The 130816-nt window shown below is 49.3% G+C and overlaps 6 protein-coding genes and 1 long non-coding RNA gene across 17 annotated transcripts; 4 read left to right on the top strand and 3 right to left on the bottom strand.

Annotated features, from left to right (window-relative positions):
* Positions 1-9482: 9482 nt before the first annotated feature.
* LOC132371722 (uncharacterized) lies at positions 9483-15274 on the bottom strand. 2 transcript variants are annotated; one of them, XR_009504935.1, is made up of 4 exons: positions 15199-15274; positions 14271-14321; positions 10912-10998; positions 9483-10281 (listed from the first exon to the last, which is right to left on the bottom strand). It is a non-coding gene; the product is annotated as an uncharacterized LOC132371722 (long non-coding RNA). The 2 variants fall into 2 exon arrangements; XR_009504936.1 differs by having other exon boundaries at positions 9483-10268.
* TMEM139 (transmembrane protein 139) lies at positions 12123-15243 on the top strand. Of its 2 annotated transcripts, XM_059933178.1 has the most exons (4): positions 12123-12188; positions 12613-12661; positions 13174-13423; positions 13637-15243. In XM_059933178.1, exons 3-4 carry the CDS (start codon positions 13191-13193, stop codon positions 14028-14030), a joined length of 627 nt encoding a protein of 208 aa, XP_059789161.1. In that variant the 5' UTR covers positions 12123-12188; positions 12613-12661; positions 13174-13190; the 3' UTR covers positions 14031-15243. The 2 variants fall into 2 exon arrangements, with proteins under 2 accessions (XP_059789161.1, XP_059789162.1); XM_059933179.1 differs by lacking the exon at positions 12613-12661 and having other exon boundaries at positions 12156-12188.
* Positions 15275-15535: 261 nt separating the features above from the next.
* On the top strand, positions 15536-33033 carry CASP2 (caspase 2). Of its 4 annotated transcripts, XM_059933174.1 has the most exons (11): positions 15536-15682; positions 18831-18981; positions 19287-19454; positions 19614-19695; positions 20601-20695; positions 20971-21147; positions 26816-26944; positions 27094-27184; positions 30180-30329; positions 30471-30580; positions 30744-33033. In XM_059933174.1, exons 1-11 carry the CDS (start codon positions 15609-15611, stop codon positions 30873-30875), a joined length of 1359 nt encoding a protein of 452 aa, XP_059789157.1. In that variant the 5' UTR covers positions 15536-15608; the 3' UTR covers positions 30876-33033. The 4 variants fall into 4 exon arrangements, with proteins under 4 accessions (XP_059789157.1, XP_059789158.1, XP_059789159.1 ...); XM_059933175.1 differs by lacking the exon at positions 20971-21147; XM_059933176.1 differs by lacking the exons at positions 30471-30580; positions 30744-33033 and adding an exon at positions 27269-27329 and having other exon boundaries at positions 30180-30259.
* A 4689-nt stretch (positions 33034-37722) lies between these two features.
* CLCN1 (chloride voltage-gated channel 1) lies at positions 37723-70300 on the top strand. Of its 2 annotated transcripts, XM_059933172.1 has the most exons (23): positions 37723-37951; positions 40912-41032; positions 41430-41561; positions 42182-42310; positions 42554-42687; positions 43809-43886; positions 44938-45016; positions 50598-50723; positions 51054-51138; positions 51362-51463; positions 51776-51860; positions 52135-52284; positions 57229-57298; positions 57485-57595; positions 59553-59766; positions 60001-60134; positions 62424-62668; positions 62953-63064; positions 63443-63522; positions 63756-63794; positions 67404-67508; positions 67610-67696; positions 68251-70300. In XM_059933172.1, the coding sequence occupies exons 1-23, from the start codon at positions 37772-37774 to the stop codon at positions 68620-68622; spliced, it is 2970 nt and encodes a 989-aa protein (XP_059789155.1). In that variant the 5' UTR covers positions 37723-37771; the 3' UTR covers positions 68623-70300. The 2 variants fall into 2 exon arrangements, with proteins under 2 accessions (XP_059789155.1, XP_059789156.1); XM_059933173.1 differs by lacking the exon at positions 52135-52284.
* A 2421-nt stretch (positions 70301-72721) lies between these two features.
* On the bottom strand, positions 72722-79134 carry FAM131B (family with sequence similarity 131 member B). 2 transcript variants are annotated; one of them, XM_059933169.1, is made up of 7 exons: positions 78994-79134; positions 76338-76450; positions 75999-76034; positions 75594-75687; positions 75079-75276; positions 73489-73632; positions 72722-73270 (listed from the first exon to the last, which is right to left on the bottom strand). In XM_059933169.1, the coding sequence occupies exons 1-7, from the start codon at positions 79019-79021 to the stop codon at positions 72798-72800; spliced, it is 1086 nt and encodes a 361-aa protein (XP_059789152.1). In that variant the 5' UTR covers positions 79022-79134; the 3' UTR covers positions 72722-72797. The 2 variants fall into 2 exon arrangements, with proteins under 2 accessions (XP_059789152.1, XP_059789153.1); XM_059933170.1 differs by lacking the exons at positions 75594-75687; positions 76338-76450; positions 78994-79134 and having other exon boundaries at positions 75999-76017.
* A 17353-nt stretch (positions 79135-96487) lies between these two features.
* On the top strand, positions 96488-106301 carry ZYX (zyxin). 4 transcript variants are annotated; one of them, XM_059933166.1, is made up of 11 exons: positions 96488-96578; positions 96679-96791; positions 97448-97661; positions 98145-98344; positions 98493-98585; positions 98699-99211; positions 103375-103495; positions 103647-103816; positions 103947-104125; positions 105025-105145; positions 105728-106301. In XM_059933166.1, exons 3-11 carry the CDS (start codon positions 97460-97462, stop codon positions 105830-105832), a joined length of 1704 nt encoding a protein of 567 aa, XP_059789149.1. In that variant the 5' UTR covers positions 96488-96578; positions 96679-96791; positions 97448-97459; the 3' UTR covers positions 105833-106301. The 4 variants fall into 4 exon arrangements, with proteins under 4 accessions (XP_059789149.1, XP_059789150.1, XP_059789151.1 ...); XM_059933167.1 differs by lacking the exon at positions 96679-96791 and having other exon boundaries at positions 96489-96578; XM_059933165.1 differs by lacking the exons at positions 96488-96578; positions 96679-96791 and adding an exon at positions 96986-97317.
* A 189-nt stretch (positions 106302-106490) lies between these two features.
* EPHA1 (EPH receptor A1) lies at positions 106491-121149 on the bottom strand. The gene is made up of 18 exons (XM_059933164.1): positions 120994-121149; positions 119898-119965; positions 115584-115865; positions 114182-114590; positions 113790-113945; positions 113124-113468; positions 112872-112999; positions 112476-112626; positions 111903-111999; positions 111610-111677; positions 110677-110802; positions 109631-109816; positions 109410-109471; positions 109084-109290; positions 108761-108910; positions 108306-108499; positions 106803-106958; positions 106491-106719 (listed from the first exon to the last, which is right to left on the bottom strand). The coding sequence occupies exons 1-18, from the start codon at positions 121073-121075 to the stop codon at positions 106641-106643; spliced, it is 2946 nt and encodes a 981-aa protein (XP_059789147.1). The 5' UTR covers positions 121076-121149; the 3' UTR covers positions 106491-106640.
* Between the last annotated feature and the right edge of the window lie 9667 nt (positions 121150-130816).

The following is a 130816-nucleotide window of genomic DNA, read 5'->3' as shown; positions in this document are numbered from 1 at the left end:
TACTCTGTTTAGAAGCTGAAACCACACTTGGATGCCTGTGTGGCGACTTAGATGGCTCAAGGGGCTTTAAGAGGAGATGCCATCTTCCCTTTGCTTCACTCTGGCTTTCTCATCTCATATCCCGTTTCCCCCTCTTATCCCCTATCACCTTCTGTCTTCCTCCTCTCCCCACTTTTTCATTATTCCATCATACTCCAGGATTTCAACTCATCCTACCAGGCTTACCTGTGAAGAATGTCAGAAGTACATCTCCAAATAAGCACTCCTTCCTCCAAAGGAGATTTGTGACATGTGCAGCTAATATAAAAATATGGGGAAACATAAGGGCAAATAGAAACAAAATGGAACTTTTCACGTATTGAAGTTAAATATATTCAAGTATATTGAAGTTCTCATATATGCTGAGAGCAGCATGAGTAGAGACAAAGTTTTATGAATAAAGATGCTTGTCTCACCATTATTTGTGATATCAAATGACTTAAATATCAAACAGGAGGATTTTTGAATGTTATGGTGCATCCAGGATGTAAAGTTTCATAGCCATCAAAAATTATATTTGTGGGGCTTCCCTGGTGGCGCAGTAGTTGAGAGTCTGCCTGCCAATGCAGGGGACACGGGTTCGAGCCCTGGTCTGGGAAGATCCCACATGCCGTGGAGCAACTAGGCCTGTGAGCCACAACTACTGAGCCTGCGCATCTGGGGCCTGTGCTCCGCAATAAGAGAGGCTGCGATAGTGAGAGGCCCGCGCACCGCGATGAAGAGTGACCCCCGCTTGCCACAACTAGAGAAAGCCCTCGCACAGAAATGAAGACCCAACACAGCCAAAAATAAATAAAATTAATTAATTAATTAAAACAAAGAAAAAAATTATTTTAAAAAAATTTATTAAAAAAATTATATTTGTGAAGAATTTTTAGGAAATTTGGAAATTCTTAGGATATAATAATTGGAAAAAAGATGAAACTATATAGTATTATCTCAATTAGGTCTTGATGTTAAAAATACATTACAGAAGGCATTAATGTATTAATCTGGAATAAAATATATCAAAATGTTTTCATTTTATTTGTATAGTTTTTTTAAATGATCATTTATTCTGGTAAACAGAAAAAAAACTTAAGTAAAAAACAAGAATTTGTAGATTCACATTTGGGTACAATTGTGTATCTTCATTGTTTTCTAAATTTATCAATTGCTTAACTTAATCCTAAATCTCATCCCAGACTAATGTGGGATAATCTCTTATTGTAGAGGCAGATTTCCCAGTCCTGGCCACTCTTCCTTTAAAGGCTCTAGCATCCTATTTTTCTAATCCAATAGAAGAATTTAATCTTCACTGAAGGAGTGAAACAATTTCTAGACTAATCCTTACACATGTGATCTAGATTTTAATGTCTGAACTTATGCCAAATAGAATAAAAAATGATTGTATTAGGGTTCTCCCAAAAAGACAGAATCAATAGGATATGTATAAATATATAGAAAGATTTATTGTGAGATATTGGCTCACATGACTATGGAAGCTGAGGAGTCCCATCATTCGCCATCTGCAAGCTGGAGGCCCAGGAAAGCTGCGGTCAGTTTCAGTCCAAGTTCAAAGGCCTGAGAACCAGGAGAGCCAGCGTCTGAGGGAAGGAGAAGATGGCTGTCTCCGTTCAAACAGAACAAATTCTCCCTTCCTCTGCCTTTTTGTGCTATTCGGGCCCTCAATGGATTGGATAATGAAAACCCACATTGGTGAGAACCACCTCTTCTACCGATTCAAATGCTAATCTCTTCTGGAAACACCCTCGCAGGCACACCCAGAAATTATGTTTTATCAGCTCTTTGGGCATCCCTTAGCACAGTCAAGTTGACACATAAAATTAACCATCACAGCGAGAAAAGGAAAAGCCTCCAAATGCAGCTATATTTTATTTCAATTAAGGAACACTCTTTTCTATAATTTAAACCGTTTCATACTTAGTTTCTTCCTCTCCTCTCCTTCTGATCAACAGCTGTAATATAAAATTTGCAATTATGTCAATGCTCAGAATTCAATACTGAACCACTTCCTTGTGTTGTAATTCAAATTCCAAGCTTACCAAATAATGTTATGCTTCTAAACCACAACTTTTTTAGGTAAAATTCTTAAAAATGATATATATATTTTTTGGCTGCGTGGGTCTTCGTGGCAGCGCGCCAGCTTCACGGGCTTCTCTCTAATTGCGGTATGCGGGCTTCTCTCTAGCTATGGCGTGCGGCCTCCAGGGCGCCATGGGCTCTGTAGTTTGCAGCGCGTGGGCTCTCTCGTTGAGGCACGTGAGCTCAGTAGTTGTGGCGCGTGGTCTTAGTTTTCCCACGGCAGGTAGGGTCTTAGTTCCCTGACCAGGGATCTAACCCGCGTCCCCTGCATTGGAAGGTGGATTCTTTACCACTGGACCACCAGGGAAGTCCCAAAAGTGATATTTTTTTACAGAGCCAAAACACAAGTGGTAATTAAAGACAACAAAGTATTGCATGCATGTGGTAAAACAAAAACAAAAAACAGAGCAAGGTGTGAAATGAAAAGTGAAGAGTCCTCCCTTTCCCACTCTTCACTTTTTTGTGTATGCTTCGAGAAATGCCTATTTTTTTTTTAACACAAATGTCAGGCATAATACAGAGATTCCATATACCCTTCATCCAGTTTCCCCAATGGTAGCATCTTGCATGTCTGGTACAATAACACAACCACAAAATTGGCATTGATACAATCCATCAACCTCATTCAGATTCCACCAGTTTGATAGGCACACATTTGTGTGTCTGTGTTTAATTCTGTATAATTTTATCACCTGTAGACTCATGTGACCACAACCACAGTCTAGACACAGAATGCTTCCAGCTTAGGGATCCCTCATAGTGCCCTTTTTGTAGCTATAGCCACCTCCCTCCCTCCCTCCCCACTTCCCTAACCCTTGGCAACCGTGATCTGTTCACATAGTTGTCATTTTACGAGGGCTGTATGAACGGAATCTGATTGGCTTGTTTTCACTCAGCATAACCCCCTGAGGTCCACCCAAGGTACTATGTGTCTCTGTAGTTTGTAGTTTTTTTCTTTTTATTGCTGAGTCCTGTTCCTTGGTATGGATGTGCCAGTTTGTTTAACCTGTTGAAGGACATTTAAGTTGTTTCCACTTTGGGGCTGAAAAACAGTTTCTGGACCAAATTCCAACGTGTGTGTGTGTGTGTGTGTGTGTATAGGCTTCCCCACACCAACAAGCAGTTTTCGGATGACAGCAGACTGTTCCAGAATTCAACTCAATTCCGACACTATCTCCCCGGAGATAGCATTACATTCCACATGTAAGGCCACCTTCCACTTCTGAACGCCAGGTGCAAGTCTAGGTTGTCACCTGTGCTTCTGACAGACTGGTTATAAACCAGAGGTTCCCATGACCCCCTTTTCGGGTTTAATTAATTTGCTAGAACGGCTCACAGAACTCAATAAAACCCATTTACTCACTAGATTACTGATTTATTATAAAAGTATATTAAAGGATATGATTCAAAACCCAGATGAAGAGATACATAGGGCGAGGTCCTGAACAAAGGAGCTTCTGTCCTCATGGAGATGAAGAGATACATAGGGCGAGGACCTGAACAAAGGAGCTTCTGTCCTCATGGAGCTTGGGGACCAGCATGGTGGCACATGGAAGCATGCTGGTTTCCCATTGTGGAAGCTCTCCGAAAATGGGGTTTTTATGGAGACTTCGTTACATAGTCATGATTGACTAAATCTCTGGCCAAAGGCAATTGATTTAACCTCAAGCTCCTCTCTCCTCCCCAGAAATCAGGGAGTGGAACTGAAAATTCCAACCCTCTAATCACTTGGTTGGTTCTCCTGGCAACCAGGCCCCCCATCTTTAGGTGCTTCTAAAAGTCACTTCACTCACAAAAGACACCCTTATCACTGTCAATGCTTAGGAAATTACAAGGCTTTTGGAAGCTGTGAGCCAGGAACTGTGGAGTAAAACCACATATATATGAGAAATATATTTTGGTCATCTGAATATCCAAATATGTGTATATATAAATATATATATATATCTTATCAATCACAATCACAGGGGCTATTACAAGTAAAGCTGCTATGGACATGCATATAGAGGTTTGTGTGTGCACATAAATTTCCATTTCTCTGGGGTAAATGCCCAGGAGTACAATTGCTGAGTCATGTGGTAAGCGAATGTTTAGTGTTGTAAAGAAACTGCTATACTTTTCTAGAGTAGCCATACCATTTTCCCTTCACACCAGCAATTCATGAGTGATCCAATTTCTCCACATCCTCACCAGCATTTCGTGTTATTACAATTTCTTATTTTACCTTTTCTGATTGATGTGTAGTGGTATCTCATTGTGATTTCAATTTACATTTCCCTAATAATGTTGAACATCTTTTTGCCTATGGGGTTGAGTGGGAAGGGGAATGATGGAACGATAGTAATGTTTCTTATCTTGATTGGAATTTACACCAATGTAAATTTTATCAAAACTCATGGAATGGTCCAGTTAAAATCTGTGCAATTCACTGCATGCAAATTTTACTTTAAAAAAAAAGTTAACTGTAAACTAATATTTAATTCTTGTTCCTTTTATGCATGCCGAAGTAGCTAGGTGGAAGCGTGCTGATGTCTGCAGCTTACTTTGAAATGTATCAAAAAATAAGATATATTGATGGATAGATAAAGTGATGGATAGATATGTAATAAAGTATAATGAAACTTATTTTATAAATTTATTTATTTTATTTTATTTATTTTTGGCTGTGTTAGGTCTTTGTTGCTGCGCGCAGGATTTCTCTAGTTGCGGAGAGCGGGGGCTACTCTTCATTGTGGTGCACGGGCTTCTCATTGCAGTGGCTTCTCTTGTTGCAGAGCATGGGCTTAGTTGCTCCACAGCATGTGGGAGCTTCCCGGACCAGGGCTTGAACCCGTGTCCCCTGCATTGGCAGGTGGATTCTTAACCACTGCGCCACCAGGGAAGCCCTGTATAATGAAATATTAATTATAGAATATAGATGGTGTGTACATGAGTGTTCACTGTAAAATTCTTTTCTGTGTTTTTAAGAACTCATAATAAAATGGTCTATACATGCTGAACTATACATACTGATAAGGAACAATCTCCAGTATATGTTTTTAGGTAGAAAAAGCAAAATATAAAAACAATATCTATGACATGCTCCCATGTGTATAAAGAAAGGGAGCCTGATTATATTACATTTGCTTGGTCAATATCTCTCTGGGAGGATCTCCAGAAAAAGTTGGGAAACTGTAGTTGTCTCTAGGAAAGGGGACTGAGAGACTTAGGTTTGGGGGTGTAAAGAAGATTTACTTTTTACTCTAATCCTTTTTAACTGTTGAAATGTATACTATGAGTATAGATTATTTTTTTAACTAAAATAATTATCTTTAGTAATCTATATCTTTAAGTTTTATGTTTAAAAAAATTTGTTAATATCCACACATTGATACTTTCACACATTGATACTGTCTCAGATACTGTGTTTAATCATTAACTCTTTCATACAGCATGTCAGGCTGTCATCTTTCCATCCACCTCAGAAAATCCTGGAGACCAAGATCAAAAGTGTTACATTTCCTGGATAGATAACTTTAGAGATTAGCAGAGGATGATGTACAATGTAAGTTACAAACAAATGCTCCATAGTGAAATCCACTCCCTGTGACAGGATGGTGGCCCTGTTGGTGGGTCCCTGGTGTGCCCATTACACTCAGACTTTGGCTGTAACTCCTGGCTCATAGCCGGGCTGCAGGAGTGGGGTGGGAAAGGGGTGATAAGCTTGGGTTTATTTTCACCAATTTACAAATTAGAAACTAAAGCCCAGAAAGGTTAAGTACTTACCCAAGGTCACACAGTTAAGTGGTAGAGCTGAGATTTGAAACCTGGTTTGACCATCTCCAAAAAATATGTGATTAACCACAATACAGCCCTATTTTCTCATGTGTGGGGACACAGTTATGTGGGACACTGTTGCCACTATCTGTATAATTTTCTAATAAAAACAATGCTTTTTGTGTTACTTGGCAAAAACCACACTCAGTTTCTTAAATTTCAGGATTGCTTTTTGTGGCATAGTGCTGAATACCTGACAGCACTGAACACCATTGTACGCTCAGTTCATTCCCAGTGAGCTTTGTACAATGTTACAACTAGCTGGTGAGGGTAATATTTATCCTTACATACTTGAGGATTCTTTGAAAGCATTTCCGTCCCCAAAATATCAATGTTTCTGATTTACTTCCTGTTATATCATTTAACCACCTTCCCTACACATTTGGAGGAGCTGTAAGGCAACTAACACAGAAGAAAAAACCCTCAACAGAGTTAAAAGACCAAGATTCTGAGTTTGATTCTAACTAAACAAATCATGGGCTTTCTCTGAGCTGGTTTCCTCCTCTGTAACATGAAAATGATAATCAGATTTACCCCACGATTGTTATTAAGGATCAAATGAGATTATGGATGTGGACCAAATTGTTTCTACCACCAACACCGTGTTAGAAGAAGTCACGTGCACATGAGGCTTCTAAGAGCCGCTCAGTTAAAATGTTACTTTTTATAATCAGTCTTAATTAGCTCATAAAAGATGAGCATCCTGATAGAGCCTAAAATCTTAATTTCCTAATCTTGCTTTATAGGCCAATAACCTTATTTTATCTTCTGATATTCTCTTTTGCTACCTTTGCTATCTGAAAATCAGTCTTTTCTTAAGATGACAAACAATGGGGAAAATAGCATCTAACCACTCCTCCAGGGAAGACCAGGGTAACAATCTTAGTATGTCATAGGTGTTGTGTTAAATTAGGCAGCCAAAAAAAAAGTGTTAAGAGTTGGATGACATAGTGGTTAAGAGCCAGTGCTCTGGGCTGGGACTGTGGGTTCAAATCTTGACCCACCCTTGATTAGCTATGTATTTTCCTCAAGTCTCTGACCTCACCTACAAAATGATATAATAACTACCCCTATTACATTATATTTTAAATTACCTAATTTGTGTAAAGCATTTAGCACAATGAGCAGTACGTACAAAACACTCCACACGTGTTGGCTGTAAGTATAAAACAGATCCAGATTCAGAAACACAAAACCACAGAAATCTGGAGACACAGAAGCACACAGCGGTAGACACCCATGACCCTTCCCAGGAAGTCTGTGGATTATCTGCACTTCTCCCTTTTCCCCTGACCACCCACTTCCCTGCACCATTATCCTCCAAAATGAGGCAGCATGGTAGACCAGCCAAGAGGGGAGTTCCAACCTCTAGCCAGGTGCTTTGTGGGAAGCAGGCAAGTAGAAAGCGGAAAGACAATTGAATTAAGTGGTGAATTCATATTCTGCTAAGTATACTAAGTTGATAAAGAAAAAAGGAAAGTAAAAACTTTGGGAAGGAGTTTGGCCACAGGCATTCAGGGCAGTAAAAACTTTCACTTTGCTTGTCTCAGTAATGACATTCCTTAGAATTCAGCTAGAGGAAATAACCCCAAAAGAAGGAAAAACTACACCCAAGAAGATAGTTTTATATATATATATATATATATATATATATATATATATATATATATATATATATTTATTTAGGGGCACGAGCTCTAGGCACGTGGGCTCAGTAGTTGTGACACACGGGTTCAGTAGTTGTGGCACACGGGCTTCAGTAGTTGTGGCTCACGGGCTTAGTTGCTCCACAGCATGTGGGATCTTCCCAGACCAGGGCTCGAACCTATGTCCCCTGCGTTGGTAGGTGGATTCTTAACCACTGTGCCACCAGGGAAGCCCAGAATTATATTTTTTAAACAGCTTTATAGAGGTACAATTCACCCCTTTAAAGTGTAAAATTCAATGGGTTGTGTTTGTTTTTTGGTGTATTCACAGAGTTGTACGAGCATCACTACTACCTAATTAGAAAACATTTTCATTAACCCAAAGCAATAAATCCATTCACAGTTACTTCCTATTCCTCCCTCTCTCCAGCCCTTAGCAAGCACTAATCTACTTTTTTGTCTCTTAAAGCATTATTTTTGATGACCAAGAGGAAAAAAAAAAGAAAAATTGAATAAAATAAACTCAGTGTTACTGAATAACATAATATAAAGGTCTGTTAAATTATGGTATAGCCATTCAATAAAATATTATCTTATTGGCTGTTAGAAATTACTACAATAAAAACTATATCAAAAGGCAATTCTGTTACAATGTTTAAAGTTTTTTTAAAGATAACAAAATGGTGAACATACTCTGATCTCAACTAGAGTACATTCTGGTTTGTGTGTGAACAGACTGGAAGAAATGTATAGAAATTTTAAGTGGCCATGTTAGGGTAATGAGATTGTGGACAATTTTTTCTTTAGCCTTTAAATATTTTATAACATTTTATATTTTTTTTTAAATGGAATTTTTAGAAAATCTATTTAAAATTATTGAAATAGAGAATATATTGTAGGGCACAGCCAGACAGCAGTCCAGCCCCTATGACTTGGATCCAGTTCTTACTTAACAGATCTCTCTAGTGCAGCCTCCTTCTAGCAACCAAGAGCCTTAAGCTACAAAGGTCTCACCTCACCCAGGCTGCATGACTTTTCACACTGTAGACTTTCAGGCCTTCACCCTTTGGCCCTCTTACCTCTCAGCTGACACTCCCTAAACCCCCCAGAACTCACTCCTTAACTAAGCCTTCTTAGTTATCATCGCACACCAATGACTCTTGGCCAGTTTCCTTCTATTAATATATTCACTGTAGGTCCAAGTCCTTCTGATCCCAGCCATACTTTCTCCTTACGAGCTGAATAGTAAGAAAATTGGTGGAAACAAGATAGTCATCCCTCAGTATTGGTAGGGGATTGGTTCCAGGACCCCCAAATGTGATGGATGTGGAAAAGCCTTCATTCGAAGCTCACATCTCATTGGATATCATAGAGTACACACTGGAGTGAAACCCTACCAATGCTCAAAATCTGAGGAGGCTCAAGTCCCTTATATAAAATGGTGTAGTATTTGCATATAACTCAGCACATCCTCCTGTACACTTTAAAACCATCTCTGTTACTTATAATACCCAACAATGTAAATGATTTGTAATAGTTGTAAATACAATGTACATGTTATATAAATAGTTGCCAGCACTCAGCAAATTCAAGTTTTGCTTGTTGGAACTTTCTAGACTTTTTTTTTTCTGAATATTTTCTATGCGAGGTGGGATGAATCTGAGTGAATGCGGAAGCCGCAGATTTAAAGGGCCAGCTGTAACTGAAACCGTGCCCCTCAGATTGGGACTTGAACTCAGCCTAAACCCAGATTGGGACTCGAATCCATGCAGCTGGGACTCAAACCCAGCCAAAACCCACAGTCTTCCAACTGAGATCACACACCCGGTTTCAGGACTTAATGAAGCTCAGGTTCTTGATGTCTCATCGCAGAAAGAATTCAGTGAGAGACAAACGGATAGATAAGAAGTGGATTTATTTAGAGAGAAACACACTCCACAGACTGTGGGCCATCTCAGAAGGCGAGAAAGGCACCAGGGTATGGGGTTGTCAGTTTTTATAGGGGTGGGTAATTTCCTAGGCTAATGAGTGAGAGGAGAATTCCAGCTATTTTGGGAAGGGGCGGGGATTTCCAGGAATTGGGCCACCGCCCACTTTTTGATCCTTACGGTGGGTCTCGGAACTGTCATGGCACCTGTGGGTGGTGTCATTTAGCTTGCTGCTGTGTTACAGTGAGTGTATAGTGAGGCTCAAGGTCTAGTGGAAGTTGACTTGTCCGCCATCTTGGACCCATTTGGTTCTAATCAGTTTACGTCATGTCTTCGGGCTATGTCATGTTTTCAAAGGTTGTGCCCTGCCCCCTTCCCTCCGGTTTCACAACAACCAGCTCTCCTCCAGTTACTGAGTCCAAGCTCCCTGTGCTCGCCACACGATGGGCCAGTAAATCGGGAGGCAAGGTGCTGAGGCAAGGAACATGGTTTTATTCGGAAAGCCGGTAGACCGAGAAGATGGCGGACTAGGGTCCCCAAAAAACCCATCTTATTGGGGTCTGGATGCCAGTTTCTTTTATAGAATCAGAGAGGGAAGTAAAGTAAAAAGGTAGAATAGAGAGAGAGAGGCGGGGAGGAAGTAAAGTAAAAAGGACTATCAGTCTTGCGAAACATCTCTTGGAATGGCCAGCCTCGGGGAGGGGATGTGTTAATTTCTTCTTTCTTGCAGCCATTCACAGGTGGGTAGGGTTCCCTGAGGCAGGACACTATGTATGATTATAATAACAAAGGCAATGAGAAAGGCTACAGTCAAAGAAACAGATCCCACACGGAGTCAAAATTGGCTCTCTTCCCTGTTACACTCCCACCCTGCGTTCCCACTTCCTCGAGAGACACAGCTCACTTAGACTCCCATAGCCTTCCTGTTACGTCGATCTTCTCCCTCTCCGTTGTCAGTCTGGGACAGAGAATCAACACTGACGCCCCACCACTACGTACACACACAACCCCAGGCACACTCACTCTCATCCATGTCCTCATTTTTGTTCTCCTCTCTCTTCCGCCCCCCCCCCCCAACTCCACACATCCTCTGCTGCAGTAGCCCTGGCTGTGCCCCAGGACTGCTACCCCTTCCGTTTGTCCACTAGTAACATTCTGAAGGCAAAGAGTCCAGCCCTGTCTCAAGAACAAAGTACACCTCCAGCACCTGCCTCACCCAGACTTACTGCCAGATCCATAACTGAAAAGAGTGGGTTCCAGAGCTCCAGTCTGTGGTGAGGCCAGGTGGGATGGGAGCCTTCTCATGAGAGCATTCAACTGTGTTCAGTGAGCACCTACCATGTGTCAGGAACTGTGTTAGCTTCAAAGATTCAGGATGGTTGACACTAATCACTCACCTTGAGAAGCTCAGGACAGAAGTGTTGCCCAACACAAGTTCGCTTGTCTGCTCCACAGTGAGGCCCAAGAAGCCCAAACGTCAGCGTCTGGGGCAGAGAAAAGTTATTGCAAGGGCTGTGCAAGAAGAATGGGCAGCACTTGCTCAAAAGACCTGAACTCCTTGATGGTTTGGGGGAAGAGTTTTAAAAGGCAAAATATGAGGTGAGGGCTGTGATGTGTGCGACTTTCTTCTGATTGGTTGGTGGTGACGTAACAGGGCAGCGCTCCAGGAATTTTGTGCTCAGCCTGACGTTACCATCCTCCACCTGGGAGGGGGCCTTAGCTCCTGTAGAAGAACTCAAGGATAGATTGTTACTATATCCCCTGAGGAGGAACCAGGACTCGGCTTTATCGCAGAACTATTGTTTCTTGACTGCTCCTCCTCGGTTTCTACATTGCCTTACTTCCGTAATTAGAAACTTTGAAACTGCCCTTCGAAACTCAGGGAAAGTCTAGGAGGCTAAAGCCTTTTTCCTACCCACAAGAAACAGGGGACCCAGCAAGGCTTTTGTACCCAGGAGGGCTCCTCAGGGTCCTGCTCAGTTTCAGAAGGAAGGTATGTAAACAGAACGTCACTATATAGCGGGGAAAGGTGTGTGCAGGGGAGGAAGGAACGCCGTGCCAAAGCAGTGGAGACAGTCTCTGCAGCAGGCGGCACCTCGGAGGTGGCCTGTGAAGAATCAAGAGTTAACTGGGCCAAGAAGCATACACACAAACACGTCTTACTGGTCTGCAGAAAACAAGGAACTTACAGAAATGGTACCTTGGCAGCAGAAGCGGGACACATCACTCCATGCCCACAGCGGTGCCTACAGTGTGCAGAGCACTGCGTGATCCGCAGAGATCAAATAAACCGTGGCCTCTGCTCCCAGGCACAAAACGTATTACCTAATATAATGCAAACTGCTCGGGATACCAAGAGCATTGAGAAGGGAGAAGAAATGTGAATTTAACTCTGGTTCGAAGTACAAAGATCACTGGGGGTGAGTTTGGGGAGTACTCTCTTTAGGGCGCTGTAGGGGATGGGTGGAGTAAATAAGAGGCAGAAAAATCAAGGTGGGGCAGTAGTAGGAGTTCAGCCTTCAGCAGAAAAGGGGAGGAGGAATCTCTCGCGCAGGACTGGGGCAGAAAAGTGGGTGGAACCAGTGGGCTCCACCCCGTCTCCTCCTCCCACCCCCCTACCACCTACCTACCTTGCAGTCTGGTGAGACAGGTGAGGGAGGAACTCCTAGCGCTGGTAAGAGGGGCAGGGGGGTCGTGGCTTTGGGGCTGGCATGTAAGGAGGCGGTCTGGCCCCTTTGTAGAATCGGTGACTCCTTCCTCTGCAGAGCTCAGGGAGCTCCTGACAGGCTGGCTGGGGGTAGTGGCCGCCTAGGTGCTGCTGCTGTGTTGCAGGGGAATGAAAAGGCTTCTCCCCACCAGCCTCCCAGCCCCCGTGCTAAAAACTCCAGGCAGGAAACTTGAAATCTGAGTTTACCGAGTGAGGGCCGGTAGAGGGCGGGGGACCGTGACAGACATGGGGCACGGAGAGGTCAAGAATCATCTGGGCCTCTGTCCATTACCCTAGACCTCTGTCTATCGCCTTAGACCTCTGTCTGTAAGATTCTCAGGTAGTTGTGTCCTGTGGCTTTGTTGTGTCTATGTGCACTTTCTCCCTCCAGCTGGAGCGTGGGGCTGACGGGAGGAAATGGGAAGACGGGGTCAAACAGGGTAAGTGGTGCCCTACAGGGTCAGACTGAGGGACTCAAGCTGGGCAGGTGGGCGGTGGACGTTCGATGCAAGCAATAATAAAGGGTGGGGCCCGCCTATCACCTGGATTCCTGAGATGCCGTGAGTACTGAGGCCCCAGGCAGGGCCTGCCCAGGACTGGATCCTGGAATGGGTAGAAATACAGAGCTGGAAGGGAGCCCATAGGGAAGAAGGACAAAGTAAGGAACGTAGGGCTCTGACATAGTAAACTCACATGAGGGCTGGGAGTCAGAACTCCCGGGCTGGTTTCCTGGCTATTCCACACATACTGATACCCTGGGACAACAGTGTGATCCTAGAGAGAATTCCAGAGCTGAAGGGGACCCTGCAGATCATTTCTTTGGGCCATTTATTTGATTTGAGATTGAAGAAACAAACCCAAACAAATGTGTCTAATATGCTTACTTTGAAATCTAACCCAGCGGTGATGCCAATTGCTAGTTTAGACACAACAGCTGTGTGTCTTTTTGCAGGAGCCTGGGGAGGGGCCATGGTGCCAAGCCAATTGTGGGGGACTCTGGAGAAGCCGCTTTTCTTCCTGTGTTGCACCTCCTTCCTCCTGGGGCTGGCTTTGCTGGGGATACGGCCGGACATCGCCCCTGTTGCTTATTTCTTTCTCACCTTGGGTGGCTTCTTTTTGTTGGCCTGCCTCCTGGCCTGTGTTTTGGAACGGGGGTCTCAATCAATGCAGACCGAGAGCCCAGGGGCCTCAAGCAATGCACGGTGAGTTAAAGGGTGGGCAGGATTGGAGGATTACATGTGGACCCATTCTCCCTGTGTCCCTCTAGACTCTAGGCGGACAGCCTCTGCTTTCCCCTGTCACTGGTATCAGGGTCAGGGGCTAGTGGAGGGGCCTTTTGCTGGTAGAAGATAGAAAAGGGAAAAAAGGCTTCTTTCAGGAAGCCACTAATGACCTTCTTTCTCACCCCCCCTCAGGGACAATGAAGCCTTTGAGGTGCCAACCTACGAAGAGGCCACAGTGTTGGAATCACAGCGCCACCCCCCAGAGGTGGATCAACCACCCTCCTACACCAGTGTTGTAATCCCCCCAGGACTTGAGGTGGGACAGCCTAGCCATCCAGAGGAGCCCAGGAGAGCCAGACTGGACAGGCGAGTGGGCTCAGAGGGGTCTGTGATCTCAGGAAGCCCTGGAAGACCTCCAGTCAGCCTGCGGCTTCGGGGACCACGAGTTGCGTCCACTGTTCCTGATCTGCAGAGCTTGTGGACGCCCCCGAAATTGGAACCTCTTACTCCACCCCCTGCCTATGATGTCAGCTTTGGTCACCTTGATGATGATGTTTTCTATGGAAACAACTGGACACGCCCCTAAAGGACTTTCCCAGGATATATCATCTTTCTGCACCAGACCCACTCATTCATTCGACCAATGCTTCCCAGTGCCTGTTATGTGTCAGGAACTGTGTCTCCACCTGGACGTCACAAATGATGACTTTAACCCAGAGGGGAGTGAGGCTATGGTGAGCCCTTCCCAGTTTTACAGTGGTACATCCCAGAGATGTAGGCGGCACAATTTGAGTCTTCAGGCAATATTCAGCGACCTACCCCATACCTGGTATTTCCAGAGTTAGACTGAGGGTGAGATGAGGAGATTCCAGAGAATCTATTGAAGGAAGAAAAGAAACAATATCTGAGTGACAGCTCTGTTGCTTCCGTTCCAGGTGCTTTGCCTCTATTAGATCACAAAAATGAGGTATTATTGTCCTCATTTGGAAAACGAGGATCCTAAGGGTCAGAAAAAATTGATAATTTGCACAGGGGCACACCGCTAGTAAATAACACACAAATGTCTTGAATTCTGCTCTTCTAATCCCATAGCCCTTGTGTTTTCAATACAAGGCAACAGAAGCCAGTTCATGCACATATCTCTCAATTTCTGTCTTGGTCAGTGGCTGGTGAGGGGTAGACTTCATGTAGACAGAATGGGGGACCAGCTGTGTCTGCAGACAGGGAGTGCTGAGTTGGACCAGGAGTGTGCCCAGCCTCCTAGAGGAGCAGAGCTGATCAAAACTGTGATGGCCCCTGCTCCAGATGGGGAGAAGTTCCTGCCCCGGGGGGCTAGACAGCAGTCCCCAGTGCAGGGTCCCATCCTATCTAGAAGCAGTGGAGTAAACTGCCCCAAGGGGAGGGACATCTGATTCTGAGGATGGGTGGATATGATGGTCAGAAAAGAGAAAACCCGAGGTTTTTGGCGAGGGGTGGTGGAGCATCTAAGGATCCCTCTTGCATCATCTATTATGAAGCCCTGGAAACACCTGCACTGTCTGCAATAGCTTCAGCCTCACCCCTGCGCCTGATCCCGCTGGGTTTTACCCCAGGACGCCCTGCCCTGCTTCCTCAGATCCAAACAGAACACCAGCTTCTCTGTAATCATGTGCTGTGCCTGTGATGCAGGTTTGAGCCAACCATCGCCGACCGACGCTCATTCTTTGCGCGGGTATCTGTCTAGCGCCTTCCAGTGCTGTCCTTGTCCTCCTTACCCTTGTCCCAACAGTTCAACTTTAATAAAGTGAAAAGTCCGGCCACACCCATCTCCATACAGTTCTTGCAACAGGCGGGTGAGGAGAGGTGGGCGGTGCCGGGGAGGGAGCTGTGATTTCCGCGGGAACCGACGACCAATCGGATGGCCGAGTAGGGCGGGGCGGCTCCTCGCTTCCCTTTCCGCCGAGCGCGCTCGTTCACCCCATTGGACAGCGAGTCCACCGAGGGGGGCTCTGCGCCTGCGCGCGCTCCGGCGACGGCGCGGCCGGCCTCGCGTGGGGGCGGAGCTGGGATAGCAGCGCGCAGGCGCTTTGCGCGCCGGCGGGCGGGGGAGGGATGCGGAGGACGCGAGGGCTCGCGGTTTGTTTGGGTTGTGGGCGGTGCGCGCACAGCCTGGGAAAAGCGGGAAATGGCGGCGCCGAGCGCGGGTCCCCGGTTCGCCCTCCAGCAGAAGGGGCTGATGACCGCTGATAGGGGGCGCAGGTGAGTGGGGAGGGTCCCAGGGGTCCGTAGTGGGGCCCAGGGAGGGAGACGCGGGTTTCAGGCATATGGCCCTGGCGCCCCCTCCCCTCGGAGCCCCTGGTAGCCGCGGTGTCCACGCTTCCAGCCAAGGGTGGGAGGCCGGCTGAGCCCTCAAGGGGAGCGCGGGCGGGCGAGCGAATCTCTTCTGGGCCTTGTCCCTCTCGAGCAAAGACTCCCCAGCCTCGATTCTTCCAACCCCGGAGGCTCTGAACCAGGGGAGCTCTTTCCAGTCGTGTCAAATCTCGGTTTCTCTTAAAAGATTCTTTATTCTTTCTTTCCCTCGGTTCCCTTTTGAGGAACTAAACTCTGTACTCATAAAAACTGATGAGACCTGCAGATCTCGGAATTCTGCCTGGTGTGCATTTGTTTCGGATTGAATATATCATGATCCGTATTGCATCCAACATCCGTTGGGTGTAATGACCAGACTTTCACAGCAGTCAACACAGATTTGGGGGTTTGAGTACTCTGAGACAAGGAGGTTCCCGAGGCTCCGAGTGTGTCTCAGCCTCTGCCCCAGTTAAATCGTATCATGGCAGCCATCACCCAGGATAACATATTTTAATGCCTTCCGGTCCAGACCCAGGTGATGAATTGAGGACTTTGGAACCAGAACCTGCAGAAGGACACAGAATCAAGACTTAAGAATCGCCTTTGTGTCCTTTTCTCCACCCCCTTCCCCCTTTCCTGATGTGTCCTAAAGTTCTAGGTGATTGTGGTTGCTTTTGGAAAGTCCGCCTTTGAGACTTTCCCCGTAATATGGAATCCTGCAAGGAGCAGGTGTGTGTAGAATGGATAATGCTTCAGATTAAACCTAATAAGTTATTGATTGAAAACTCAAGTCTACAACTTAGAGTTAAGAACTGGGAGTCGATTAGTGAATTGTGTGGATGATACTGAGTAGGGAGAGGCGTTTTGAGGGGGGTTCCTAATGGAATGTCAACATTTAAGGGCAGACCAAAGGTCCTGTGAAGGAAACGGGGACCTAGTAAGCAGAGAGGGAAACTGGGGAGAATGGTGTCATGGAAACCAAGGGAGAAGAAAGTTATAAGGAGAAAATGCTACTGGTAAATTAAGGGGAAAAAGTCGAGTAAACCCACCCCACCACTGGTGTGTATCCTGAGGAAATACCCAGAATCCAGCTGCGATGTTATTTTACGACTGAACTATTAACACGTATTTTTACCAGAGTTCATACATGTTGTCATTGTTAACTGCTTTGGTGTGTTCCAAGGTGATTCTTTTTGTTTTTTAAAATTAATTTATTAATTTATTTATTTTTGGCTGTGTTGGGTCTTTGTTGCTGTGCTCAGGCTTTCTCTAGTTGTGGCGAGTGGCGTCTACTCATCGTTGTGGTGCACGGGCTTCTCGTTGCCGTGGCTTCTCTTTGCGGAGCACGGGCTCTAGGCGTGCGGGCTTCAGTAGTTGTGCCACATGGGCTCAGTAGTTGTGGCTCGCGGGCTCTAGAGCACAGGCTCCAGTAGTTGTGGCGCACGGGCTTAGTTGCTCCGCGGCATGTGGGATCTTCCCGGGCCACAGCTCGAACCCGTGTCCCCTGCATTGGCAGGCGGATTCTTAACCACTGCACCACCAGGGAAACCCCCAGGATGCATTTTAAAATAAGTTTTTTAAGTTATAATCTGAAGCTGGTACCATATTTCTTTCTCACTGCTATCAGGTCCTTACTGTTGTCATGTATTTGGAAACTGTGACTAAGCAGGCTGGCACACCCTGGATTTATATAAATTAGGCACATAGATGTTATACACTGGAAATGGGATTCTTTTTTTTTTTTGTCACATCTTTATTGGAGTATAATTGCTTTACAATACTGTGTTAGTTTCTGCTTTATAACAAAGTGAATCAGCTATATGTATACATATATCCCCATATCTCCTCCCTCTTGTGTCTCCCTCTCACCCGGAAATGGGATTCTTTTAGTTCATCAACAGAAGCTGAACTCTTTCCAAACGAATAGCAAAACTAAGGAATCCTTGAAATGAAGACATCCCTCGTAAACTAAATTACCAAAATAATTTCGCCTTTACATGCTTTAACTCTTTGAGTGATATCAGGTTATGTTGATTGTTTTCATCATTGGCATTTATCTACTGTGACTTTCCATCAGACTTTTTACTTAATTTGGTTCTTATAGGATCCTGGTCATTTCTAGTGTTATTTTGTCACAGGAACTTACCGTTTTAAAAACCACAGTTGTAATTGGTAAAAGTAGGCTCAAGAAAATGTGTGTTTATGTCTGATTTATTTTATGTTGAAGCTGTCCATTGGCTTGAGTTTTTGCCATTGTATTAAATTATTTTATCACAAAGGATTATTTTAGGGCTTCCCTGGTGGCGCAGTGGTTGAGAATCTGCCTGCCAATGCAGGGGACGCGGGTTCAAGCCGTGGTCCGGGAAGATCCCACATGCTGTGGAGCAGCTAAGCCCATGTACCACAACTACTGAGCCTGCGCTCTAGAGCCCGCAAGCCACAACTACTGAGCCTGCATGCCGCAACTACTGAAGCCCGCGCACCTACAGCCCGTGCTCCACAACAATAGAAGCCACTGCAGTGAGAAGCCCGCACACTGCAGCAAAGAGTAGCCCCCGCTTGCCGCAACTAGAGAAAGTCCGTGCGCAGCAACGAAGACCCAACACAGCCAAAAATAAATAAATAAAATAAATAAATTTATAAAAGAAAAAAAGGATTATTTTAGACTCATATCACTGTCAGCAGCTTAGCTAAATAATGTGAAATGTTTTCTGGAATACTTAATTAAAATTGGTCTGTCAGACGAAGGAATATTCCTTCTTGTGAGTATGTGTACTTGTGTGTGTATTATTTTTGTCACGATAGATATTTCCCCTCGTCAGACCATTCATCTCAGAAGATGGTCTCAGTTGAACATCCTCCATAAAGGATTGTATATCATTTCCTTATGATCAACGTGTTACTGCTTAATCTTTGATTTTAAGCACGTTCAGTAAAATACGTCTGATTTTAGTCATTGTAAGTCCTGTTCTTTATGTTTCTCCTACCCACACCTCTTCCGCTCCGCTTCTCTGTGCCAGATCTTGTACTTGACAGCTTTTCTATCTTTTATCTGTAGGATATTGGGAGTGTATGGCATGCATCCTGACCATCAGGAAGCTCTAAAAAAGAACCGAGTGGTGCTGGCCAAACAGCTGTTGCTGAGCGAACTGTTAGAACATCTCCTGGAGAAGGACATTATCACCTTGGAAATGAGGGAGCACATTCAGGTATCTGAAGGCAAAAGAGAAAAGCCAAGTAAATATATTAGTTGTAGGAAGAGGAACAGAGCATGGTAAAGTGTGAAAAAGATGTAGTACTTTACTAAGGAAACGAAAATGCTCTTCTACCCTAGCGCATTTAACAGAAAAGACATATAGTTCAAGAACAATGGGGGAAGGACTTCACACATACATATTTTTCTGTAAAAGGAGTTCTTGAGATGGATGATGCTGTTACTAGGAAGCTCATCTGGAGAAATAGAATCACAGCTGGATAAGTAAACGTGATTCCATGTTTTATTCTTGTATTGTAGGCCAAGGTGTGCAGTTTCAGCCAGAATGTGGAACTCCTCAACTTGCTGCCCAAGAGGGGCCCCCAGGCTTTTGATGCCTTCTGTGTGGCCCTGAGGGAGACCAAGCAGGGTCACCTGGAGGACCTGTTGCTCACGACCCTGGCTGGTCTTCAGCACATAATCCCACCGGTATGGAGCCCTAGACATGTGGTGTGTTGAGAAGGGTTGGTTTGGTGGGAAAGGCATTTTTGAGACTGTGGTGAAGTGGGGGACAGGACTAGATTTCTGTATTATTTGGACTGGACCAGCTCCCTAAGGCCTGCTACGGTGGGTCCTGCTTTCTTACAGTTGAGCTGCGACTACAACTTGAGTCTCCCTTTCCCGGTGTGTGAGTCCTGTCCCCGCCGCAAGCAGCGCCGCCTGTCTCCAGGTGAGAATGGATGGCGTAAAATGGATCCCGCAGATTGACGTCTGTTTCCTTGACTGGCATCTGACTTTGCCCTAGTGTGAAGCCTATTTTCCTTCATATTGGAACAGTTTCCTCAGTGAATTCGTTAGGGACCAGCAGGACAGTTTAGATGGGCTATGGGTTGGACCTGTTTTTCTTCCATCATAGATGGTTTTGTTTTTTTTGTTTTTTAAATTTTATATATTTATTTATTTATGGCCGTGTTGGGTCTTTGTTTCTGTGCGAGGGCTTTCTCTAGTTGTGGCAAGCGGGGGCCACTCTTCATCGCGGTGCGCGGGCCTCTCACTGTCGCGGCCTCTCTTGTTGCGGAGCACAGGCTCCCGACGCGCAGGCTCAGTAATTGTGGCTCACGGGCCTAGTTGCTCCGCGGCATGTGGGATCTTCCCAGACCAGGGCTCGAACCTGTGTCCCCTGCATTGGCAGGCAGATTCTCAACCACTGCGCCACCAGGGAAGCCCCATAGATGGTTTTTTAATGGTGATTGGCCCGTGGAGCAACTTGTGCAGGTAGGAAGTCCCTGCACATAATTGGCCTATCTCCTCTGTAAAGCTTAGTTATTTTACAATGAGGAAAGGCTACATCGTGGGATTCTACCCTGCTGATTGAGTAGCCTAGTGATGAGAACACGGGTTTTATCATACACCCCATTCAGTCATTCACTGAGCTGAGCACCTACTACTATATGCAGGCTAAGTGCAGAGGATCCAGTGGTGAGCAAAAGCAAACAGGGTCTCTGCCCCCATAGAGCTTACAAACAAGGGGAGTGAGCAAGACCAGTAATTATTTAAAGGGTGCCTGAAGTTATAATGAAGTACTAGGATTGCTGTGTAGATTGTATGCTAGTTTTTCTGCTCTCTATGCCGCAGATACCGTGGAACACTCCCTAGACCATGGAGATGGTCCTCCCGGCCTTCAGGTGAAGTCTTGCACTCCTGAGTTTTATCAAACGCACTACAAGCTGGTGAGTCTCGCAAAATGGCAAGAGGAAAAGCATTGGGAAATGAGATACCCTTCCTGGGCATCTGACCTTAGTTTGTGTATACATTTCTTTCCTGCCTTTATTAGTCAGAAAATAATTGCTGATTGAATGTCTTCTGTGGGTATTTCTTTATTTGACCTGGTGGGATTAAGAAGAAGAATGTGGTGTCTTTGTTTTCTTGAAATGCCTCATCTAGTGGGGGAGGCGTAGTTTCTGTCCTCAAGAAGCTCATGGTCTAATCGGCCTCCCCTCCCCAGGCCTATAGGTTGCAGTCTCGGCCTCGTGGCCTGGCACTGGTGCTGAGCAACGTGCACTTCACTGGAGAGAAAGACCTGGAATTCCGCTCTGGAGGGGATGTGGACCACAGCACTCTAGTCACCCTCTTCAAGCTCTTGGGCTACAAAGTTCATGTTCTTCTTGACCAGACTGCACAGGTACCCGAGGCAGGACATGCTGACGTGTGCATTAGAGAACGGGACAACACTTGGGGGCCAGAAACGTCCACGCGCCTCTGCCTGCTGGGTTGTGCCTCACTAGAGTAATGTTCTCTCCCTACCTTTTACTTGCTGTGTTCTGCCTCGCATCTTGCAATCTAGTTTAAAAAAAAAAAAGGGCCTCCTTGGTGGCGCAGTGGTTGAGAATCCGCCTGCCAATGCAGGGGACATCCCACACGCAGCAGAGCAACTAAGCCCGTGTGCCACAGCTACTGAGCCTGTGCTCTAGAGCCCACGAGCCACAACTACTGAGCCCACGTGCCGCAACTACTGAAGCCCGTGTGCCTAGAGCCTGTGCTCCACAATGAGAGAAGCCACCACAATGAGAAGCCCGGTTACCGCAACGAAGAGTAGCCCCCGCTCGCCGCAGCTAGAGAAAAGCCTGTACGCAGCAACGAAGACCCAACGCAGCCAAAAAATAAATAAATAAATAGAAAGAAAACGAAAGAAAAGAGAGAAAGGATTCAGGCCAGCCGGCTGCCTGGGTGTTGACTTCTCAGGGTGGCTGTGCGCTCCGAGTCAGAATAGTCCAGGGTCGGGTTCTCGCGTTTACATGCTCAGCAACTAGATTCCCAGTCCCTCAGGAGCTGAGATACTGATATGCACCCAACCAACTAAGAAGAGATATTTATAAGTCAGGGTTACACAGGACAGTGACTTCTTGGTTGACGTTGCTGCTTAGGAGTCCAGTTCTCAAGATTACGTTGGCAGATAAAATTCTTACAAATGAAAGTTTGCTAGAATTGTCCTTGTAAATACTGTTTTGTGGTCATTTCATGAATTAACCTATTCTTTTTTTTTTCCTTTGGGCTGTGTTGGGTCTTTGTTGCTGCGCGCAGGCTTTCTCTAGTTGCGGCGAGCGGGAGCTACTCTTTGTTGCGGTGTGCAGGCTTCTCATTGTGGTGTCTTGGTGCGGAGCACGGGCTCTAGGCGCGTGGGATTCAGTAGTTGTGGCTCACGGGCTCTAGAGCACAGGCTCAGTAGTTGTGGCGCACGGGCTTAGTTGCTCCACGGCATGTGGGATCTTCCCAGACCAGGGCTCGAACCCATGTCCCCTGCATTGGCAGGCGGATTCTTAACCACTACGCCACCAGGGGAGTCCCTAACATAACCTATTCTTATCAGTTGTGTGGCCACAAGACAGATCTTAGCATAGATTACTTCTGAACTAGATTCCTGCAGGTCATACACATTTTTGTTATGAGTTAGTCCCCTTTAGCCTCAATTACCGGGCTGTACCACTGACTTTGTTACCTTTAGGTAGTTCTGTTTTGAAATTGAAAATAGTCCATTGGTAAATTAGTACTAATTCTTTATTTTGATTCCAGAATAATAGTGCTTGCCTAAACTTGCCTTTGGGAATATCCGTGGTAAAATTAAGGTTTCTAGAAGATTCTCTTTGGTCTATTGAGGTAGGGTGGTCAGCATTGTCTGTGGTCTTCATTTCTATTTCTCAGCTGTCTTGCTTCTGTGAGAATAATTATGTATTTGCTAAATTTTGGGTAAGGCCAGATTCATTGGTAGGGACCTGAATGTTGTTCTTTACATGCTATTACCAGCTTCCCAATAATAGCTCAGGCAAAGAAGTAAACCCACCCTTGCTTCAAAGCCATGGCTGGAACAGCTCCTTTCTACATCAAGTATTCACGTAGGTTATATGCTTTCCTGAGAGATCTGCTGGGCATGAAGGGAATAAAGGTGGGACAACAGCTGTAATTCTTACAGAGGGAATCCTGTTAGGTCACTTAACAAAATGAATGCTATTTACATTTCTTTACAGCTTTTGGTCTAGTCATTTTTTTTACTAGGAATTTATTATGTCATGGTTTTCCAAATTTTATGCAGTTGATAAGGGATTTTATGTGCTTGATAGTTAAAGATACATCACTAAGCACCAGGTCAGCTGTGTACTACTGATTCTTATCTTAGAGACAGTAGCTTTGATGGGCCTATGGGCCCACTTCACAAATGCCATTCCCTGATGCAGATTCCAGGACCTGTTGGATTCTGATTCTCTGGTTACGTTGTTCTATAACTTGAATTGCAGTGGAGTTCAATTTTGAGCACCTTATAACAGGGGGCAACTATGTTAGCTGCCAGAGATTTTTTTAAATGTGGACCTTGAGTTCAAGGGACCTCAGTTAGATGAGGGAGTCTTGACATCAGTTTAATAAAAAAAAAAAAGGCACATCCCCTTATTTCCTAAGGACAACAGAAGACTGGAGACAGTGTCTTCTACAGTAGTTAAGAGGAAGAAACCATCACCTGGGTAGATGTGGTCAGAAGGATAAGTGGAGGATGTGAGACTTAGGCTGCCCGTGAAGGATGGAAGCTACTGAGGCAGAGAGGAGGAGTGAAGGGGTCCTACGCGGGGAGAACAGCATACAGATTAGATATGTGTGTGTTAGAGACCTTGTGGGTGAACCAAATGTCTAGGGCACAGGAGTTCCAAAAATGAGATTGGAGAAAAAGGGACCAGAATGCACAGGGCCTTGAATGTCTTCCCAAAGGAATTGGACTTCCTTGTGTTGACATTAGAACATCGTTAGTAGTTTTTGAATAGAAAGGTGATGCATTCACAGTGATGATTCAGGGAGATTAATATGACAGTGATGAATTAGGTAGAGACCAGTGGCAGGGAATACAGTTTGGAGTTAATATCATAATGCCAGTATGAGATGGTGGGGGCCTGGACGGGATAGTGGAACAAAAGGAAAAGAATATATGTGAAAAATAGTATAACGGCATGATTGTACTGTCAGTGCTTTGGGATTAAATAACTACCTATGAAAAAAAAAAAAATAACTACCTATGGAAGAAGATGGAAAACGTAAGGAATTGAGAGCCTCAGAGGAAGTCAGGACCAAAGATGTAAATTTGGGAACTACTTGTGTAGGAAAAAGACTTTAAGTAATGAGAGATTATGATCTTTGAGAAAAAGCAAAAGGGCTAGGACTGAACCTTCGGGATGTCACCCTCCATGTATCGTAGTCCTCAGCTCTGGAGATTCAGAAACATGAGGAGGACGTTGCAGAATCAATTTCTGACAGTGGCCAATCGAACTTTCAGATGCAGTTAAAACCAGGTAGCGACAGTGGGTGTGATAATTTGGTGCACTAGGCATCTGTACAGGATACTATCTTTCTGATACAACATCTCAAGAGGCTCAATTCTTCTTTTTTTTTTAAACTTTTTGGCCATGCCACAAGGCATGCAGGATCTTAGTTCCCCGACCAGGGATTGAACCTGTGCTCCCTGCAGTGGAAGCGTGGAGTCCTAACCACTGGACCTCAGGGGAAGTCCCTCAAGTCTTTTATATAATTATTTGGTGAGCAAAGAGACAGAACCAAGAAAATTCAGATCCTCTTTTTCTCCCCGTATTATTCCTTTTTGCTTTAGAGATAATTCCATTTAAAAATTGGAGATAGTGTAGTCTCAGAGAATCATTTCGCCTGACAGCACTGGAGAGCACGCTGGTACCCTCACCGCTCATGGAGGTGTTCAGTGCTCTGTTCATTGTCAGAGTCTTTTCTTCTTGCAGCTACCTCATGAGTTTTACTAGTTCTAGAACTACAGTTTATTGTATGTTAGGAAGTGAGACACACTTTAAAGTGGCAGATTTCCTTTCACCATGTGGTGGGATTGGTTTGTAACTTGCATTTGGTTCCAAACGGCTTTGAGGGTGTAGGGGCAAGCTATGGGTCCTCTCTGGAAAATGCAGCTGCCAGTAAAATTTTGGGTATCATTTCAGGGAGTTCACAGGTTATTCTCTTCTTCTGTGTCCCCCAGCCAAAAACACATGGAAGCGTTAAGAGCCCTGCTATTTATAGAAGTTCTGTAATTTTATCAGAAATAGATCTAGAGATCCTATTTTAAGCTATGCTACTTTCGGAAAAATTCCCCCAAATGACTAACCCCCATTTATTGAATGGTTTAATCTTATTAAATTCAGTTACAAAGCCCGTGTGTTCTTAACTTTGGGCTTTGTTGTCTTCTATGTGCTGACCTAGTAATCTCACTTAAGTTCAAAATGCTCCTGAGTGCCTAACCTGTATATTTATTCCCTTCTTGGAGCAAAATGAACTTCACCGATTCCATGTTAAATTCTGTTACAGTCAACTCCAGAGGAGCAGTCATACTTATGTAGACTTTTGAGATGATATATTCTTAAAATGAATGAGTTTTGGATATCTTTTATTACCTTAAGATCTCCAATATTATGGTTGGGTTCTGTTTGCTCAGAAAATACACATGCTCATTCAGCACAGCCAGTTTCTCCATTTCCAGTGAAATTGCAGACTTTCAAGTCTCTTATTAAGTCTCAATTATGTGCATACAGAACTATTCCAAACAGATAAGCAGTTCTCAAACGTTAGCACATCAGAATTACCTGGAGGGCTAGTGAAAACACAGTTTGCTGGGGGCCAAGACTTTGCAGTTCTTACAGGTTCCCAGGTGATGCTGACGCTGCTCTTTTACGGGCCACACTTGGAGAACCACCGCAACGTATTGTACAAGTGTGTGTTTTATTGGGGGCTGTGTATGGACTGTTAGATATATGTGTACTATAACTGTTCTGCCTAGAGAGCATATTCTTCATTATATTTTGATTGATTTCATAGTAAAATGAGCTTGTTTTCTCTCTGCTCATCTCAGAGACAATCCAGACATCTTGAGTTGTAGAGGGAGACATAGGTTTAAAAGTTTGTATCATATTATTATACTGTTAGGTATAATGCTTCAGTTAGAGTGTTATTGATATATGGCAGTCAAGTGCAAGATCAAAAAGATTCTTAAGTTAGACTACACGGTTTCTTTGAAAAAAATAATATTGTTACCCTTCATTAGACAAGCACATTGTAATGGCAGATCTTTGCAGTATGTGCCAGACATAGTGATAAGTCCTTTCTATGCCATATCTCATTTAATCTTTACAAACTTGGAGGAAATTTACACTTAATTGTCTTACAAAATGGGTATTAGAGCCTTGAGGGGCTAAATAACTTGTTCTAATTTATGAACCTAGGGATCCAACTTAGGTCTGTCTGATCCCTTAGCCCATATATGTAGTCATGACCCTGTACAGAATCCTCCATAGAGTGTCTTCTTCCATGGACAAAGCGTTTTATACAGACATCATCACTGTCTCTGGGAACTTAAATTCTCAGACAGAAAATAGCAAAGAAGTACTGCTGTTCTCTCACGATCCTGTGAGCCCTCTGTCACACAGCAGTTCCTGTAGCTGTTACAGTTTACCTGGCGGTCCCCCTTGTGCCATTTATAAGGGCATATGCTCTGAAGAAGGATCAGGTTGATGATTGGAGAATGGATAAAGTTAACTAGCTCGTGCATACTTAGCTTCATTAATAACTTGCTTTAATCCAGGAGTTCTTAACATACCTCAGTGAGTCTGTGAATTGTAAAATTATATTCAGAATTTTGTCTGAAGTCGTGCAGTTTTCTGGTGCATCTCTGACTTCACTTATCATTGACCACAGGAAAGTAGGGAACACACTGTACCTTCTAATAGCTTAGGGTTTCAGACACTGAAGAAAAGCTTACATTGGTGCTGACTAGTGAACAACGCTAAAAGGTGTCTTTCTTCTAGGAAATGCAAGAGAAGCTCCGGAATTTTGCCCAGCTACCCGCTCACCGTGTCACGGACTCCTGCATAGTGGCGCTCCTCTCGCACGGTGTGGAGGGCGGTGTCTATGGCGTGGATGGCACGCTGCTTCAGGTGCGTGCCATCCCGTGGCCGCAGCTCTGCAAGCTGGGCCGCTTCACCTCCTGCCTGCCCCTCTCTCCAGTGATGGCTGCTGTTGTGTGTAGGACTCAGGAGGTCCCACTGACCACCAACCTCCCTTCTCCCTTATTTGTTTCTGGCAGCTACAAGAGGTTTTTCGGCTCTTTGACAATGCCAGCTGCCCGAGCCTACAGAACAAACCGAAAATGTTCTTCATCCAGGCGTGCCGTGGAGGTGAGTGCCCTGGCAGACCAGCACCTGGGTGTGGCTCCTGGGCAGCCTCCCACCAGCTCTCACTTTCCTGTTTGCTCCTCTCAGGTGCTATTGGATCCCTTGGGCACCTCCTTCTGTTCCCTGCTGCCACCGCCTCTCTTGCTCTGTAAGTGTCTCCCGATGCATGGGGTGTGCTGGGACTTGGGCAGCCCATGGCTCTCAGGTTGGTCAGCTCTCTGTGCACTGCCACGTCCCGTCCTCCAGACGCTCTTTACCAGTGTCTTCGCCTTCCTTCCTGAGGACGCTTCCTTCTCTCTGTGCTTATTAACCCTGATGCGCTTTTTTGGTTACTCATTCCAGTTAAGGATTTTCCGGCTGTCTCTGCTTTGTAGCCCTCTCACTTTATCCTCTTCCTCTTTTTTTTCTCCACCTCTCCTGCCCCTTTCCACTTTCTCCTTTTACTTCTCGTCTCACCTACACTCCATTCTTGTCTCCTCCCCCCTCTGTGTCACTCACGGGTCATGCAGGCAAGCGGCGCAGAAGCCCCGTGTCGGCCTTTGGCTCGTGCTCTTCTGTGAGCTGCTTCCGTCGCTCTTCTTTCTTGCACGCCGTCTCTTTTACCCCTTGCAGAGCCAGGACTCCCCGACTAGGCTCAGAAGACATGGAGGCCTGCTTCTCATCTTGGAGGAAAACAGTAATCATTCAAAGCTCTAAATGTGGAGTCAAATTCTGCCTCTACCACTGACTAGTTACGTCAAGTTAGAGGAGTTGCTCGATGTCCCTGCACCTTCGTTTCCTCAGTATAAAATGTAGATAATCATCAGACCTACTTCATAAGGTCAGGCTGTTGTGATGATTAGGTGAAATGGTTCATATGAAGGACTTACTTAGCACAGTACCTGGCTCATAGGACATCCACGGAAAATGCCACCTCTGACTGTTAGGACGTGATCCGTGCCCTTAAGGGGCTTGTAGTTTGATTTAAAGGTCAGTTTGTCCAAACATTCAAATAATACATTTTTTACATGGGTGTGGAGTAGCGGATAGATCCTTTCAGGGAAAAGGGGGGAATGCAATATGACAAGCATACCAAGATTAAAAAGATATCCCCCTCCCCCCCCCCAAAAAAAAGGTGTGCTGAGCCAGAAGTATGCCCGAATCTAATTTAAAAACGGAGCATCTGCATCAGTCATATGTAATGAGATGTGGCTGACCACGTGATAATAAACCTTGGCTACAGCTGAGATTTTGGACTTTGGGCTTTGACAGATAATAGTACAGAGCTATTGGGAGCTTAAGTAAGAAATAACGTGATAAATTTTTTTTTCAGGACGATTACCATGGCAGGGAACAGTGCTAAGAAAAGAGTATGTGCAGGCAGGAACTTACTTTTTTATGCACCTGCTGTATCCCCAGGCTCAGAGCACTACGTGATATGTAGTAGCACTTCATAAATATTGGATGAATGGATGGAAATTAATCTGCCTGAAAAGCGTAGCAATAATATAAAAAGCATATATGGGGATACTGTGAAAAAAACCATTTATTGATTAATAGATCTGAGACACAAAGGCAAGGGAGGAGCCTCCTTTCTCTTGAGGGACACATTCAGTCTCCTTTCTCTTGAGGGACACATTCCTATTTCCTTTAGGAGGTGTCACTAGCAAAATAAAAGGAAATAAACATGTTCATGATCATTTTCTCCTACGTTCAGAGACTATATACAAATACTAGACCTGGATAGGAAAGAATTGCTCTCTTCTGAGCTAACGTGAATCTTCTCTCTAAAATTAAATCCTTCAAGGCATGACCAGTAGCCAGCTGTTCCTTTGAAAGCCTGAGCTCAACTGTCTTCTGCTGTATTTAGTTAACATAATTGATGCCTGTAAGAAGGACCGCCCCACCCCGGTTGACTGGCTCCTAAACTGGAGTGTAAGCTCCAGAAGGGCAGGGACTTGTTCTTCACTGTATCCCTAGGGCTTCAGACAAAAGCAGTGCCTGGCATATGGCAGTTGCTCAATAAATTTTTATTGGATCAGTGAATCTTGGTCATTTTCTGCACAGATCTTTAAGCTTCACTCCCGTTTTAGGCTGTCTTGGGTGTCATATGGAGCAGGAGATGTAAAAAAAAGCATACTTAGTCTTTTACCTTTGGCATGACAAGCTGTGTGTCCTTATGTCTCTCTCCTACCACCCCCAAAACAGTAGCATCAGAAAAAGAACATGTCTCGGGGTAGATAAGGCCTAGGTCAGGAGGTTGGGCATGTGCTCAGGGTATGTTGAGAATCTACTGCTAATATTGAATAATAGTGTTCTTTTTACATTGTGTAGGAGAAAATAGTCAAATTATCCCAATTTTAAGTTTCTTTAAATTTCTCTTAAATTTTGCACGCCAGCTACAATTTGGCTTATGAAATTAATAAACAAGTAATAAGTGATTTAAAAATACCCAAACACCCTGAGAACAGCTGATCATGCTTAGTTTTATAATTTTTTTATTGATACATAGATTTGAGGTTGTAGTTTTCATATAGCGTAAATGTAGTAATCATATTTTTGGTTTATTAACTTTTTTTTCTTATATAATAAGACTAAATATATCAATATTTTATTGTGTATTGCAATAAGGAGCACTTTGACTTCCAGGAATATTGACAATTGAACAAGTGAATCATGGACACAGATGGCTGTTCATTCTGTTTACAAGGAGTATTTGATTCAGCACTTTCCCTGTCTTACACAGAGTGGACAAAGCTCAGACTGTGTATATGTGCATGTGCTTGGGCACAGTGTCCGGCCTGTCATGGGCACCCTCTGTGTGATCGGTGTACTCTGGCAGAGGAATGGGAGTAATGGCGTTTGTTTGTTTGTTTGTTTTTTAATTCATCAGCCACAGGTTGGAGGCAACACCTGGAAATGGTTCTTCCCAGTCAAGGTTGCAGGGAACTCGGGCTTGCCTGTGACAGGCCCAAGAGAGGAAATAACATCTTTGTCCACTCTGTCTGCCTTTGTACAGATGAAACAGATCGTGGGGTCGACCAGCAAGACGGGAAGAACCATGAGAGGTCCCCCGAGTGCGAGGAGAGCGATGCCAGTAAAGAGGAGGGGCTGAAGATGCGACTACCCACTCGCTCGGACATGATTTGTGGCTACGCCTGCCTCAGAGGTATCGTGAGTTCCAAAGGAGAGATCCAAAAGGTGGCCGCCTCTCTCTGACTGGGGAGGGAGCGTGTGCCGGCGAGGTCCGTCCAGCTGTGTGAGGGTGCCCGGGACCTTCCCTGTGCGCTCACTGCTGTCCTGGTTGCAGGGACCGCTGCCATGCGCAACACCAAGCGGGGCTCCTGGTACGTGGAGGCCCTCGCTCAGGTGTTCTCTGAGAGGGCCTGTGACAAGCATGTGGCCGACATGCTCGTGGAGGTAAGTCGGCTCAGTGGCGCCTGGAACCTTCTGCGTCCCCGCGCCATTCTACCTTGCTCCGCCCTTGCCCTGTTTTTCACAGCCTCCCTACCCTTTCTCTTCTGCTGGGATCATGGAAACACCCGATTCTCAAACCGTGGGCCCTGGGTTTCTGCCTTTGCAGGTGAATGCGCTCATCAAGGAGCGTGAAGGCTACGCCCCGGGCACGGAGTTCCACCGATGCAAGGAGATGTCCGAGTACTGTAGCACTCTGTGCCGCCACCTCTATCTCTTCCCGGGACACCCTCCCACGTGATGCCACCTCCCATCACCCATGCCACGTGGAGGCCGCTGGACCACAGGAGGCGTGATAGAGCCGCCTCTCTCCAGGATGCACGGTTTCTGTCCCTCCCCCTCAGGGATTGGGAATCTCCCAGGCTCCCTTCACACGCCCATCATCTCCACCCTTGACCTCGGACTACAGACCGGCTCCTCCCATGGGAGGCGCTCTCCCTGTGGAACCAGCTCCCTGTGGCTGGACTTGTTGCCAGGAGCGTTTGGCCTCAGTTGAGGGACCTGGCAAATGATGTTATGAACATAGTGTCTCAATGGGAAGAGGGCATGTGGGTTTCCTCGATGTGTGTTCAGTTTCTGCCCCCAGGGCTCTTGTAGGAAGCGTTTGGTGATTGCTATTATTACTTTAGTTGAGATGTCTCAGAGGTCATCTCCCATCTTTTCTGTCACGTCCCAGCCCCATTTGTCTCAGAGTGAGAGTTTGGAAGGTGTCCTGGTTTAACATAGACCTTTTTCATTTGGTTTCAAAAGGCCAATCAGGACAGGAGTCACTCTCTGCTGCTGTGGGTGGGCCCTTACCTGTGCATTCATTCCCTTCAGTTCCAGAATGTCGCCCCCTGGAAGGACCGTCTTCTCAACTCCACTCTTGGCTCCTTGGGGCTCAGGGAATCCAGCGTTCAGTGGAGGTTAGGGTTTGGATGCCTTGTATCTGTTACTTGTTGATCTTTGCCCATGGAAGTTTCACAGATCTTTTAATTGGTTGTTCTCTCTCTGAGCTTTGTACCTGAAATGAGCCTTGCAGGGAGTGTCAGCAGAGGCAGATAAGAGTGGTGTGCTTGCTCATACTTTGTAATCTGTCCCCTTATCCTCGTTTTTCTTCCTATGAAGTGTCCCCTCTATAAAAGCTTCCTAGTTGTTATCTCCCTGCTTCCTGTTTCTCCCCTCTTTACCTTCATCTCATCCTGTTTACTGCTGCCACCAACTCTGTCTAAAATACTGCTTAATTGGATCATTAGCTGCTCAAGGATGTGACGTACTACCTTGTTCCCTCTTTCTGCTTCAGTATTAAATCCCCTCTTGATTTTATGTAGCCTATTTCCCCTTCCCGTTACGACTCTCCATGTCAGGGAGACCAGTGCTATATATGTTATTTGTTCACCCTAGAAGCCATCTTTATCTGTGCTTTTATGAAACTTCCCTGTTCTTAAAGGCCTTCTTTTTTGCTGCTGTTCTTGCCGCTTTCAATCCAGTCTCTGTATGACAGATTTTGGTTCGGGTTTTTAAATATAAATCTGATGCTGTTACTCCCCTGCTTGGAACCCTCTGGTTTCCTATCACACCTCAAATAAAATCCAGACTGTACCTTGGCCTGCAGGGCCTCATTAAGTGCTGATTTCCCTGTAAGCAACAGCCCACCGCCGTCCTCAGTTTCTCAAACATTCTGAGGTCTTTCCTGCCCTAGGCCATCAGACACTCTTCCAGGGTCCACTGAGCTCCACTCCTCACCACTCTTGGCTCTGGTGGCTTCTTTCTTTATCCTTCGAGTCTGAGCTTAAATGCCACCTTTTTGTGGAGGCCTTCCCAGGCCATTCTGTCTCTAAGAATCATGTTTCTTTATTACTGTGTCCTGTTTAATGCCCCTTATTGCACTTATCACCATGCATAATCATCAAATAGCGTGCTTCACTTGTTCATTCCTGTCTCCACTTTAAGCTCCATGAGAGCAGAAACCTTGTCTCTTTTGTTCACTAATATGTACCCAGTGCCTGGCATGTCGTAGGTCTTCAGTAAATGTTTGCGGAAGGAAGGAAACAACCCTAGCTAGACTCCTACATTTTGACAAAATTTCCCTTTTGGCAAAATACCCAGTTTAGTATTTGTACTCTGTATTTTCCCACGTGTTTTGTTTTATCCACTCGTATTATTGGCTCGTGAAGACAGAGGTCACACGTAGGACAACTTCTTCCACACCTCCCGCGGTGCCGGGCGCCATGCTCAGCTCTCGTAGTTCAGGTGCTCAGTGAATACTTGTTCTGCAGGGGTTCGGGGACTTGTTGCCAAGTCCTGCCCTTGGCTCAGTATCGTATGGAAGTATTTGGGTGACAGAACCTTTCCTCTTCCCACTGCCAGGATTTTGTATTGCCATCTGGTGCCAAATAAACACTCATATTTATTACTGATGTGTGCCTGATGTCTCTGTAGATAATCTGTGTTCTGAAGCCCACTTGCTTCCATTGCCTTAGCTTCTTACAGCGTTCCTCACCACCTCACAAGGCATACCCAGAGCTGAACACCTCTTGTTTTGCTGCCAGATCTTTTTTATACAACTAGATCCACACCTTGGATGAGCCCATCTCCATTGTCATGGCCACAGGCAACTGCCCAAAACATGGCTCCCAGCACTGGGATTCCTCATGGTCAGAAGAGATGGAAGAGTCATTGGCAAGCAGTGTTGGTTCTGGATTGCTTAGATTATGGGATGGAGGCTGGAGGAACAGATTGAGCTAGAATAGGGTGAGGAGGATCCTAGAATTCCCTATCTCACGTGATCCAACTTGGATTTAAGGTTTTCCAGGGTGGGCACAGATCGTAAGAGAATTCTCGGGCAGCATGGAAGAGGTCTAAGCAGTGGGCTGTGTCACCTGGGGAGTTCTCGGAGTGTGCTGTGTCTACGCCCAGAGAGGTAGGTGTACACGTGCAGGTGGGCTACGGGGGGTTAAGACGTTCTGTTGGAGCATTGTGGTAGGAAGCTGCTGTGGGCCCTGGGGGAAGGAAGCTTGTCCAGGAATCCAGAGGAGGGAGAGTTAAGAGGGATGAGGTTGAGCTGAAACATCACTGGGTGGAGGAGGGGAACTGACCTGGGGAGTGGGCTGGACCCGGGGACCTTCTCCAGGGATGGGAGGTGGAGACACAGCCTCAGGGAGGGGCACTGGAATAGTGGGAGGAAAGAGTTTGGGAGGCGCGGGGTGTTGGGGATTAGAGAGCAGCTTATGCTGAGCTGGATTCCACGTCCTCCCCGCCCCACCCTTGAATAAGGGTATCAGGTTGAATTTCAGAGCTCTGTCCCCTCTGCCAGGGGATTTTCTAAAATTATACCCCATCCCTGAGCTGGGGGTGGCCGTTTGCTGCCCTCCCCCATCCTGTTTCCTGTAATAGGGAAGAGGAAAACAGGAAGAAATGGGGCAGATGGGATATGAGCAGAGGGGGAAAGTGGTCTGAGGCGAAGAGCTTCATAACAGCTATAGTTGCCCGAGCGCTCCGTGTGTCTCCCAGGTGCTGTGCAGCTTTACACCATCCTCCCACAGGCCAGGAGGGCGTCATCTCCCTGGGTTCTTTTTCAGAAGTGGAAAATGAGGCTCAGAGACTTCAATTATCAAAAAAAAAAAAAAAAAAGATGTAGCTTTAAGGACATGGACTCTAGAATTAAATAGATGGCAAATGGTGGCTTGGCCTTTTAAGGTATCAGAGACCGTGGCTAAGGTACCTAACCTCACCCTTATCTAAACACGGGGAAGCCATTGCTACCTTAAAAGGATGAAGGACGCTGCCCTATGAGGATGAGCATGAGAATGCATGGTGGATCCCACAGGGTTAGCACATTACAGATGCTGTTAACCATCGCAGAATGAGCCTCGGTTTAGCGACACAAGTTAACATTCAGAGCTCACTTTGGGGCAGGCACTATGACTTTTGCATGTGTTCTTTTCTCTCTGTAACCCTCAAGTTACTGCCTTTCTGAGGAAACGGAGGCCAGGATGGGAAACAAACTGTCAACTTGAGTTCATGCTCTCAGCTAACAGTATTGCTTCTGTGACTTTTTTCTTAGCATGAGATTTTCTCCCTCCTCACTTTTTGGGGCCAGAGATTTTTCCCACTGAGCTGGGAGAAGGAGCCTGAGGCCAAAGACTTTATTCCATCTTAGCCCTTTTTGGGCAGAGAATAGGGAAAAAGTGTACTGTATTGTGTTCAGAAATACAGAAGGGGGGAGAAAGAGCCCTGTCCAGTGCTATCGGGAAGGCCTCATATGCAGGGTATGGGAAGGGACCAGGGATTTTTGAAGGATCTGGAAGGCAAGGTCCAATAGGCAGTAGAGGAGAAATGACTGCCAGTGAGGACAACTGCAAAGGGAAGGTGTGTTCGGAGGAAGTTGCAGTTGCAGTTGCCTAGGTGAAGTTTCAGAAAGTAGGTGGTCATGGGTTCCACGCTAGGCTGGATGTGCAGAGGGGAGGTCATGAGTGAAAGCGCCTTGAAGAGAATGTAACGGTGTATCGTCCAGTGGTTGGAGAGGCCAGACTTGAAGAGTTGGGAGTCTGAAAACAAGGGTGTAACCCAGGGAGAAAGTTCCTGCTTAAATTGATGTGGGGATGCCAAGGGGCTGGCTTGTTCACGACCACCTATACCCTAACACACGTCCCCTTGCACCTGTGTCCCAGATGGTCATTTCAACAACCTTCCTTCAAATAGAAATTCTATACGCCTATAGGTTTTAACCTTCTAGTCTCATGGACCTCAAGAAAGTCTACTTAAAACCCCAAAAGAATACATATACAGTATACATATCTCAGATAAATGCATGCTTATGAATTTTTTTCAAAATTTAGGAGCTTTTCAAAGAACTCCCCAGAAACCCATCTTTGGCCTTCCAAATAAGAGCCTAAGCGCTGTTACCCATGGGGTGTTGGGATGGAGGGGGGCACCGTTTACATTTTGTTTTCTTCTCTTGCAGGCTGATAACCCATGAGATTTTAACTAGTTCTAATCTCAAACTCAAGATCTTTACTCTCAAATCCTTGCCCTTCAGCACTACCAGCTGTAGATTTCCTTGACCCTCCTGATTTCAGAATCTGGTTTTTTATAGTATTTCTTAAAAATTAATTAATTTATTTATTTGTTTATTTATTTTTGGCTGTGTTGGGTCTTCGTTTCTGTGCGAGGGCTTTCTCTAGTTGCGGTGAGCGGGGGGCCACTCTTCATCGCGGTGCGCGGGCCTCTCACTATCGCGGCCTCTCTTGTTGCGGAGCACAGGCTCCAGATGCGCAGGCTCAGTAGTTGTGGCTCACGGGCCCAGTTGCTCCGCGGCATGTGGGATCTTCCCAGACCAGGGCTCAAACCCGTGTCCCCTGCATTGGCAGGCGGATTCTCAACCACTGCGCCACCAGGGAAGCCCCAGAATCTGGTTTTTAGAATTGCTGCTGGTTCTTCTAGGTGGCTTGGTGGAGTATGAGGGTTTTCTCAGTGCCAATAACCTCTACCTTCAAATTTTGGGATCCATAACCAGGACCTGATAGTCTCAGGAACAGTGAAGAAATAGCGGTTGCCCTAGATACTTGTTTCCTGGGATTATTAAGCCCCTACAGAAACTGGCTACCTTCAGGGAAGCCATACTCCACAAAGGCGTGAAAATATTTTCTGTTTCTGAAGCCCCCCGCAAAGAATGTAATTTCACTTTGGCATTCTATTTTCTTTATTAAGAAAGTATTTCTTTCATCTCACACCAACCCCTTAGATCTCTTTTCTGATATTCTGCCTGCAGAGGAGTGAGATGTTACAGAACCTCCAGGCCCTTAAATCACACATTTGTAATCTTTGTGGGTAGATTACAGGCCTTCAGATTTATGTTAGAAAAGGTGCTTTTAATGGTATTCATTTTCCCACCTGCTTTGGACAGTCCCATTTAGCCTAGAACAAAATGTAATTGTAGACCAGATGTTTGGTGTCCCTGAACTTTGGCTGTCCTGGGACAGACCTCACTTGGTGATGGATCCCGAACCACACACATTGGCTCATGTTTATCAATTTTATTCTATAGTGATGAGCTCAGAGGGGAAGAACTGTACTAGGAAAATTGGTTTAAAAAAAAGTGTGATGCCAGGTAGAGTAGTTTGGCCTTGGCCAAAAATTATTTATTGACCTGAAAAGGGAAGAATGTCAGAGTACTTCCCTGTCATCTTTTATGTTTGTTGGGCTCATCACGAGAAACGCCCTTTCCCTTCCCTCCCCGGCCTCCCTCGTTCCCCTGGCCCACTTCCCCTTCTCCCCCCTTATCTAACCTGCCCTGATAGACCTCCGAGGGATGCGCCACCGTCTAAACGGAGGCTCAGTCCCTCCCTGTGCATCCCGGCTGCTGGCGTGGCTGACGTGTATCAGTCTGGGACGTGGGAGAAATGCCAGAGCGCAAGGCTATCACCCCTGTGTCCCACACCCAGGGGGTGATGAAGGTGTGGTCAAGGGGATGACCCCAAAGCATCACCAGCAGCCTCTGGCAGACAGAAAAGGCAGAGCTGGAGCAGAAAGCTGAACACTGGCTGGGTTGGGGGAGCTGGTCTGACAGATGAGAACTAAACCTCAGGAAGACACAGAGCTGGGAACAACCCCGCAGGGAAAGATGGCAGAGAGGCACCGGTTACTCTCCCAGGTGAGTTGCTCCCCAATGTTTCCAGACCCTAGGATTGCTCCATCCAGCCCCTCAGCCCTCACCTCCCCACAGACTGGAGAAAAGAGGTGGGTTGCTTAGAGGATGCAGACTCGGGGCAGCACACAGGTCTGAGAGCATGCGAAGCCGTTTTCCATCCTGGTCTGGGCAATACTTATAGCCGGACCAGTCAGTGGCTTGGGGCTGGGAGCCTCCTAGTGACTAAGGAGGGGGACGGTGCTGGCCCTGCTGAGGGAATTCCCTGCGGGGCTGTCCCACAGGTTCTCATCCCAACCCCTCCCCCGCACGCCTCTCACACCTGCTTCGACCCCAAGCAGATCAGATGTGGCAAGGGGGGGGTCATGTGACGGAGAGATGGCTATAAATAGCTGGGGGTGGGCACTCTGCCCCAGACGCCTTGGGGACAGGCAGGCGGACAGGCTTAAGGAGCTGTACTGGGGGGAGGGCAGGGGCAAGCAGGCCGAGGCCTGGCCGGGGGAGGGAGCATGGAGCCGTCTGGGTCCCAGCGGCATGGGGCTGAGCCCAGCTGGTGGGGTAGCGCCCCCCAGTACCAGTACATGCCCTTTGAACACTGCACCAGCTACGGACTGCCCTCCAAGAGTGGGGACCTGCAGCACAGGCTCCGGAGGGATGCAGGCCCCCGTCCCAACGCCCGCCCCACACAGGTAAAGTCCTAAGGGGAGGGGGCGGTGGATTCGAGGAGACGGTGGTGCCATGGATTGGGGGAAAAGAGGAATCAGGTGAAAAGAGGGAGCAGTGTGATCTTTTTAACTTGAAAAAGTACGCGGTCATGTGTTCAAAATATGAACATTCTTCAAAGGTCTGGGTTCAGCCTTGTGAGCTCCTTATACAGAGATACACGCGTACTTTAACACAAGCTTTACTAACAGAACCCCCGAATCCTGGGGGGAGACGGCAGAGCCACACATGCATGACAAGCTCGTGCTTACATAACCCACACGAGGTGAGTGGCAGAGGGGACCACACCTCTGAGCTGTCCTTACACCCTCACCCGCGCGCAGACACCACCGGATTTCTCCCTCCCCACCCTCGGCAGGACACACACAAATCAGCACTTCTGCAGAAGGCAGAAGAGTTGGGATGAGTGGAGAAAAAGGACTGAATTGCGTATCAGTGATCAAAGATAGACCAGTGTCAAATGAGCAGAAGAAATATAATCAAACTTTCAGGTGGGAGGATTAATTAAGTAAGAACCGATGAAATGGCAGGCACCTGGAAAGGTACAGAGGTCTGTACCCAGAGAGAGGGGCTTGTGAACTAATTAGGGATGTCCAGGGATAAATACCCTCCAGGGCTTCTAGACATCTAGGAAAGGGCAATGGGATGAGCACCGCTGAAAGACAGGCTGGGAGCTTGTCACAGATAAATACACAGGTTAGGATTAGCGAGTGAATGTGCATGCAGAGAGCGACAGGATGGAACCTGTCAGGAGGACCAGGAAAGCAAGATTTAAAAGTGTTTTAGCCAGCGAGGGGGGTGGGCTGTGGTTCCTCTAGTTTATGGGGTCTAGACAGGACTGGGAAGCTGAGGGCTGGCCTGGGCTGGTGGTCTCAGCGCAGGGGGTCAAGAGGATCCATGTCTCAGCCCTGATCCGTCCCGAGGGTGGTGGGTAAGGGCGGCCCCGGAGAATCAGGTGGGGACTGGGACACAAAAGCCAGCAGAGGCTCCAATGGTGAGTCAGAGTGGGCTTCCTGGAGGAGGGGACCCTGGAACACTGTGTGGGGTTGGACAGAAAGACCTCTCCTCATGGCCCTGGGCTCACTGTCACCGTGTAGGCGGTCTGGGTGGGATGACAACTTGAGTAAAGGTGCAGTTATGGCACCTTCTGGTGACAGTGAGGAAACCAGGTACACTAGCGTGAAGCTTCCTGTTGAAAAGGAATGCTGAAGTGACTTGGGAAGTAGGGTTGGGCTGGTCTCCAAAGGGCCCTGAAAGCAAAGAAGAGGAGTTTGGACTTAAGTTTTTCTCTGTTTAAATTTTATTACGGAAATTTCACACTTATACAAAAGCAGAAAGAGCAGTGTAATGAATGCCCAAGTACCGCTTGCCCAATGATCAGTTATCAGTATTTTGTCAGCATCGTTTCATCCATCCTCCCATCCCCAGCCCCAGCCCTACACACACGGGTGTTTTTGTTCAGGAATCCAGACGCTGCGAATGCTTTCAGGCTTGACTTCTCCCTGCCCTCCCAGCCCTGCTCGACTGGTGAACCCTGGTCCAGCCAGCACCGATCCGGCTCTCTCAGTGTTTCCCAGCCCAGGTTTGGTATGGAGCACCCTCTTCTCGTCTCCACCAGCCTGGGAACCACGGGGGCTGAGGCAGCCTGTGTGCTGGCCCCCTGTGGGCAGTGTCTTCTCTTGGGGGCCAGGGGGGGCACAGAGGGAAACACGGCTTCTCTCAGTCACACACCTCATCCCAGAAGACGAAAGAGCCGTGAGCAGGGTGTTAGTGCGTGCCTGTCCAGGACTCAGGCATAAACTCTACTTCTTGTATTGTGAAATCAGATCTCTTCCACCCAGGCTCTCCCAGAACCAGCAGCATGGCCTGGCCTGACCCCGGCTCCAGAGGATGGAGTTAGTGCAGTGGAGGAGGGGCAGTTAGAGACCTTGCGCGCGCGCGCGCGCGCACACACACACACACACCCCAAACACACAAGCTCTACTTCAGGAGGAAGTGGACTGACTTGCTTTATCAGGGCTGGGTCCAGTTTGTGCATTTGAGCACAGGAAGGGGAGGTGGATGGGCTTTCTCTAAGCCTGGCAGGGCATCTGAGGGGCCTCATTAAAGCTAGACACACCAAGGCCAAGAGCAACGAAGAGTCACCTGCTCGTCTTTCCTTACCCCATCCACATCAGTGTGAGGGGGTCTGGGGGAGCAAGAGAGAGGCTGAGACACAGGAAACAGTGACACAAAAACATGTAATTGATGCACATGCCCAGTATCAGCACAGTTTTTAAAAAAAAATACATTTATGTATGTATGTATCTATTTATTTATTTATGGCTACATCGGGTGTACATTGCTGTGCACGGGCTTTCTCTAGTTGTCGCAAGCAGGGGCTACTCTTCGTTGTGGTGCCGGCTTCTCATTGCGGTGGCTTCTCTTGTTGTGGAGCACAGACTCTAGGCGCGCGGTCTTCAGTAGTTGTGGCTCGCGGGCTGTAGAGCGCCGGCTCAGTAGTTGTGGCACACGGGTTTAGTTGCTCCGCGGCATGTGGGATCTTCCCAGACCGGGGCTCAAACCCGTGTCCCCTGCACTGGCAGGTGGATTCTTAACCGCTGTGCCACCAGGGAAGCCCTTAGCACAGTTTTTGTATCCCTACTTCAGAGTAGAAATTGGTCCCCTTGATGAAGGCTGCTGTTGACCAAGATGACTACAGATGTGCAAGGGTGTGGATGGATAGACAAGGGTGAGGAGTGGGAAAAGTGCAGACAGAGAGTGGGGAGTGGAGGGCACGGATGACCACAAAGTGACCCTGCCCGAGGCCCTCAACACCCAGGATTTTAAAAAGCTGTTTGTTTGTTTTATCTGTGGGTCTATCTGCTTCCCTCTATTTCTTTTAACTCTTCAACAAGACAGACCTTTCCCATCTCCCTCTGTCCAGATCTATGGTCATCACAAAGAGCAGTTCTCAGACAAGGAGCAGGACACGGGGATGCCCAAGACGACGGACTCCAGTGCTTCCATGGATAACAAGGATGAGAATCACTATTCTAAATGCCAAGGTGATGGGGACTGGGGAGTAAAGGAATGTGGGATGGAAGGAGGTACAGGGATTAGGACACTAACTCAGAAGACCTGTTGCATATTTCTGGCTCACCATCCCCACACACACACCAAAGCCCTCCTCCAAGTATTAAGGAGAAGACATGGCTCCCGTGTCCTTCTCACTCTGCCTTCCTACTATCCCTCCCACGCAGCCCCAAGAAACTAGGGTTTAGAAAGGAATCAAGTGGCCCATGGGGAATTGGACTTTGGTGCCTTCTGAAGGGCAGAGAGGTGAGAAGAAACTCAGGGAATGCGACGTATAGACAAGACGCCGAGGGCCCTACACCTCCCATCCTCGGCCACACACACAGAGCAGTGACTGGTTACCTGCTTCTCTTTACTTTCTTTCCCTAGGTTGTATCCACGGTCTGGGACTCGTGATGAGAAGAAAATTAGGGGAAGACTGGATCTTTCTGGTGCTTCTGGGGCTGCTTATGGCTCTGATTAGCTGGTGCATGGATTATGTCAGTGCCAAAACCCTTCAGGGTAGGTTTAACCTGGCCCTTTGCCCTCAGCCCTCCCCATACTGCAGTTGATCTAGAGTTTCGACCTAGGGTAAGCTGGGGGTGCTTTGGGAGGAGGATGGTGCAAAGAGGAGATCAGGTGTAGCTCTGGCCCAGGATGAGACCAGACCCAGACCCAGACCCAGACCCAGACCCAGATCCAGATCCATTTTTTCTGCCCCTCCCACCTGCTACCAGCTGAGCTGTGGGGACCCCTCTCACAGGGTGACCAACTTGTCCTAGTTCTCCTAGGACTTTTCAGTTCAGGCAACTGGAAACACCTGGAGTCCCAGGAGCCCCTCAGTGCCGGGTTAACCGGGGTGGCTGGGTGCGCCACAGCCTCTAACGAAGCGCCCACAGAGTGTGGTTTGCTGCACTGGCGCCCACTTGACCTCCTACAAGTGGTGGGAACTTGAACGGGTCACGTCTCATCCCCCAGCTTAGACCCCCCCCATGTGTCAAATGAGAACAGTGCCATCTCCGAGGTCGAACGGGATAGCCATGGCGGGAGCACGCTCCTAGCACGCTGTCCAATTCCGTGAGTGTGGGATGGCGGCAACATGCCATCCACATAGGACTAAGCCCAGACACCTGTCTCTGCAGCCTACAAGTGGACCTACTACCAGATGCAGCCCAACCTGCCTCTGCAGTTCCTGGTCTGGGTCACCTTCCCACTCATCCTCATCCTCTTCAGTGCCCTCTTCTGCCACCTCATCTCTCCCCAGGCTGTCGGTGAGAACTTCCCAGATCCTACCCCATCATGCCATCAACATAATCCAGCAGAATCTCATTGGCCTGTAGACCTCGCGCTCCCCTCCCTCCCTCCCCAACCCCCCTGACAGTCCTTTCGCTGCTTTGCTACTGTCCTCCCCCACAGACCTCTCACCCCACCCCCATGTCCACTATCTGGATGTCCATCTACCTTTAACCTCCAGCTTGAACATGCACACAATCATTTTTTAAAAACCCTTTTAGGCTCTGGAATCCCTGAAATGAAGACAATACTTCGCGGTGTTGTCCTGAAGGAATATCTCACCCTCAAGGCCTTCGTGGCCAAGGTTGTGGCCCTGACTGCGGGGCTGGGCAGTGGCATCCCTGTGGGGAAAGAGGTAGGACTCCAGTTACTGTGGGGTGAGCTGGGCAGGTCCTCAGGCAGAGGGCAGCACTGAGTCTAGAGGGAGCTCCGGGGGCAGCCGTGGGCCATGGGGATTCCGGAGGAGAGAGACATGGGAAGGTCCTCATCAGCCCTGGGAGCACCTTAGAGCAGAATCTCGCATCCTGGGCACTGTGGGCATTTGGGGCTGAGTAAGTCTTGGTTCTGGGGGGCCGTCCCGTACATTGTAGGATGATTAGCAGCCTCCCTGGCCTCTACCCCCTACATGCCAGCAGCAGTCCTCCCGCCCCCCCCGCCCCCCCCCCCCGCAACCCCCGTTGTGACAATCAGAATGTCTCCAGATGTCCAAATGTCCCCTGGGGGCAAAATCTCCCCCAGTTGAGAACCACTGACTTAGAGACAATCCAGACACATTCTGTGAAAACTGAGACCTAGAAGAGGCTGTGTGTTTTTTCAAGGTTATGCTCATGCACCTTCCCACCCCCACCCCCCCCCCGCCCCGCTGCAGCCAGGGGGGCTATAGTGATCAGGCTGCCCCTCCTTCCCCGAGCTTGAGTGACAAGGCACTTCCTGCCACTTAACTGCGCGAGCCTGCCCCCCTCTTGGGGCTCCTGCACTTGCTGTCCCCTCAGCCTGGAACATTCTTCTTCCCGGTGCCCATGCAGCTCACGCCTCATTTCCATCAAGGCCTTACTCAGTTGTGACCTTCGCCATCCCACCCTCAGTTTTCCTGTCTCTCTCTCTCCTCTGACCCTCCCTCAATTTCTTCTTAGCCCCTAGCATTTTCTTTGTTTCCCCTTTTTTTGAAACAAATGTATGTATGTATATATGTATGTATATATGCATTTATGGCTGCGTTGGGTCTTCGTTGCTGAGCGGGGGCTTTCTCTCGTTGTGGCGAGCGGGGGACATTTTCTGAAATGATAATATGCTGGCGTATCACCCCCCTTCCTCCCTGGGATGAAGCTCTGCGAAGGCAGAACCTCTATCTTGCTCACGTCTGTATTTCCAGCCCCTGGTACAGTGCCTGGAGCAACCAATGTCTGTCTAAGAATGCCACCAAGCCCCCCATCCGGCCCCCTGCCCCTGACCCCTCATCCCCCTCCTCTCTCCCAGGGCCCTTTTGTCCACATTGCCAGCATCTGCGCCGCTGTCCTCAGCAAGTTCATGTCCGTGCTCTGTGGGGTGTACGAGGTAAGGCTGAGAAGGTAAAAGGAGCTGGGGCTGTGCGCGCTGGCGGGTGGGGCAGGGCTGCCTTGGCCGTGATGCTGAGCTGGGCACCGCGCTAACCCACGCTCCCTCGTCCCCCCACACGTGGCGCCACCCGCCTACTCCAGCCACGCGATGCCGCTGTTCAGCCTGTGCCCGTTCCTTGACGCCCACCCCCGCCCCCATCCCTGCCCCCGCATCGGGGCTCGGCACGTGGTCCGTTCCTCAGCCGCCCCGGTGTCAGTTCCCCTCCGGTGCCGCCCCGTCCCTTTGTTGTTCCTGCCCCTCCACCCCGTCTCGCGCGCTCTCCCCCGCCCCAGCCCTCCACCCGCCCTGTCCGCGAGCTTCTCTGTTGCAGACTGTGCCTGGGCGGCTTGATCTCCTGGTGTCGGCCTGCGCGGTGGGCGTGGGATGCTGCTTTGCCGCCCCTGTCGGAGGCAAGTCCCACTTCCTCCCTACCCCGGTGGCCTGAGGGGTTGGAGTGGTTGCCACAAGCTTTGGGGTGGAGAGGGGCGCTCGCGGCAGGGGCTGGTGGGGGTGGGCCTTCAGGGTGTGACCCTGGATCACAGGCCCTGGTCTCCAGGCACCCGAGCTTTTTTTTTTTTTTTTTTTTTTTTTTTTTTTTTTACCACAGAGCTGTTCTTTTGAGGCTGGTGGCTATTTCTTGCCGGCTTTATTGGTGCTGTTTGTCTGAAGTCCTTTCCTGTCTCTCTTGCTATTGACACTTCTTGCCCTGATTGTCCCCATCTCCAGCCCCTCTCTGGTGACCATTTATTGGCTGACCTTCCTTCCATATATTTGCCTAACATTTATTTCATTTTCTATGTTTGGCCTTGTGCTAGGAGATCACTTCCTGTCTGCCAAACTAACTGAGTTTCTCTTGGCCTGGGATCGCAGGGGGGAGACGGGGCCACTGTGATTCCCTGTGACTTAAGCCGCTCCTTCTTTATTCCCCACCTTTGCCTGTTCTCCTTTCCTCTTCTGCCCCCCTGCCCATCCCTCCCATCTGGCTCTTTGTCTGTGTCTCCCCTAGTAGCAACCATACTATTACACTGATATGCTGACCGTGGGCTGTGCAGTAGGAGTCGGCTGTTGCTTTGGGACACCACTTGGAGGCAAGTGATTTACCCCCGCCTACGTCTGTCCACTTGCCTGGGCTTGCTCCCAAAACAGTTTTTGTCAGCATCCCCAAGTTCGAGTATGAGCAGTTGAAACAAGAGTAAAGCAAGAATAGCTAACTTTTAATGAGCATTTACTATGCGCGGGCAATGTTCTAAGGACTTTACATCCCTTCCTGCCCAAAGCTGGATGAGATCTATATTAAGGAAGAGAGAGAGTTAGTGACTTGAGCAAGGTCATCCTGTTAATAAGTGGTAGCGCCAGGAAGGAAAACCGAGGCGGCCTTTATGGGTCCCGTACTTATATTAAAACCCTTTGTATTGTTGGATATTTTTGCCCTTCACTTATTACATCTTCTAACAGGGGACTTCTATGTATGTTCCTCTTGGTTTTTTGCTCTTGAATAATTCATTTTTGTCATTGTTGGTTTTAATTGAAGTATAATTGACATCTCTATGTATTTTCTTCTCCAAGGGAAGACTTACCTTTGGTTGTATGTTGTTAAGGACACGGAAGTTTAGATGGACCTTATTTAGATTAATAGTCAGCTTTATTTTTTGTTTTATGGCCGTGCCTTGGGGCATGCGGGATCTTAGTCCCCCCGACGAGGGATCAAACCTGTGCCCCCTTCATTGGGAGCGCGGAGTCTTAACCACTGGACCGCCAGGGAAGTCCCAATAATCAGCTTTAAATGAGGACTACAGGTGGAAGTTAAAGTGTCGTTTTTCCTTGGCAGCAATTTAAGATTGAGTTTAGCTCTTTCTACTAATGTTAGACAAAGGGTAACCTTTCAGATTATTTTCCTTGTCCTGAATAACTAACAAGTGGGCATGGTCAGAGAAAGCTGTTGTATCTGTTTATTTACTCATTGATAGCAGTTATAACCAGATTAACAGAGCAAGGATTATATAGATCATTCATTGGATTCATTGGTGATAAAAAAAGACACCGTGTTGACAATCTGAGAAGCAAAACTGCAGGAAAGGCATATGCTTCTTAAACGCACCAGCTGTTAGAGGTATCTTTCAATTATGAACATGTAATCAGTCCTTTCATAGAGGAGTCTTCAGGAAACTCAGATGACTTGGCTCAGGAACGATATATGGATAAACATTTACAGTTAATGAAAATGTACCATGCTCTCTTGAACTGACACTGCACCAATGTCAGCGAACACGTCAGCTGGCATCCTGTTTGCACTCTTGTTGTCAGCTCTTGTCATTAAAGTCATAGTCTCCAGCCAGGGAAGGGTAGTGTGTTTGAATTTCTGCACACATTAAATGTTCACACTTGCATTTATACCCGCTTTCACCTTTATTTGGTCTTTTGCCTTACAAATCCAGAAGGTCTGAAGAACATTTTTAGAAAGGTAGCATTTTTTTGTTTTTATTTTTGTTTTTAATCAGATTCTTTTAAAGTAAAGAGAATATGAATTTTTTTGCATAAAACTGGAATTTCTGGGGTGAATGAAGAAGGTTCTTCATGATCCTGTGTAGAGAATGGGAGAGGCAAATAGAAAAGTTACAGATAAAACATGGCTCTTGAGAAAATGTTAAGCATTGAAAAGTTAAAATGCTGTTTTCAAGATGTTTGTAATAAGTGGCAAATATTAAATGAATTTGCAGATAACATTACTTGATGGCTTTTATTTTATGAACATAGGCTAATTCTAAAATAAAAAAATTAGTATTAGAATATTTATTCACTATATGGTCAACTCTTAATTCCTTACACCGATGAAAGAAATTTGCTTCGGTGTTTGGCTAAAATGGCAAATATGTTTTTGCTTCCATATGTGCCCTGTGCCGTGAGCCCTCTGGGCGCTGTGCTGGTTCCTGTGCTCTCAGGTACCCACGGCTGAAAGGGTAGACAGGAAGGCAAGTAGACCATCACAGTTTACTCAGGAAGCGTCCCAGTGGCAGCCTGGGCAAAGTGCAAGGAAGATATTCTGGAGAGAGAGGAGACAGCATTGCAAAGTCAAGATGTAAGGGACTAAAATTAACATATATGTGCATTTCTAGAGGATACAGGGGAAGGAATGACAGAAAATGGGTCTGGATAGGTACGTGGGGGCTGAATCATGAAGGTCCTCATAGGAAATGCACAAGAATGTCGATTTCATTTTCTAGGCTAGAATTAGCCCGAATGTGTTTTATGGAACACAGTTCATGGTGTTAATAGACATAACCTGTAAACAGTGCTCCAAGATCAGATAAGTTGGAAAATACTGGGTTCAAAAGGTAGTTTTTTAAACTGGAAGAGTTATCAGAACGTTTGATATGCTGACATGTATTGTGACTATCCCAAGTGTAGCATTTCCCACAGAATTCTTTTTGCAAGGACCTTCTTATGGAACTCATAGTATCTCATGGACCTGACTTTGGGAAACGCTGTCATGGGTGAAGGGGAGCCATGGAAGAATTTTAAATAAGGAAGTGACATGACCAACTCTGGCAGATCTGTGCAGGACAGAACTGGCCTGTGGATTAACAGGATTTATCCAAGATTAACAAGAAGACTATTGTCATAGTGCTGATGCTAGATGATGAGAGACCGAACTGGGCAGAGGCAGAAGAGATAGAGAACAGGATGATATATATGGGTGATAGAAAATTAAATCGATGGGACCTGGTGGCTGATTTATGTGAGGATGTGAAAGGTAAGAAAGGAGGAGGAATCTACGCTAACTTCCATTTTTATAATGAGGGAAATGGCGTGGATGCAAGCAAGATAGGGAATATAGGGAGTGAAACAGGTCTGGGGGAGCTGATACATTTCACTCTGAATACCTTGCGTTTGAAGTTCCTGTGGCGTCTCCAAGTGATGTCAAATAGGCAGCTGGCTTGGTGAGTCTGAAGTTCAGGAACTGAGCTGAAAGCATGGCTTTGTTAACCAGTAGGTTAGCATGGAGGTGGTAGTTGAAGCCGTGGGCATGAATGAAATTGAGAGAGTGTGTCTATGAGTAGCAATTGTCGGAGACCAAGGACAAGGCGCTGGCTGGGCAGAGGCAAAGGCGCCAGGGGAGAAGACAGAGAGGAGCCTTCAGGGTGGGAAAGAGAGCAATATTACGGAACCTGGGAGACTAGAGAGTTTCCAAATGCTGTTTGTGTTTTTAATGCTTTGTTTCCTCTTAGCAGCACATTTTCTGTCTGGCTCAGGCGAATATGAAAATGAGCTCTCATTCCGAAGTACACAGTGACAGACTGTTAGAGAAGGTGTCCCAGAACCACATGGCAGGAAAGAAAATCTAGCCTAGGATTTCAAAAACTGGTCGTAAACTATTCATGAGTTGGATAGTTTACATCCGACAAGTCAAAGCCGACTTTGGTTTTGTTACTGGTAAAGAAAAGGAGAGACTTGCTCTACCTGACTCCCCCCTGTGTCAAATCCTCCTTTTAGGCCAAGGAAACAGCTGCCTTACCTGATAAGATTTGGGGAGCAGGGGCGATAGGTGGTTAGCAAAGCTCTGTCCCTCAGCTTCCCTGTTTTCTGAAATGCCACCCATCTATTCTCTTCTGCTCTCGTTCTTCCTTCCCCGTCTCCCTTCTGTGCATCCATAGAACAGGCCTTGAGCCCTGATTATGTACCAGGCACTGTGTTAGGTGTTGGGTTCCAAGGAACTTTCAATCCTGGGGGAACTCAGAGATGTAAATAAACAACTATATCTGAAATTGCTAAGTGCTCTGATGGTCCAGAATTCCGAGAGAACAAGGTAAGGGCAGGACTGTTTTTACCCGCGGAGGGGGATCGGGGATACCTTCCCAGAGAAGGCGCCATTGAGCCAACCATGAGGAATCCTCTGTCCAAATGCAGCAGCTACTCCACGAGGGAGTAACCACACTCCCTTGGCATAAATAACTTCCTGTCATCACTGACTGTCACCTGCGGAGGAGAGGGCTGGGGTTCTGCGGGATTCAGGAGATGTGACTTTTGAATCTAGAACAGGGAGAAGAAAATGGCTCAGATGTGAGAGGCCACCTGCAGGAAGAACAGGTTGGGGGTCTTGGGCTGGCCAGCAGCCGTTCCCGCAGAGAGCAAGGGGAGACGAACCTTATCTAGTTCATGGGCTTTCCTAGGTCTGGGCCTCTTCTCCATTCATCTAATTATGGGCTGCATTTCCTTGTTTTCCTTCTTCATTTCCGATAAAAATGAGGCTTAGCCAGGTGTTAGGTAATTCTCTTATAAGTTTTTACTTTGCATCTAATCACAGTCTATTCCCTGATTCTTGGTATGTTTAAAGACTTTTTTTCTTTGCATCTTTTTTTTTTTTCCTTTATTTATTTTTGGCTGCTTTGGGTCTTTGGTGCTGCATGGGGGCTTTCTCTAGTTGTGGCGAGCAGGGGCTACTCTTCATTGCAGTGCGCGGGTTTCTCATTGCAGTGGCTTCTCTTGTTGCGGAGCATGGGCTCTAGGCTCACGGGCTTCAGTAGTTGTGGCATGTGGACTCAGTAGTTGTGGCTCACGGGCTCTAGAGCGCAGGCTCAGTAGTTGTGGCACACGGGCTTAGTTGCTTCGCGGCATGTGGGATCTTCCTGGACCAGGGCTCGACCCTGCGTTGGCAGGTGGATTCTTAACCACTGTGCCACCAGGGAAGCCCTCTTTGCATCTTTTGAGTCTATCTTTTATACCCTTATTAGCTTCCTTACTTTGTCTCCACCAACTCTTGCCATTTTTCTATCTATTTACCTTCTCATTTGTGTTCCAGCATCTACTCTCAGAAACAGTACAACTTAGGACTCTTAATTAGGTTTCCTTCTACCTCACCCGCCTTTCTTTTTTTAAAAAAAGTATTTGTTTATTTGGTTGCATCAGGTCTTAGTTGCAGCATGCGAACTCTTAGTTGCGGCATGCACGTGGGATCTAGTTCCCTGACCGGGGATCATCACCCACCTTTCTTAAGCATAATTGTTTATAGCTTCTTCTGGCCTCTTGGTTTTCCCCCTGGATTTGGTCCTTTTCAGTCAGGTTTTTAATATTAATTTTTTTAGAAATGTGGATGAATCCTCTTTCCTTTCTTGCAATATTGAGTATTGTCAGCTCTCACAAAGCCCTTTCCTATTCATTTTTCTTATTTCTTCCCTAAAAGTTGCATGGTACGTGGTGCATGGGAGAAGGGAGGAGAGGTTGAAGGGGGTGTTAAGGAGAGTCCCTGTAAATCTTGAGCTCTGCTTGGCACTCTGGTGAGCACCTGCTCTGGAAGCTTTCTCTTTTGTAACTTTTCTTGCAGAAATTTTTCAGATCCCTGTGGATATCAGACAACTGTGAATCCCACCCAACCTTGCTTTCTAAGGGATGGAGAGGGCACGACCACCTGACCCTCAGGTTTTGTGGGTTAAACCCCCTCATTTCCCATTCTCTCTGTATCTTGTTGAACCACATCCCTGGCCTGCAAAAAACTGCTAGCATGAGCAGGTATATGGTTTAGAGCATGGCACACTCTAAGAGATCATCACCTCCCAGTACTGCTGCCCCTGTGATTGAAGTTTCAGCAAAAGCTCCGTGGGTCCACGGGGTGGGAGTGTGGGAGAGAGCCTCACACTTTTGTCTGCACCTGACCCTACTTCCTTGCCCCTACAGGAGTGCTGTTTAGCATCGAGGTCACCTCTACCTACTTTGCCGTGAGGAACTACTGGCGAGGATTCTTTGCAGCCACGTTCAGCGCCTTTGTTTTCCGAGTGCTAGCCGTGTGGAACAAGGATGCTGGTAACAGGGGAGCCCTGGGGTGGAGGCAATGTGAAATAGGGAGGCTGGTAATGGGGCGTGGAGGGAAGCTCTGTGGGGCAGTGCAGAAAAGGAGTGGATGGCATCATTTGGGAAGTGAGACCAAGGCCCAAGGGTATATATAGGTCAAGGATACAGGTCATGGAATAAGGGAGAGTGTCTCTGCCAGTAGTGTTAGAAAAAGGAAATCAAATAGAAGAGGAGACATTGGGATGGGAGGAAGCTTTAATCCTTAAAACCTATGACCCTGGTTCCTTCTCGGTGGGTTTCTGTGATGCTCCCACCATAATCCTTGGCCTTTCCATCCCATAGTCACCATCACAGCTCTCTTCAGAACCAATTTCCGAATGGATTTCCCCTTTGACCTGCAGGAACTCCCAGCCTTTGCAGCCATCGGGTCAGTGGGTTTGTCTGCTCTGGGGGATAGTGGGGAACCAGGGCTGGGGCGTGGCTTTGCATTGGAAGGGACCCAAGCTGGGAAGGTGGGGTTGGTGTGGGTGAAGTGTAAATTGTTGGGGGGAGGTGGGTAGAAAGGGAAGGTGTGTGCCTGGCATTTGTTTCCCTGCGGTGGCCAGGCCCGAGGGATGAGGGTTTCACTTCTGCATAACTTACACCCTCAGGATTTGCTGTGGGTTCCTGGGAGCTGTATTTGTGTACCTGCATCGCCAAGTCATGCTCAGCGTCCGAAAGCACAAGGCCCTCAGCCGGTTTCTGGCTAAGCAGTGAGTCACTGCCCTTCTTCTGCCCTACCTGTTTACCTTCTGGTTTCTCCAAGAGTTCCTCCCTTTTAATCTTTGTGGAAGGCGTTAAATGCCTTTAGGTGGCTTGTGATAAAATATAGAAGCCCTGATACTCTACCAGGGCTGAATGGTGCGGTTTCCCCTTTAAAGATTGCTTGTTGGTGGAGAGAATGCTCTGTCTAATGGCCTGAGACTACTGTAGACTCCAGGAAACTTCGGCTTACCAGAGTCCAGAGAGTTGTCCGCTGTGGCCTGGCTAAATTAGGGTGAGGATTAATTCTGTTTCTTTTTCAGCCGCCTGCTCTATCCTGGAATTGTTACCTTTGTCATCGCCTCCTTCACCTTTCCACCAGGAATGGGACAATTCATGGCTGGAGAGGTCAGCTCCATGGGTGACCTCTGAGGGTGGGAGTCAGGTCACTGAGCACATGACTGGAACCAAGCCAGGACGGGGCCACATGGAAAAGAGGAAAGAGCACAGGTGTCCCTCAGGCTTCTGAGCATATGTGCTTTTGCCCAAGGATAGACTCTCTCCCTGAGAAAAAAGCAAAAGGGTCCCATGAAAAATGAAACTGGGGAATTAGTTCTCTTAGAAAAATGGAAGTACCGAACATCCCTGGAGAACTGCTCCCTTTTGCTTCCTCCTCTCACAGTTGATGCCTCGGGAAGCCATCAGTACCCTGTTTGACAACAACACATGGGTAAAGCATGTAGGGGACCCTGAGAGCCTGGGCCAGTCAGCTGTGTGGATCCACCCAAAAGTCAATGTTGTCATCATCATCACCCTCTTCTTCATCATGAAGGTACCGCTCCCTACACTCCTGGCTCCCTGGGCTTCTAGGTTTTCAACCTAGGAACCGGGGTGTGCAGAGGGTAAGGAAGGGTAAAACTTCATTTGGTCTTCGTCCAACCTAATAAAAAAACAGTTTGGAAACCAGAACATAAGTAAGTTGCTCATCTAGAGAAGTGAGCCAATATCTGGGTTAATGTTCCATTCATGTCAGCTTAGTGATGTTGCCATAATTATTATAACCCTTCTAAAGGTTCCGCTTGCTAAATTATTGAGACATCACAGCAGCCAAGTAAATAAGGACAAGAGCTTAGCAATACAGATAACTGTGGAAAGACCTCAGATAAATTAACCAAATCCCCCCACATGTTAGATAATTAGGTACTTCATTCTCCATGCATCTGATTATCCATTTTCAGATGATTTGCATATCCATTTTTTCCCCAGTCTAGTGGATGATCTCTTTTCTAGAATTACAAAAGGGATAAAATATTTAAATCCACTTTATTAGTGACTATAAATAATTTTTATAAACATTATTATTCTCTATTTAGGTAGTGAGGCTGTGAGGATTTTGCCATTCTTAAACCATTTTCTTCTAACTTCAATTAGGAAACAAAAGCTGATCTCTTTTATAACAGTTCTTTTTCATATCTGCCCATCAAGGATCACGTGTTTATAGACTTCTCAATTACTGCCTTATACAAGTATATTTTTATTTCCACCACTGGTTGTGACATCTGTTATAATTGCTGATTGCCTTTTTTTTCTCTTTTTTGATGATTGCCTCATTATTAATAGTATGTCTTGCTTGAATAACCCAACATTTTCCTCTATATATTAGGGCCTTCATTTGAAAGTCTGTCCACATTAAACTTTCATGTTTTTTCGTACCTTGCTATTAACTTATTCTTGATACTTATTGTGAATCTATATTTCCCCAGGATATGAGTCACTAAGTTATATTTATATTGTAATAGCTGTAGTGGGTTCATTTATTCAATAAATGTTCTCATGCACCTACTGTGTGCCAAATATGTAATACTTGATTATTGATCTTTTGTGAATCTAATACTTATGGTTGAAAAAAATTATTTTAAAACTTCCTTCGTGGTTTTTTTGCTGCTCATTTAATGTGCTTGTCAATGGTCTTATCCTTAGAGATACCAGGTGCTTGACACACCAGGTTCCAATTCTGTCACTTATGTTCTCAGGATTTGCTGTGGTGTTTCTGGAGGCTGTATTTATTTATGTTCTTTTTCATTCCATTCCAGGGGGATTAATTGGGTCTGTGGCTTCCATATTTTGCACACCCACTTTATTAATTAGATCATTTTCATTTCTTCCTTCAAAAGATTTGATATTTTTATCATAAAGAAGTTCTCAGTGTCTTGTTAGGGGTCTGATTTTTGGACTTCCGTTATAGAGTTTATCTTCTCTAATTTATAAACCCCAGCTTCCTGTAATTGGTTGTTGAGCATACAAACCCATCTGCAGTAACCAAGTCCAAGTTTTGATGGCATCTCAGAATTTCTTGTTCAATGATAATAATGCTGTTTTTCTGATACTCCTCTAGACTGAGCTGTATGGTAACTTTGGGATCATATATACTTTTGAAATGTTAAGCGTTTGAAAATTTTTGGAGAAACAAAATTCTGTATGTATTTTCAACATTTCCTTCCCACCTGACCTCATTTCCTCAGATTCCCAAGTATATCTCTGGATTTCACTTTACAGATTAAAATTTATTCTGAGAAACCTACTTGGATTATATAGCAGGACTCAACTGTATGTCATTCTTATTAATTTCTCACTGAATTACATCCTCAACAATGTCTACATAATAAGTGAATCGAGAAGAAACTCACATTTCTTGGGCTATATTTCAAGCCCAACAGTTTGCAGCAGGCCTATGCTATTCTATAATATTTTAAATGTAAAACCATTCCTGCTATAAATCCATGATATTACCTAGTTATCACTGCTTCCAGCATTTTCACTGTCTTATCATTGGACACATAACCATACTCTTATTATTTCCAAAGTGTGGACAACAGGGCGCGTAGGCACATTAAAACATACAAGTGACTAGAACAATTTTTCCACAGTTTGATTTGAAATTTAGCTTATGTGGTCTTCTGGCAGTCTCAGTGCTCACAGATAAGATTCTCATTTCAGCTCTTTATAACATTGATGAAGGGGACTTCCATCTTCTCAATTTTTTTTTTTAATTTATTTTATTTATTTATTTTGAGCTGTGTTGGGTCTTTGTTGCTGTGTGCGGGCTTTCTGTAGGTGCAGCGAGCAAAGGCTACTCTTCGTTGTGGTGCACAGGCTTCTCATTGCGGTGGCTTCTCTTGTTTCAGGGCATGGGCTCTAGGCGCGCGGGCTTCAGTAGTTGTGGCACGCGGACTCAGTAGTTGTGGCTCGCAAGCTCTAGAGCGCAGGCTCAGTAGTTGTGGCACACGGGCTTAGTTGCTCCGCGGCATGTGGGATCTTCCCAGACAAGGGCTCAAACCCATGTCCTCTGCATTGATAGGTGGATTCTTAACCACTGCGCCACCAGGGAAGCCCATCTTCTCAATTTTAAGACATGGAAGACATCACCATGTTGTAACTCTGGAGTGTTTATAATGAGTATGAATATAATTACAACATCTCAGTTTCCTTTTTAATAAGTCTAACATTATTACCTAGATCACTGAGTTCTCAGTACAGCCTGAGGCTCTGTAGCATTCTTGCCTAATCTTCCTATGAATCCTTCCTGTGAAGGGTTTAAGTAAAGTAGAATCTGTGATAAGAGGTCTCTAGTTTCCCAGTTCTCTAGAACTGGGTGTCTAAAATCTTGGGAATTATTGGTGTTCCAGATCACTTACCCTGCTTCTGGATCTTCCCTTTCATGTGCTAATAGCTCAAAAAGAATGCTAGTCTCACGTGTCATTCTCTGCGCTATAGGAATTGATAACTTCAGTGTCCTCTGATCCTGATGCTATTCTTACACTTATCTTGGAGGATAATCCGAAGTTCATCCTCTGAAATCAGACCAATCAGCCACCTATTATCTTTATTACTGGAGCTTTCAGATTAACCTGAGCCTACAAAATCCCTTATGGCTTTCATGTACTTATTCCAAAGAGATAGTACAGAATAGTTCAAGGGGTCTCAAAATGTTATATGTCAGGATCACTTAAGAAGCGCCTACAAGCGCCTAGAACTCTGTCTCCAGACAGTCTGATGGGGTAGCCTCCAGTGGTGTCTGGTCATCCGCAGTTTAAACAAGTTCCCCCCGAAAGCATTACTGTTGGATGTTTTAAGCAAATATTAGCTCTAAGTGTTTCTGCTTTGCATGAATACTGTTTGACCAAACTCTCTTCTTTCTTTCCTTCCTACCTACTTACTTAACTTACCTACCTACATCCTGCCTGCATTTACTGAGCACTGCCGGTGCTGAGAGAAGGCAAAGACAACCAGATACACTCTTGCTACACACTCGAAGAATTTGCAATCTGTATCCTCTTCAATTGTACATTTAACTTTGCTGTTCTCTACTGTTTTAAACAGTCCTATTCTGACATGGCGACATATGTATTTTGCCTCTTCTCAGAGCTTCTGGGATGAAGGCTTCTCAGAGCTTTCATCATTGTCTCTTGAGGACAGCCCTGGCTCAAAAGAATCTCTCTCTAAGGTTCAGAAAATTAGGAAATGTATTTCTCATTAGTTTACAATAAAGTTGGTGCAGTGTTTAAATTGTAAATATTTTGAGCCTCGCAATTTTTTTTTGGACCTTTAGCTGTTGTCATCTTTCACCAAATTAGTTTAAGATCTTTTTCTAAGATCGGCTTACTTATTTTGGAAATGATGTGTAAACCTGTTGCTTAATTTATATATTATGTCTCATATGTTTATTTCTTTTACAGATATTTCAAAAGTTCAACCACTACTCCTTTTCCCATTCGGTTTCTCAGTTCTTTTGCATTCTTTGCTGCAGAATATACATATTGCTTTTGCTAAAATCATCCCAATTCCTGTTGGAATACTACCTTGGCCTTGGAGGTCTTTTCTATCACGCTGGCTGATTTAGCTGGCTCTCTCAATGTGCTCTTGCAGGATGGTCAGGACAGATCTGATTTTCTGATCCTTTGTTGAAGGTGATTTGATGTTAAAGGAAATGGCTCAGGCAGGACTGTCTTCACTCCAGGTTCCCTTGTGAGGCTTGCCATATAGATGGCTTTGTAAATGACCATATTGAAGCTAAAGCAGTCATGCAGTAAGTCACTATGACTTTAAGGTGTCTGCCACTTAGAACTGGGGCTTTTTTTTTTTCAGAAACATAGTCTGGCCAGGAAAAGATATCCTCCACGTTCAAGAGCTCAGGCTGCTTAGCTGAGGTGACCTTTTTGGGCTAAGAGGATACAGTAGGCTAGGGCCCTTTTGGGGGCAGTGACAGAGGAGTCCTCTGGGGCCTCACCCCTTGTTTTGATTGCCTAAAGGCAAATATTGTCACTCCAGGTAGGAGCAATTTGGGTTGATTGCCAGGAGGAACCTTCTTATAGTGTTGTCTTTGGTGAGCTCTTAGCCTGAGCGCTCCACGTGTTTTTGGTTCTGGAGGAAGGGTGACAGACAGGATGGCTTCCAGAAGGATTAGCTATCCCAGGATTTCTGTAACTCTTGAAGCAAGAAGGAGGAGGGTAGTGGGAAGGAGGTTGAGTGTGTGTGTGTGTGTGTGTGTGTGTGTGTGTGTGTGTGGGAAGGAGGTTGAGTGTGTGTGTGTGGGAAGGAGGTTGAGTGTGTGTGTGTGTGTGTGTGTGTGTGTGTGGGAAGGAGGTTGAGTGTGTGAGTGAGTGAGTGTGTGTGAGTGTGAGTGTGTGTGTGTCTGTGTGAGTGTGTGTGTGTGTGTGTGTGTGTGTGTGTATTGGGCCGAGTTGAGAGGGTGTCCTGACGCCTCTTTTTACCCCAGTTCTGGATGTCCATCGTGGCCACCACTATGCCCATACCCTGCGGAGGCTTCATGCCTGTGTTTGTGCTCGGTAAGTTCTGATGGGAAGCCTGGGATCTTACTGATGGCTGCAATCTAGTGTACTGAGAAAATAAGGAAAGGCCTGGAAGGCTGGGGGTTTGTATTTAGTCTTAGCGCCCAAGGAGGTGTGGCTCTGAAAAAAGAGCATGAAGACCTTGAATCTCGCAACACCTTCCTTCCTTTTGTCTCTCCCTAGGAGCTGCATTTGGAAGGCTGGTAGGAGAGATCATGGCCATGCTTTTCCCAGATGGTATCTTATTTGACGACATCATCTACAAGATCCTACCTGGGGGCTACGCAGTAATTGGTGAGACACGTTCCACCCTCCTGTCACCCCGAATACCCACACTCGAACTCTCCCATGACATCTGCATTCCAGGCTACACAGTATGGTTTTAATTTAATGCTGTTTAATTCAACTTTTATTCACATAATCAACCCTTGGCTCTGACTCTCATTAGCTCTTATTAAACATCTCTGAGCCTTAGTTTCTTCATGTAGAAAACGGATTATGGGGATTAAATGAGATAATAAGGATGAGAGCACCTAGGATCACCTCTGAATGCTTTTTTTTTTTTTTTTTTTTCCAAAGAATTGTGGAAACAACAGTGCAGGTGACTGGCTTGAATACTCCTAACCTGCACATGTGCTCTTGTTAACGGGACTTGAGAGCACATGACTAAGAGCTAAGAAACATGGGCTCTGGACTCACCCCTGTCTTTTGTCACTGGATGACCATGGGGCAAGTTAGTGGCCTTTCTGCACCTTAGTTTCTTTATTCTAAAATGACTTCTGAGATGTCTTACAGCCCTAACATTTTGAGAGTCTGAGGTAATCTTTTTCCATTAAATCTATAGTCCCTTCCAACCAAAAGCCATGTCTAACAAAATGACCAGTATATGCCCCAGAATTATTATGCTTCCTCCCTCCCTCCCCTCCTCACTGAAATCCCATAACCTCTAAGGCCATGCCGCCCTTTGATTTAGAACTAACCAGCTTTATAGTACATACAGTGACCTTACTCCCCCCGTCATAGTTCTTTACAAAAACCTCCTTCATCAATAGAGTCGTCTGCTCTTATTCCGCATCTTCATGCCTCTCAGGTATCCCCCCAATCTCCCTGGTGGACATTTGCCAGTATTTCTCCTGTGTCAGTTTATGTTCTGAAGGATATTGGGTATACCAGCCAGTAGAATCATGCCTCCCAGTATTTCCCTTTTGTGACTTTTTCTTGTTCCATTTTGATGTATGGCTTCCCCAGCATCTTTTCTCGTAGAATATCTTCCCATATTTAAATAACAGATATAGTTAATGCACTAGGGACTATTCTGGTTGGTGGGAAAACATAACCAAAAACAAGTAAGACAGATTCTATCGTCAAAGAGCTTATGGAATCATAATGTTTTAGATCTGCAAGGGCCTTAGAACTTATCTAATGACCCCTTTCACCTTAGAGATGAGAGCATGGGATTCCAGAAGAATTAAGTTCTATTCATACGGTTGAGAAATAGTAGAATCAGGATCTCATTGATCCAAGTCCACAGCATGATTCCTGAATTTTGACTCTATCCACTCATAAATTGTTGGCATCAAAACCTGAGGTCTGGGCTTCTCTGGTGGCGCAGTGGTTAAGAACCTGCCTGCCAACGCAGGGGACACGGGTTCGACCCCTGGTCCGGGAAGATCCCACATGCCGCGGAGCAACTAAGCCCGCGTGCCACAGCTACTGAAGCCTTTGCGCCTAGAGCCCATGCTCCGCAACAAGAGAAGCCACCGCAATGAGAAGCCCGCGAACCACAACGAAGAGTAGCCCCCTCTCGCCACAACTAGAGAAAGCCCACGCAGGAACAAAGGCCCAATGCAGCCAAAAATAAATAAATAAATTTATAAACAAAACAGAACAAAACCTGAGGTCCAAGGTAAAACACTGTAAATGGGTTTTTAAATGCTCAGTTAAGAGTGATCCAAACTTTTAAAAGCAAGGAATAGATGCCACATCACCATCTTTATTTTATAAATGAAACTTTGGCCACACACAAAATTTTTGTAAATTGCCGAAGGTCATAGAATGAGATCAAAATGACGATTTTCTAACAGTTCGGCATTCTAACCCTTACTCCTGACAAATGGTTATCTCAGGAGTGTTGGCACTGCCCAGGATCATGTGTCCCCACCCTGTGTCACTCCCATCACATCCCCATGTAGCCCCCCCCATGACAAGAATGGCAGCCCTAACCCACCAGTACTCCTGTGTCTCATTCTAGGAGCAGCAGCGCTGACTGGTGCAGTATCCCACACAGTCTCCACAGCCGTGATTTGCTTCGAACTCACGGGTCAGATCGCTCACATCCTCCCCATGATGGTGGCTGTGATCTTGGCCAACATGGTGGCTCAGAGCCTGCAGCCCTCCCTTTACGACAGCATCATCCAGGTCAAGAGGCTGCCCTACTTGCCTGACCTTGGCTGGAACCAGCTCAGGTCAGGGGCACCAGCTGGAATTAGTTCAGATTTGATGGGGTTGGTGTGGGAGGTTCTGAGACTGAGCACAAGGTTAAGGTCAACGTCTGGAAGCACTGCTTTTTACTTATTTTTATATTCCCATGCACTTCATAAATATTATGAGTGATCAAATGCATGGCAGACCTCACGGGAGGAGTGGAAGGGACAGGCGTATGGTAAGGCTAACGCTGCCTGTGCTTTCTCCCTCTGCAGCAAATTTACAGTCTTTGTTGAGGACATCATGGTACGGGACGTGAAGTTTGTTTCAGCTTCTTGCACTTATGGGGATTTGCGAAACTTGCTCCAGACCACCACAGTCAAGACTTTACCACTGGTCGATTCAAAAGGTCAGTGGTAGGGAAGGAAGCAGATTCCTGAGCTAGTGACCTGAACACGGGCTCCACAGAAGTGGAGGCGGCACTGTGGTGTGGGCTTGTCTAAGGGGCCACCCAGGCTGCTGCAGGACGCCCAGCCTTAGGGAACATGGTCATCTTCAAGGAAGGAAAAACACAGCCATAACACAAGCACAAGAAGACAGTTAAAAAAACCAATGAAAGAAATACAATTGATTCTCATTAGTCCTTGTAGTTATGTTCTATAAAGTTTCCAAGAACACTGAATTAGGGACACTATACTGAACCATTGCTCCTAGAGGAGATTCAGGGTGAGGTTCCTGCAAGCCTCTGGTCACAACACTTTCTTCAGGTAATCAAAGCATACACTTGTCTTAGGTGTGTTTCTCCTTAAAGACACCTTATTTAATATCTATTGTTAATTCATCAACATTGAACTCACCACGACCAACAGAAGCTTAGCTCATGGCTGAACAAAGCTTTTATCTAGCACACTTCTTTTCTCCATAAGGCACAGCACAGCCTTCTTGCTTAGGGGCAATTTTAAACAGCAAAATTGGGCTTCCCTGGTGGTGCAGTCGTTAAGACTCCGCCTGCCAATGCAGGGGACACGGGTTCGAGCCCTGGTCCGGGAAGACCCCACATGCCACTGAGCAACTAAGCCCGTGCGCCACAACTACTGAGCCTGTGCTCTAGAGCCCATGAGCCACAACTACTGAGCCCATGTGCCACAAGTACTGAGCCTGCACTCTAGAGCCCGTGCTCCGCAACTAGAGAAGCCACCACAATGAGAAGCCTGTGCACCGCAACGAAGACCCAATGCAGCCAAAAATAAATAAATAAAATAAATAAATTTTTTTAAAAAAACCCTTAAAAAACAGCAAAATCACCAACACAAAACACAAAAAATGCAAAAATCATGGCATTCAATGGACCACGAAAGAACATTTGTTTACAACATGAAAGCTGGAAAAAAAAAAAAAGGCAGAGCATCACTTTGTTCAGACTCAGCTTGGAACGTGTGCGTGGGATAACTCAAATTTTTTGCTGCTCTGCACATGTCTATGAATGATGGGAAAAGTACTGCAAATATTGATTTTGGGTTACAAAGATATTTAAGCCCGTAGGTGAATTCACAAATAGGGAATCCGAGAATAATGAGGCTTGGCTATAAATCTTACAGCCCCTTATGTGGTTCTCATTGCTACTTAGCTAAGTGATAGCTGTTCTTTAATGCCCAATTTGAGGAGCAGATGAAACTGTTCCATGTGAAGGAGTGAACGTGTTTAATGAGCAGTGATTTCACCTCCTTCACCATCCTTTCTGCCCACCGTTGGCACTTAATCTTGCTTTGTATTATTTCTTATTGTGGTTTCTATGTCTATGTCTTATTTTCCTCAGTAGATTGTGTATCCCTTGAGGGCAGAGACTATAACACCTGTCCCACTCAGACTGCCTCCCTATAGGTATTTACTGGATATTAAATAAATACGTGTCTAATGTTTGTATTAGTGTAATAGAATCATTTAGGGAGATTTGGAGCCATTTAAATTATTAGCTCTAATTTCAGATAATTAGAGTATCCAAACTACTCAAATTAGCTTAGTTTTAATATTTTCCCAAATCCCAAATCCCTTTCAGTGGCCTCTAAACCAGTGGCCTCTCACTGGAATAGGGGTACAGCCGATGGGCTGCAGGGTTTTCATAATAATGACTGAGACCTCATGGTAAGATTTGTCTCAGTAACACTGCTGCAATCTTATGGCCTCAAAACTTAATGAAAATGTTAATTATAGTAGCAGAATTCTGATAAATATATAAAAGACCTTCCCAGGAAAAGTAGGCATTCTGTTTATACCTACAAGGACCCAGAGTCTTTAAGTGATTAAGCATCAGCTATCCTTGTAGACTTCTTTCAAAGTATATTCGTTCATCTCAGTATGAATGGCTTTTAATGTGTCTTCTTTTGGAGACAGTGTTGATTAGCCTATTTTAATACCAAGTTCACCTATTTACAAACAATCTGTGTAAGGGCTGCATCAAAATAAGTACAAATTAGCACCAATTAGTGTACTACCAATTGGGGCTCTAAGCGCTAAATGGGTGAAATAATAGGGATTGAGTGAGATCAATCCTGGAAGACTTGTGAAATGAGTTTTTAGGAAGAGAGGGTAAGAGCTGAAAAAAGATTGGGTGCTGGGCTTCTGTCCCTGACTCCATCCTGCCAAGCAGGGCGAGGCGGTAATTGAGCGGGCCCTCAGGCTGAGCTTGGATCTCCCCCAGATTCGATGATCCTGCTGGGCTCCGTGGAGCGGTCAGAACTGCAGTCCCTTCTGCAGCATCACCTGTGTCCTGAGCGGAGGCTGCAGTTAGCCCAGGACATGGCAAGGAAGTTGTCAGAGCTGCCCTTCGACGGGAAGGTGCGGCAGGCTGGGGAGGGGCGCCGTGGCGTCTGGCCCCAGGGTCGACCCGAGTCTTTTGCCTTTGTGGATGAGGATGAAGATGAGGACCTCCATGGGAAGCCCGAGGTGAGTGGGCTGGGAAGGGCCAGGTGAACAGGATAGATGGGGCAAAGGGAAAATAGGAAGAGAGAGGGAAGATGCTGATCACTGACAAAGTCAAAGAGACAAGTGCCCCTGGGTCCAGGGACTGAAGGAGATAAGGTTGCAAATGATGGTACCGAGAGAATTCAAAGTGCTGTAAGGACTTCTGAACTGAATAGAGTTAGATAGATTTCCCAGGACACCAGCTGGTAAAGGCAGGAAAAGGTAGCCTCTTCTCTAGGACTGAGAATTTTTACTATTCTTTACAGCTGCCTCCTCTTCCTCCTCCTCACCCCTTTCCTACTGCTTCACTGACCCCCGAAGAGCCCAATGGGCCCCTGCCCGGCCACAAACAGCAGTTGGAAGCACCGGAGCTTGAAGGTAAAGAGTTTCCCATCATGCACCTCATCCCTGAGACTGCAGGTAAAGATTCTCCCATCATGCACCTCACCCTTGCCTCATACCTTCTGGTTGTCTCTGGGCACTCCTCAACCTAAGGGCTCCTACTATGAGGAGGGGTGGGGCCTGAGGATGGTGGGAGGGGGCTTCTATTCTTCGAGTCTCCATGTCACCATCCCAAGGCATGGGGGCAAGGACTGGATTAGGAGGATGGAAGGGGAGAGTTCCTATGGCGGTGAACCACCTAGAAGTACGGACCTTTTGTGGCAGAGTGTCAGGACCACCTGAAGCCCCTGACCATTTCCTCCCGGGATGGATATTGCTCTCTTTCCACCTCCATTCACTCACCCCTCCTCTCAGGCCGAAGACCCTCCATCTTCCAGTCCCTGCTGCGCTGCTTGCCGGGCAGAGCTCGCCCCACAGAGAAGAAAGTGACCCAGGTGAGAGGAGATGTGTTGGGGGCGGGGACATGGGACAGGGAGCTTGTCTGTGAGGAGCAAGAAACCCATGATCCTTGAATCAGGAGAGAAGAGGTCCCACCAAGAAGAAGCTTCATCATATGGAAGGGATGATGGGTTGGAAAGAGGCATCTGTGGCTTGGCCAGGGAGAGGTGGCTATGGTTCCACTTGGAAGAAAAGGGAAGGAACTTGGACCTATGTCTTTCTTCTCTAGGATTCAGAGGAGTTAGTGGATAACATGTCACCTGAAGAGGTAAGTAAAGGAAACGGGAACCTGGGGTGGATTGTTTTGTCAGATGAAGATATTGCCACTTTTTTGGACCTTCTTCATTGTGTTGTTGTAAGAGTAACGTGTGAGTCTAGGCAGGAAAGCACTTTGAGAGGTTGGAAATGAGGTGTGACTATGGAGACAGTACTGAGCACGTTGCTCGGAGGTAGGGGAACATGGCGGTGTCCTCATGGGGACCAGCGTCATTTCAGGAGAGGGAAGTTTTGAGCCTCTGTGTGTACATGGGCCCATGGTGCTAGGATGACCCTTAGAGCTTTTAGACATTAGGGAAGTTCTAGACCGGGCAGAGGCTATGCGGGATGGATGAGATTTACCTGCAGGAAAATGGCAGCGGGCAGCCAGCACTTACACAAACCAATGTGGAAGAACAGCGTCGAAACTAAGATGGGGAATTCAGTGTCTGGTGAGGTTACTATGCTGGATTGATCAGGCTCCTGAGACAGTGGACAATGAGAAGATTCCAGGAAGCGAGACTGGGAAGAACCACAAACTGAGGGCAAATTTTGACAGTGGTGCCTCATTGGGACAAATCGCTATCCCCCTATAGAATCCATGAGAGAGAAAATCAAGCACTGAGTGGGTTTGGTTGTGCCGAGTGAACAGAACGTGGCACAGTGACCGGGAGTAGGTGGCTGAGCTGTGCCGATCAGAACTACCCTGGCGTGTGGAGAGACGCCCACAACGTCCATTAGCAACCGTTCCATTTAGTAAAAGAGAATGCAACTTGCTTCGAAGGCTGAAAAGTAGAGCTTTAAATGTATGTAGCTGGGCTTCCCCGGTGGCGCAGTGGTTGAGAGTCTGCCTGCCAATGCAGGGGACACGGGTTCGAGCCCTGGTCTGGGAAGATCCTACATGCCGTGGAGCAACTAGGCCCATGAGCCACAACTACTGAGCCTGCGCGTCTGGAGCTTGTGCTCCGCAACAAGAGAGGCCGCGACAGTGAGAGGCCCGCGCACCGTGATGAAGAGTGGCCCCCGCTTGCCGCAACTAGAGAAAGCCCTCGCACAGAAACGAAGATCCAACACAGCCAAAAATAAATTAAAAAAAAAAAAAAGTATGTAGCTGACAAAATACCGTAATGTGTATTATCTTTTAAATAAACATCCACTGGATGTCCAGAATATATATGTGCTAAAAATTAAAAGTACTCAGGGTTGGAAGAGGGGGTGGTGAGTGACGAGAGAAAGGCAGTCTTCACCTTCTCCCCTTGACACCCCTCAAGGCACACACATTTCTGATAAATGACCTGAAAAATCAAATGGATGATCACAGAAGAAAAAAATCAAACTATTCCTTCTGCCCACAAGCAGGAATCAGATAGGTCATAACTACAATTAAGGAGTGCCTTACTAGGGTGCTCACACCAATAATACTTTTTTTTTTAATACACCAAAGAAAGCCAACTAGTTGATCAGTGAGGTTATTTAACGACCGCTGGAAATAAAATGCAACTAGGGATCAAAAGAAGATAGATCACACATTTTTAGCTGATATCTTTCTCAAGGAAGATTTTAAGCAGCTCTCAACTCCCATGGGAACCACCAAGACTTTTTGAAAGGATAAGATTCAATAGGAGTCAAACATCAGGATATTTTGAACACGGTTTTCAGGCTAGCTCAAGATGACACCCTTGACAATATCAAGATGATACCTCTGGGAATAGTCAAAGAATTCAGTTCTAGGTTGCCAGAAGTCCCCGCTGTGACTTCTTTTTTTTTTTTAATTTATTTTTGGTTGCATTGGGTCTTTGTTGCTGCACGCGGGCTTTCTCCAGTTGCAGCGAGCGGGGGCTACTCTTTGTTGTGGTGCATGGGCTTCTCATTGAGGTGGCTTCTCTTGTTGCGGAGCACAGGCTCTAGGCGCCCGGGCTTCAGTAGTTGCGGCACGCAGGCTCCGTAGCTGTGGCACACGGGCTTAGTTGCTCCGCGGCATGTGGGATCTTCCCAGACTAGGGATCGAACCCGTGTCCCCTGCATTGGCAGGCGGATTCTTAACAACTGAGCCCCCAGGGAAGTCCTATGACTTGTTTAATTCTGCTGCTCTGTTAGGGATACACACAGTTAGAGCCCTGGTTTGTAATTGATGCTGAGATTTTTCAACTCATGGAACACATCAGACAAAGAGCAGAAAAAAGCTAGGGGTCCCAGGAACATGACCAGCAGTCAAGGTCAGAAGCCCACCTCTGTGTAATCTTGGGCAAACGCTTAAGCACTCCATGCCTCTGTTTTCTCATCTGTAGAATGGAGATAATGATAGGGTTGTTGCAGAGGATTCAGTGAGTGAAGCAATTAGAATAATGCTTGGCACTGAGGAAGTGCTTGGTGCATGTGCACTGGAAATGGTTCTGTTATAGTTGTTCCCTAAGGGCAGGCAAAAATGGAACCAGGGAGGCCAGAAATGATCATAGAATGCTCCAGGAGGACAGGACCAACCAAACCAGGGTTGGCAAGGGTCTGCCCCCCGTCCTATAAGTAAATCCTTTCTGCAACATACCTGCTAAGTGGTCATCCATCCTGTGAGAATTTTGTGTGAACCTTTAGTCAGGGAAGGTGAGAGTTTAGAGGAGGTGTGATTGCAGTCCAGAAAGAGCAGGACGGGACAGATGGAAAGCACAGCACTGTGGACCAAACACGGGACACGAGAACTAGGGGATGGCCTTCGGTGATGTCCTCTGAAGCTTGAAACATATAGATTTGGACAAACAGGAAAACAAAGTAGTACCTCATTCAGAAGGGACTGCCTGAAAAGAGATTACAGAAAATTTAAAAATCATTTATGAGAACCAGAGCGATACTGGATTATTTAGCATCTTGGGGATTTTTGGTGTGCAAATCTAAAATCCGGAGGAAAGTTGAACCTTTGCCTTAATGCTTCAGTCATAGACAAAACAATGTAAACCAAACCAAACAAACACACACACAAAAACGGCTTGTCTGAGTCAACAAAGTGCCAGGTGACCCAGTACAGCTCTTCAAATCCAACAAACCTTTGCCATGATCTGCTGTGTAAAAGGTCAGTCTGCTGGCTTCTCCATGACACACAGCAACGGATGCCGCACAGCACTCTGTAGGAGTTCCGCCCAGGGGGCAGAATTAAGACAAACGCCAGCCTAAGATGGATCGCGATCCACGCCGTTTCTGAAAAGGAGGGCCTGGCAGAGCTCGTCTGACCAGGAGTGCAGGAATAGGGTATGGGCGCAGGGTGGGGTTCTTGGGGAAACCCAGAACCGCAGTCGCAGAAGCGGAAGCACATCTGGCTTGACTGGAGCTGTGGGTGTTAACAGGAGTAGTGGAAAATAAGCCTGGAGAGATGGGTTGGAAATAAGCGTTTGGGGCACCAGGAAGAAGGAGCGTGTTCTGAGCACCTGAGGGTGAAGGTGGATTTGGGGCTGGAGGAGGGAGGAGGGTGGTGCGGTCCCCTGGGGAAAAGGGAAGCGGGTTAGTGGTCTGGAGCAGCTGTGACGGTTCACTGTGTATTTCAGGCTTCTGGGCCAGGGCCAGGGGGGCTGTTTGGGGTCAAGATCGGAGGTTTGAGGGGGCTCTGATATTGGGTGACGGCCCTCCTCTCTGGCAGATCGAGGCCTGGGAGCGAGAGCAGCTGAGCCAGCCTGTCTGTTTTGACTCTTGCTGTATCGATCAGTCCCCCTTCCAGCTGGTGGAGCAGACGTCGCTGCACAAGGCAAGTCCCTGCCCGATGCCCACCGCCCACCGAGCGGGGCTGCTGGGAGGGCCGGGAGGGGCGGGGCCTCCGCGTGCTCACCTGCTGCTCTTTCCTCGCAGACTCACACGCTCTTCTCCCTGCTGGGCCTCCACCTTGCGTACGTGACCAGCATGGGGAAGCTCACGGGGGTGCTGGCCTTGGAGGAGGTAAGAGCAATTGTCCCATTTGAGCAGCGAGGAAGAGGGGGGCACAGGGTACAGGGGGAGGGGGGGAGGGGTGGCCTTAACATCCGGAAGGTTCCTCCAGATTTCCCTCCTATTTTTCATGCAGAGACTGGAGGGGGCTGGGAGGGCAGCCCTGTGCCCTTCTAAGGACGGCATGGGCTTGGGATGGGGGTTCAGGGCCCGAGTCATGGTTTCATAGGGGTGCGCTGTGGTGGTGCATGGAAGGAGGGAGGAGATGGGAAGTGGCTGAAGAAGGCCTGCGGGTTGCTAGGAAAGGGCCGAAGGAGGTCCTGGGTCAGGGGTCTTGAGATTCGCTGCTCTGTAGGTGGGGCTTTTCGTCCATCATGCCCCTTTTTTCCTTTTTCTGTCTTCTCCCTTTGATCCATCCTCGCCGTGCATCTGGCTTGCCACTCGATAGCTTTCCCATTTTTTTTCCTTTTATCGTCTGCGCCTCTCTCGTGTCTGTTTCTCTCACTGCTCCTATCTTCTCTTCCTCCCAATGTTGTACCCTCTCTCCCCTTCCCTCTGCTCTCCAGCTGCAGAAGGCCATTGAGGGGCACACCAAGTCTGGGGTGCAGCTCCGCCCTCCCCTTGCCAGCTTCCGGAGTACAACTTCGACTCGAAAGACTCCTGGGGGCCCACTCCCTCCTGCAGAGGCCTGGAGCCTGCCTCAGGATGGAAGTGGGGACACTGGGGCAGGGGATGTGGCTGCTGCCTCCCCAGAGACCCCTGTGCCACCCGCCTCCCCTGAGCCCCCTCTCTCCTGGGCTCCGGCCAAGGCAGAGAGCGAGCTGGAGGAGCTGGAGCTGGTGGAGGGTCCGGGGCCGGAGGAGGAGCTGGCCGACATCTTGCAGGGCCCCAGTCTGCGATCCACCGATGACGAGGATGAGGATGAACTGGTCCTTTGACCACCTCCCAGACCGCCTCATAAAGACTGTCCGGAGATCCAGGCTAGAGGGTGGACCTGTGTGGAAGAGGGTATTTCCTGAAGCTGGAGAGATCGCACCAATATCCGGCCTCTCCTAGGAATTTTAAAATGTCATCCTGATCGTGTTGGAGGAGGAGCCAGAATTTGGGCAGGAGTAGCCTTGGTCAATCATTTGGGCATGTCCCCCCATCCCCAGACAGGCGGTGGTTCTAACCCCTGCGAAGGGCCCCTGATAGTCCATGGGCTTCTTGAGTTGGCCTGTGTGTGAGTGGGGAGTACCTGCCTCTCCCTGGCCCCCCTCATCCCCCCACAGCTCCCCAGTGCCTTCCTGGCCTGCCCATCCCCCATCAGTTTCCCCAGGGGGTGGGTTAAGGGAGGCCCAGGGTGACTGTGGTCCTGTCAGTGCCATGCTGGAGGAGGAGGTGGGATCACCTCATGGCCTCATGGACTGATGGCCCCAGGATATACCCGCAAACTGTCCACAGCCCCTTCTCTCAGAGCCCCCCACCCCGTCCTCCACTTGCCCACAGCCATTCCCTGAAATTTGCCTCTAGACTCCATCCTGGCTCCCACTATGTGTCCCCGGGCAGAGCCATTACTAGGGCGGGAAAAGGCCAGTCCCATTTCCCCCTGCTTTGTCCTCCATTTAAGCAGTGAGGCATGGATAAAGAGCCTGTGGGGGAACAGCCTGGAAGAGGAAAGGTCGAAGGAAGGCTCTGTGTGGAAGGGACGGTACCAAACAGTCCTGCGGCCCCAATGGATTTATTTAACTCCCTCTGGCAGAAATTCCTCCCATCTCACATCACAGCTTCCTCACCCTCCAGTTTCCAGGTCACTCCCTCTCCACTGTAGTCCTTGATCTGTCCCGAGCAAGGGTCAGCTCTGCCCTTGAGGTGCTCTAGCTGGGGCTTCTCCTTCCAAGAGGGGAAGCTCAGGGCAGCTGGGCCACTGGTTCACCCAGAGACTATACCTTCTTAGGGACTGGTTCTTTGTGTTTCTCTTCTAGGGGTTCAGCGTCAAGATGGCAGACCTTTTTGATGCTTCCCACACTTGGGAAGTCAGATCCTTATTCTCCCCAAACCAGCGACAGGGAGCCTGCCATCACCCTGCCTTTTCTGTAAGCGGTCCCAGGTGCTCTGAGCAGCCAGAGACCCTTGCTCCCACCCCCAAGGCTTTTGTCCATCCCTTCTTTTATGCCCCGTTTAGTTCTGCAGTTGTGCCCCCTCCCCAGCATTCTCCTCCTTCCCCACCCTGTGCCCAGCCTCCATCATCCCCCAAATAAGACACTCATAGCCGAAGGTGCCACCACATTCTGTTTAGTGCCATTGAACACAGCCTGGAGCCCTCTCCAACAATACATCCCTTCCGCCTTCCCAGGCCGAGAGAGAGAGAGAGGCTGTAGCCCGGGGAGGGGGACTGGCAGTGGGCCTTCGAGCCCATGCCCATGTGTATATAATCTATAATATTTATATATATATTTATATATAATTCTCTCTGTAATATATGTCATAGAATCTCTCTTGGGCCTGGGGTGGAAATGTCACATTAAGAAAACATGCTAAGACTGGCCATGAAAATGGATATTCCCTAGACCTGGAAGACGGAGTATGGGATGTACAGGTGGGGGTGAGAAGAGGTAATAAACTCATTCACCAAGATTCCCTCCTTGACACAAGGATAAGAAGGAAGGTGTGGGTGAGGGTGGGGCGGGGTCGGGGGTGGCGGGAGGGGAGGGATGGAAGATTTGGATTTTCCTTTAATAAAGTGAACTCAAAATGAAAGGGCACCCCCCCCCCCCACCACCAGAAGAAAATCATTTAGCAAGAGCAGTTTCATTCACCATGATATGAAAACAGCCCCGTTCTGGGACTGCTGTAAAACGTGCGGCACAGCCTTTAACCCCAACGGAAAAGCAACCCTCCCCCATCCCCCAACAGCCTCTTCCTGCACATGCCCCTCCCCTCCCCCTAAAATAGGCTATAAGCAAACCCCATGCACCCTGCCCCCCCCAGCACCAGAGAGACAGTTCCTCCCTCCAGAAGAGTCCTGAGAGGGTCTCAGGCCAGCTCCTCAGGTTTTCTCCCTCTTCAGAGTGGAGACGCCTCCCCCCGCCTGACCTCTGGTCAGCAGCGATGCCAGCACCCGGGGATGCTGGGCCCCGCTCACGCTCACGTCCGAACTCTGCTAGAACCCTTCAGAGTTTTAGTCATCTTTTGGCAGGGACCAGCAGGGACCGTCTGGCTTCCTCAGGGAAGGAGGGAGGAAAGAACGCTGCTTTAGATGACCTTTCCTAACTCCACAGAGCCCTGAGCGAAAAGGGAACCGTGATGCATGAACCCGCTCCCTGGACTGGATGTCCGCTGTGGTCCGGGGGCGGAATATGGGACACGAAGGGGGTGAGAGTAAGAAAAAAGGATGATGCCCTAGAGAGGGCAGGTTGCACAAGGTAAGGAAACGGGGACCCCGTGAGAGGAGGGAACTGTGACATGCAAAACCCCAAGGACCTGCGGCAGGGCAGGAGTGCAGGGCGAGGCCAGCAGCGAGGCCACGTGAGCACGCACAACCCTTAACAGTTTTAGATGAGGTGACCTCAGCTGCCTGTGCTCGCCGTGCCTACTCCTGTTTCCTCCAAGAACCGACTTCAGGTAGCCATCCTCCCCCTCCCCAGAAGATGTGGGACCGGGCCTCGGCTGCATTTCAGGGGCACGAGTGTGTGACACTGTGGGCTTGATGGAGGCAGGGTCACAGATGGACAGAAGCACCCCAACTCTCAACCTCCTCATTCTGGGACACCGCTGCAGCAGGGGAGGGGCAGTGTGCTGCCGTCTCTTCACTCTACCCTTCGACCCTGTCCTCTGCCCTCAGGATGTCTTACAGAAGTGCTGGGGCTCCAGGTGCTGCGCAGAAGTCCCCACCAGAAGGGAAAGTGGGTGTGGAGGGCAAGCAGTTTCAGGGGCTTATGCCTCATTGTAAAACATCCTGGAAGGAAGAATACCCAGATCCTCCTCTCTTCCTCCTCAGGAGGCCTGGGGAGGAGGGGGGACACCTGTGAGGCCCTCCTGGGAGCCCCGGGAGGAGGTGAAGAGGGGCAAAGGGAGCCCAGAACCCACGCTGCTCCTCGGCAAACACCCTACCCCGGCTGGGGGCCTGACAGCACCGGACCCCTCCCTCCACCCTACTCAACCCTGAGTCCCCAAGAAGTTATAAAAATGTAGAAAAGGCAGAGAGAAAAGTGTAAACAGCTCCAGAGAATTAGGGGTGGATGGAGGGAGACAGCCTCATGCTTCCCCGTCTAGCCAGGACACCTGCATTCTGTGTCACCCCCACCCCCTCGGGGCCCCGGGGCTCCCAGAGCAGGAGATGGAAGAAGGCAGAAAAGGGAAGCAAGAGCTGGAGTAGCCAGCCCTGGCGGGGTCCTTTCCCAGGTCCTTAGGGTCCTCCTTTCAGCCACAGGATAGTCAAGATCCCAGAACAAGTGGCCATGTTTGTCCTCGGTCTCACCAGTGACTGCCTGGTCTCTGGACAGGCCTTGTGCCCCTGTGCATCCCAGCGGCCACGTCCACCTCCTCCGTGACTCCGGATCTCAGAAGCCAAGTTACCTCTGAGGGCAGAGCCCCCGCACTCTGAGGAGACGTGGTCTGTACGTTGCTTCCCCTGTGCCCATCGAACCATGTCCAACAGCCCCTGAGGTCTGTTCCTCATAGGAGGGATGAGCTTGGGCCACAGCCAGAGAAAACAGTCGGGAAAAGCAAGAGTGACGTGGAGAAAGGAGGCCTTCAGGCAGCTGCAGTCAAGGCTCCTGAAAGACGAGATCAGGGAGCAAAGAACTGAGATCCAGGGGGCCGGCCACGGGCCGCTCTGCGCTCCTGTGCTCAGGATACACACTGGAGCTCCACCACCACAGACCCAGAAGCCCGCAGCCAAGCGAAGTTCATGGCCGTCTAGTTGCCTGGGCCTCAGTTCCTGGACCTGTGGTCTCTACAGTGTAAGCCTGGATAAAATCCCACCCCGGCCCTCTGTTTTGCTGGCAAGGACTCCTGGGCTCGTGACAGTCTTCTGCCCAGGTTTCAGCCGTACTGCTGGGGGAAGGGAGGGTGTGGGTGCAGCCCTGCCCCTCAGGTGGGAGTGGAAGGTGGGGCATTCAGTGGGAGGAAGCTAGTTGTTGGCCTCTCCCTCCTCCTCATCAAAGGACTGCACGCCTGAGGATGTGACGTCAGACACCTTCCGGCTGAGAGCGGTGGGCAACTCGGGGTCTTCTCGTGGGGAAAGCGACTCCAGGTCCCGGCATCCCGCATCCTCTTCCTCCTCAGGCGCCAACGGCCTCTTCTCCTCCTCGGCAGGGCCCCTTGCCAGGTCCACCCCGCCCACCCCTGGAGCCCAGTCGGTGTCTCCCCCCAGCAAAGCTGGAGGCTCCTGAGCAGAGTATCCGGAAGCAGGTTGGGAAGGTCCCATTTCGTGCAAGCTAGGCTGTGAGTCATCAAATGCAGGGCCGAGATAGGATCCTGTGGCCGGAGAGGCAATGAGGGACTGGTCGCTTGCTTCCCAGGCATCCGATGACCCCAGACAGTACATGCCCTGGGACACGTAGGAGTGAGGCCATCCATCCATTGGGGCTTGAGCAAGGGCATCTGTAAAGAGAATCATGGCGGTTGGTGGGGTCACAGAATATCAAAGGCAGTAACAACAGCACAGAGAATTGAGGGTGAGATGTGGGGCGGGGGGTGAGAGGGGGAGTAGGAAAGCCTATATGAACAGAAAGTCGTAGAACAGAGATGCGTGGAGGTAGCCTAGATAGTTGAGGAGGCCTCTTGGGCCTCTGGGGTCAGATTCTGGAACCATCCCTCACCCTGACTCTCCATCAACTCCTGGTAGTTGTCACTGTAATTGCAGCCCAATGGCTCCTGGGTGGAGTTGACACTCATGTCCTCACCATCCATGGAGGACCAGGCCATGAGAGTGGCCTCGGAGATAGCAAACTGTTCCATGACGCCTGAGAGAAAAAACGTAGTTAGCACGAGATACCTCGGGGAAGCCTTAGACACATGCATGGGGCGGGGGACATCAGTGCAGCGCTGTTCAATAGAAATATAACGCAAGCTACTTATGCAATTTTAAATTTTCTAGTAGCCATATTAAAAAAAATTAAAAAGAAATAGGTGAAATTAATTTTAATAATACATCTTATTTAACCTAATCTATATAAAACATTATCATTTCAATGTATAATCCATATAAAACTATTGAGATATTTTACATTCTTTTATTCATACGAAATCTTTGAAATCCAGTCGATATTTTACACTTACAGCACATCTCCATTCGGACTAGCCACATTTCAAGTTCTCAATAGCCACATGTGGCCAGTGGCTACTGTATTGGACAGCACAGCCTTGGTATATGCCCCGAAACAAGGCAAAATCGTGGGGGACTTCCCAGAAGGTCAGATTTAGGATTCCTAGGGGAAAGAGTTGGGGGGGTCTTCTGGTGAGATATCCTAAGGGATTGAAATTGGGGATTTCCAGAAGTTTATCTTTGGAATTTTTTTAGGAATGGTAGCTAGTGCTAGGTAGTCAAGGCCAGAGGCGTCTAAATGGGAGGGATTGTAGGTCCACAGTGGTATCAAGTTCAAGGTCTGGGAAGGACAAGGGAGGAAGGATACAATAATGAAGATGGGTAGACTTGGGGTTCCCATGTTGGTCAAAGCCGTGAGTAAGTTGAAGCTTACATTGCTAGCTGCCCTACACTACCCACTACATGTTTGTCTCCCCTCCCCACTGATATTTCTTCCACCACCCATACCACCAACCAAAGAACCCTCTTGTCTATTCCAGATCTATCATTTTTCCTAGGTATCTTATTGAGATCTGCCACTAGGGCTCGGGCAGGGTTGTAGGTACACCGTATGCCTGCCTCGTACCTATACTGAATAAAAGCTCCTCTGTACACACCCTCTCCTCACCCAGGTCCCTTGATATTCTGGTGGTTGTCACAAGTAATGTGCCCTGTAATTGAATTCATGACTGCAATGTGCTGACGGGCAAAGGCTAGAAGAGAACCCCAAGGCTTTTCTTTCATTTTCATCATAAAACATGAGTAGAAGCACAGACTTTTGAAGCCTAAGACCCCTGCCTTTTTTTTTTTTTCCTCCTGTACTGAGGGAATACAGGGTTTGGATAGTCCCACCACGTAGGAGAGAAGGCGTCAGGTGGACCTACAATCCCATGTTAATTCCCCTCAACTTCTGAGACGATAATAAAAATAAGTTTGAGGGTACTTAGAATAAACAAGTCAGAGTCCTTGAAATTAGAGCTAGTTGGGAAATTAAGTCTGATGGTATCTCATGAACAGAGCCAATCCTGCCATAGGGGATCAGGCTGAAGGGTCGGTCTCTGGCCATCCTGAAAATGTGTCTCTTGAGGGGCTGGGGAACAAGTACCTGCTAGGAAACGTGCCTCCTTCTCGCCATCGCTGAGGTCAGAGTAGGCATCTGTATCCCTGCGCACGGCCTCGTGGCTGTGTTGCGGCTGAATGGCTGGTGCCTTCCCCCAGCCCTGCCACTCAATCATGTGAGCCACCCGGCCCTGCCCCATGGCTGTGGGCTTTGTCACATGGTCCTTCATGCTTCGCGAAATCCCTGAGGGGCCAGACATTCCCCAGGTCCTCCAGAACATCACACAATACCCACACCAGATCTGCCCCTCCCCCACCCCCGTCCCCGCCATTACCCCCACCCTAGTCCCATGGGACTCCATCCCATGAAGGGGGCAGGTATGCCCTAGGACTCTGTCTATGAGGGGCAGCCTGGAGGATGGGAGAGGCTTGACAGAAAGGGCAAATAGGTCCGGGGTCTGGGGATGAGGGTCTTCTTCAGGTCTGAAGGGGCAGGGAGACTGAGACCAGGAGCCCCTAGGGAGTCTCCTGTCTGCACGCATCCCCAGGTCAGAGTCTCACCTGAGAACGATGACTTGGCCAGGGCCCCAATGCCATAGGCGTTAGAGTTTCGCTTAAGCTTCGGAAGAATGGAAGTGGTGTCCTCCATGGAGAGCTGGGACAGGGAATGTGGGAGGAGGGGCAGAGGAATAAGAGGGTATGGGGTGCTTTATATGTGGAGGACAGTCCACGGTTTCCAGGAGGAAGGATATGAGCTATGGTGGGTGGTAAGGCTACCATTATACCCAGGAGTCCCTAGGAGGCCTATCCCCCAACCACCCTTGAAAGTCTGGGGGTAGGTAAAGAAGATGAGGGCTCCCAGTGCCCGCTGGAGGAAGGGGGCGCTGTGCTCTATGGCAGCAGATGGGAGAGGACAAGGAAGAGGAGTTAGGGGGGACTGGAGAGGTCTGGGGGGGCTGCACTCACATTGATGCCATCCCAGGAGAAGTCAGTCCGGGTTTGCTGTGAGGAAAGAGGAGAGGGAGTGGGTACCCGGGGCACTTCCTCAGAGGGGCTTCCAGAAGTGTGTGAAGTAGGGAGGGCTTTCCTGAGATTAACACAGGGAATTGGGATCTCAGCGAGGAGCATTTGGCTTGTGTTTGAGGAAAGGAGGAGAGATGTTCTGTGAGCGTGTCAGTCTGGAGGTGTGTTTGGGAGGCTGGCCTGGGATTGAGGAAGGCGGCTGAAGGACTAGGCTTATGCATGGTGGCTCCGGGGGTGTTCCCGAGGTCCCTTGGGAGGGCGGCTGGGCGCCGAGGGCCTCACCTCAGCGGACGGCCGGTGGAGACTGCTCCCGTGCAGCGAGCTGGTGCTCATGTCCATGTTGATCTGGTCCACATCCTTGAGGCCCTTCCATTCCACGGCAATCACCTCATTTCCTGAGACGGGCACATGCTTAGTTTCTTTCACCTCCCTATGCCCACCCCAGAGGCCCCTCCTCGTTCTTTTCCTTCAGAACGCTGAAGCCACAAATGGGGGCCAGGCCCTCCAGACCCCTCCCTACCCTCCCGCTACCACTCCCTCTTCTGATTGCCTATTTTCTTTTACATCCCCACTCGCCCCAAATTTTTGTTAGGAGACATAATAATGCTGAGCTCAATCAAGAACAGCACACTTGGAAAAAGTGTTCTGTGGCCTTATTTGTTGTTGTTTAAATGGAAGGGCCAGTGGCTGGGTTTTGGAAGGAAAACACGTCTCCATTCGATCCTGAGGAATCTTTGAGGGTTTCTGTACGGGAGTGCACGGGAGCTGAGCTTTTCCTTTATTATGTTCCTGCAAATAAGGGCAGAACTTCTCCAGGGGCAAGCTTCCCTACGTGTTGGCTTCATTATTTGTGAGGTGGAAGGATTGCATCTTCCCTAGTGGACCCTCCAGAGGAGTTGGTGGATTTGTCTGACAGGAAGGAGATTTGGTGGGGATAGAGGCAAGAGCTGGGTGTGTACACCTAGAAGCAATGAGAGCAGAGAAAGCAAAGAGTGAGATGGAATCATTTTACCTGACTCTTGGGAGACAAGTGATGGATTAAAGAGGAGAGAAGGGGGACAGCAGGAGGAGCGCAGGGGACTTTTTAAAATAGGAACTAAAAGAATAGGAATTCGAGTCAGAGAGAAGACAAAAGACAATGGGAGAGGGTCGACAGGGTTTGAGGGCTGACTGGCAAACTGGAGGACCTAGGAAGATGGTAATTCTGCAGCCGAGGCCACAGCTCCTTGTAAAGGGAGACTGCTGTCGTGAGGGGTGGGTATGCCAACTGGAAGCCTTGGGGAAGAATCACTTGGGTGGTAGACCCAAGTGAACCACCTGACCTTATAGATCTTTTCTACACATAAAGTTTTTTGATTCTGAATTTAGGATTAGGCGTCCACTCTTGAGGAGGGGTGAATTGAATGGGGTCTTGGGCAACAGGAGGCATTTGGCATGCAACAACATAGCTGCTGCAAGAGGAAGGGATTGTGCTTGACAGGTCTGAGAGAGGTAGGGCCCCTCCAAAGTGGGCACACTCTCCCTTGGGGCTACAGGGGAATGGTGAGACGGGTCAGACCAGAGGCCGTGGCTGGGAGGGAAGAGGAAAGACGCACATCTGGCCAGACAGAGCAGGAATGGGGCAGGCAGAGGACAACCTCTGAGGGGAAGGGAGATGGCAAGGGCAGAGTGGGAGAGAGGGGTGGGGGGGGGTGGCCTTTGTAGAAGAGGGAGAGCTGAGTCAGAGCCGTGGGGGGCAGGGAGGGGGAGGGAAAGAACCCAGAGAAGAGGGGAAAGCAGAGGAGGAAGTGGGGGTATCCATGGAAATAAATCGGGTCTCAGAGAAATCAGGCTTCCGGAGAGTGAGTTTGTTTGTAATAATAATACGAATTATTCTCTCAGCCTGAGGTCACGGTGGCATGTAGGCGGGAGAAATTGGGAGTTGGAATAGGAAAAATTGGGGGGTTGGGGAGAGGGTTGAATCAATCTGCTGAGCTGTGAGAGCTGAGTGGGTGCATGGGGTGGAGGAGAAGGCACTGGGTAGCAAGGCAAATGCTGAGGGGAGAAGAATTCGGAGGCGCCTCTCTTCCTTCCCCCGGTCAAAGGTAAATAAAGAGCTGGCCCCGCCCCGCCAGCCCCCGCTGACAGGTGCAGTCAGGTCCCCGGGTTCCCTCGCTCGGCCAGCCCCACCCTCCTGGGAGCGGGCTCCCGACCCCTCTCTGGCCCTCGAACCCCCTGCCTCCCCCTGGCGTCCCCGGCTCTTCCCCTCCACCCCAACCCAGCCCGGCCCCATTCCCTTCGGCCGTGGAACCCATTCCCCTCCCCGAGGCACCAGGCTCACCCCGCCCCCGCCCCGGAGGGAAAATGCACGTGAACAAAGCAAATGGGGGAGGCAGAAACGAGCGAAAAAGGCAACGGAGAGGGAAAGAGATGGGGGCAAAACACCCAAGCCAGATGGAGGCGGGCCGGGGGCGGGGGGCGTGCGAAAAGGACTCGGGGCTGAGACTGAGACTGGGGGTCCTTAGAACGGGGGCTGCTCCAGAAATGGAGGTGGGGCGAGGAGGCGCTGGGGAAGGCAGAGTCGAGGCCGATGGCCTGGAGATGGAGGGTGCGGGCACGGGAGAGTCGGGGAGAGCGACGGAGGAGAGAGAGGAGGTTGGCGGGTAGATGATGGAGAGGGACCGCGCCTGGGCAAGGGCAATGGAAGGAAGCCGGAGGGAGACGGAGGGAACGGAGAGTCCAGAGGGATGCAAGGCCCGGAGGCGCGAGGGGAGAGCGGGGAGGAGAGAGGGAGGCAGGGACCGCGGGGGCACAGAGGGAAAGTGAGGGAGCGCGGCGGGGCCGGGCGGTGCGGAGAGAGGGAGCCGGAGGGGCGCGGGGATTGGTGGGGGTGGGGGCCGGAGGACCAGACCCCGCCGAGCCCTGCCTCCGCCCGCGCCCGCGCCGCCGCGGTACCCACCCACGGTCCGGGAGCCGATGCAGCCCATGGCTCCGGGCCTCCAGGCCTGGCCCTCACCGACGCGGGGCGGGCGCCGGGGGGAGCATCGGGAGCCGCGCCGCCGCCCCAGCCGCTCTGCAGCGCCGCGGCTGTCTCCGCTCGGCTCCGCTCCCCCCTCCCCTCTCCATCCCTCCCCACGGCAGCCTCCGTCGCCGCCGCCGCCGCCGCCGCCGCCGCCGCCGCCGCCGCCGCCGCCGCCGCCGCCGCCGCCGCCTGGCTCCCCCGCCCCGGCTCGGCTCGCGGCGGCGGGGAGGGGGCGGCCCGGGGATTGGCTGCGCCGGCGCCTCCCCGCCCTGCCCCCGACCCCGCCGCCGCGCTCCCTCGGGGAGCCGGGCTGTCTGGGGGCCTTGCCGCCGCTTGCCTCTCTCTCCCTTCCCCAGACCCACTCGGGGGCTGCTCGCCGGGTCCCCGCTGGGCTCGCGCCCCGGGGCTGCTGGAGACCCGAAGGATGCCCGCCTTGGGTCTCAGGAGCCGGGTAAAGAACCCCGGGCCCACCCTTCGGATCTGGGGGATTGATTTTGAGGCTCGGGGCTGGGGATGTCTAGTGAGAAAGTGGGGCGGGAGTGAGAATAAAGCCTGGATGGAGGGCCTTGGCCGCTAAATTCCGCAAACACTTGTTTTCTTCCTGGGGCTGCATCTGGGACACAAACGGGAGCGTGATTGGATGCAGCTCCGGTTGCTCTGCGTTTCCTGTGCTCTGTTTTATCCACCCAAACAGATCGCGAAGTCTTTGCAAGTGGATCGTGTTTTAGACTTCCCGGTGCTCGGCGCTCGTGGGAAAATCGGGCATGGGTGTGGGGATGGTGCAGGTAATCTTACTCCAGTTCTGATCGGGGAGGGGGATAGAAGATAATTCAATCCCATCTCGAGGAAAATAAAAATGTCAGGACCCGAGGCTGGCTAGAAGACAGTTTTATATCCAATGTAACTTTTCTGAGCCTCGGTCTTCTCTGACAAACGAGCGCAAGGATGTCAGAAGAGGTCAAGAGCGTGGTGGATTGCCCTCTCGCTAGTGGGGTCGGATGGGGTAGGTACCAAGGGCCTCTTGGGTAAGAGACAGAGAGACATCTAAGTGGCAAGGGTTAGGTGGGCACTACAGTTACAGCAGGCAAGAAGTGGAATCCAGAAAAGTCGCATGAGAGAAGGAGACCCTTTTATCTAAGCAGTACCCCAAAGTGCGAGAGAGCAGACCTGGTGAGCGCCAATGGCAGAAGCAAATGCTAATCTAGGATCTGTTTGCTGCCCACCTGATTTTATGTCCCTCCTGAGGTTGGACAGGGAGTAGGGCAGCGGGCCGGGGGGCCCTGGTGTGGACATGGAACAGGGAGAGAGAGCAAGTCTTTATGGATGCAATTTTTTGATCTTTAGATTATGAATAGGAAGCTAAACTTTAGGGTGATAACCACTGCCTTCTGTGGAATCCCAGACGAGGGATATAGGGGAAGATACTAATAATTTAATTGCAGATCTAGGAGATAGGATGATGGAAAGGGAACTAATCTTTGGTCTCTGTGCATGAAGAAACAAACCAAATCTACATCTATAGAACCATGAGAGAGAAGAGAGAAAGGTCATTGGTGGGTGGGCTTAGATTTTAATTGTCCAGTATGCTTTGTGGCAGGATCTGCTATCTTATTTTGACAGTGGAGGCAATTAGAAAGTATTTTCCACCCCCCATGTCAGCTTTTGTTGGTTATACAAAAGAGGTACTAAGTGGTTTCTGCCCTCCTGGAATATAGTGTCTAGCTGCAAAAGAAAGAAAATGGAAAGATGGTTAAAAAAAAAAAAAAAAAGATAAAAGGAAGAAACAGCCTCCATTACTATAGTAATGCTCCCAAACCCCTATTGTTTGAGCAGAGAAGGCACTGACTCTCCAGGTCAGGAGTAATGGGCCAGGTGGCCAGCTCTGCTCATGCCTTCTCACCTGAAACTGCTCTTCCCTTGGGGTGCTTTCTGATTCCACTATTCTCAGTATTACTCTGGTCCAAACATGGATACAAACCCTTCCTTGGGTCCCCTTAGCACAGCTGTATAAGGCTGGATTTATCCAAATGGTTTAAATCAAGTCAGCACAAGGGATCCCAGGTCTAGAAGACTCAGTCCCATCCCATATTCTGTCTTAAAGGTATTTCCAGCATCAGAGAAAAGGAGACTATCATAGGCACAACACTGGCATGCTTCCTTCCTGCTTCTTGTACTGAATCCTCTTACTTCTCACCATTTAGAGACATTCTTCCAGTCTCTTTGCTGTGTTCTGAGCCAAGGTCAAAGATTCTAGTTCTGTTATGAACAGGAACAACCTTTCTGGAGGACAATTTGACCGTACAGATCGAAAAATCTTTAAAATATGCATTACTATTGTTACTAAATTGTGACACAGCAATTCCATTTATAGAAATAGTCTACGAAAATAAAAATAGCATGTGGACAAAGATTAAATCTACAGCATCCATCAGAGCACAATTTCATAATAATTATAAAGATTGTACATAGCCCACATGTTCAAACCTGGGGCTTAATTAAATAAATTATGCTATATGCCTGTAACAGAATATTATGGAGCCATTAATACTATCTTATAACTGTATTTGTTGAAAATTATTCATGATACATTGTGATATTATAAAAAAGCAGGCTATAAGAATTACAGTATACCAATTTTTGTTTAAAAATCACACACACACACATACGTACACACACATAGGTTCTTCTCCTGCCTTTTGTCAGGCTTTCCATCCCAAATAATTTATGGGATTCCTTGAAGAAAGCCTATGTTTTACAAACGTCCAATTCCACTCATCAGTCACAGATTAACTCTCAATGAAATTACAATATTAATCAGTCCATTTCCAAGTCTAAAAATATAGGACTTTGGCAGAATGCCCAAGCATGATACTGGCACTTCCTTATTGGTTCCCTTTGGGACACAACACCAAGGTGAAATTACGCTTCCATCCTCTCTGTGGTTGCTGCTTCATGCTCCTAATCTCCTGTGGACAGGTCTTGGACAGAAGGACGAACCAAGTTGAGAGCCAGTGCTGCCTAAAATGGGGACTCTTGTCCCAGGATTCATGGACAGAATCCAGAATCCATAACCTTGGATGGGAAAAAAAATTATGTTCACTACCTTGTAACTGAAATTCCCCATGCACTTAAATTAGGCATGTAGGCAGCAAACCATAGTCGTATTAGAGGTATTGTACTGTGTCTTTATCAGCCATGAAAATTGCAGATGTTTCTATTATACAACAGTTGTTGCCGATTTTTTACAATATCCTTTATGTTCGTCACTACTTTGAAATTATAGTAGTATTGAACCTGCCTCTATGTTTACTTATTTAATGCTTTTATAAAGAAGCAGATATACTACTATACCACAATTTTATAACTGTATTTTTATATAATTGGTACCTTTTGTAATCTGTATTTTGTTTTATGCATTTAATATTATTCTTAGAGGGAAACCATGGATTTTCCAGATTGCCAAGGGATCCAGGGCACAAAAAAGTTTAAGAACCCCTGGCCTCTAAATATTTGGTGGTGATAGTGGTGGTTGAGGTCTCTAATTCTGCAAGAGCTTAATAGTCCGGTTAGTAGTACCACCTTAAAGGACCAAGCAAGATACTTATCATCCCATTTTGAAGACTGGGTCCCCAAGAACGAAGATATGTCCCTTTTTATCTGCAGGACTGAAAGAGACACACCAAAGGCAGGCCTGCCCCCCCAAAATGGAGAGGCAGCTCTAAAACATGACACCAAAGACCTGTACTATCACAAAGTACTGATGACAGGAGCATCTCAGTTCCTACTTATCAACATCTGTGAATCGTATCTGAGTCTGTATCTCGAGGCAACAAGTAGGTGATTCAGGCTGCTTCCAAATTTAGTCAGCTTGGGGGCAGCCCTTAGTGGCTCACAGGAGGCCCTATTTGCTTAAGGCACCAGAAGTGGGTGTGCTGATACTAGAGAAGCTCAGTAAAAGGGCTGGGGTAGATTGTTTGGCAGTGGCTTGCCTGGAATAGCATGGGGTCTGGGTGGAAATCAGAAGAGTCTGAGAAAGGGGATGGAAGTCTGTATTCTTTTAAAAGGGATTAATTTCCTCAATACCCAGTGAACAGGAAGACGAAGACTGGGGCGTGGGGGTTGGGTTGCTGACACGTCAAGGCAGACTCAGACTTAAGTCATGGATGGGTCCACGGCGGGAATGTTGGTAGTGTGTAAGTTGTATTTCCACAGAGTAGGAAGTGGCCACAGAATCTGTGCTGGTGGTCTGTGGAGCTCTCTTTCCCACGCCCACCGTCAGCTGGATTCCCAATGGAATTAGTAGATGTGGTTCCTGGCTGTTATGCTGGGGCAGGGGGTTTCCTGAGCAGAAAAGTTTGCTGAGGAAGGAAGGACTTCTCAGGGCAGCTAGTTATGTAGAATGACATGTTCCCTAGCAGAAATTCTCTGGTTTCAAATGAGCCTAAAGGCTTCATTTGACCAATCTCTGTTCTGTTGAACACCAAGGAAGATAAAACCTTTTACACCAGCACAGGTTATTGTGCGTTTGGCTTTTTAGATGAGGTCTGAAACCTTTGCAAAATATTAGGGATTTAAGGTGAGCTCATTCCAGTGTGGAGTACGATAAGGAAGCTTAGTAGCGTGGGCGGTGGTGGCTCCCCCACTCACCCCTGCCCACCTTGGTTCTGTCCCCAGATGCACACCTCCCTGCATGAGCCAAAGCTTCCAGGGGCGGGTCAGCATGACTGAATACGCATTTCGCAGGAAGGATCCTATGGTTCCCATTCAGCAGAGAAGAATGCTTGAACAAATGTTTCCCTGGTGACTCTAATAGTCTATTCTTTAGATTATCAAGGGTATGCATTTGCCCTGTCTTTTCTTGGAGAAACAGGACTGTGGGAAAGTCTGGAACAGAATCACGTCAGATTTGGAGGTATTATCCAAACATTCTGATGAGAAAAGCCTGGGTTCTGGGCTGATGGGCTCCTACGTCTCTCTCAGAGAAGGGGAGGGTTTAATCCAGAGGACCTGGAACAGTGTCTGTGCTTTACTGCTTCCTGCCCCAAAGCATATGCAGGGGCTCAGGGTACCATCATCACGTCCTGGTCACAGGCAGCAGCAGACCAGGCAGGATGCCAGGACCAAGGAAGCAGGCCTGGAGTTTGGGCAACCATGAGTCAGAGGCCAGGTAGGCAATCAACACTGGAGTTCATCAATCCCAGACAGCTGGACCAGATGGGATCTTCAGAGATCAAGCGAGTTCTCAGCACTCATAAATCCCAGAGCCACTGACAGAGCAAGGAAGAATCAAGTAGGTAACATCAGGCAGTTGCTTCTTCTAGCCACAGTGACCAGAAAACTGGGTTTAGGGAAGGAGTAGGAGTAATTTCTGCATTCTAAGGTAAGAGCTGGAATCTGCCACTTGATCTTTCTCTCCCTGTATCTCTCAAGTTTCCTTCACAGCCAACGTTCTTGAAAGAGCTGCTGACATTCATCTTCAGTTCCTCACCTCCATTCAGCCCTCATCCCACTCCAATCTGGCATCTTCACTCTCCTGAAACAGCTCACACAGGGGTCTCCTATATCCTCTATGTCAGTAGATTTTGTTCATTTCTAATCTTTGCACATCAGGAGCATTCCACACTGTTGACCACTCCCTTGTCCCCACTCTTTCCTGGTTTTCTACCTGCCTTTCTGACTGCTCGTTAATTCATTCTATTCATTCATTCATTCTATATTACAGGTATTTATTGAGCTCCTACTATATGTCAGTACTATTCTAGGTGGTAGAAGCTGAAACTCATGCCTTTATGGGGCTTAGAGTCTAGTGAGAAGCAGTGGAAAGGAGACAGCAATAAGCGAATTAGATAAGTGATGTAGTGGTTTTTGGTGCTGAAACCCAGGACTGAATGATATATTTAAGGTGATAAATGATATGAAGAAAAGTGAAGGAAAGGAGATAACCAGTAAAGCATGTTGGTATATGTAGTTCTAAATACAGTGGTCAGGGATGGCCTCACCGAGAAGGTGGCATTTGAGGAAAGACGAGAAGGAGATAATAGAGTGATCAAGGCAGATGTCTGGGGAAGAGCCTTCCAAGCAGAGGGAACAGCAAGTGCAAAGCTCAGAGGTGGGAATGCGCTTTGCACATTGGAAGGAGAGCAGAGAGAACAGTGTGGCTGAAGAATGAGTCACAGGAGATGAGCTCAGAGAATAGGTGGGGCCAGTTTGGGGAGAGCCTTGTACTCTGCTATAACTTTGCTCCCTGATTTCAAACTATATCACAATGCTATAGTAATTAAGACAGTATGGTACTGGCATAAAAACAGACATATAGATCAATGGAATAGAATAAAAAGCCCAGAAATAAGTCCACCCATATATGGCCAATTAATTTCTGACAAAGGAGCTAAGAATATACAATGGGGAAAGGACAGTCTTCAATACATAGTGGTGAGAAAACTGACGAGCCACATGCAAAAGTATGAAACTCGACCACTGTCTTACACCATACACAAAAGTTAACTCAAAATGGATTAAAGACTTGAATGTAAGACCTAAAACCATAAAACTCCTTGAAGAAAACACAGGTTGTAAGTTCCTTGACCTTGGTCTTGGAGATGATTTTTTGAATCTGACACCAAAAGCAAAAGCAACAAAAGCAAAAATAAGTGGGACTACATCAAACTAAAAAGCTTCTGCACAGCAAAGGAAACAGTCAGCAAAATGAAAAGGCAACCTCTGGAATGGGAGAGAATATTTGAAAATCATATATCTGATAAGGTCTAATACCCAGAATATATAAAGAACTCCTACAACTCAATAGCAAAGAAAACAAAAAACTCGATTGAAAAATGGGCAGAAGATCTGAATAGAGATTTTTCCAAAGAAGACATACAGATGGCCAATAGGTACATGAAAAGATGATCAACATTCTTAATTATCAGGGAAATGCAAATCCAAACCACAATGAAATATCACCTTATACCTGTTAGAATGGCTATTATCAAAAAGATAAGAAATAACAAGTGTTGGCAAGCATGTGGATAAAAGGAAACCCCTGAGCACTGTTGGTGAGAATGTAAACTGGTGTAGCCACCATGGAAAACAGTATGGAGATTCCTCAAAAAATTAAAAATGGAACAACCATATGACCCAGCAATTCCACTTTGGGGTATTTATCCTAAGAAAATGAAAACACTAGCTCGAAAAGCTATCTGCACCGCCATATTCATTGCAGCATTATTTACAATTGCCAGGATATGGAAACAACCTAAGTGTCCATCAGTAGATAACTGGATAAAGAATTGTGGTATATATATATATAATGGAATATTATTCAGCCAAAAAAAAAGGAAATCTTGCCGTTTGTGGAAACATAGGTGGATCTTGAGGGCATTATGCTAAGTGAAATTTGTCAGACAGAGAAAGACAAACACCATATGAACTCTCTTATATGTGGAATCTAAAAAGAAAAACCCCAAACAAAAAACAAGCTCACAGATGCAGAGAACAGATTGGTGGTTGCCAGAGGTGGGGGGTGAGGAGTGGGAGAAAAGGGTGAAGGAGGTCAAAAGGCAAAGAAAAAAATTGCAGTCAATTTAAAACAGACATTGAAATTTTGACTCATACTTAAAATATTTACTTCATATATATACACACATATATATGTTTATATATACGCTAATATATATGACATAGGTATATTATAGAAAATATACATAAAAACACTTATGCATACCTATTATTTCCAAAATAATGAAAATGAAAAAAGACATTATATTAAAAAAAAACAACTGTGGTTTTCATTCTGAGTGAAATAGGGAAGAAGAGTTTTGATCAGAATAACATGCTCTGAAGTAAGATGAAAGGATAACACTGGCTGCTATATTGAGAGTAGATTGTAGGGATGTGAGCTATTGCAGTAAATCAGGAGATGATGGAGTCTTTGACCAAAAAGGCAGTGGTGGAAATGGTGAGAAGTGGTCAGATTCTGGAAATGTTTTGAAGACAGAATCAGCAGGATGTGATGGATTTGGAGTGCCAAAGAAAGAGTGATGTTGATGATGACTCCAAAGCTTTTGGCCTGAGCCAAAGGATAGAATTTCTAGTAGTGACATGAAGAAGATTATGGGTAGAACAGGTTTTAGGGGGAAAGAGTAGGAATTAAGTTTTGGACATATTTAATTTGAAATGTCTATTCAATAATCAAGTGGCAGGGACTTCCCAGGTGGAGCAGTGGTTTAAGACTCCGAGCTCCCAATGCAGGGGGCCTGGGTTCGATCCCTGGTCAGGGAACTAGATCCCACATGCATGCCACAACTAGAGTTTGCATGCCACAAATAAGGAGGCTGTGTGCCACAACTAAGGAGCCAGTGAGCCGCAACTAAGGAGCCAGGAAGCCACAACTAAGACCCGGTGCAACCAAATAAATTAATTAAACAAATAAATAAATATTAAAAAAATAATCAAGTGGGAATTGTGAGTAAGAGTTTGGATATATGTGTTGTTAGGTCATAGGAAAGGTCCAACACAGAGATATAAATTTGGGAATTATTAGCATATAGATGGCATTTAGGGGCTTAAGACTGGGTATAATCAGCAAAGAAAGAGTAAAAGAAGAGAAGAGGTACCAGGACTCAACCCTGGGGCACCCCGACATTTAGAGGCTTAGCAGAGAAGCTGTAGACAAACAAGGAGACTGAGAAACATGGACCAGTGAGGTAGATGGAAAAGTAGAAGTATGTGATATGCAGAAAGTGAGGCAACCAACGACTGTTTCACAAAGGAGAGAGCAAACAACTGAATCAAATATAGCTGATATGTCAAGAAAAGTGGGAACCAAGTGTTTATTGAGTTTAGCAAAATGGAGGTCATTGCTGACCTTGAGAAGAGTAATTTCGGTGAAGTGGTAGGGGTAAAAGATAATTGCAGGACTTCCCTGGTGGCACAGTGGTTAAGAATCCACCTGACAATGCAGGGGACATGGGTTTGAGCCCTGGTCCAGGAAGATCCCACATGCCGTGAAGCAACTAAGCCCATGCACCACAACTACTGAGCCTGTGCTCTACAGCCCACAAGCCACAACTACTGAGCCTGAGCACCACAACCACTGAAGCCCGCAAGCCTAGAGCCTGTGCTCCGCAACAAGAGAAGCCACTGCTATGAGAAGCCCACGCACCGCAACGAAGAGTAGCCCCCAGTCGCCGCAACTAGAGAAAGCCCGCGCGCAGCAACAAAGACCCAACACAGCCAAAAATAAATAAATAAATAAATTTATATAAAAAAAAAGATAATTGCAGCAAGTTAAGAGAAAATGAGAGAAGAGAAATCAGAGATAGCAAATATAGAAAACTCAAGTTTTGCTGCAAAAATGAGCAGAGAAATGGAGTGGCAGGGAGGGGAAAATTTTTTTCTTAAGGTGGGGCAAACGATAGCCTATCAGTACACTGATGAGAAGGATCAAGTAGAGAGGGAAAGGCTGAAATTCAAGGAAGTGCATTAATTGCTGGAGCAACCTCCTGGAGCAGGTGAGAGGGAATAGAATCTAGTACAAGAGTGGCGGAGGAGGCTTTAAATAGGATTATGGGTAGTTTGTTATACTGCAGTAAGAGGAAGAAAGGCAAAGGGCAGGAATGCACACTCAGGTGGGAGAGGGGATGTCAGGGGAGCCCAAGCAGTCTTTTCAATTCCTTCAATTTTCCCCGTGCAACAGGAGGCAAGTTTATCGGCTGTGTGTGAGGATGAGGAAAGAGAAGTTGAAGAGAGAGAAGTCTTTTGAAAGAGTGGGAAGTGAGTGGACATGAGAAATTAGTATGCTTACCGGAAGTAGCTTTGCTGAGTGGCACCTGAAACTCGTCATGAATTTCAAATAAGACTCGGCAGAAGGGCTGTGTGTTTTTCTCCAGCCCCACTGAGCTGCCTGGGTGCAGGTGTGGGGTTGGTAGAGTAGGGTTGAACCCAGGTTTGGGTTTTGCCCAGTGAGTACCAGAGTGAGAGAGAGGCACAAGGGAGCTGAGAGCAGGTTCAAGGGAGTAACTCTCCTGATTGCCCAAGGAATTTAAACTGGGTAAGGAGGGCATGATGGGAAAGGGAGAGAGAGAAGCTGACATGAAGTCAGCTGGGTCTAATCCTGGGTCTAAGGATTGTTAGGGTTAATGTAAAAGAAGGTAGTGAGCTGGAAAGACAGAAGGAGCTTGTTGGAGAGAAAGTTACTTAAAATTGAGATTGTGAGGGAGTGGTACAAGGTCTGTCTAGAACTGGGTCCAATGCAGTAGCCACTAGCTACTAGTGACTAGTCCGAATGAAGATGCACTATAAGGGCAAAATTCATATCAAGTTCCCAGGACTTAGCACCAAAGAAAGGTAACATATTTCATCAATAATTTTTAAAATATGTATTATATATTAAAATGATAATATTTTGGATATATTGGGTTAAAGTATATTATTAAAATTACAATTACTAGTTTCTTTTTTAGTTTCTTTTAAAATTACATATGGGTCTCACACCATATTTCTATTGGTCAACATTGGTTGAGGTATTATCATGAGAATAGTGAGGTACAGCCAACTGGTGGGAGGAGAGAAGGCAGAGAGGCAAGGGGTAGGAAGAATCATCTGTGTGGTATTGAAATCACCAAGAATTAATAGTAAAGTCATATTGGAGAGAGTGCCACTGAGCTAGGACATAACAATGTTTGAGGAATGAGGATGAACAACCCAGGCAACAGATGGCTGTACAAGGACGGGCAGTGCGTCTCTGAGCTCCGAAGGGCACCTGCGATGGATTCAGGAGCTGAGCAGGGAGCAAGATGTGGGGTGAGCTGGGAATATGTGGCTGACAACTCGGGGTTAAGGGGCTTGATGTAATGAGTTCTGGTGGTCTCAGGGCAGGGCACGTGGAGGCAAGGCGGTGAGTGTAAGAGGATTAGAGGGAAGAGGGGTCCTTTCTTCACTCCTGTTGGAGGAGACACGGAGGCTTGGAAAGCGTAGTCTACGGAGTCTGCGGAAGGGCTTCCTGACTCTGAGAGTCAGGCCTACCGCTTCCAACTGTCCATCAAACATTATCATCGGGGCTTCCCTGGTGGCGCAGTGGTTGGGAATCTGCCTGCCAATGCAGGGGATACGGGTTCAAGCCCTGGTCTGGGAGAATCCCACATGCCGCAGAGCAGCTAGGCCCGTGAGCCATAATTGCTGAGCCTGCGCGTCTGGAGCCTGTGTTCTGCAATAGGAGAGGCCGCGATAGTGAGAGGCCCGCGCACCACGATGAAGAGTGGCCCCCACTTGCCGCAACTGGGGAAAGCCCTCGCACGGAAACGAGGACCCAACACAGCCATAAATAAATAAATAAATAAATAAATAAATAAAATTAAAAAAAAAAAAAAAAGAGTTCGCATGCCGCAACTAAGACCCAGCACAGCCAAATAAATACATAAATAAAAATATTAAAAAAAATAAAACATTATCATCCATCAAAGCCCATCCTAGGCCTTCTCAGCTTCTCAGGTAATACTCGCTAGGTGACTTTGTCATCCAATAACAGATTTGAATTACTACTTGGAGGCCGATGACTCATAAATGTGGACTCTCAGCACCGTCCTCTTTTCTCTGCTCTAGACCTGGATATCCCACTGCTTACCATACACCCTCTGTTTCTCAGCACGTCCAGAACAAAACACACAGTCTTCCTCCCAGACCTGCTCCTCTCAGCAGAGAGCACGACATTCTGAGCCAGAAGCTGTGCTGGATCCCTGATGTCTCTTTCTCCCCGCCTACCAACCCGCAGCCCCAAATTCAGTCCATCACTCGGTTCCGTCGATGATTTCATGTCCTATATAGCCCTATCATCTATCCACTCGGTTCACCTCCACAAACCTCCCCGTTGCACCTAGAGCTCTACCATAGCCTCTGAACTGGTCTGTCCACATCTGTACTGGACCCTTCTGTTATTCTCCACACTGTCCCAAGATTGGAAATCTTGGGAGATTTTCAAAGCTCTCAAGCCTTTTCATGCCATTCTTTTCAACCTGAAACTCAGCAGCAGCTCCTTACTGTTCTCAGGACAAAGTCAAAATGCTTTCACATGATCAGCATCTGCACAACCACCTCTCCAGCTCTTCTGCAGCCTGTGTCTACAGCTCGCTCTCAGACACCCCAGTCACGCCTGCCTCCTTCAGTGCAAGCAAGGGACAGGCTGTGCTCACAGCCATCCCAGGGCTTTGCAAATGCTGCACCCTCTGCATGGAATGCTTCCCCTCCCACTCTGCCTGGTTAAGGCCTCCTAATCTTTCAGATCTCAGCTTGGACATCCCTCCCTCGAGCTCCCCAGCCAGGACACATCTCCCAGTTAGTTACGTGCTCAATCACTTGCATCATCAATCTTTCTCCTGAGGTTCTGGTAACAGTGGCAGTTTTACATTTTGTTTGTGATTATTTGATTAATATCTCTCCTGGCCAACTCCCCGAGGGCATGGACCCTCCATGAGAGCTTGAGATCATGTCTGGTTTTGCTCAATATTACATTTCCAGCACCTAACAAAGTGTCCCACACCTAGTAGATCTTCAATAAATACTTGTTGAGTAAACAAATGAATGATCCAAGATGTTATAAAAAGCCTTTAAGCTTTACCAAATGCAGGATCTCCCTCGATCTAGTACGAGATTTCAATGGTTCTGGAACTCTATTTCAGTCAGTAAATGTATCTGAGGTCCTGGCTTGGCGGCAGGCACTGTGCTAGGCCCCCTCTGCTGTGCTGGAAATGGGTAGGTTGCTCTGTGGCCTAAGTGTCCTCTGGTAGCATCTCACACATGGGAACAGAAGGCCTGTCTCCAGCTCTCTCAAGCATGCTGAGAAGCCTCGGTATGAAGCCACCTGCTGTTCGGGGTGGGTCCCCGTCCCTTTTTCTGAGACTGAGCGTCCATTTGCCACGTTCTGAAGCAGCATATATCTGGATGGCAAGGTCAACAACAACTAAATGGGTGGCAGGAAGGTGCTTGAGGAAGCTTGAGCAAGCTCTGAGGGTTGGCTCAGGGGCACTCACTTCCTGCATCAGGCTAGCCTGGTGGGTTTCTTTACATTAGGACCACCTTATTAAAGGGACTGGGGTGGGGTGGCAACTAGGTTATTTATCTGTATTTAACATCCCCACTCCCTGACATGTCTACTTCCTGTACTGACTTAGTTGGCTATTTTCAGTGACAAACAATCTAGCTTCTAGCCCTGGCTCTCTCTGGTTTTTTGGCTTCCCCTGGGTTCAGGGAGAAGGAAAGCAGCAGATGCTCCGCTAGCGGTGGCCTCAGTGCCAGCAACCTGCCGGTGCTACTGTTGGTACCCTGGGCCTCTTTTCCTGTCTGCCCTTCCCAGCTCCCTTGGCTGCTGACTCTTTGCCATCTGACCATCTGCCTTGCTCTGCCCCTATAACCACCACACATTTCTGCCTGGCTGATGCTTGCAGGCTCTCTGGGTGCCCATCTGGCTCAGACCTTGTTATGTATGGAGGCTTCGGTGCCTCTTCTTCTTTTTTTAAAAATTTATTTTATTTATTTATTTTTGGCTGCGTTGGGTCTTTGTTGCTGCGTGCCGGTTTTCTCTAGTTGCGGCGAGTGGGGGCTACTCTTCCTTGCAGTGCGCGGGCTTCTCTTTGCAGTGGCTTCTCTTGTTTTGGAGCACGGGCTCTAGGCGCGCGCTTAGTTGCTCCACAGCATGTGGGATCTTCCCGGACCAGGGCTCGAACCCGTGTCCCCTGCATTGGCAGGCGGATTCTTAACTACTGCGCCACCAGGGAAGCCCCCGTGCCTCTTTTGACCTCTGTTCCCTAAACGCCCTATGCAGGCTTTGCTCCCCTAGTCCTGGAATCCTCACTGCTGCTTCAAACCTGGTGGGATAATAATAATGAGGTTTAAATAATGAGAAGTCCACCCAGCTATTGTAATTAGTGTAGCCACACCAAGCCAGCACTATTGGGTGGGTGAAAACTTTGTAATCTCATCTTAGCACTTACTTGATTATACTAAAATGCCTACTTAAGTGTGTTTACTCTAGATGAAGAGTACCTTGAAGGAAAGAACTGGGCTTATCTATCTTTATATCCCGGGTGCCTATAACATAGACGTTATTGGTAAATGTTGGTTGAACTGAGGTTGGGGAATGGAAGAGAAAAGTGCACAGACGATGATGTCCTGATGTCAGGAAGAAAGGAGGAAAAGGTGGGTATTTGTGGCTTTAAGTGCATCCCTTCCATTTTGGATGTGGGCGTAGGGAGAGGGATGAGGGGTAGACTGGAGGGGTGGGGCGCGGGGTGTGGGTGCCCCTGGGCAGAGCAGGGAGCTGCTCTTCCTTGGCTTTGCCACAAAGATCCCTGGGCCTTGCTGGGCACTTCACCCACCCCCACCTCCATTCCCATCCTACCCTCCATCATGCCTGCAGTCCCACCCATGAGAGATTCTTTTGTCCTGACAAGCAAATGCAAGTGGGACTAAGAGAGGAGTAAATTTGGGAGGAAGTGGGAAAGCTGTAGACCACGTGCACCCAGTATTCAGTGCAAGAAAACACTCTGATATAAGGAAAAAGAGATGATGTCTCTGTCATTTCTCTCCTTTCTTTTCCTTTTTTAAAATGATGAGAGTAATATGTATTCACTGAGGAAAAGGCAGTTATAAAAGACTTCTGCCTTCCTCCAATTCTATGTCCTAACACCAACCACTGTTAACAGTTCTTTGAGAAGGCTCTGGAAATGTTCTATTACACCAATATATAATACATATATATATCTCACATACACAAAACGTGTGTGTGTATACACATATGCAGATGGACAGATAGAGAGACAGACGGACACAATTTGATGATACGATGAAATGGAAGAAGAAAATGGTGGCCCAGGGACTTAAAGTGGGGGATGGAGTTGGAGGCTGACCTGAAGAGGCTGTAGATGCACCAAGCAGGGGCTCCTGAGGGAGCAAGTGATGCACTGCAAGGATGTAAGTAGGGGGCAGGGCTGTATTCAAATAATAAAATACTTGCACTGCAAGAAACTTTTTGCAGTTTAGGAGGTGTAAAATCTAACATCCAGTTGGCCTCAGTTTTCTTAACTGAAAAATGGGATAATAATGTACATTCCTCACAGGTTTATTGTGAAGATTAAGTGGGGTAATAGGTATTGTGCTTAGCGCTCCATGCTAAGCTTTATCTAAGTGCGTGCTGTCATTGTTGTGGTTGTTACGGTGGTCGCTGTTCTTGCTGTTGTTTGTGCGCCTAGCACAGCACCTGGCACATAATTGACCCTCTGTCCGTCTGCAGCCAGCATATGGAAAGACCCTCGTGATCGCATCCCTCTTCTCATTTCAGAATTTATTTTTTTGCCATTGCCCTTGTTCCTTCCTTTTTTTTTTTCCTTCTTTTTCTTTACTACTTTCTGACTTCTTACTTTATGTTGTGCGCCCTTGAAGAAAACTTTCTGGCACCTGGTGGATATAAATCCTTGGAGGTGTGTAGAGATGTTTTAAGTAGCAAAGGTCACTGCCCATTTTCTTACTTCCTCTCTCTTGTCTGGCCTCAAGCTGTTGGAAACGATTAGGCGGAACATCTACTTATGCACTACACTTTACATACACTACCTGAGGAGATCAATTAGAATTGCTTACTTAAGAAAAATAACTAAAAATCATTAGGACTGCTCCTATTCATTGTGTGCATTTAATTAATTAATTTATTTTGGTTGTGTGCATTTTAAAAGTATTGACGTTGCAACTCCACTTGAGACATCCTGGCCTAGTGAATCTGTCCTTCTGGGATACTCTGTGTGTTTCTACCTGTATTTAGAATGCCTGGCTTAAAACTCTTAGCTTCCCGAATAGCATTCTGCATCCCCAATGCTCTTAGTTGTCACTAAAACTGCGCTTGCCTACGCACTCTTCTATTCTTGATTTATAAATAGGTTCAGCTGCCTAACAATTAAATATACTATATTTTGCACATGCACATTCCTTAAGGAGACATTTAGAGGGCAGATGGCTTTTACTGTCGTGGTGCTTTCCGGAAACCATCTTCCTAACTTTCCTAAGTGGGTATGTTTTGAAGGATTGGCGATGAGACTTTTGGTCTCACAGGAAATCTAGTATCAAATTTCTAGCAGATCTTCACAGGGACAGGCCCAGGACCAGCTTATACGTGTCAGAGAAGGTCTGCACTGCATGCTTTAAGTTATACATGGCTACACATGCTTGTGGCTGTGAGAAATACCAGTGACAAAGGCAATAAGACACCAGAGAAAAGAAAGATCTGTGGGGTCTGAGAAGGAGACAAAGAGGTAGTCTTAGGTGTAATTAAATATTTGATCAAGTTGAAGGAAGGAGACGGCATGCATAAACCAAGGCCCATGAGAGATGTGCCTGGCAACCTGGAAGGGGACGTATGGGGAAAACGGCCTTAGGTTAACCTGTCAGAACTGCGAATTGAATAATAATACTGGTATTACACAGCATTTTCAGATATGATGTTGCATTTATTTCTTTATATAATTCAATAAGGTACGTGGATTTAATATCATCACTCTTTTATACATGGAGAAAATGATGCAGAGAGAACAAAGAGACTTGTCCCTTAGTTTGCACACTCCGGCTGGGTCTCTCCCCCCCCCCCCACCCCGACCTCACACTGCTCTCCTGTACCCAGGGGTGCTTCACCTGACACCAGGGTGGAGAGGAATGAGCTCTGACATCAGAGCCCTCAAAGAGACCCAGTTCTAGTCTAGATCCTGCAGCTTACTGGGCATGACCCTGGGCCCATCTCTTAAGTTCCCAGCTTGTTTTCTCATGGTAAATGTAAGGGGTGATTCTGGACAATCTCTAGAGCGTAGCACAGATGCTGGTTGACCGTAGGATGTAGCCAATTTGGAAGGCCAGGGACTGGAAATACTGAGTAGAGTGTGCACGAGGGGACTGCCTTAGATGGCAGTGACGTCTGGCAGTACAGAGCGAGAGAAAAGGAAGCGTCTGAGGGTGATAAGCTGGACTTACAAGCCAAAAGGCCATGTGAATCCACAGTTTGTAGGTAGTGAGTGTGGAAGAATTCAGGAGGCAATTCGGTAAGTTTCCATGTTCAATTTAAAAAAAGACAAGAGAAAGAAAGAACGAACCCAGGTTTGTCCCTTTCCTGTGACCTAGGGCACAAGAAGGCTGAGGAATCCGGTCGGACCAATGGGGGGCTCCACCGAGCGCAGTCTCCGAATCCCCCGAGGGCCGCCCAGCCGCGCACCGCCTCCTCGAGGGGTGGGTCACGGTGGGGTGGGTCACGGTGGGCAAAAAAGGACCGGTGCAGACGTGCAGCCCGCGCCCACGTCCGTTCTCCCCGGCCCCAAGTGCGCTGGCCGCTCTCGCCTCCGCCCCGCCCTCCCACCTCCATTGCCCGGCCCCACCCGCCGCGACTCTCCCTCCTGCAATGTTTAACCGATCCGCTGGCGGGTCGCGGGTGATGCGAATTCCTCGAAGCCTTAAGTAGCTGCCCAGGATTTGAAGTTAGGATCCCCCAAAGGATCCTTGAGGTTCGTGCTCACGCCGCCCACCCCTGCCCCAGGTCACAGAGGGCCTAGGGGGGGCATAGGCGGGGAGGACGCCCCCCACTCACCATCCCCGTCCACCTAGGAGCCCAGTTCCATCCCAGTCCCGCCTGTCTGGGCTGACCCGGAGGGGATTTGGGGCGCGGGGCTGGCGGCTGGCTGGGAAGGCGGAGGAGCCGCTGGAGGTGGCGGAGGCAGGTAACTGCAGGCCCGGAGAGGAGGGGGCTGGGCCGGGGCGGAGGCGCCACCGGGCTGCTTGGGCACCTCTGGGGCCCCCGCCCGACCTCCGCCGGCGTAGCCCGGAGTGGGGACGGTGAGTCAGATCTCGGGCACCCGCGGGAGTGTGGAGGGGGTCAAGTCAGGAAATGACATCAGAGGCCTGTGTTTGGGGAGGGGCGGTCAGTGCCCGGCCGGGGCGGCGGGGGCGAGGGGGGGCGGGGGCTGGGGCGGGAGGACCTTGCTGAAGCCTCCGGCCCCGGGGCAGGATCAGGGCCCCTTCCTGGGGGAGTTTCCTGCCCCGTCCACCCTCCCCGCCTCTCCCCGCCCCCTCCCCGGGCCGCTCCTTGTATGGTCTCGGCGCCGCTCTCTCCCCGCCCTCTCCCTCCCTCCCTCTTCCCGCGTCCCTCCCCGCCGGGCTGGAGGCGGCTTGGGACCGGGACGCAGAGTCTGCGGACCCGGCTGCGAGGCGGCCACCCGAGACGCGGCGCGCACGCTCCGGCCCGCGGTGAGGCGCGGGGAGCCGCTCCGCGGCCGCCCACGGGGTCGGAGGGCGGGGGCGCAGAGGGGAGCCGGGCCGGCGAGGGCGTCCTCTGCCCGGCTCGGCGCTGCGTAACCCGGCCACCCACCCCCCGCAGCACGGCCTGGCCATGGCGGCCCCCCGCCCGCCTCGCGCGATCTCCGTCTCGGCTCCAGTGTTTTACGCCCCGCAGAAGAAGTTCGGCCCGGTGGTGGCCCCAAAGCCCAAAGTGAATCCTTTCCGGCCCGGGGACAGCGAGCCTCCCTCGGCCGCTGGGGCCCAACGCGCACAGATGGGCCGCGTGGGCGAGATTCCCCCGCCGCCCCCGGAAGGTATGTGGCCGAGCTTGGGGGCTGGACCTCGGCGGGCGCCGGCCTGGGGGGAGTGGTGTCGGGAATTTGGGGATGTCTGGAGAGGTCGCAGCGGAGGGGGCTGGGCGCAGCCACCGAGTCCCGAGCAGATGTTCTTACCTCATCGTGGAGCTCATGGCTGGGGGCCAGGGCTCCTGGGACCGTTCCAGGTCCCCCGCCTGGGGGTGGGAGGCGGGAATGTGGGGCACGAATCTTCCCCTCTGGGTCCGTTTTCCGAAGTGTAATGGGAGATGTACCACTCCGCGGCTGAGTCCCGGCCTTTCCTGACCCAGTGCTCCCAGGGCGTCCTGCGCCCAGCCCCCCACCCCGTTGACTTCCCGTACGCTCCAGGACCCTCGAGAGAGTTCTTGGGTTAGGGGTTAGAGCTGCTGCTTCAAGGAAGGGAACTTGAAGGAAGCGTAGAGGGGTCCCTGCTGACTGCCCTCTCTCTCCTTCCAACACCAGACTTTCCCTTACCGCCTCCTCCCGTGCTGGGGGAGGCCGACGACGCCGAGGGCGCTCTGGGAGGTGCCTTCCCCCCTCCCCCTCCCCCGATCGAGGAACCGTTTCCCCCTGCGCCTTTGGAGGAGGAGATCTTCCCTTCCCCACCGCCTCCGCTAGTGGAGGAGGGAGGGCCTGAGGCCCCCATACAGCTCCCACCACAGGTATGGAGGCCTGGGAAAGGCAGCTACGGTGGACACCCCAAGGAAAGGAGAGGAGGGTCCTCTCCGCTGACCTCCCGCATCTCTGCCCTCATGGGGGTGGGGTGGCAGTGGAGAACTGGGATGGGTGCTCTGACCCCTGACCCTCTAGCCCAGGGAGAAGGTGAGCAGTATTGATCTGGAGATCGACTCTCTGTCTTCGTTGCTGGATGACATGACCAAGAATGATCCCTTCAAAGCCCGGGTAAGGGGCAGGAGAGTAGGAAAGGCAGGGCAGGGAGGAAGGGCGTGGGGATGGAGTTATGGAGGGCAGTAGCCTCTCTAAGGCACTTCTCTCCCCTCTGCTTTCCCTTGCAGGTGTCATCTGGATATGTACTCCCACCGGTCACCACTCCATTCATTTCCAAGTCCAGTTCTAAGCCAGCAACTGGGGGCACAGCACCCCTGCCTCCCTGGAAGTCCCCTGCTAGCTCCCAGCCTGTGTCCCAGGCTCAGCCTCAGAGCCAGACACATTTCCATGTGCAGTCTCAGCCCCAGGCCCAGCCTCAGGTCCAGCCCCACGTCCAGCCCCAGCCCCAGCCTGTGCCTTTGGCTAACACCCAGCCCCGAGGTCCCCCTGCCCCATCTCCAGCCCCTAAGTTTTCTCCAGTGACTCCCAAGTTTACTCCTGTGGCTTCCAAGTTCAGCCCTGGAGCTCCAGGTGGACCCGGGTCACAGCCCACTCAGAAGTTGGGGCCCCCTGAAGCTCCCTCTTCCACTGGCACAGGCTCCCCTCAGCCCCCCAGCTTCACCTATGCTCAGCAGAAGGAAAAGCCCCAAGTGCAGGAGAAGCAGCACCCAGTGCCGCCACCGGCTCAAAACCAAAACCAGGTGAGGGAGGGTGGGAAGACCAGGCTGACACCAGGGGGCTGGGGGTAAGGCTAAGTCAGGAGCCAGAGAATGAGGAGGAAGGTGGTCCTGGAAAGTGGGCTGGGTGTGGGGTGGTGAGATAGGAGTTTTCAGCCTCTGGGGTTGGAGTGGTGGGACAATGGCAAGAGAAAGCGCTTCTGGAGGAGAGCCTGGCAGGGTCTGGGGCTGGGTGGGGCCCGACTGGGAGTCGGGGTGGGGCAGGGGGGAGCGCACAGGCTCTGAGTTAGGAGGAGGATTTGGTTGACCTTCCCTTGCGCCCTGCCCCAGAAAGTTAAAGAGGAGGGATGAGATCATCACCAGTCCAACTTAAGATCTTCCCCCTTCTTGGAGTCTTGAGTTAATCTCTGCTCCTCTGAGCGCTTTCACTGCCCCAGGGCCCATCTGGTGATAAGAGCCATTGGTAAACACTGGCTGAGCCAGCCAGCTTCTGCTCAGTGCCAGGCACTGTGCTCTGTACTCGGGAGGGAAGAGATCTCAAAGAGGTTGAGCCCGAGGGCGTCAGTGGACCTGGAATAGAATTGCGGCTCACAAGACCCCAGGCAAGTTAGGTGAACTTTGAGCCTCAGTTCACTATCCATCCTTACAGTGGTTGGGAAGATGAAGTGAGCTAATGTGTGGAAAGTGCTGTGGGTCTGTTTCTAGCACATGAAAGCCCAAAGCAGAACAGTTATCATTCCTGCCTGACCATTCCTGCCTTCCAGTTCAGGAGACTGATCTTCTGGGTTGAAGGGACCCTGCCAGTCATCTATCTAGTCCAACCAGCCACGGAGTTAACTGACAGCATGGATGTCTGTGTATGCACAGGCACAGGGTAGGAAGAGATGCCAAGTGCCAATGAGTTTTGCAGAATCCTGTGTTACAAGAACTCCAAACAGGGAGCCAATGTTGAGGCTGGGAAGTTAGGAAAAGGCATCATGGTGCTAGTGTGCCTTGAAGGATGGTGGGACTTAAGAATCCAGAGAGGAGAGGGACGGGCATTCGGGTGGGAACAGCATGAGCAAAACTCAAGGGCACAGATACACCAGGGGTGTCTGGAGGATAGAAAGTGGAAGGTCCCTGTGGGGAAATTATAGAGCCATGCTTAGAGAGGTGGGTGGGCGCTTAGTGGGAAGGAAATGAAATAGCACACCCAGGGAACCTGTGGGTCCTGGGGAGGCAGTAATGATTTTTGAGGTGGTGTGTGTCTGGGTGGGGAGGTCTGGTGACAGCCGTGCTTTTGGAAGCTTTTGGGAAAGTTTTTCCAGCAGAGGTGTGGACTAGACGCAGGAGGTCAGCGACGTCCTGCGTGACAGTAACATTAGTGGAAATGAAAAATAAGGTCCAGAGAGGAGAGCTTTTACAGAGGAAGAGCCTCCAGGCTCAGTAACTGACACAGTTGCAAGAGGAGAGGGAGGAGTTAAAAAAAAAAAAAAAAGCCCTGGTGTGTTGGGGAATGACAGTGTTGCTGACAAAATAGAGAAGTCTAGAAGGGGAAATGGAGTGAACCGGAAGAGGCGGGTCCAGCTGTCAGCATGTTGAGCAACAGGTTCCAGGAGGACCTTCCTTCAGCTGGAACCATCATTCAGTTAGAAATGGGGGACGGGTGGCAGGAGAGGGCCTGGGCTTGAGGTGCGCATATGTGCAGTGGTTGTATGTGGTGATACTGAAGCCCGGGGGACACTTACACAGGAGGGGCCGGGTCCCTGGAAAGAGCCTTGGACCAGGGGGAAGAATGGCAGAAGGAGGAGGAGAGTCACAGATCAGGGTGGCATCTCAGAGAAGAGAATGATGGCCGAGGAGCTCTTCACTGGGGGTCTGAGGAGGATGAGAACTAAAATAAGGCCAGGGATTGGATGATTCGGAAGCTGTGTCCTGTGATGGGGACGGAGTTGAGCAGTGAGTGGATGGTGAGAAAATGCAGTTGCCAGAGTGGCCTGTTCTCAGAGGTTGGCAGGGAGAGGAAGGACTGAGGGAAGGCGTGTGTGTGTGTGTGTGTGTGTGTAGGGCTGACATTAGGGGAGGAGGGCTCAGGTATGTGTGTGAACCAGGGGGAAGAAGCCCGTGGAAGAGGGGTTCTTCTGCCTGAGAGCGGGGAGCAGAGCGCCGCTGGTGACCGCCCCGCCCCCAGGGCTTTCCCAGCCCAGAGACCCTGCATGGTGTGGCCACAGTCTTGTGCAGAGAGGAGGAGCGAGAGGGAGCGAGAGCTGGCCAGCTCCCAGCTCCTTGGTCACGTAGGAGGTGAGGTCATCTGTGAGAGCGAGGGGGCGACGCGGTTGGGGGCTGGAGGAGATGGAAAGGTTTGGAACAGCTGCTGTGGGGAAGGCGACTGGGAATCCACAGGAGCCAAATACCAGACAGCCGAGCTGAGGCTGGAGGGCCGGAGGGCGCTGCCGTGTTTGGTGAACTCCCTCTGCAGCATTCAGGAATCTCTCCACCTACTTTCTGCAGTTGGGAGGCAGAAACAGGAAGCGGGTGGTGGCGTGACCCAGGGTTGAGATTGGATCAGATAAGCGATGGTGGCTGAAGGTGGCAAGAGTGGCCATGAGAGCCTTGTAGAAGTCGATGGTCAAGGGGCTGGGCTTCAGGGGAGGCAAGCCAGAATGGCTGGATGCAGAAGGCTCATGGAGAGGGTTGGGAGTCCGAGGAACCAAAGCCTTTCTGAGCAGGTTCATTCAATAGGTGCGGATGGGAAGAGGGGGAGGAGGTGATGGCTGGGAGGTCAAGCCCAGGGTCTTGGAGGCAGAGACCAATAAATCTCAGGTCCAAGATGTCCCATGGTGGAAGGTGCCTGAGCTGGAGGGACGTTTGGAGCTGTTGGAGTTGCAGAGGTCCGAGTGCCATGCATGTTGAAGCTGGGACATAGGTGCTCGCAGGCAGAGAGGGAAAACAGTGGCTGGATTGAGTGTGTCGTGGAGGAGCGTGGGTACCCAAGGAGGGCTGATGTCTGAATAGTTCATACTTCCACAGAATGGAAGAGGCATTTAAGTGGCACCAGAGAGAAAGGGCTGGCTGTGTCCTCTTTGTCTGTCCCTGAGATGCCAGGAAGGGATGACTGGGAGAGGAAAAGGTGAAGCTTACATAGAAGAGGGGGCTTACAGGGGACTTACACAGTCAGTTACGGGCAGGAGGTAGCAGGAGTCTGTGGGGAAAATGGCTGAGAGCTAGAGCATCAGTGGATCTGTGCTGCCCTGGGCAGATGCAGCTCTGGATGCAGACAGGTGTGAGGCTGGTGGAGCCAGGGCTGAGGGGAAGGTGGCCACGGGAGGAGGGACCTGGGAGGCTTTGAGTTCTGGGTGTTAGGGGAGTGAAGGCATGGGCAGGTAGAGCATTCAGTATCGGGGGCCACGGTCCCGGGTGGACTTAGTAATGGAGACCCAGCCAGCATTCCCGTGGGACCGTGTCATGGAAACGCTGCTACAGGCCAGACAGCCCCTGCAGCGCCTCCTCCCGGGAGATCTCAGGGTTCCTGGCCCTGCCCCCCTAACCTCACCCCCACCCCCCGTCTCCAGCTGTCTCAGGATCCCCTAACAGGAGGGCTGGGCTGGCCTAGAGAGTGGCCCTTCTCTGAGGCCTACTGGGGTCAGGTGGTCCAGGAACCCCCTCTAAGGAGGGACCCCGGGACCTCTTCGTGGGAGCTGGGGGCTGGGCTCCTGCAGACAGCCCTGGGGTTTAACCTGACTCCCGCCTGTGTTGTATCCTCACGCTGACAGGGGCTGCTCGGCAGCCGGCGGGACGGGTAGGTGTGTGTGCGCGTGTGGGTGCACACGCCGTCGCGTGCCGGTCTCTTCACGGGGGCCATGTCCCAGCATGCTCTGTGGAGTTGATGCGTGGCCTGGTGTGTTCAGTGCTTCGGTGACCTGAGCTGCTGCGTGCGTGGCCTCCGTCCGCTCAGTCCTTCTGGCCTGCCTGTGACTGCCCAGGGGCTTTGGGCAAAGCGGGTGGAAGGGCCGTCCTCTTCCCCTTACTTGTGTGGTGCTGGGGTCTGGGGAGGGAGGATGAGGAGCTTTTTGGGTCCAGCCAACTTGAGTATCTGGGAAATGGGAGGGAAGTTAGTCCTTTTTGGAAGAAGGTGGATAAGCCAGCTGGGGTGGGTTCTTGGAGGGCGTGACCCTTCAGAGAGTACGAAGGAAGTGTTGGGGTTTCAGGTGCGCTCCTCTGGGGCTCCAGGACCCTTGACTCTGAAGGAGGTGGAGGAGCTGGAGCAGCTGACCCAGCAGCTGATGCAGGACATGGAGCACCCTCAGAGGCAGAACGTGGCCGTCAGCGGTGAGCCCACCGCCCGCCCGTGGGGCCGTCTCCTCCGTTACTGTGCTTTCCGGTGTCTGTGGTTCCACTCCCCGCCCAAGCCAGCCAGCTCAACCCTTGCAAGCTTCCTGCCCTTCTTCCTACTCATTTCCGTCTTCTGTGGCTTTCCCAGAGTCCTGTGGCCGGTGTCACCAGCCCCTGGCACGTGCTCAGCCCGCGGTGCGCGCTCTGGGGCAGCTGTTCCACATCACCTGCTTTACCTGCCATCAGTGTGAGCAGCAGCTGCAGGGACAGCAGTTCTACAGCCTGGAGGGGGCGCCGTACTGTGAGGGCTGCTATACTGTGAGTCGGGGTTGGGCTGGGGACACCCGGGGCTCAGCCCGGGGGTGGGGGTGAGCGTGGGGCAGACCTGCCCTGGCAGCTGGCCCGTGGGTGCCAGCTCCCTGCCAGCCTCCTGCTGCTGCCTCCTCAGGACACCCTGGAGAAGTGCAACACCTGTGGGCAGCCCATCACTGACCGCATGCTGAGGGCCACAGGCAAGGCCTACCACCCGCAGTGCTTCACCTGTGTGGTCTGCGCCTGCCCCCTTGAGGGCACCTCCTTCATCGTGGACCAGGCCAACCGGCCCCACTGCGTCCCCGACTACCACAAGTGAGGACCCTCCACCCGCCCCCGCCGGGCTCTTCTCTGGGCGCCAGCTCCCATTTGTCTGGGAGCCAGGCTGCCCGCTGACCCCAAGACAGCTCCAGATCCCTGGACTTGCTTTCTGTCCCCACATCCTGTCTGTAGACAGCAGAGACCAGTTCCTCTGGACTTAGCTGACCAGCGGCCTTTGGCCTGGATAGCAAGTCTTGTTGCTGGCTCGTCCCCCTCCCCCGGCCCGTGGCTCTCTTTATTTTGGGTGTGGTCTTGCATTCAGCACTGTGTGCTGGAGTGACTTCATCTCACACACAGGCTGGATTCTAAAAGTTCCTTTGGAGATCAGCTGTTTGGAACTTGGGTTTCCCCTTAGAAACGGTGTTTACAAGGTGGCTACTCGCTCAGGCCGGTGGCAGGATCCCGTGATGTAGCTAAAGGGCGGGAGCAGGGACGCCGCAGACTCAGATTCCCACCTCTGAGTGTGCGGGAGGCGTACGTTTCAGGGCTCCACCTTGGGTGGCCAGAACGTCACACCCCTCTGTGCCCCTCAGCAGTTGGCCAGAGGCAGCCACGTGGTGCGGGGTAGGCGAGGGGCAGGGTTCCAGGTGTGGGGTCCTCTGGGGGTGCTTTCTGCAGGAGCTGCAGGGTGGGTGTGGCGGGGGTAAGGACCTGGTGGCAGAGGTTCCTGGAGCTGATGGTGCTTCGGGAGGGTGACGGGAGAGGTGGGCAGTTCCCCTGATGAGGGCCAGTTACGGTGGCCAGTCTTAGGCCTCTCTGTTGAGCCTCTTCCACCTAGAGATGTGAGGCAAGGCGGGCAAAGAAGTCTGCCATCTCATGTCCCTGCGCTCTTGGGGGCAGCGCCGGTGCCCCTCGCCCCCATTCTGACTCGCGCCCGGCTCTCTGCCCCGCAGGCAGTATGCCCCCAGGTGCTCCGTCTGCACAGAGCCCATCATGCCCGAGCCTGGCCGAGAGGAGACCGTGCGTGTGGTCGCTCTGGACAAGAACTTCCATATGAAGTGCTACAAGTGTGAGGTCGGCCATCACTCCGGCCCCCTGGGGACGGGAGGTGGTGGGACGCTGCTCACCAACTGAGCGATGGACGGCGCCGGGCCCTGGAGGAAATCAGTGCTGCAATTCTGAGGGCGGACAGTGGCGGCATCCACGCCCGCCCAGCAGAGATGCTTCCCCGTCACTCCAGGACAGCGGGGTGTGGGTTCTCTGAGGTCACCAAGTTTCCGATAAACCAAGAAAGGGGACCGACCGATGGGAGGGAAGCGTGTTGTTTTGTTTTGGTAGGGCCGGGGGTCTCAGTGAGGTTAAAGCAGAGTCAGAATAGAGGTGGGACAGGTGGGAGAGGCCGCACATCCTTTATTGGGGTGGGCGCCTCGGAAGCGGCTCTACCCACTGCCCCGTCCTCCTGGGGAGAGTCCTAGGGGACAACAGTGAAAGTGTGGTGATGGAGGCGGGGATAGGAGTGGAGGTGGCTGTGACTTGGGGGACACAGACAACGAGGGCATGGCTGAGCCACGAAGCATCCGGCCTTCCTCATTTAAAGAGGGGAGGTGGGGTGCTTAGGGGGCCTCCCCGCCAGTGCGCTCTTTTTCCTTCTCCCAGGACTGTGGGAAGCCACTGTCCATTGAGGCGGACGACAACGGCTGCTTCCCCTTGGATGGCCACGTGCTCTGCCGGAAATGCCACACCGCCAGAGCCCAGACCTGAGTGAGGACTGGCCCCCTTCTTGACTGCAAATCCATTCCCCATTAGCAGACCACCCACAATGAGACCACTTCCCCCCTTCACCCTCCCCACAGTTAGTTTTTGATGTCGAGCCCCTCCCTCCATACCAGACCCCACCCCAGTATCCCTTGTGCCCTGATTCAGGGCCCCAATGTGGCCTAGGGCTGCAGAGTCCCAGCCCTGGGGTCCAGTCCTCCCCGATCCTGCAGGGACCACCCACCATCGTCTAGGTACCCCACCTGAGGGGGCACCAGACTGAGCGCTGCTGCTTTCACTGCTGCACCGATGCCCTCAGCTGGCCCTCAAGCAGCCTCTTATTCTGCTTGCCGAGGGCCAGGAAACGCCCTGACCTGCTGGGAGGCTGGGCTGGGCCCACCAGCCTGGACGTTCCCACCCACCCCTGTGCTGCCGGGTTGTGGCTACAGCTACAAATAAAAGACGTTTTCCAGAATTCTTAGTAGTTGACTCTTTTGTGCCTACAGCCCTCGAGGGTGAGATGGAGGAGACAGAGGGATAAAAACCCTGGGGTAAAGTTGAAAATTCAGTTTCTGTTTATTTACAAAAATATATATGTATATGTATATAATATATATTAAACCCTCCCCCAACTCCCACAATTATCTTTTTACTTCTACCCCCCCCCCCCTTTTTAAACAATGGGCTTCCTGGCTCCAGAGGCAGTTCCTCAGGGAAGGGTGGGCAGGAGCAGCGCCGAAGCCCTACGTCTGGCAGGTCGAGGGGCCACGGTCCCATCCTTGCTCCCTGAGGACGGGGTGGGTGAGGCGAAGGCTCAGTCCTTGAACCCCTGAATACTGCAAAGAATGCGCTTCTGGTGTCCCGGCAGTGTGATCCCCATCTGCGCCAGGTCCCTGTGGGCAAGGAGAGGGAATCGGTGAGTCTTGGGCCTCCAACCCCAGCAGCCCTCCCCTGCCCGGGCCCCCAGGGTCCTCACTCGGCCGTCAGATCCAGCACACCCTCCATGGTGTCCAGCCCGGCGGACTGGAAGTGCAGGATGTAGCGTTTCATTCGGATGGACTCCAGCCATTCAGCCACGCTCCGGTAGGGGATCCCATCTGAGCCACTCAAGCTGGGCAAGCGAAGGGTCACCCTGTGGGACATGGGCTACCTCAGTCACACGCAGGGGGATGCAGGGCTTTCCTGAAACTGGGGCTCTGCCTCTATGCATCTGCAGGCAGCATTCAAGTTGGGTGTCTGAGCACAGAGATTATCTAGACTTTGTGGATTAGCCCGGCCATTGTCAGTGAACCCATTTCCTGGCCGGCTTCCTGGCAACGGCATCGGGCAGGCTGACAGTCCTGCTGCGCTGACAGACCCGGGGCAAGTGGCAGCCTTGGAGGTCCAAACGGAAGGTACCACCAGCCCTACTGCACTGCAGTGGCCAGCTTTGGGCAACTGATGGCGGCCAGTAAAGACATGAAGTATCAACTATCCCAGCTGAGAGGAAGCAGGAAGACGAGGTGAGCAGAGGCCCTGGAAGGCCGGTGTGGTCTCGGCTGTTTTCAGGGTGGCCCCCCGAGTTCTGGGAGCAGCCCCCTGCTTGCCACCTCCAACCTTGGCTGTTATTCTTGCACTCTGACACCCACAATACAATGAGTGTTCCTGTCCTAAAGCCAGCCAGAGCCAAAAACCATTAGTAAAGTAAATCTGCTGGGGGAAAAATATCCAACATTCCAGAAAGATTAGCACATGCGGTCTCCAGTGTATAAGGGAGTTGTGCTCCAAAAGATAGTTTCAAAAGTTGGAACTTGGAGCACATTTTCTCCCAGAAACAAGGTTATATATGGTGGTTTGATACAGAGGCCAGCACGCCAGGGCTGGTTTACCCGATAAAGCATTTGAAGCCTTGCCCGTCTCTCCCATCTTACCCCCTGCAAACAGCTGATTCTCCATATTCTGGCAATGTTTTTGGTAAAATGCAATGATCATGTCCCTCCCGTGGACAGTTTTAAAACATTGGTCAGTAGTTCTCTAGGCTCAGGATAAAGTCCAAACTTCTCTGCACCCTGCACTATTTGCGATTGGCATGCCCTCAGCTCCCCAACCCTTGCTGGCTACAGGATCTGGGCGCCTTCCCAGATCCCACAAGGTTGCCCCTCTCAGTCACGACATGCATCCCCCGTCTGGCTCTTGTTGGTTTCTCTGTCTTCCCTACCCCATTCTGAGTGACCAAGCTCCCTGGAGCAGGTATCAGGTTGGCAGCTGCTTATATGTACTTTGCATCTTAGTGTGTTTGCTTCCTATCTTCCATCAAACCAGAGCTATCGAGGGCGAGACACCGCATCTCCTCCATCAGAGCGCTCTCTTGCCAAAGGTGCAGATTTTGGGCTGCCTCCTGTGCCTGACTCTGTCGGGAGCTCCACAGGCCCAGCGCTTGATGGATGTGGCCAAATGTCCATTTCCATTCTCCTAGATCTGCCCTCCCCAGGGTGGTTACCTGGGATCAAAGTTGGCAGTGGTTCGCAGGGAGTGGGGGTTGGCATGCAGTTGCTCCAGCTGTGCCTTCAGCCGGTGGAAGGGGGGCCGACGGGCACAGTCATAGGCCCAGCAGTTCTTCATGAGTTCATAGAGGGGGGCGGGGCAGTCCACGGGCGGGGGCAGCTGGTACCCATCCTCAATGCTCTTCATCACCTGCAGCGAGGAAGAGGGTAAGAAGCTAACCCGGCAGGCCACGAGGAAGCTCTGTTCACACAAGATCGTTGCAGTGGAGCCTCCAGACCCCGTGACCAGGACGGCTATAGTCAAGACAACAGGGCGTGAGGTGAAGGGGACGAGAGTGGATAGGAATGCAGACAAACTGTGGGTCAGAAAGAAGAAATGAGGCTACTTGAAGGAAAGGGCCATGGAGGATTTGGGGAGGGGATGAGATACGTGAGAAACACCTGGGCTCACCTCCTGATTGCTCATCTCCCCATAGGGCTTGTCCCCAAAGCTGAGCACCTCCCACATCACGATCCCAAAGCTCCACACGTCGCTGGCTGTGGTGAAGATCCGGTGGGCAATGGCTTCGGGGGCTGTCCAACGGATGGGGATCTTTCCTCCCTAATAGGGCACGTGGGGCAGAAGGCTGATGTGTTTCAGGGCACAGAAGGGCATGGGAAGTTATTGTGTCCACATAAGCATGCATCGTGTACTCTGTACATACTGACTGTACGTACGGCAGGTAAGTGTGTGTGTGTGTGTGAATGTGTATGTGATAAGTACAAGGCTCTAACCTGGGTTTCATAGGTGCCATCAAAGTTGTCCAGGAGGCGGGTCAGGCCAAAGTCAGATACCTTGCAGCACAGGTTCTGACTCACCAAGATGTTCCTGGCGGCCAGGTCCCGGTGGACGTAACTGTGGTCACTGAGGTAGTTCATGCCAGATGCTATGCCCTGCAGCATGGCCACCAGCTGCCCAGGGACCAGCTGGTCCTCCCGCTCCTGCAGCAGGGAGTGGGCGAGTTAGGGGATGGGCCGGGTCTCCTCTTCCTGGACCCAGAGCCAATGCCCAGGGCTCCGTGGCTCATCCCCCTTCCAAGCTGGTCCTCCGCCCTCCTTACCCTCAGGAAGGCATCCAGGGCTCCATTCTCCATAAACTCCGTGATGATCATGATGGGCTTTCCTGAGACACGAAGCACACATCACCACGGCAGCCTCCACCCCGTCTCCACCCAGAAGCAGACTTCCTGCCTCTGACAGCACATCGTCCCTCCACTTCCGGTGGTCTCACCCCTCCTCTACCGCTCCCTCCCCGCACGCTCTTAGAGACCACCCCTCGTACTGTTTGTGACAACGCCTTCCAGGTGCAGAATGTGCGGGTGGTTGAACTGGCCCATGATCGTTGCCTCTCGAAGGAAGTTCCACCACTGGCCATCGGGAGATGTGTCTTTCAAGGTCTTAATGGCCACAGTCTTGGCATCCTGGCCAGGGATCCTCAGGGACCCTCGATATACTTCCCCAAACTCTCCTGGGTGGAAAGAAAACAGGGTCATGACCAGAGGCATCGTCAGGCTGCCCAGGGGGACAGGCAGCGATATCTCCAGTCCTCCAGTTCCCTTTTCTTCTCTGGACCAGAGGATCAGAAACGTGGTGTACCTTCCTCCCTGAGACAAGGGCTTGGCTGTAATTCCCAGGGCCAGGGGCCAGGAGTCTGGAACAGGAGTGCAGCTTTGCAAACTGTTCGGCACTGTCTCCCCAGTTAGCAGAGTTCTGATACTCAGGAGGTGCTGGGTGAGTGGGGGTCGTGCAGTGGGGCTGGGTTGTGTTCACGAAGGGCAGGCTGGTCAGGGCCAGTACACAAGTGACCGGGGAGGCTGACCACTGCCGCCTCTCTTCCGCAAGCTCCTCCGGTCACTTGGCCACACAATCAGCAAAGACACTGCTGAGCTTTGTTCTCTGTTCAGATCCATTTTCCCTGGTGACCCAAGGGATCGGGGCAGCCCAAGGACACTGGGCCCCTGGTGGGGTGGAATGTGGGGCTGGGGAGGCTCTGAATCCCTGCCATGTTTGGGAACCATCTGAGAATAGCCTGAGCCTGGGCACAGCGACCCCTCTCCTGACAAAGATGATGTGTGTAACGCTCTGTATCAGAAATTCCACAACCACAAAAGCAGGTGGTGCAGGAGGCGGGAGCTGCTCCAGGACACCTGATCAGGGGGTTAAGACATGAACACAGTGGTTGCAGGACACGGGGTAGAGCAGGGAGGAAACTCATCTGGGAGCTCTCGGGCCAGAGGAGAGGCCGGCTGGGCTCCACAGGGAAGGGCCGGAAGGAAGGGGCCTGCCGGCCGCTCTGTGCTGCCACACGGAGGGGACCACAGGGCTCACCTTCCCCTATGACGGTGTCCACAACCAGCCAGGCCGGATCGAGCTCCTGGGTGAATTCCAGGGCTCCCTGGGTAGGGTCCTCATATGCCTGGAGGTCCACGTAAGGCTTCAGCCACAGCTTGTCCTCTGCGGGGAGAACAGGGAGGGCTCAGCCCACCTCCAGGGCTCAGGCGTACTGGGGGGAGGGGGGGGAGGGGCCAGCACACCCCAGCGCTCATTCTTCTGTTCCCCGAGGAGCCCTGTCCTGGCTGAAGTGAAAGACAGTCTCTGTCCTCAGCAGCGACGTCTCCGTAGCCCAGCCATTCCTCCTGCTGTCTACACGCAAAGCTCGTGTGTCCTCACCGTCCAGGGCCCAGAGCAGTGGGCCGGAACCCAGACCCGAAAGCGTGCTCACGGCCTCAAGTTACCCAACAGTCCCATGGCTCATTGACCCTAATTCCTTGCCTCCCTCCTCCCCGCCGCTCACCATACTCCCCCGGTCACTCACAGCTCGTTCACATTCCCAGACGAGCCTCGCTCCCGCTCTGTTACTTGGATGGCCCCCAGACTCCCCCTTTTGTGGGGCACCTAATGAGGTGACCAGCAGGAAGCCCACATGCCTGGGAGGACTTCAGGGAGCCTGCGGGCAATCGCCCTCCCAGCCAGCCTCAGCCCACAGACCCAGCCAGGGAGGATGAGGAAGGCTGCCTGGAGCCCAGGTGTCGGTACAGTGGCACCAACAGCTGACAGGCAATTGCACAGAGCCTCTGGGGGACTGTCAGTACGAAGTTAATTAACCAAAGTTAATGAAGTAGCAAAACACAAGAGCCCTGGGGACAAGAGAGCCCACCTGTGCCCCCAGAGTTGCCCTAGCAAATGTGGGGTCCCTTGGTCCCATCCCAGTGGCGCCTCCCAACACACACACGTGTGCATGCACAGGTGCTCCTGGCTCACCTCTGTCCCCATCAGCGACACGATCATGCTGCCTCTGCCGCCTCTGGTGCCGTCGCCGCTGAGCTTTCCTGTGAGGGTTGGGGACCAGGTTCTTCAGGGGCCCAGGACCACCTCAGGGGCCCAAACGTGCTGCAGCTGAGATCTCCCCAGAAACAACGGGGGGTGGGGAGCTGGTGGTGCGGGGACACTTGGGTACCAGGGGATGGGAGGGCTGTTGGACTGCATTCAGGAGCTTCCGCCAGGGCAAAGGGACCCAGGGTGGTGCAAGTGGGGGGAGGGAGCAGGAACAGCACCTGGAACGGAAGATAAGCATTCCGAGAAGCAGAGCCACACCCAGCAGCAGCCCACAGATGATGGCCACGATCTCTCCTCCAGTCACGACCCTGGAAACTATAGGCACGTGGGGTGAAGAAGTCTGGGGGTGCCCAGAGCCCACAGGGATGATGGAGGCTGGCAGGGCACACGGTGGGGGGAGGCGGTCTCTCGGTGGCTTTGGGCATGCATTCCCCAGCCAGGGAGATGGGTGTGAGTGTGGGTGAGAGAGCCTGCGGAAAGGGCCCCACCCAGGGCCCACCAGCTTGCTCTGTCTGCCAATGGACACTAACCTGAGGGGTTAGGAGACAGGACAGGATGCTGGCTGGCGGGATACAGCATCAGAATGTGTGTCTGAGGAGGAGGTGTGGTGTGACTCTGCACGGGCTATCCGCCCATGCAGCTTCTACGTGTGTGTGTGTGTGTGTGTGCGTGTGTGTGTGTGTGTGTGTAGACGAAGAAGGAAGATCACTGACTGGAACAGGGTCTGAGAAACCTCAGGGGGATGACAGTCGCATGTGTGTTTGGGCCAGAACACAGAGTAACCCACCCACCTGGTGGGCTGGTCCGAAACTCATGGTCAGGGGAGAAGGGGCCGGGGCCCAGAGGGGTCACCATCCGGACTCTGACGGTGTACGTGGTGTCTGGCTGCAGTTCAGTCAGCAAGACCCGGGGCTCTAGAACCAGCTGGTACCGTTCTTCATCCTGTGGATGGGGACTCGTGTTACCTAGGCCGTGCCAAACCACACCTGATGGAGGAGAAGGGCAGTCCTGGGAACATGTGGGAGGGGTGGGCTGCGGAGTGGTCAGGGTAGGGCTCTTTAGAGGGTTCCGTCCTGAGAAAGCCACACGGTTCACTGCGGGCAGCTTTCTCCCATCCTACGCCCCAGGCGAGGAACGCTGGGGTGTGCCCAGGCATGGACAGCGGAGGTGCCCCGCCGTGCGCTCACCTGGTTCAGCACGTGCAGCTCGTAGCTGAGGTTCCCCCCGGGGCTGCGAGGCCGGGACCCCGCCCAGGTCAGCTCCAGCTGCCTCGGCGCCTTCTTCACCAGCCTCAGGGACAAGCCTGACGGGGTCTCTGTGAGTCCAGAGGGAGGAAATCACTTAAGAAGCCTCTTCTTGCTTCCCGCTCATCAATTTGTCCCTGTGGTCCTACGCCCTCCGGCCTCCTCCAGGCCCTGCTGGCCCCCCAGACCCCTCACCTGCACGCCCCATGCTGACGCTGAGTGAGGCGCTGGCGGGCTTGGAGGCGCCCAGCTCCGACACTCCGTTCTGGGCTTCAACGTTAAAGGTGTAGTTGGCGTCGGGCTCGAGGCCATCCACGCACACAGCGGCCGAAGTGAGCCCGCTGGGCCCCGGGGAGAAGCGCACGCTTCCCCCGCAGGGCTGGCAGGGCTCCCCGTCCAGCGCTGCTCCCCGACACTGAGAACACCCCACGTCGTATCTGACATCCTCGCGTCCTCCCAGGTCTACTGGGGGCTCCCAGCGCAGGGAGAGCTGAGTCCCCGAAACAGAGAAGCTCAGGTTTCGGGGGACGGAGGGGGGACCTGTGGGAGAAGACAGGCCATCAATAGGAACCAGCACGGTCCTCACCGGAGCTGCTGGCCCCTAGCCTCCTCCCAACACCGATTCTCCAAGTCCTCCGCAGCCTTTGCCCGGAGATGCGATTCCTAGTGGGGAAAAGGTAGCTTAACTTCATCTCTGCATTGTTCCAGGGAGAGCAGGGGTGCGCGCTGGGGGCTTTAAGTGGCCGGCACCCTGGATGGTCCCCGATATCTGATAGGCTCTGGAAAGTTCTGACCCCAACACGGGTTTAGCCAAGGTCCTGCACCTCCTCACGTGCGGCCAGGCCCCGGCCCCGGACTCACGCGTGCACGCTGCGGCGGGGCCCTCCCCAGGAACGCGGTAGTGCCCGCTCTCGCAGGTGCACATGGTGGCGCCTTCAGACTCGGCTGTGCTGTGTTGCGGGCACTTGAGACAACTGGGTGTGTTCACGTCAGCCCTGTAGGAGCCTTTCGGGCAGGCTGGAGAGAGAATGACACAGAGCCAAGGTTGTCCAGTGTTTGACTGGGAGAATCACACCCCTCCCGCAAATCGCTTGTGCTGGGGACACCCCTGCGTGTGTCTCCCTAGGGCCTTGGGACACTCAGTTTAAAAATCACTGAGATGGAGCGTCGGCTTCCTTCCTTCCCTTGGCACCCGGTAGACCCTCTCCTGAGTGGTCCCTCCAGGTTCTTACCACCTCTTCGAGTCTCCTTACCAAGGCATCCCTCGACACCGCCGCCGCCGCCTTCCTCGTAACCAGGCTCACAGTGGCACCGCCCCACTGGCACCAACCACTGGCCGTCGGGGCTGCAGTGCAGGCGGGGTGCCCCCGAGGGGCCAGGGGTGACGTGGGCGTGGGGCAAGCAGGTCCCTGCCACTTCGGCCAACCCGCCTGGTCCGGGGAGAGTGCCAGGGAATTGGGCCAAGCCGTGCACAGTCTCAGGGCAGAGCTGGTAGAAGACCCGGACAGATACCAGGGCCACACAGGCACCCGGGTTGTGGAAAGCGAGATAGAGGCCTCGGCGGGTCAGGTGGCCCAAGGAGCAGCGCTCCACGTTCAGTTTCACGGCTCCAGACGCAAGGTCTCGAATGGTGAAGCTCTGGTCTGCAGCCACTGTGGTTACCTGGGAAGAAGGCGTGGGGAAGAGGGAAAAGTGGTAAAGTCGTGCTTCATTCCCACATAACAGAAATGACTGTTTGCTTAATACTTTGCAGTTTACACAGGCATAAACAGAGGGCTGATTACACGGGAGCTACCGACCCAAGCATTTTTATGTGCATTACACTGTCGAGTCCGTGCAATAATCCTACAAGGTGGGATGCATCACCTTTCTCATTTGACAGATGAAGAAACTAAGGCTAAGAGAAGGTGAAGACCTTGGACAAGATGATACAGCTACTACATGGTGGGGCTGGGATTGGAACCCAACTGTGGGATGCGACAGCCCAGATAATTTCCACTATTCAAAGGTGTTCCCAACCTCAGTGCCAACGAGGTGATCAGTTATAAAGTGTGTCATCGTTAATTTATTACTAATAACAAACTTTACAACAGCTGCTCTTTGGAAAAAAATGAGAGTACATCCTATAATAATATGTTCCCTTCTCTTTTGCATTCCAGTACGTTTCCTTGAGTAGGAAAGAAAGGGAAGGGATTAAAAAGTAGCCTGCAGAGAACTGTCTTCCTGCACAACTCTAGGGATACTCATGGGTGTGTGTCACACACGAATGTAGTGAGCATGGACGGAACAAGTCCAAATACCTCTCCCCTGCCTCCACCATGCCATGCTCTTATCTCAGTGGATGCTTGTAAAAGCCTCTCAAATCGATGAGGCTGGCAGTCATACTATTAATAATAAAATATTATTATCACTACTTTAAGACAAGGAAAAACAGCTCAGAGAGGTTACGTGACACGCCCCATGTCGGGACACAGCTGAAAAGGTGCTCAAATCCAGACCTTCTGGTTTCTAGTCCCACATTCTTTCCACTATTCCACACCTACGCTCTCTTCCTGTTTCTGCCACCTTCTCTTTATCTGAGCGGAACGGGGTCATGGAAGGGAGTGGGGCAAGGATCAGTGTCAGGGCTGAAATGGCCCCGAGGGGTAGAAGCACCTTCTGGAACAGGGGCCGCCGGAGCTGAATGCCCACATCCTGGTCACTCTCCATGTACAGGAGGTTGAAGGTCTCTTTGCAGCCCAGAGGCCCAGCTTCCCCGGGGAAACTCTTGCAGTCCCGCACGGTGAACTGCAGCTCCACGTGGACACGTGAGGCCTCCTCCCCCCGGTAGATCCAATTGGAGCGAAGCCAGTGGTCAGTGTCTCTGCTTTCTTGCACTGGGCAGTCCTGGTACATGTACAGTGGTGTCCCATTCAGTATCTGCTGCACCTCACTCCACTGGGAGAGGAAAACGAGTGTCAGCCTCCAAGCCATCATCACCTTCTCCCCAAATGCTCCCTTTCTAGAGTGGATGGCGAGGAAGCTGGTGTCAGAGCTGCCCAGGTTCACGCTACTTGTCCTGCCCTCTCCCCACCCCGCGGCCCCAGGATAGTAGGTTAAATGTTTAGGGTCGGGGATTTATTTGGATATAGCATGGGCAAGACAACACCCCCTTGACAACCCTGGCCAGCTCTGGACCCTTCAATGAGCCCACTCCAACTGCAACAGTATGAGCACGATTTTTACCATCAGCAGAGCTGTCAGGTACCCTAAAGGCAGATTTTTGTAGCAAAAGCTCATGCACAAAAACTTTCTGCCTATTTGTTCAGAGATGAGGAGACTGCATTTAACATTAAGGCCTCTGACCTTTGGAGGGTGAGAACAAGCATAAAACTCTTCTGTATGAGGGAATCTCACTCTCTCCAATATTCCTTCCAGTTCACAGCCACTATCAAAATCATCAACGGAAAGAGTTGGTTGGACCCCTAGATACCATCCAGACCATCCTCCTTAACTTCTTTTACATTAAAAATAATAATAACAACAGCCAGCACTAATGTAGCGCTTACCATGGGCCAGTCACTATTCTAAGCACTTTCAATGAGGAAACTGAGTCACAGTGAGGTTAAAGGACGTATTGCCCAAGGCACCAGCTATTAAGAGGAGAAGCTGGGAGCACCCAGACACTCTAAGTTCCAGAGTTTATGCTCTTAATCATTACGCCTCTATGTGCTTATTACAAAAAGTCAAAGAATAAAAACTTACATATAACAAGAAGTGAAAGTCCTCCCATCTATCCACCCATTCTTAACAACTTGGAGTAAAACTTTCCAGATCATTTTCAGTGCCTCTAGAGAAACATTTGAATGTTTTTTTCGTGTGCGTGTGTTTTTAACATAATTTTAAAAAATATACAAGTGTTATTCTATAACCTACTTTTTTTTTTTTTTAACGAATAAAAAGTCTTTGAAAGATGTCCACAAGAGTATATGGATCTACCTAATTGTTTTTAGCAATCCATAAAATCGTATCCCATTGTATGGATGTACCACAATTTATTTAATCATTCATCTACTGTTGGACATTTAAGTAACTTCTAGTGATTTTTTACTTTTTAAGTAAACATGTACAGATTCCTGTAAGATTTCTGTAGACCTGCTGTATGAAAGGGTAAATATAGTACAAATTTTATAAGAAGATATTGCCAAATTGTCCTCCACAAAGGCTTTATCAATTTACACTTTCACAATGCAGGAGGGCGCATTTTCTCAAAACCCCATCAACACTGGATATTAATGAGCTTTTTACTTTTGGCAATCTTATGGACAAAACAGCTTCTGGCCATTTTAATTTACCTTTCTTTGAGGAGGAGGTTGTGCATTTCTCTTTTGTTCACTGTCTATTTGTATTTTTATGCAGTTACGTATTTATAACTTTGCCTGATATTCTACTGTTATCTTTTGAGTGTTCATTTGGATGACCTTTTTTTTTTAACATTATAGACATTAATCATTTGCTTGAAATGCATATTTCATATATTTTCTCCGTCATGACATTTAATTTTCCTAATGATGTCTGTGATGTTGACATACTTTAAAATTTTTTACATAATACCATTTATCTTCTTTCCTTTTTGTGTTGTGTATTTTGCTTGGGAAGCTCTCCCATCCCAAACTTATAAAGATCTTCTATATTTCTCCTAACATTCTTTTAGGTTTGGTTTTTAGGTTTAGACTTTAATCTTCCTAGAATTAATTTTGTTGCGTGTAGAGTGTGAAGATGTAACTTTACCTTCTTTCTTTTTTTAAAAAAAAATTATGGACACCAAATTGTCAGTTTATTGACTAGTCTATACTTTCCACATTGATTTGCAACTACAATGTTACCACATAATAAAATCTCAGATATGCGGGTTTGTTTGGGGACTTTCTATTCTGTTCCATTGACCTGAATATTCTCGTGCAATGCCAAATGTTTTAATTATAATTGATGTACTGTATGGTACGTTCTGATATCTGGTAGGACAAGTTTCCTACTTCATTCTTCTTCTTTTTTCAAAAGAATTCTCAGACATTCTTAAGTACATTCTCTGCCAGATGAATTTAAAAAGCTCTCAAATTCTATAAAATATTCCATTGATATTTTGGTTGCAACTCCCTTACTTTATAAAGAAGAGACTGAGGCCCATAGAAAGTTCACTTTCCCAAGGGTTTTCATTGCTACCCGCAGCTTTGGGAAAAGGCGAGAAAAAGCACCATTATCTAAAGTTTGGGGTGGCATGGGGGCAGGGGCAGAAGTATACGTTGCTGTGAGGCACGTATTTTTGTATTACGTTAGGGAGTTCAAAGATCAGACAAGGGGTGTCCAGGCTGCAATGATAGAAGGCACCTAGAGCCTGTTCTTAGGAAGAAGCTGTGACGGGGAAGCGGAGTGGAAGGCCTGGGGTGGAGGTCAGGTGGAAAGGTGGCCAGTGGTTAATGCGCAGTTCATTAGCTAGACCACCAGGGCTGCAGCTGGAACAGGCACAGCAGATGTTCCCAGCTATGACTCGCCTCCCCCAGTTCCAGCAGTGACAGATGGGGGAGAAGCAGCTGCCCAGGATCAGCAATAAGGACCCTTTCACTTATCACTCTGGTTGCTGGCTGCTACATAGGTACATTCTGGGGAGCGTGAATCTGAATGTGTGTGTGTGTGTGTGTGTGTGTGTGTGTGTGTGTTTTGAAAAGATGGGGAGGGGTAGAGGGGGGACAAGGCAGACAGTGGGAATGTGACTGCTGCTGTCTCCTTGCCTTCCTAGTACAAAGCTGTTTAGCCTGAGCTGCAGAAGGGGCCTTGCTTCCACTCCAGCCCAATTAGGGAAGAGTTATTTGGGTGGGTGGGGTGGCAGGGGCGGCCCGTGGGAGCCAGCAGATGGACCTGCAGCCCTCACTGTGGAGTGATTAGCTGCTTTATGAGATGAGGTGCCTATCAGAGCTGGCCTAATCCAGGATTTTCTGAGCAGCCCCTCCTGTAGGATACATTATGGTTTAGTCTATTCATTCTAATTACAGGCCACTCCATGGGAGAGCCGAGAGTGGAGCCAGGGCCCTAGGACTCCAAGGGAAAGAAAGCAAGTAACCCCAACCCCAGAAATACAGGCTGGATTCCTCCTGGAGTAGGAAAGAGAAAAGGGAACACCCAGACAACAGGGTCTACGACCAGAGGGAAGAGGCCTGAGGCCAGAGTCCTGGAGGCTGCAGCACCTGGGGAGGCTCCCGTGTTTCCAGGGCCAGCTCTGCTGAGTGACAGAAAGGTGCTCTATGGGACTCACAAGATCCTACCTCTGCTCACTGGGTCTTCGGAATATCCAAGGAGGGAAGGGGCTTGGAATGCATGGTGTGCCTGGGCTGGGGAAGGCGGAGGAGGTGTCAAGGGCTCAGGGACCTCTAATGGGGCAGCTTTTAACTCTGGGAGAGTCAAAGACCCTTTGAAGAATTTGATGAAAACTCTGGCTCTCTTCTCCAGAAAAAAAAAAAAAAAAAGTCCACATACAGCTACACAACTTTGAATACTCTTTCATGGGGTTCCCAGACCCCCTTGAAACCTGTCTATGCAACTCCATTGGGATGGATGGACCTCAGATTGAGGACACTCTTCTGTGTTTGGGTCTCAGCTCTCAACCATCCCAGGGATGGTCCATTCTCTTCCCAGGAGGTGTCACTCTCATCCTCCCCCAGGTCCTCACAAGTATTCAGCCCTCCCTCGCTGGGGCAGGGAGAGCAGGAGCCAGGCATTGACTGGGTCCCCATGGGGTGAAGCCTGACACCCCCCCCTCCAAGGCTCCACACATTCAGGAGGCTCTGACTCACCTCCCCTCCCCTCCCCCTCCCAGAGGAGACACTTCCAGTTTTTCCTGCTCTTTTCTACGTTCCTGTACCCACCTCACCACCCCATTTCACGCTGGCCTTCAGTCTTGAGCCACCCTAGGTCCTTCCCTCCCCTGACACTTACCCCATCCTCTGGGGGATCCAGCAGCCAGCCCAGCTCTCCCTGTGCCTTGCTAGTATCCATCAGAGTGACTGAAGGTGGAGAGAAAGGGGGCCTGTCATCTCTGGGGGAGAAGGTCCACACACACGTGCAACCCACATTCCTCTTCCTGGGCCCCCCAGCCCCAAGGCTTCAGCATCCTGTTAATAGCTGTGAGTTCCTGAGATTTAGGGGAGGAAACCGGCCCAGGAAGGAGGAGTGAAGGGCTACGATGATTAGTCTGTCTTCCTCCCGAGTGTGAAGGGAGGAAAGCAGAGTGGGGCAAGGGTTGGAGGGCTGGACCTTTGACCAAAGTCAATGCAGGAAGCGTTAGGAAGAGCAGCCCCAGAGAGGACGGGCAGCCTCTCACTCAGCGGGGCTGGTGCAGCCTGGGGGACCCATCAGCCGCAGAACTGGAAGGGTGGATGGGCGAGAGAGGAGCTCAGCCTCTGGGGGTCATGAGTGGGCTGGGTGTGGACAGGGGACTTTGGAGGGGTGTCCTGGGTGCGGAGGCTCCCTCCCCCTGGCAAAGGGCCTGCCTTGCCCCTGATTGGGGTGTGGACTGGGGGTAGAGACACAGCGGAGAGTCCAGGAAGCGGGGGTAGTAGGGTCAGAGAGTATGCAAGTGTCCACGTGGAAGGCTTGACCCCTGCCTCCAGGAGCCCCTGCCCCCCGAGTCCTAACCCATCCCCCAGCGGCAGGTCCCTCTGTCCCCCGGCCTAGGTTGGCATAAAGCGACTTCCACTTCTGACTTCAGAGGGTTCAGATCTCTGGGTTGGGCGCCTGAGGCCGGGGCTGCCTGGGAATGAGGGGTCCCCACCATTGCTGGGGTAGGAGGTCTGGACGCTGCTTCCGCCAGAAACTCACTCCCCACCCCCAGGAGAAAACTGCTGGCCAGCAGGGGCGGGGGTGACTGACCCGGGAAAGCAGCTGTTTGGGGTTAAAGACCAAAGACTGGCCTGGCCAGTCGATCGCCTGGCAGCCGGGCAAAACAAGAGCGCTGGAGAGGGGCTCTTGGAGAGGGCCTCCTCAGGAATGCCGACTCCAGGAGGAGGGGGAGGGGCGGGGCGGGGGTCGGTACCTTCCATGGCGCGCGCCCCCGGGGGCAGCGGGGCGCAGAGAAGCAGCAGCAGCCCGAGCCCCAGAGGCCAGCGCCGCTCCATGGCGCGGGGCCGGGACCTGGGACCGAGGCCCGGACGGCTGGGCCTGGGTGCGAGGACTGGGCGAGCCGGGCCGGCCGAGCAGGGGCGGGGGGCGGGGCCAGAGCCCGGGGCGGAGTCCAGGCCTCACCTGGATCACCTTCTTAAAGGGACAGTAGGGCAGGAAGGAAACTTGTAAAACAGGTAATAAACTTCAAAAAGCGGAGTCGTCTTGACCGGAATGAGACTGCGGGCGCCGCCTAGTGGGTGGAATTGGGAATTGACTCACCCTGTGCTAATTCTAACCCTAAACCCAACCCTGTCTCGATCCAGCCTTTCGCCTAATTCTACCTCGAACTTGTATTCCTCCCTCTCCCTTTCTTCAGGGCCCAGCACTGTAATAGACACAGGGGAAGGCCGGGTAAGAGGCACATCGTGATGTTCCCGTCGCGGAGACTTGGATGACCATAATGCGAGGCGAGGTTGGTTGGCAGAGGAAGCAAGCCCAGCCGGGAGCACATTGAGTCTCCAGGGAGTAGACGGCGTGAGCCGGGTTTGGGTTTCGGTGGTAGAGGTTGGGCAAGACGTGAGCAAGGGCCTGAAGGCAGGGAGCCTCAAGGGGCCTCTGGGAGTGGTGAAGGGACCAGTCTGACTGCTGGGGCTCAGGATTGTCTTGGGAACCAGGCAGAAAGACAGGTGTGGGCAGGGGCAGGGAAGGTCTCGATAAACATGTTAAGGAGTTTGAACGTTACCATGCACTTTACGAAGCAACATGAGAAACTGGTGAGGGCTTCTGAGAGCAAGTGGTAGAGAATCTAGTGGTGTAGACCCACGGCCCTCCCACCTGTTGGAGACTGGCTTCCAGTATATTCGATACATGTTTCTTCAGTTTCTACTCTGCGTGCAGCAAGCTCTGAAAGCTTCAAAGAAGAGTAAGACAGTCTTGGCCCTAAACAGATTGTTGTCTGAGGGGTGTCGGGGGCCAGGGCGTAAAGCAAGCACACAGATGGCTAAAATGACAGGTAGGAGAGGACTCCAGCAGAGGTACAAATCAGGGGTGACAGTGGCTCCAAGGGGAGTGATCATCCGCTGAGGAATGGCGGCCAGCTCCACTCCTGGGGCCTCTCCTTCCTACACCCCTCTCTGGCTCCATCTCATTTGGGTGAATTATTCATAGTTTTTCTACCATTTAAATTGTTCCATGTTTTGGTCACCCTGGAGGAAGGGAGGTGATGCGTTTTAGGTGCTTATTTTATTTTCAAAAATTAATCCTTCTCGTGTTTCTTTTTTTATATACAGATAAGTATAAGAAGAAAATGGCTCATAGTTTCCCGGCCCAGACTAGCCTCACTGGCATAAATAAATAAATGTAATCCAAGTACATTGGTTGGAAAATTCACATTGAACAGCAAAGAAACAAAATGGAAAGTAGAATCCTCCCTCCTCCCACCCTCCAATTCCTGTCCCCAGAGTTACACACCGTCAATTGTCTCTTGTGATTCACCCAGGATGTGTTCCCCTATGGACACACCATCATATATGTCTCGCTCTAACCCCCTCTCCCCCCGCCCAACACACACGCATGCTTTTAGAATGTATATACAGAGGGGCTGTAGGATACACAGGCTCTGCCCCATGGGCCTCTTTCTAAAGTAAAGGACTTTGGGAAGGAGGGGGAGGCTCCTGCAGGCTCACTCGGGGCAGAGCTTTGTGATTTCAGCAGGGAGGAATGGGCTAAGGGTGCACAGCCAACAGAGGGGGGAAATGGAGCAAGCTCTGGACAATCGTGCTAGGAAATAAGCCAGACTGTGGTGAGGTAATGCATGGGCTCGGTGCTGTGCTTCGTTATAGTAACAAGACCCTTGGGACTCAAGGGAGCAGGGTGGGGGCAGCCCCGTGCAGGGAGAGGTGGAGCCCAGAGGAGCCTGGCTCTTGTTTTCCGTCTGCCTCTCTGTGCCGGGTCTGGAAGTGTCGCAGAAGGGGAAGGAAAGGGCCACCTGTATTCAGGATGACCCCAACTGGACAATTCCTCATTCCCTTTGTTGTAGGAGGGGACACGCCTTCAATTTTGGCCTCTCTCCTTAACGAACAGTGCAGCTTTGTAGAGTTATTTCCACTCTCTGAACCTTAGTTTTCTTGGACCTAGGTGATCTCCGAGGCCATTTCCAGGAAAGATGTTGGGATATGGAGTTAGAAGACATAGGCCAGCTCTTTTAGTGTGTGTGTGTCTCTGTTTCCCTAGCTACAAAATGGGGTTAATCATGCCCACCTCGTAGGGAGGGTGTGATGGTCAAAAGAGGAGAAAGTGCTTTGCTAACTGTAAGGTACTGAGCAAACATTAATGTGCTGGAAGAATGATAGAGGCCAGGACTTTCCTGACCTTCTCCTACAGGCCTCCCCGGTTACTCCCAGAGTGGAACAACCGTGAGGACTAAGACATCAATTTTCTTTTTCTTTTAAAAGCAACTTTAGGGACTTCCCTGGTGGCACAGTGGTTAAGAATCTGCCTGCCAATGTAGGGGACACGGGTTTGATCCCTGATCCGGGAAGATTCCACATGCCGTGGAGCAACAAAGCCCATGCGTCATAACTACTGAAACCTGCGTGCCACAACTACTGAGCCCATGTGCCACAACTACTGAAGCACGCATGCCTAGAGCCCGCGCGCAGCAACGAAGACCCAACACAGCCATAAATAAATGTATTAAAAAAAAAAGCAACTTTATTGCGGGATAATTTGCACAAATCACACCCATCCCAGGTGTACAGTTCAGTGGGTTCTGACAAGTGCATATACCCTGGTAACCACTGGATCAGTGAAGTTACAGGACACTGCCATCACCCAAAAACTTTCGTGCCTCTTGCTGTCAATCCCACCTCTGGCCCCAGGCTTTCTGTTTTGCCTGGTTTAGAACTTCATGTAGTCTCCTGAGTCTGGCTTTCCCCCTTCAGCGTGACGCCCCCAAGTCCATCTATGTTGTGGGCGACAGCGGTTTGCTTCTCCTGTAGGGATGCCCTTGGATGTCAGTTAACAATACAAAATGCAAATCAAAGAGTCTTCCCCAGCTCTATTCTCCCAGGAGCTATAGACCTTTTAGCTGATAGGCCTTCCCAGAGGGACAGCTGTCCCCTCTCTCAGGTGCAGAGAACCCAAGTTCTCTGGCTCTGTTCTCATTCGGTAGTCGGGAAGGGAAGCCTGCACATCCCTACAGCCTGGAGCTTCTGGGCTCTGGCTTCTCTCCTACAGCACCAACCTTAGTACTACACTGTTGAAGTTGTCCGCTGCACCCCATCCCACCTGGTTCCTTGCTGACCTGGCATAAGGTGAGATCCACCCAGCCTAGGTCAGGGCCTTGTACATCCATAAGTCTCTGGATAACATGCAGCTTAACCAGGAGGGTAACCCAGTAAGCTGCCAGCGACCACGATGAGAGCATCAATACAAATTGGTTTATCACATTAGTATCCGGTCCCTAGCAAGGGCCAACATGGATGGGACCAAAGCAGCTTTGTTTTGGCTGCATCTGGCTGGCCTGCACTTGCAGGCAGCCCTATCCAGGAGACTGTGTGGGCAGTGGGAAGAGAAGAAACAGCACTGTCTGTGTGGCATTAGAGTGAATTCTGCACATCTTTGATCCCTTTCCTTCTGTCTGTGCTCTTACCCATCTGTTCTCTGATCCTGCTTTACCATCAGGCGACAGGGGCAGAACCGTCATCGTTACCATTTATTACGGCACCTACGCACACTGCCATGGCATTTCACATACATTATTTCATTTACTTCTCACACCAGCCCTTTGAGGAAGGTATTATCAGTCCCATTTTATAGATGCAAAAACCTGAGGCACAGGGATTTAAGTTACTTGTTTAAAATCACTCAGTTGCAGAACTAGGATTTGATCCCAGGTCTGTCTGACTTGGGGGCCCGTGGCCTCTACTCAGGGTTTCCAGAAGCAAAGAAGGTAAGGGACACCTAAATTTTATTTTATTACCCCCTCTACTCCCCACTCCACCCCTTAAAACACCATGGATTAGGTTTGCCTTTTTCCAACTTCATAAAATGGAATCACCTGATGTGTATTCTTTGGTGTCTGAGTTCTTTCATTTCCTCTGCTGTTTGTGAGATTTATTCATGTAGTTGTGTACTGATTCATTCCTATCGCTGTGTGGTATTCCATTGTATACAGAACACCTTATTTTTAAAGACCTCTTGACTGGTGGTTAACGTGCTACCCTTGAATTGCTCTACGGGGCAACTCCCGAAGTTGATCCGGCTTGTCTGGGTGTCTCTGAAAGCTGCTTAACCTGCCCAGAAGGTATGTCTGTTTTTAAAGGAGACTTTTTGCTAGCCCCATGGCTCCTTAATTGATTAAATACATGCAGAGGTGGTCTGTGAGCAATGCCGCTGGCCTGTTTACCTCCTTCCCCCCCCCACCCCGTATGTCCCTCCCCTCTTCCTTGTCACTTTGCCAAGAGGAAAACACCTGATGTTTAAGTAGCTGCAACTCTTCACACAAGAAGTAGGACTGTTTTGAGATAAAGGCAGTCTGAAGTTTTCTCTGAGATGTCAGGAGCAAAGCTGGCTATTAGAAAGTTCTAATATTGTCACTTCATAGCCGTGTGATCCTGGGCAAATCATCTAGTTTTCTTGAGCCTCAGCTTCCTCATCTACAAAATGGGGGAAATGGTGATAATGATGTTGGTTCTAAACACCTACCTCACGGTAAATGAGAGTATAAATATGATCAAGTATGCAAACAGATATTCCTGGTACCCCACATAACTTAAGGCCACTTCCTTTTCATTTTCGTGTTCTCCTACACAGTGTTATTTGCAAGACAGATTTGGGAGAATCAAAGGAAAAGTCTCCTGAAGGATGGCAGAGTCTGAGTAGCATCAGCCCCTGAATTAAAAGGGATGTTATGTTGAAGTTCAGATCTCAAGAAGAGGCAAGAGAAGAGTAATGAAAGAGCTGGGAGAAATCACTCTGGAGCCATTTAGACTGTGAGGCATTATAGGAATAAAACCACTCTAACACTGTCAGGTCGTATTGCAATTCTCCCTGCACTTAAAAAAATCCTGTCTCTCTTTTCAATGTTAACATCCTCCAAAGCATTCTGTTTGTCTTAGAGGCAAGAAGGTGGCGGAGAAGCTGTAAGCCTCCCTTGCATTGCAGCATGGGCCACAGAGAAGAGGAAACTTGAGTTGAAGAATGGATAGTAGCAGACACAGAGAAGGAAGTCAGATTGTTTCTGGTGCTGATGGGAGAGACAAAGGGGGTGAAATGGGAATTCTCTTGGGGTTATGCATTACATCCAAGCACGTATCTAGGTACAAGCTTGACCACACCTTCCTCATTCCCATTCTTAACTGACCTCACTCCAAAGTAAAAATAAAACCAATTCACAACCATCCTATTATTTCCTTTGGTTTCTGGAGCAGTGACATGAAATCGTGGAAGGGTCACTCACATGAAGACTCAAAATTCCTTATACTGATATTTGTGTGTGTCTCATGAGAAATTGTTGTGTTTCTACTTTAACCTGTTTGCTTGACTGCCTGAGAAGATTACATTGCTGACCTGAGAAATTAATAGGCTGCGTGAATGCTTGGGCAGGTAGGAGGGAGGAAAAGAAGGAAGAGAACAAATGAGTCTCAGTGAACTGGGGCATGTCAGAAATTTAATAAGAACAAGTCGAGACAAGTGTTAAACCAGAATCCCCTGGGTGAAGAGAGATAGCTTTGTCCTCATCAAAAAACGTTTGCGGGTTAGACCGCTGGAAGAGAAGAGAAAGAGGTAAACTAGTTATGTTTCCAAGTCATTTTTAGTTTAGCTAGTATGAGAGAGGAGAAGGTCGAAATAAACTGTCAGCTTTGGTTAACCAAGATTATTTGTAAAGTTGCCAATTTTATTGCTAGTCTAGGCTGGGAGTTCTGGGGAACTAACCTCTAGAGAGGGCTGAGATGTAGATGGTTATAACCCACACTTATGGTTTTCATTTACTGGTCCTATGGTCTGGAGGCAATAGTTATTGTTGTCTTCTAAAAGAAGTATTAGATAAGTATGGGGCCTATTAACTGAGCATAAATTTGATTCCTTTTAAATTTTGCTTTGAAGAAGTTTTTAATAAAGGGATTCTAATAGGACAATCTATAACTTCTTCCAACAAGTTCTAGTTAGGAAATTACTGTTATAAATGTATACACACAGAAACATACATGTTTGAATGGTACAGATACCAACCACCTCTGTTAAAACGTTAATGTACACTTCTCCAAATACATCCCTGAGTTTAGAAGGTACCCAGGCCACAGGTCATAAAGTGTGAGCGCCACCTGGTGAGGAAAGTGGGTAACTGCATCTGTATCCTCAAATTCCAGGTATGCCATCAGCAGATAATTACTGTTTATAAAATTTTAGAATGTCCTGGGGATATTCATCAGCATGATATGAAGGTGACAGTGATTTTTAAAAAATTCTAATTATTATGATAATGATAATGGGTAGGCTTTAGGCTAGAAAGTAGCTTTCTTAGCTTGTCGGTGTCATCCCAGTAATGACAGCCTCTGAGAAGAGGGAAGGTAAGACCCAGGCAGGAAAGGAAGGGGTGGGGGGGGCTCATAGTGGTATGATGAAGGGTTTGCCTTACCTTCTGGCTTCAGTTCTAGACACAGACAGAAAAGCAGAAACCAAATCGTCTAGGAGGTGCTGGCTGGGAAGAAAGAACGACCATTATTTGAAAGTGTCTCTTGATACGAGCTAGAGAGAGAGGCTTCACTTGTTGTTGACAACAACAACAAGCCTTCTTGTTGACAAGCTCCCCATCATCTGGACAGAGCACCGACTAAGCAAAAGTGGCAGCACTGTTTCTTTTCTTTTTCTTTCTTTCTTCCACTCCTCCTTCCTTCCCTTCTTTCTTTCTTTTTAAATAATTCTTGGAAAGTGCTATTTATTAGACTAAAGTTAAGACCTGTACTCATTGTACTGGGTGTTTAGTTTACTTCAGAAATTTCTGTTTGTTTTTGAGAGGCACTGAGGGTTAGTGGAAGAGATGTTTAGTAACCATTGGATCCGTACTGACCTGGAGTAGAATTCTGGCTTTCTGCCTCCTGGGTGTAAGGCCATGGGCATTTTTTTAACCTCTCTGAGACTCAGCTTCCTCACATGGAAATGATTCCTTTACCTTCTCGGAGCACTTCTCTGTGTGTTTTTTATTTTGGGGGGATCTCCCCAAGTGGAAGGCAGCTCCTGTAAGCCCTAAGGCGGAGGCAGAAGCAAACAGCCATGGAATACAGGATGCTGATTTTGACAGGAATAATATGGGAAAAAGGGTGGACTTTGGGTTGGGCCTGGCAGTGTGACTTCAATGGGGCACTTTGTTTCATTCACTCAACAACTATTTATTGAGTTCCTATTATGAGCGAGGCACCATTCTAGGTGCTGTGGATACACCTATAAACAAGGAAACAGAAACAAACTGCCCTCACTGAGCTTGCATTCTAGGGGAAGGAACCAGACCATACACAAATAAATAACAAACTATGTTTTTCAGATAGTGAGAAATCCTGGGAGAAAAATTAAAGCAGTGTAAAGGGATAGGCGTTCTACCAGGAAGTCCCGATTTTATACCGATAAGGTGAGTTTGGGGCAGAGAATTGAAGAAGGGGAGGGAATGCACGAGGTAGATCCAGATGGGAGGGAAAAGCAACCCACATGGAAGACACAGCCCCAGAGCTGTGGGCAAGCTTGTGCAGAAGTTCATGGAAGGGCAAGGAGGCTGGTGTTTTAGGTCAGAGAGCAAGAGGGAGAGGGGTAATAGAGAGGTATTGGGAGGGAACAGCACATATAGGGCCTTCCAAGACATTTTGGCTTTTCCTTTGAGTGAGATGGCAACCCTTCTTTCCTTTGAGGGAAGGGGTCAGTCAAGGGAGATGCACATTTATTTATTTATTTTTTCTATAGTTGATTTACAATGTTGTGTTAGTTTCAGGTGTACAGCAAAGTGATTCAGTTATACATATACATATATTCATTCTCTTTCAGATTCTTTTCCCATATAGCTTATTACAGAATATTGAGTAGAGTTCCCTGTGCTATACAGTAGGGTCATTGTTGATTATCTATTTTATATATAGTAGTATATACATATTAATCTCAAACACCTAATTTATCCCTTCCCCCCACATTGCCCCTTTGGTAACCATAAGTTTGTTCTCTAAGTCTGTGAGTCTGTTTCTGTTTTGTAAATAAGTTCATTTGTACCATTTTTCTAGATTCCACATATGAGTGATATCATATGATATTTGTTTTTTTCTGTCTGACTTACTTCACTTAGTATGATAATCTCTAGGTCCATCCATGTTGCTGCAAATGGCATTGTTTCATTCTTTTTTATGGCTGAGTAGTATTCCATTGTATATATGTACCACATCTTTATCCATTCCTCTGTCAGTGGACATTTAGGTTATTCCCAGGTCCTGGCTATTGTGAATAGTGCTACTACGAACATAGGGGTGCATATATCTTTTTGAATTATAGTTTTGTCTGGATATATGCCCAGGAGTGGGATTCCTGAATCATATGGTAGCTCTATTTTTAGCTTTTTAAGAAACCTCCATACTGTTCTCCATAATGATTGTACCAATTTACATTCCCACCAACAGTGTAGGAGGGTTCCCTTTAAGGGAGATGCACATTCTGACTTACCTTTTCAAGGGGTCACTCTGTCCTGTGTGCAGAGAATAGATGGGAGTGGGGTTGGGGAGGAGGGCCAAGGGCAGAAGCAGGGTCAAATCATGAGGCTGAGTCTTAGTCCCAGGGAGAGAGGAGAGGGCTTGAGGCAGAGTGTTGATGGGCTGTGCAGGGGCTGGTGAGAGTCAGGTGTGTAGCAAAGGTTGTTTTAGGTCCAGGCAGGCAGCAGCTGGATATGTATACTGTGTGGGAAACAGCGGTCTGTCCAGGAAACGGCCTGCAATACAGTGTGATGGGCTGGGGTGAGGAGGGAGAAATGGGAGATAAGCTCAGGAAGGCAGGTTGGCATTGGCTTTGGGGAACAGCTTCCAGAGTTTGAACTTTCTTCTCTGTATAATCTGGGGGCAGCAACAGTTTTGAACATAAGAGCCACGTGATCAGAGAGGGTTTTGAGCTCTGGTGGTCAATGGAGGTAAGACTACAGAGGAAGGAGAGAATCAGAGACAATGGCCTTGGTAAGAATAATAAGGCTCAAACTTAGGCAGTGAGTGGAAAGCATGTATGAGTGATGTTTCACCAATAGAACAACAGGGAACTGAGGGAAGTTAACCAACTGATACACATTTGACCCTTGAACCACCTGGGGGTTAGGGGCGCTGACCCACTGCACACTCAAAAATCCAAATATAACTTTATAGTTGGCCCTCCATATCTGCGATTCTGCACCCGAAGGATTCAACCAACCTCAGATCGTGTAGTACTGTAGTACATATTTATTGAAAAAAAATCAACATGGAAGTTGATCCAGGCAGTTCAAACTCGGGTTATTCATGGGTCAACTGTATAATCATTGATAGAGGCATATTTTTGATTTTAAAAAATTATTTATTTATTTATTTTTGGCTGCCTTGGGTCTTCGTTGCTGTGCACGGGCTTTCTCTAGTTGCGGCGAGCGGGGGCTACTCTTTGTTGTGGTGCGCGGGCTTCTCATTGCGGTGGCTTCTCTTGTCGCCGAGCACGGGCTGTAGGTGTGCGGGCTTCAGTAGTTGCAGCACACGGGCTCAGTAGTTGTG

Source organism: Balaenoptera ricei, chromosome 9 (genome assembly GCF_028023285.1).
Source record: "Balaenoptera ricei isolate mBalRic1 chromosome 9, mBalRic1.hap2, whole genome shotgun sequence".
Taxonomy (NCBI): Eukaryota; Metazoa; Chordata; class Mammalia; order Artiodactyla; family Balaenopteridae; genus Balaenoptera; species Balaenoptera ricei.
This window is presented reverse-complemented; position numbering and strand designations above follow the sequence as displayed.

What these genes read in the sequence shown, in the direction of transcription:
- TMEM139 (XM_059933178.1), top strand. Translation starts at nt 13,191, where the DNA reads ATGGTGCCAAGCCAATTGTGGGGGACTCTGGAGAAGCCGCTTTTCTTC. An exon ending in GGGGCCTCAAGCAATGCACG is followed by an intron (nt 13,424 to 13,636) that starts GTGAGTTAAAGG and finishes ACCCCCCCTCAG; the next exon opens with GGACAATGAAGCCTTTGAGG.
- CASP2 (XM_059933174.1), top strand. Translation starts at nt 15,609, where the DNA reads ATGGCGGCGCCGAGCGCGGGTCCCCGGTTCGCCCTCCAGCAGAAGGGG. An exon ending in ACCGCTGATAGGGGGCGCAG is followed by an intron (nt 15,683 to 18,830) that starts GTGAGTGGGGAG and finishes TTTTATCTGTAG; the next exon opens with GATATTGGGAGTGTATGGCA. An exon ending in TGGCTACGCCTGCCTCAGAG is followed by an intron (nt 30,330 to 30,470) that starts GTATCGTGAGTT and finishes TCCTGGTTGCAG; the next exon opens with GGACCGCTGCCATGCGCAAC.
- CLCN1 (XM_059933172.1), top strand. Translation starts at nt 37,772, where the DNA reads ATGGAGCCGTCTGGGTCCCAGCGGCATGGGGCTGAGCCCAGCTGGTGG. An exon ending in CCAGCCTTTGCAGCCATCGG is followed by an intron (nt 51,139 to 51,361) that starts GTCAGTGGGTTT and finishes TTACACCCTCAG; the next exon opens with GATTTGCTGTGGGTTCCTGG. An exon ending in GGGTGCTGGCCTTGGAGGAG is followed by an intron (nt 67,697 to 68,250) that starts GTAAGAGCAATT and finishes TCTGCTCTCCAG; the next exon opens with CTGCAGAAGGCCATTGAGGG.
- FAM131B (XM_059933169.1), bottom strand. Translation starts at nt 79,021, where the DNA reads ATGGGCTGCATCGGCTCCCGGACCGTGG. An exon ending in TCCACCGGCCGTCCGCTGAG is followed by an intron (nt 76,035 to 76,337) that starts GTGAGGCCCTCG and finishes CTTTCCTCACAG; the next exon opens with CAAACCCGGACTGACTTCTC. An exon ending in TCTCCTGGGATGGCATCAAT is followed by an intron (nt 75,688 to 75,998) that starts GTGAGTGCAGCC and finishes TCCCTGTCCCAG; the next exon opens with CTCTCCATGGAGGACACCAC.
- ZYX (XM_059933166.1), top strand. Translation starts at nt 97,460, where the DNA reads ATGGCGGCCCCCCGCCCGCCTCGCGCGATCTCCGTCTCGGCTCCAGTG. An exon ending in ATGATCCCTTCAAAGCCCGG is followed by an intron (nt 98,586 to 98,698) that starts GTAAGGGGCAGG and finishes TTTCCCTTGCAG; the next exon opens with GTGTCATCTGGATATGTACT. An exon ending in TGCGTCCCCGACTACCACAA is followed by an intron (nt 104,126 to 105,024) that starts GTGAGGACCCTC and finishes TCTGCCCCGCAG; the next exon opens with GCAGTATGCCCCCAGGTGCT.
- EPHA1 (XM_059933164.1), bottom strand. Translation starts at nt 121,075, where the DNA reads ATGGAGCGGCGCTGGCCTCTGGGGCTCGGGCTGCTGCTGCTTCTCTGC. An exon ending in GGACACCGTCATAGGGGAAG is followed by an intron (nt 109,817 to 110,676) that starts GTGAGCCCTGTG and finishes CTTTCCACCCAG; the next exon opens with GAGAGTTTGGGGAAGTATAT. An exon ending in ATGGCACCTATGAAACCCAG is followed by an intron (nt 108,911 to 109,083) that starts GTTAGAGCCTTG and finishes GTGCCCTATTAG; the next exon opens with GGAGGAAAGATCCCCATCCG.